At 37.3% G+C, this 129,295-nt stretch overlaps 2 protein-coding genes across 2 annotated transcripts; both read left to right on the top strand.

Annotated features, from left to right (window-relative positions):
* Nucleotides 1–19,837: 19,837 nt before the first annotated feature.
* On the top strand, nucleotides 19,838–114,852 carry LOC121737360 (G-protein coupled receptor dmsr-1-like). Its single transcript, XM_042129027.1, has 7 exons — nucleotides 19,838–19,960; nucleotides 64,422–64,732; nucleotides 85,662–85,820; nucleotides 100,779–100,915; nucleotides 101,790–101,892; nucleotides 103,065–103,645; nucleotides 114,687–114,852. The coding sequence occupies exons 2-7, from the start codon at nucleotides 64,442–64,444 to the stop codon at nucleotides 114,706–114,708; spliced, it is 1,293 nt and encodes a 430-aa protein (XP_041984961.1). The 5' UTR covers nucleotides 19,838–19,960; nucleotides 64,422–64,441; the 3' UTR covers nucleotides 114,709–114,852.
* Nucleotides 51,624–53,210, top strand: LOC121737361. The gene has a single exon (XM_042129028.1). It carries the CDS (start codon nucleotides 51,664–51,666, stop codon nucleotides 52,603–52,605), a length of 942 nt encoding a protein of 313 aa, XP_041984962.1. The 5' UTR covers nucleotides 51,624–51,663; the 3' UTR covers nucleotides 52,606–53,210.
* Nucleotides 114,853–129,295: the final 14,443 nt, after the last annotated feature.

A 129,295-nucleotide genomic window follows, 5' to 3' on the forward strand; every position in this document is an offset into this window, starting at 1 on the left:
TGCACGTTTCCTATACTTAAATATTTAACAAGGAAAATCTGTGTCAAATATTCTCCTATTCAGCTTTCCTTGTTACGTTTATCTTCTATTATGGAGATTGTTACTCAACCTCTACGGCCGTTCCCATTGTAATGAAATGGCCTGCAGTTTGAGGGAAAAATTGTTTAATCAAACTTACCATACAATGTGTATGGTATGGGGACTATTTCCTATTATGTAGCGTACAATGTAAGTAACAATACTTGGAGTCATATACTTTTTATGGTGGATACTGTTATCCATTTAAGTGATAATACTGGTGTGTATGTGTCCCTTATATGTGGTTGACTGTGAAAGTAGCAGCATTGACAGAGTAACTTTTTTATTAACTTTTGTATTGGCAAAACCCTAACGCTTGCGCTGAGGCACTTGCCTATACAAATCTAATCTATTTAGGACGTGGGGGAGCCATGCTTCGGCACGAATGGGCTGGCTCGACCGGAGAAATACCGCGTTCTCATAGAAAACCAGCGTGAAACAGCGCTTGCGCTGTGTTTCCCCGAGTGAGTGAGTTTACCGGATTCCCAATCCCCTAACCTATTCCCTTCCCTACCCTCCCCTTTACCCTATTCCCTCTTAAAAGGTCGGCAACGCACCTGCAGCTGCTGGTCCATGGGCGACGGAAGTTGCTTTCCATCAGGTGACCCGATTGCTCGTTTGCCCCTTTATTTCATAAAAAAAATCACAAACAAAAATTGCTCTTTTAGTGCTGCTACTTTCACAGTGAACTCTAAGTATTAAGGGACATATACACACCCTAAAGTATTAATAGCACTTACTCAACTTAGTTTTGTTACACCTTGTACACTTATAGATCGTCGTGGCAAGCGACCGCTGCCGACAAAAAGTCAATTAAGATGCCACATTATGAAAGAATCTTATGGAAAAAGTGAGAAAAGGAATTGACTCTAGCAATACCAGGGTGATTTTAATAAAATATTTTGATCCTTTTTTTTCCAAGCGGCTCATTATGTGTGTGAAACATGCAAATATAAAAATTTATCCATTGATCAAGGATATTTTTTGAAAATCTGTCATCCAAGCCATCAGATTTTTTTCTTTCATAATGTGGCATCTTATACGTTTATACGAGCGTGACAGAAATAGGACGACTCTATGTAATAATTACTTAATCAAAGGTTAGAAATATCAAAATTAACTGATAATTAACATTAAAGAATATGGTCATCAGAAATGAGGGTAGTTCAATAAAAAATATATAGATGATAGAATATGTTTATTGTCGGTCCAAGGCCCTACCACTGGTTCAGTGACCTTCCCACCGAGAAGAACCAGCAAGAAACTCGGTGGGTCTAAATATTCTTTCCAACAGTATAAATTACAATACAAAACACAGTACACACAACAATCAAGTCACTAACAATAATAGCAAAGGCATAACCAATAATAATCAAATAACATTCAAGTAATATTATCCACCTAATAAACACAAAGCAACACAAATACAATAAAATATGGCGGATAATAATTACAATAGAAAAGTACTTAACTCACTGTTCAGTCGTCTCCAGGTGACCAGGGATAGTGACCCAATTACGACTTTCTATGGCTTATATATCCCGGGTTTGGCTTTGACCAGGGGATATTTCCATCTATTGGCTAAACCCATTGACCAATCAAAAACAAGTCCATATTATGTCTTGTATGATATTTTAATTATTAAATATTATTTTAATTTGACCGGAAATATTCCCTTTATCCAATCAGCCAACCATAACATTTCTATTGGTTATTAGATAATAGTCCACAAAACGTTTTATTTCTCATTTAAGTATTTATGTTCGAAATATCCTAGATATTTCGAACAATACATTTATAACATATTATCTTTAATTGAAACAACAATATAACAACTAACTGAAATAAACATTAAGTGTCGATAATTAGATAAATAAGTATCTAAATGAACCAAAACTTCCTTATCATGTTTCACAGATAATAATCATTTTTATCTACTTCGAGGTGCATATTTCACAGACAACAAATACTTTCATATTCTTCGAGGTACAGCTAAATAACCTAGTTATTTGCCACATTTTTGATAACCTTACTTTTCAAATTATTTCTTTGTAAATTTCTTTATTCCTTTGTTTAATTATTACTATTATAATCTCAATTCTATATTTTTATTTCATTTTCTAACAAGCGCTTGTATAGAAAGATGGACGGGTTGGCCGCTCTTAAGACCGGCGCCACATTATATATTGCTTTTACATGATACAGTGTTATACTCTTGATAAACCTAATTAAAACGATAAAACTAACAGTTTTTATACTGTTGTATTAAAATGTTACGTGTAAGTCCACTTAAGCATAGGGCATTGACCTTAAAACTATCACTATAAAACAAAGTCACTTTTTTTCCTTCATGTCCCTTTGTTCCCTTTAATCTTGAAAACTACGCAACGGATTTTAACATTAATTAAATAGTGGAGAAATACTGTTATTTTTGGGGTTTCTAATGTGATGTCGTAAATAATGACATTTTTTCCGCTTACATTGCAAACTCAGGCTGAGACGTACGAGATTTATCAAAATAATGTACTAAGTATTGTACACTATGAAAAGGTCTGCAGAAAACTCCGCGATGATATATATGTCTATCTCTTATAGATATCCCACAATAACATTTTTTGTCATTTACTTTTAACTTCAAATAATGGCTAATTTTCGAAGCGATTATAACCAATACGGCAATAATCCTTATTCAATTAAATACCTTAAATACATTACTGATTTAATATAGATATATTATATGGCCATTTACAGCATAATATGATTTAAATGAATATTTTCGGAGATATTACAGATTTAAAAATTGTGGGACGTAGCTTTTGCGGCGGTACCGACCAATGCGGGCCACGGGTAGTTAAATGAATATAATTAAAAACTACTGAACTGATTTTAATCATTGCTTCAGTAAGTGACATAAGCTATAATATATTTTATACCCGTGCGAAGCCGGGGCGGGTCACTACTCACTAGTAATATATATTTTGATAAATGTAATAAAGCTCTACCTTTGTAGTACAAACTACAAACATATTTGATGCATACGATTTCTAGAAATGTAATATTTTATTAAAATAGAGAACATTTCATGTGAGTTTTTTTTTTGCATTATTTTAATATCGCGTTTGTTACTGAAATTATTTGTTTCACAAAACAGAGCATTGCAAACCGCGTTGAAAAATTGTCGTTTCCAGTTTTAGTTAGGACAATACTCGTATCTGCAGACTAGTCTGCCTGTCTGATAAGTAATTGTGTTGATCCATGTGTTGATGCGCATAATTATTACTCCTACGTAGCTGATCTTCAATGAAACTGGCCACCGTCACCAAAACTGGTGTGGAAACCATTAAGAAATTCAAGATCAATAACAATAATTACTATAGTGTCTAAACACACCATGCCGAAGTTCCGCGGCGGAAATTCAGCATGATTCTGCCTGTAATGTATTTCAAATTACCGATGACACACCATGCCGAAATTACGTCGCGTTCTATGGTATGCGTAGCGCATTGTTGGCGTAATCGTGCCGAACTTCTGCCGCGGAACTTCGGCATGGTGTGTGTAGACACTTATTGATAGATGGTGAACCTGTTTTTCTTTTTTCAATCAAAACGTAAGATCGTCATAATATTACGTTTATATGAAAAATAATCCATTAGTTTCATTAGGGAAAACCATTCATTAATATGATATTTCTGAGTACTAAACCATGTTTAAATGAAGACGTAATATTTCATAGGTCTATTTATTTGTTGGGCTCTACAAGTTTTATTCCATATTTTCAGATCTAGCCGAAAGCTCACCGAAGCTCAGCACAACTTATTCTGAGAACTTTTACTTAGATGTTTAATCCTATCATGTATCATAAAGTACATCGAAACCTGAAATTCCCTGGCGCCTAGAGCGAAAAGCGAAAAGCTCTCAGCTTTCGTCAAAGCTATATAATATTCTCATTCTGAAGCTGTTTATAGTCCACGTAGATTTATTTTGTGGACAGTAACGTAATGTTTAACATATTTTGTTATTTAATAATAATAATATACTTTATTACATTCCACAAAATAATACAAGAAAACACTAAAATCTGAAAAAGATAATACAATTCTTTGACGACCTCTGTGGCTCAGTAGTGAGCGCGTAGGTAGCTCAAGCCGGGGGTCGCGGGTTCGAGTCCCGCCGACGGAACAAAAAGTTTTCAAAGTTCCTGGGTCATGGATGTGTATTAAATATGTGTATCATATAATAAAAATCTTAAATATATGTATAGTATAAAAGTATTAAATATATTTCCGTTGTCTGGTACCTGTAACACAAGTCCTTCAGGTACTTACCACAGGGCCAGACTGACGTGGTGTGAAGCGTCCATAGATAAAAAAAAAAATTCTGGCGGCCTTATCGCTAAGTAATTTAGTTACATTAATTTAGTATTTTTGCTGGTTTCTTTGGTACCTGACAACGGTATTTTATGCTTATTCTGTACATATGATTTGTATTATATTACTAGCGGTCCCGACGGATGTCATCCCGTCTATTAAGTTTAAATTCACGGAAGTGGTATGGTTGCCTCATCAGAATTAAATCTTAAATTTTCTAAATTTTCAGGAATTTTTAATATTTTCGTCCCATAAAAACCTTCCTTCGATATTAGCAAATACAGTAAAAAAGAATTAACGTAATCGGTTCAGCCCTTCTCGAGATTAGCGTTTACATTTAATACGCATCCACATGATCATTGAAAAGTTTTTCTGCCATGATTCATGCACTGATTCAAACCTACAACCTTCGGCTTGAGCGTCTAACGTGCGCCATAGAGGCCCCTTAAAAATTCTAAGTGTGTTTTATTCCCAAAGACTGTTGAGGGCACACAAAAATATTGATTTTTGTTACATCGAGTTACTCGAGCGTTTGACAAAACTGAAGCACCCTTCAGACCTCAAAGCTTTGTCCATCATTATCATCCATTCAGCTATGGCATAATCACCATGAAAATTATGTCGCGTGTAAAATTCGAATTCACCATAAAAAGAGTATTGCGATATAATGGTTTCTCATGAAAAAAGAGTGCCGGCAGAAAACAACAGCTGTTTCGTTCATCAGGCATACATTTTCGACGCGCAGAAAGAAGAGAATATCAATAGAATGTACTGCACTGTTTTCACCCTAGACGGTAGCACCAGCATAGACAGTAAACAAAAAGTTTTGCTCGACGTTTGACAACGTTTCTGTCAATATTCTGATATGCGGATATTTATTGTATTTTTTTATGAAATAAGGGGGCAAACGAGCAAACGGGTCACCTGATAGGAAGCAACTTCCGTCGCCCATGGACACCCGCAGCATCAGAAGAGCTGCAGGTGCGTTGCCGGCCTTTTAAGAGGGAATAGGATTACAGGGCAGGGGAGGTAAGGAAGGGAATAGGGAAGGGAAGGGTAGGATATTGGGCCTCCGGTAAACTCACTCACTCGGCGAAACACAGCGCAAGCGCTGTTTCACGCCGGTTTTCTGTGAGCCTGTGGTATTTCTCTGGTCGAGTCGGCCCATTCGTGCCGAAGCATGGCTCTACAACGTAAAAACATGTGCTAGTAACATTCTCTGCTCCGACCTATGCGTACCTAATATCCCTCTCCTATGCTATGTAAGCGGTTTAAATTTTTAATCAGGTCACGTGCCCTAAGTCCTAACACGAGTTTAATATTTTTACCCATCCTAATAAAGGCTTAACACCACTAAAGAAGTTTTCACAACAAAAATTAAGAGTTCTAATTTAAATTAGAACTCTTAATTTTTGTTGTGAAAATATTAATCTTTATTAATAAAGATAACATTAATTGATAAGTGAGTCTTAATTTTCGAGGCAATTAAATTACTTTTATTAATACTCTTTTTGAAGTTAAATTGTTAAAAACAGACAAAAAAAAATTTTCTTCTAAGGTTCAATTGAGCTTTTGTTCAAAAAAAAGAAAAAAGTTAAAGAGCTCAGGAAAAAGTTAAGGAGGCACGTGCCTTGTACTTTATTTTTGAGGAAAACATTTACCTACAGAGTGGGAACGTGTTGATATATTGTGAGACTCTCGAAAATACGTGGGAGAGCCATGCTTCGGCACGAGTGGGCCGGCTCGACCGGAGAAATACCACGTTCTCACAGAAAACCGGCGAGAAACAGCGCTTGCGCTGTGTTTCGCCGAGTGAATGAGTTTACCGGAGGCCCAATCCCCTACCCTATTCCCTTCCCTACCCTCCCCTATTCCTTTCCCTACCCTCCCCTATTCCCTTCCCATCCCTAGCCTCCCCTATTACACTATTTCCCTCTTTAAAGGCCGGCAACGCACCTGCAGCTCTTTTGATATCCTCCCCTATTCCCTTCCCTTCCCTCTCCTATTACCCTATTACCTCTTAAAAGGCCGGCAACGCACTTGCAGCTCTTCTGATGCCGCGAGTGTCCATGGGCGACGGATGTTGCTTTCCATCAGGTGTCCCGTTTGCTCGTTTGCCCCCTTATTTCATAAAAAAAAATGAGGTGAGAAACTTGTATTACCTGTGGTTAACACATAAACAATTAACATAAACAGTTAATTCCAATTTATTGTATATTTTTACTAACACTAGAATAAGGACCTATTGTTGAAACTAACACTATGGATAAAAATCTGAAATAAATGAATTGAATTGAATAAACAGCCGCACTCAGAGACATAGATTCCCTTAAATTTAATTTAATGACGAGTTTGGCATAGAATGAATTAATAATAATATTATGATCTTTATGTCAAAAGACACTTTTGATATCAAACTAATAATATAATTATAGACCATCTTAAACCCTGAAAGAGTATTAATCAAGATTGGTGTTGAGTGTATACATAATATACAGGGTGCAATTAAATGCTTCCTGCCAAATTTAATAATTGGTCCTTGTTAAAAATAAAAATATACGTATATTTTCTTTTATAATCACTCAGCACTAAAATGTTGAGAAATAGCTTCCGAATGTTATCCTAAAAACACTACGCGACGCGGACGGACACGACGCGTCGCCCACACGTGACGTGCCCCCGCGCGCGCGCCTCTTCCCGCGTCACCCCCGCTCATACCCATCGCCGCGAGTGAATCTAAAATCTAAATTCTATAACTAAATACTAAACTCTGACTATTATTCTATCAAATAATGACGCAAACATACATAACCTATCAAACTCAGTCCGTCGACCCGTCAAAGGCGTTTTTTACCAACTTTATGACTGATGAATATTCATAGGGTTAAGCTGATTATCATAATGTGATGCGCAAGGACGGGTTAAGTCGAAATTTGTTTTTCTTCGACACCTACGAGAAAAATGAAGGTCATTATCAACCGAAGATTTCCAATGAAAATATTTACGGATTTATTTTTAGAAAGTCTCGGAATTTTTTCTTCATCGTCTCAAAACCATAGATATCTGAAATTTAATTGAATTTATTATGAATAGCTTTTTTAATTGTTTTTTTTTAAAGCTTAATGATAGTGATTTCAGATGGTTAAATTGTAGAGATTAATAAACCTCTATTCAATATATTTATACCAATTATTGTCTGTCTGTCTCTGTATCTATTTGTCTATCTGTTATCTCTTTACGCACAAACGGCTAAAACGATTTACAACCGAATATCTTTTTGCTATTATATAATACCAAATGTACTTACTACTTACCTATATCACAAATTGATAAAAATTATCTTTGAATTTAGGACTTACGAGACTGTTTTTACTCCGCATCAAAATTGAAAATCAGAAAAGGTCGAATTTTCTCGCTGGAAATGCAGAGTAACCCTTTTAGATAAACTGAGAAAAGTATTTTCTGTTTTTCCTTTCAAAAAACGAGCGTTTTTCCAGGAATGTATCTTTTTTTTAATCAGTGGTTAATTTAAACAATAACTCAATGAAATTCGCAGTAAAATTTACTGTTGAAATTAAAAGAAACACGTCTTTTGTTATATTATAATGTACTCTCTAATGAATCCCTCGATCGCGGATTCTTGGAAATCTATTGTTATTCAATATTGTTAACGCGATCAAATTCAACCGCTTGGGAGTTGATACTAACTTAATTTTGTTTTTCTAAAGAAGACAAGTCAACTGTTTATTTAGGTTGGTAGCTACGAATAACAACAACTATGGAGGTTTTCCGATATCTATGGACGCTTCACACCACGTCAGTCTGGTCCCGTGCTAAGTACCTAAAGGACTTGTGTTACAGGTACCAGACAACGGAAATATATTTAATACTTTTATACTATACATATATTTAAGATTTTTATTATATCATACACATATTTAATACACATCCAGACCCGGGAACATTGAAAATTTTTTGTTCCGTCGGCGGGATTCGAACCCGCGACCCCCGGCTTGAGCTACCGACGCGCTCACCACTGAGCCACAGAGGTCGATAAGTTAACAGAATGCAGTGTGAGCATTTTTCACATAGCTTCTAGACTAGAAAGGTCAATAACCGCTGATGCCACCTTAAATTATTTTGAATGTAATAATTGTTTTATTCGTTTGATGGTAGCTATTAAAAAAATCTTTTAAAGTAATAGATTAAATTGTGAAGCTTAAATCAGCAATTCACTAAAGGGTCCAAAATTGTAAAATGATTAACACGGGACTTTCGAAAGTCGTAAAATACAATTGTCTCTTGAATATATTTTGATTGTTTGAAACAATCAATTACGAAATTGTTCGAACTCTAAGTTAAATGAGTATAGTGGAGGCGAATTTCTTGAAGTGTTTTATTATTGAATTTTGTTCCGTAATTAATAAAGGAGAAAATAATATAGTAAGGCTACACACACTACTACATACGTTTTCCGCATACGATTTTCGTATTCGGAACGCATGGAATCAATAAAAAATACATTAATAATTAACATGCGCACACTTGTATTTTTTTTCCGAACAGAAAGAATTCAGCATATTTTATTAGTTATTACTAGACATCGGATTATATGCATTTGCATACTTGCATATGCAAATGCATATAATGGCACTTTTTAGGCGATAGTGCATATATATTGGCAAGTTTTCGTTGATAGTGCATATTTCGGTAGTTTTATGCCCTCGTAGTCTCCGAACTAGCTGTCATGATACACACTGAGGCCACAAAGCAGAGGAACGATAGATAAAAACACTTAAAATATGTGGCTCCATGATCCCCAATTAAAGAATGCAATACACCCGATAGGTACAATATTATCTTTCTAGAAACAAAATTTTTCTTTGTAGTTGGCAACATTAGTAAAAAATTTGAATAAAATCAATCGGAAAAAGTTGGAAGAAAATTAATATTGAATTGGTGCTGTAAGTATAAAAAATTAAAAATCCTGGATTTTATGAAATTATTATAAAAAATTGACGCTTTTCTTAACGATGTCTAGTTATTACAGTACCTTTTAAGTGTAAGCCGGCGCGTTTGCGCGGGAAAAAAACGAATTTTTGAGCTAGCTCACGCAATTCTGAATCCGGAAAACGATTTCGGACATCGAATACGGAAAACGAGTACATGCGGCCAGCCTAAATTTTATTATTTTTTAGTGCCCAAGAGTGTGCGCAGTACACAAGAGCACTCTATTTCTTTACTCTCATAATCCAGTGGGACGGAGGACCGACACGACTGACGAGAGATCAGGCGCAGGACGACTTCCGACGCATGGATCATCTTATTTGTCAGACAATCAGGTGCTCAGCCTGCATTGTCCTAACCAAACTTGGAAATAACATGTTTACAACGCGGGAATCGAACCCACGACCTCCGAGTCAAGAGCCGCGCTCTATACCACTAGACCACGGAGGCGTCGCGTAATATACAGTATACAGTATGTACGATATAGTACATACTGTATACTGTACGACGTGGCTTACACCTCTATTATGGTTCAGATAGAAGGCTGCAGAAAAAAATCCCGGAAAAACTAGCTTTTCTCGGAAATCGTATAATCCTCCAGGAAATTGGAAAGGACACTTCCTTTGAGCCCCTGATACGGAACTACGTCAAGTGGTGTGCGGAAACTAATTGCTTAGTTCCCAGATAATCGGTGTGTAATCCTCGGATCACAGTCAAGGAATTTATGTTAAACGGTCACGGAATAATTTATGTTAAGGAGCTACAAACAGCTTAATATTGACAGGAAAAGCGCCACTAAGGGCATGTCCACATGTCCACGTTACGGCGTTGTCAACGTGGAACGGTGCAGCAACGTGGCATGCACGTCACGATGTAGCAACATGTGCTACATCCTTCACTATATACATATTCTGCTTCTGCTATTGTTAAGAAGATGGAGAGAGAGATTTAAGAAAACAAAGACGTAAAATGTTGCTACACAGGCCCTAAGGGCGCTTTTCCTGCCATGTGTGTCATGCCCGCGCGGACGAGCCTATAGCAATAAAGAAAACGCTGGTTCGCATAAAAGTTGCCCGCATTCTATCATTTCATACATTTTCCTGTCATGCGGGCAACACGCGCCTTCAGGAGCATGTCGTCACCCGCATGCGGACCAGATCCGCGCGCGGGTGACAGGAAAGGCGCTCTTAGCATCGTTTCCAGCTATGTTCATTACTTTAAGTTGCACGCGGCGATTATACGGTAAGTAACCGTATAATATTTTCCCACACTAAAAAGTATCCTTTATAGTAGGTTTTAAATAGCTATGTCCACACTGTGCACTTTCATCTTCAATTTTCGTCATCAACTGTCATATTGGCGCATTCAATAATTGAATGCGTCAGGAACGCAACGCCAATATTGTCATTTTTGAAGTTTTGGATACGGTCAAAGGGCATGCGTCGCGGTCACGTTCGCCGTTGACTGCGCTATAACGCATGCCCTTGACGAACAGAAAAAGGCACAGTGTTGACAATGCTATTGGTTTACTCATGTTCTAGCCCAGGGGTTCCCAATCTTACAAGTCTCAATATTTTGTCACGGTGCCCTACTTTACCAAGCTATTACAAAACTATATTTTTGTAATGGCTAGGTAAAGCGATTGCGATATAAATTATCAAAATATTTTTATATCGCAAAGAAGTCCTTGTTTATCAAAAAAAAAATCACTGTCCCATTGAGTACAAAGTACAAAGGGTCCTTTTGTCAGGATATCAAATTTAATGTAAGTGGCCCTTAAGTTTGTTCCTAATGTTCGGGACGGTTCAATGTTTCCAGTAAACTGGCAATTGGATACTCGGTGTTAGTCCGTACGCACCTTTAATTTTGAACTTGAATCAAAATTAAAGGTTACAAGGACAACTTATAACTTATAACGTGTACTAGATCATGCAGCCCGTAACTGTTGCGCGATAAACGTTTGTCGCAGGGGAACCATATATTTTTCCGGGATAAAAAGTATAGTATGTACTCAAAGTATTATAACTAAGTAGTATCTCCATACCAAATTTTAACAAAACGATAAATAACTACCGATTTTGACAAACAAGTTAAATGTACACTTTGTTCACACGGAACCGTTTTTTCATCATGGATGTGCCCACCGTGGAACCATTTTTAGGGTTTCGTACCCAAAGGGTAAAAACGGGACCCTATTACTGAGACTTCGTTGTCTGTCCGTCTGTCTGTCTCCAGGCTGTATCTCAAGAACCACTATAGCTAGACTTCTGAAATTTTCACAGATTATATATTTCTGTTGCCGCTTTACATAATACAACAAATACTGAAAACAAAATAAAATTAATATTTAAGGCGAGCTCCCATACAACAAACGTGATTTTTTCGGCCTCTTCTTTCTTTCTTTTGTTTTTGTTTTCTTTCTTTTCTTTTGTTATAATATGTTTACTTTAATATTTAATAATAATAAACAATATTTTTGCTCTTTATCGATACGGAACCCTTCGTGCGCGAGTCCGACTCGCACTTGGCCGATTTTTTCACTTACATTTACCCTTCCATAGTTATCGTATTTCTATGTTCGTCATGCTTGAACTGTGCACTCGTCCTTGATTAAACATCCTATGTCCTTTCCTGGGTCCCAAAATATCTCCATGCCGAATATGTTACTGATATATCATAGCGAAGTTGCTGAAAATGGTGATTTTGATGACGTACCTCTTTTCCTTCCATACACGTGTTTCAGTGTAAATTGTTATTCTAAAAGTGTAAACTTTATTAACCTATTTAGAAATAAATGTTTTGTTTTGATTTTATCGAATTATAGTGCATTCACATTCAATTTACGCAGGGCTCTACATGAGTAATCCTTATATAGACGGCATAGAGATCATATTGCAGGTAATATAGGCTATAGCTTCGAACCATAAAGTTAATATACCTAGCGGAATAGAGAAACAAAGGCCTGAGCAAGAGAGATGTCACTATCAGTAACACTGCGTGGTAAAAAGAGACGCGTGATACATGACAGCAGTACTCTTTTTTAGACGTCCACTCGGCACGCGCCGCACGTTGACAATTTAATCTCATAGAAATCATGTTCAATCATGCTTGTGTAAGTGTATACGTACACATATTTTTACACACAAATGAAACCAATTTCGGTTTCGTTTGACAGCTCGAGATTGTTGCTCTATTCCGCTAGGTATATTAACTTTATGCTTCGAACAGACTGTAATTCTGTTGCAGTTTGACACTCACTTCATAAATACTGTAATTAGCACCTGTGCTGGAGTATTTTTCTTGAATATAACAATAAAATTATCAACCGAATACTAATAAAATCTACTCTGAATATGAAAGATGTTTTTCTAGAGTTTGTTCATATCCGATACGTTAGAAATCAAAATTTACTTAAAAAAGAAAGTCGGCTTAGGCCCGATTCGACCAAACTTGAAGTTACACGAGTCGAGTATAACTATCATGAGAATAATTTTACTCCTTTAACTTACTCTAGGATATTATCGTTTGCATTTTACCAAGTTACTCAAAGGGTATGAAATAAAATGTCAATTATAGTTCACAATGACACCGACCGTGACAGTTGACACCCTGTTGTGCAACTATTCTCAGTTTATATTTACTCCACCAAAATAGCCCGTGTAAATATTTACTCCCGTGTAACTGCCTCAATCTTGGATTAGAAGTTGGAAAAACGCAAAACCAGCTTACTCTTAGATTAGGAGACAGTTACACTCGAGTAAAATTTTACTCCAGTTTGGTCGAATCCGCCCTAAACAGGTTTTTTTATAAAATAAGGAGGCAAACGAGCAAACGGGTCACCTGATGGTAAGCAACTACCATCGCCCATGGACACTTGCAACAAGAGCTGCAGGTGTGTTGCCGGCCTTACGCTCTCTTCTTGAAGGTTTGCAGGTCATATAGGTCCGGAAATACTGCTGATGACAGTTCGTTCCAGAGTTTTACAGTACGCGGCAGAAAGTTACGCGAAAAACGCACTGTGGAAGACTGCGTGACTGGTGGAAGGTGCCCACAAAACATTGTTTTACTATAGAATTTGTAATTTAAACAGTCTACGAATAATTAAAACTAAGGAAACGTAACTCCCATACTTCAATCGTTTTGAATTTGGTTCTCAAGGTTCTTGTCGCACACTAAAATAATAAGGCAATAGCTACGAAACACTACATTCAAATTGACAAAATAAAGCCGTTGACAATAATTGTCACTTCTATAATTACACAAAATTCTTGCATGTATTCGGGTCTCTTTTTGCATAAAGTATGCATGTATTCGGGTCACATTTTGTAGAATCGGAACAATTTTTTTGACACAGTTACTCTTCCATAGTTTTTATTATTCGTAGTAAACAGTGTAAGACCATTTAAATTGAAAGAAATTAGACGGCTGCTTTTACGAAAAAAGAAAATCCGTATCTTTGCCACGGCAATTGGTAGCAAATTAGTAGCTGCATAATATTATAATATTATCTATTATCTACACCGAATATAATGAAAATCAGCTCAGTATTTTCTGCATCTTGTCCACGGACGTAAAAAAAAATCTTGTCAACGTAAATTGGACCGTTCATGTCAATGAGTTTCTAAAATACTAGAGTAGCAATGTCTTACAAAAGATTCTCAGAAATGCGTAACCACTTTTTTGTTCAAAAGACAATGTCAAGTCATATATTCGTTATGTCATTATGTATGTGAGATATGCCTGCAGGCATCTTCGAAGTGGCAACGCGTTGCTACCGTAAACTTCCAATCTAGTTACGTTAGTAACATAGAATATCATTGGTTCATGTTGTGATCCTAATTCTAAATAACAATGTATAAATATTCCTATTTCAAACAAATCTTTTCTTACTAAACGTATTTTTCTCCCAGTCATTTCAGGGTACCGATGTGCATTATTCGTGGTATAAAACGAATGAAAGTTTTCCCTGAAAAGCTGAAAGGTAACTTTAGTGGCGAATAGAAAGGCAACAGCTGGTAAGTAGATAAGAGCAAAAATACACAAAACTCAGCACACACATACTAATTCACTCCCACATTATTTGCAGTTGAAACGAGACTAGAAGTTAAACTATCAGCGAACATCGTGAAAAAGTTGATTCAGATTTTTTGTTAAAAATGTCTGCGCTTTCAGAATAGTTTATTTTAGACTTTAGTTCGTTTACGTTATCACAGTATAGCAATATATGTCATATTGCTATACTGTGACGTTATGTTGAGAGATAAAAATGTTAAGGTTCCTTTCCACGTTGGGTCATGTTGGATTACAATTTACATTGGCCGTGTTCGTCGGCGTATTTTTGGACAAACCTTTTATTGCGCATGTCCAAAAGATGTCATGGCAACGCCATAACAAGTTGCTGGTCAAGTCGAAAACAACGTCATAATTGTTTATACATGATTAAAATAATAAAAGCTAAACATAAATACATAAGCCAAAATTGTCTAACAGCCGCACAAATAATTTATTTTAACACTATGATAGTGTTTGATTATTTTATTTTGGAAAATATGGATATGGATCACTTTTTTTTATGAAATAAGAGGGCAAACGAGCAAACGGGTCACCTGATGGAAAGTAACTTCCGTCACCCATGGACACTCGTAGCATCAGAAGAGATGCAGGTGCGTTGCCGGCTTTTTAAGAGGGAATAGGGTAACAGGGGAGGGTAGGGATGGGAAGGGAAGGGATTAGGGGAAGGTAGGGAAGGGAATAGGGTAGGGGATTAGGCCTCCGGTAAACTCACTCACTCGGTGAAACACAGCGCAAGCGCTGTTTCACGCCGGTTTTCTGTGAGAGCGTGGTATTTCTCCGGTCAAGCCGGCCCATTCGTGCCGAAGCATGGCTCTCCCACTGGTTTGTTCATTGCAACGCCACCAACAAATTGCAATTGGGTTAAATGTCAAGTCGTAAACAGTTGTCGTTGCCATGGCATGACATGATTTGGACATGCGCAATAACTAGGTTTTGCAGCGAATGCGCTAAAAATTACGCCGACGAACACGGCCATTGATTGTATAGTCACCATAGTAACAAACAAATAAATAAATACCATAGAGCCGAAGCTATCTAGAGCAAGCAAAAACGACGTCGCGTCGATTATTTGAAATTATAAAGCTTTTCAACGTTTTATTGCAAGAATTTGAATTAAGCTGCATCGCGCTGCGCCTTTATCGCAATTCGCATCATAATATTGTGCAGTAAACTATCTAGCAACATATTATTGTCGCACCTCAGTGCAAACGGATCCTAAATGGTCGCTGTTAAGCATTAAGGCGCTGTGGTTGTCGCAACTACGTAAAATGGGTCTTTAAAACACGTTTTTAGTAAAGGAAATGTCATTATTTAAGTATAAAATAAGTACCGTTTTAAAATTGAGAAAATTTCCTATACGCAAAGGCATGGGCGTACCCAGGTTCTGGGCCAGGGGGGGGCAAATTACCCAGGTTCTGGTGCCAGGGGGGGGGCAAATCACCCAGGTTCTGGGCCAGGGGGGGGGGCAAATCAGATTTTTCATAAGCTAGGTGTTTATAAAGAATAAAAAATTAATAATTTTTAGTTGTAAAAATATTGTATTGCAAACAAATGGCAAAAATTCGTTCTTAATTTTTAATTTTTATAGATAAAAGTACTAGATAATATACTTAGTAGGAACGTCAACATGATCCAGGGGGGGGCAGCTGCCCCCCCCCCCTGCCCCCCCCCCCCTCGGTACGCCCATGCGCAAAGGTATATATCAGTACACAATTTGAAAAATTCTGCTCGATAGAAAAAAATCTCAAAGATGACTGTTATTACGCTGTTTTTCATAATTAAATCATTTTATGGCTAAATTACACACTTTCTAGAAAAAACAAAAAATGTAGTATATGTGACGTAAGTCGTAACCTAACGTAAACGATTTGATATATTTGATTTGTGTAATATTAATTGTGTGTACCAGCGTTGCCAGACGTCCCGATTTTGGCGGGACGTCCCGATTTTTTCATCAAAATTAAATGTCCTGCGCGGGACAGGCTCAGTCCCGCTTTTCGGGGAAAGCCCCGAACGTACGTGCAGCGTGCTGACTGCTGAGATAGAAAGGTGCGTAATGAAGATAAGAGTGTGGGGAGGTTAGGGGTGGATTTTCTTTGGCTAATTTAGCTATTGTCACGTAAACGTTATTTTATCGCAAATAAAAATATAAAAATTCAAAAAACTTTTGATTTTATACCTTTTTAGGGTCCCGTAATCCGTACCCAAAGGGTAAAAACGGGACCCTAATACTGAGACTTCGATGTCTGTCCGTCTTTCTCCAGGCTGTAACTCAAGAACGGTAATAGCTAGAGAGTTGAAATTTTTACAAATTATGTATTTCTGTTGCCGCTATAACAGCAAATACTAAAAACAAACTAAATAAAATATTTAAGAGCGGCTCCCATACAACAGACGTGATTTTTCAATCATTTTTTGCTCGGTATCAATGATGACAAAAGGTAGGCACTTGAAATGTTCACAAAATACTCACCTGTATTTATACTTTAATAATTTATAATAAAATTTGAATAAAATAAAAATTTAAGGGGGGCTCCAATACAAAAAACACAATTTTTAGCCCATTTTTGCTCTGTATCGGTACGGAACCCTTCGTGCGCGAGTCCAACTCGCACTTGGCCGATTTTATTTTACTTTGTCCCGCTTTTGACTGAAGAATCCCGCTTTTTCACTTAAAAAGTTCCAAAGTCCCGACTTAGCACAAAAAAAATCTGGCAACGCTGGTGTGTATTCACATTTTTTTTGTTAAGTTAAATGAATGCTGTCTTTTTCCAAATGATCTAAAGAACATGATTACATTCATAACTCAATACGTATTTTTTGTGGGATGGTACACAAATGCTTAACAGCGTGAAAATAATATGTTCTATAAAAACGTGAATACAAAAGCAATTTTTCAAATCTGACAGGTAATTACAGAGATTAGAAGCTCAGCGAGACAAGCTAACAAAACTTCACACATCCGTGTTCGCTTGTGGCTTCGTCATATTAAACGTAATAAATAATATGTTATTTATTACGTTTAATATGACGAAGCTATATTATATATATTATACTCTAATCCATGCTTACTAATATTATAAACTTTTACGTGGTAGAGTCATGCTTCGGCACGAATTGGCCGGCTCGACTGGAGAAATACCACGGGCTCACAGAAAACCGGCGTGAAACAGCGCTTGCGATGTGTTTCGACGAGTGAGTGAGTTTACCGGAGGCCCAATTCCCTACCCTTCCCTTCCCTACCCTTTCCTATTCCCTTCCTTACCTATGGGGAAACTTGGTATGGATCCCCATACCAAGTTTCCCCATAGGTACCGTTACTCTTCATTTTTCCTGGATAAAAAGTAGCGTATGTCCTTTCCCGGGATTCAAAGTATCCACTTTGAATCCCGGGAAAGGACATACGCTACTTTTTATCCAGGAAAAATGTACGGTTCTCGCGCGATAATCGAGTTTTGGCTCAACGGAGTTGCGGGCATCCTCTAGTAATCCAAATGTGTGTGTTGTAGTGTGTGTAATGTTTTATTTGTTAAAAAATGTATGATAAAAGCATAATTTCGAAATAATATTAGCTCGATGCACTCCTTCACCATATAAACTATAACTGTGCAAAATTTCATTCACCTACGTTTCCCCATTATTCGTCAAAAGGGATACAAAGTTTTTGGCTCTCGTATTAATATAATAATAAGGAGGCAAACGAACAAACGCGCCACCTGATGGGAGGAACACGCTCTTTTCTTGAAGATTTGCAGGTCGTACTTATTGGTCCGGAAATAAGTACAGCTGACGACAGTTCGTTCCAGAGCTTTCCTGTGCGTCTAATCTCTATACGGGTAACAAAACTAAGTGATAATACTTAGATATGTATGGGAACCTTATATAGAGTCCGCTGTGAAAGTAACAGCTCTGAAAGAGTAACTTTTTTTTACCTTTGTATGGAAAAAATCATGACGCGCGGGCGCTTGCCCATACAAAAAAGAAAAAAAAACGGTCTTTCAGCACTGTTACTTTCACAGTGAACTCTCTAAAAGGAACATGTACAGACACTAAAGTATTATCACTTACTTTTGTTACACCTCGTAATCCTCGTATATTCCAATTAGATACCTTTTTCAAGTGGAGTCAGCCAGGTTTCACGTAATTCAGACTAATAGCTACAAACTTTTTTAATCATCTACAAAATCTGTGTCAACGCAATGAATTTGATTTTGGACAGCAACATTGGCACAAGCTACTTCCAACATTTGCCAAAAAAACTACCTCCTTACTTCAATTGCGTACTCTATATTAATCTAAACATTTTTACGTTTTTCCTGTTTGGAAAAACAACATTTTGGCATGGCTTTTATATAATTTTTAGTAATTCAATAGCTGAATTGGAAATTTGAATAGTTATTAATTGGAATAGTTTAACACATTATTTATTATGAACATACGGTTTGCGTAAACTGTAGAGAAATGTAAAGTAGCTTGTAACCATAAAGTTAATATACCTAGTGAAATGGAGAAAGGCCTGAGCAAGCGAGATGCCACTATCAGTAACACTGCGTGGTAAAAAGAGACGTGTGATACATAACAGCAGCATTCTTTATTTCACGTCCAGTCGGCACCAGTGACAATTTAATCTCATAGAATTCATATTCAATCGTGCTTGTGTAAGTGTATACGTACACATATTTTTCACACAGATGAAAACCAATTTCGATTTCGTTTGACAGCTCGAGATTGTTGCTCTATTCCGCTAGGATATTAACTTTATGCTTGTAACACAACAACATAATATTAAACGCCAACTTTTCTACTTAGTATTCTATATCTTAGTAGTCTATACTAATAATGATTATAATTAATGCGAAAGTATGTTTGTCTACCTGTCTGTTACCTATCTTCACGCCCAAACCGCTTTAATTTTACGATTTAATTTTGCTGAAAGGTATGGAGATACGATACTTTTAGTCCCGGTAAAACACATAGAATACTTATTATCCCGGAAAATACGGTTCCCGCACGATAAACAAATTTTGGCGCAACGGAGTCGCGGGTGTCAAATGTCAATATTTTTTTCAATAAGTTTATTTGATTGTTATTTAATACGATATCTGTAAACATACTCACCACAATTTCCATTGATTATCTGAAAACACATTTTCAAATTTACCGGAAACTTTGAAGTACTATTAGAGCTCTACTTTCATCGCTTACCACGAACAGCGTTGGAAATTCATTATTAGTTTAATGATTGATTATTATCAATGGGTGTATCTGCCGTGGCATCAGCCTTCAACTCAGTAGCGACTGGAACTTCACGCGAGACGCACCTCTGCGCTACAGACGGACAAACTTTACTATGAATAACTTTTGAAGAAATAATTTTGTAAATAAACTTGTGTCAAGTGTAAAATATGAACTGAGTTCAGTGTTGTAGAATTAAGGTAAAGTTTCTAATTTTCTTAATTATATTTTTTGGTTTCAAATGTTTAAGAAACTTTTTGAATGATTACCTGGAGCTAAAAGTTATTTTAATTTATAAAATAATTAATATTTTTGGCTCTTTTAGCTGAATTGATTTTCGTTAATTTAAGTTTTGATAACTAATTATTATACAATATTAATTATTAACTTATTAAACATAAACATTTTTTTATGATTTGGAACCATATTTTTTTACCATAACTGGTCGCTGTTAAGCATTTGTGTATAAACCACTTTTTTTGTTGAATTATGAATGAGGTATTGTTATAATCTAAAGAAAATAACTGCGTTCATAACTCAATTCGTAATTTTTATGTGCGATGGCACTCAAACGCTTTCTTACAGCGTCCATTATTTACTATATTACAAAGATTTCTATGCAATAATGTGACAGGTTACAAAATACTTGTTATCTCGGAAACATTTCCAGTTTTCTTTAAATGTGCCAAGTCGCGGAAAATAGAGAATAAAAGCTCTGAATAAACGCTGAATCGCGTTGTATAAACAGACTTACACTAAATTCTTATGACCCCATAGCTTTGGTGATATTACTGTGGCTAGGTTGTTGGGTTAGTAGTGCTCTATTATTACATAATTTTTACCCATATCTGTTTGGTTTTTACACTGTATTTTTACTGTTTAGTAATTTTAGTAAACGATGAAAGCCAAGTGCAAATCAAAAGACTCAAGATAGAAGGGTTTTGCACCATCATAGTGCAAAAGTAAGCCAAAAATTGTGTTTTATGTATAGGAGCCCCCTTAATATTTTTTTGTTCATTAATTTTATTTGTTGTTAGATCAGAAACTGCATGATCAGTGAAAACTTCAGCTGCCTAGCTATCGCGGCTGTTGAGATACAGCCTGGAGACAGACAGACGGAGAGTCGGTCTTAGTGTCTAAACACACTAGGCCGAAGTTACGCGGCGTAAATTCCGCATGATTCCGCCTGCAATCTATTTTAAATTACCGATGACACACTATTCCGTCGCGTTCCGTATTTTGAATGCGTTTGACATTGCGGACGTAATCATGCGGAATATGCGCCGCGTAACTTCGGTCTAGTGTGTTTAGACACTTAGGGCCTGTTTCACCACTTCCTGATAAGGCTATCCACCAATTAACTTGACAGAACAAGTATGGAGAATCTGTCAAAAAAGTTGTGAATAGCCTATTAGGCACTTTATCAGAAAGTGGTGAAACAGGCCCTTAGTCTTAGTAATAGGATCCCGTTTGTACCCTTTGGGGACAAAACCCTAAAAATTGAAAACGTAAACTTATTTCAACCTCAGAAACAGACGTTATAAGTCGGCGATGATGATGAGAGTTATATAAAGATGTTATCGTCAAGGCGTGTCCTATGGGAATACAATTCAGAGATAAATCGGACGGTGCTTCGGATAATATTATTATCAACAGTATAATTTGATTTCTGATCTTTCGCCGACTAAATAGGTAAATAAAAAAACTTCCCACTATTAAAGGCACCATCTTATATATAAAATTCTCGTGTCACAATGTTAGGCCGCGTACTCCTCCGAAACGGATTTACTGATTTTAATCAAATTTTATATGCATATTCAGTGGGGCTGAGAATCAGCTACTGGGTACTTATTATATTAATAAGTGCATTTGTTGAATAAATAATAGTAAATTATTACAACTCGAGACTGACGGCGACCATTGTTTGTACGACGGGATAGCGATGGACGTTGCCATGGTGACATACTTCTTTAGTCACTTCAATAAAATAATACGGGCGAAATACTTTATACGGCAAAGAAGCGTTTACCGGGACAGCTAGTAATAAATAAAAAAACTTCCCACTATTAAAGGCACCATAATAATATAATAATTGCTTTATAAGCTAACTATAGATGACACCCGCAACTTTGTTGCACTAATACTCGTTTATCGCGTGGAAACCGTACATTTTTCCAGGAAAAAAATATCCTATGTCCTTTCGAGGGACACAAAGTATCTTCATACCAAATTTCAGCAAAATCGGTTCAGCGGTTTAGGCGAGAAGAGGTAACAGACAGACACACTTTCTCATTTATAATGTTAAGGGCCTGTTTCACCACTTCCTGATAAGGCTATCCACCAATTAACTTGACAGATAGAGTATGGAGAATCTGTCAAAAAAGTTGTGAATAGCCTATTAGGCACTTTATCAGAAAGTGGTGAGACAGGCCCTAAGTATAGATAGATAACCCAGAAGTTCAGTTAATTTTGTCAGCACTGTTGGAATGGGTGAAGCATCCCTAAATTAATATTAATGAAGCTAATAGTTTAAGTGCTTTCTCTAACTCTGAATCTGAACGATTTAGGATTTCGTTGGGATGCAAATCACACTAATCACACTAATATTATAAAGGCGAAAGTTTGTGATTAAATCACGTTTTATACGAGGGAGAGCCATGCTTCAGCACGAATGGGCCGGCTTGACCGGAGAAATACCACGTTCTCACAGAAAACCGGCGTGAAACAGCGCTGTGTTTCGCCGAGTGAGTGAGTTTACCGGAGGCCCAATCCCCTACCCTATTCCCTTCCCTGCCCTCCCCTATTCACTTCCCTTCCCTACCTTCCCCTATTCCCTTCCCTTCCCTACCCTCCCCTCTTACCCTATTCCCTCTTAAAAGGCCGACAACGCACTTGCAGCTCTTCTAATGCTGCGAGTGTCCATGGGCGACGGATGTTGCTTTCCATCAGGTGACCCGTTTGCTCGTTTGCCCCCTTATTTCATAAAAAAAATCGGTTCAATAGTTTGTATGTTTATTACTTGTTCACGCTTAAACGGCTGGAGCGATTTTAATAAAATTTTGTATAGAGTTAGTTTATACCCTGGATTAACACATAGGCTACTTATTACAGCCGGAAAATATCAGAATTTATTTTTCCTAATAAACCGCAGGTAACTGTTAGTTACAATTATGATAAATTGTATAATTATACGTTACTTAATGCGACTTAACGACATTAATTATTATTAATTAGGTACATTAATGTAATTGAATGAAAATTTTAATATAAACAAATTCATGTAGAAAAGTAATATAGAAAATTTATAATCACTGTAATAACTAGGTAAATATTTATATTATTGTATTAAATTTTTCATGCTTCTAAAGCAGAATGTTTGATACTGTATAACATAACTAAGATCTTTGTAAACAACATTCTTTGCAAATAAATGATGATTATGATAATGGTTAATTAGTCGTTAAGTTACAAACTCTGAACACCGCACGCATATACAGCGTGGTCAGGAAAGTGACGTCCAATAAATTTGATAGCTTATGTCCGAATCACCCCCAGTATGTTCCACGATTTTGTGTCGTTTTCGAGTTACGAATTTTTTAATGATTTTCAGAAAAAATACGATGAGTTTATGTAATTTTTTTTTGTATTTTCAAGGTCATTAATTATTGTACTTTTATGCATAAAACAAAATCGGCCAAGTGCGAATCGGACTCGCGCATTAGGGTTCCGTATCGTTATAGAGCAAAAATAGGCCAAAAATTGTTTTTTTTGTATGGAAGCCCCCTAAATTTTATTTTATTTAAATATTATTATTAATTGTTAAAGTACACATAAATTATATTATGTAAGGTCTTTGTGAAAATTTTAAGTGCCTACCTGTTGTCATTATTGATATTGAGCAAAAAAATCACGTTTGTTGTATGGCAGCCCCCCTTAAATATTAACATTATTTTGTTTTTAGTATTTGTTGTAATAGCGGCAACAGATATACACAATCTGTAAAAATTTTAGAAGTCTAGCTGTAGTGGTTCTTGAGATACAGCCTGATGACATACAGACAGACAGACATACGGACAGACGGACAAACGGACAGACAACGAAGTCTTAGCAATAGGGTCCCGTTTTTACCCTTTGGGTACGGAACCCTAAAAATCAGCTTCCTAACATAAAGGCAAGTAACAAAAAAATTGTCGAATGTGATAAATTTTCATTCCAGCTAGGAAACTTACTAGATGACGCCTGCAACTCCGTTGCGCCAAAACTCGTTTATCGTGCGAGAACTGTGCCTTTTTCCGGGATAAAAGTATCTCCATACGAAATTGCAGCAAGGTCGGTTTTTTTTTTAAATAAGTAGGCAAACGAGCAAACGGGTCATCTGATGGAAAGCAACTTCCGTCGCTCATGGACACTCGCAGCATCAGAAGAGCTGCAGGTGCGTTGCCGGCATTTTAAGATGGAATAGGGTAATAGGGGAGGATAGGGATGGGAATAGGGGAGGGGATTGGGCCTCCGGTAAACTCACTCATTCGACGAAACACAGCGCAAGCGCTGTTTCACGCCGGTTTTACTGTGAGCCCGTGGTATTTCTCCGGTCGAGCCGGCCCATTCGTGCCGAAGCATGGCTCTCCCACGTCACATTCAGCGGCTTAAGCGTGTAGACGTAACAGACAGACACACTTTCGCATTTTTAAAATATGAATCCATATATCCCTTGGTCACGACATCACGCGTAAACGGCTGGACCGATTTTGCTGAGGTACAGAGATACTTTGAGTCCCGTAAAAGAACATAGGATATATTTTGTCCCGGAAAAATGTACGGTTACTGCACAATATACTTTTATGATTTGCGCGTAAACTATTCAATAGATTTTGATGAATTTGGTATGGAGATACTTTGAGTCTCGAGAAAGGACAAGGAATACTTTTTGTCCCGGAAAATGTACGTTTCCCACACAATAAACTTTTATGATTTTAGCCTAAATTATTCAATCTATTTTGATGAATTTGGTATGGAGATACTTTGAGTCTCGAGAAAGGACAAGGAATACTTTTTGTCCCGGAAAATGTACGTTTCCCGCACAATAAACTTTTATGTTTTGCGCGTAAACCATTCAATCGATGTACGGGAACAACTATAATACTAAAGTCCACGCGGATGAAGACGGGCAACAGCTAGTTTATAATATAAATTCAAATGTGGATGAAAGGCATGTACACTTTACGGTGGTAGGTATTAATTAACACCTCCATCGTGGGAATCGCAGATTAGGGATTGATGGGTTCATTTTAAACAAATTTTCTTTCAATCTCTATATCAATGGATGCATGGTTTTCAATGACCATTTAATAGAATCTTCTGGATATTTTTTACTCACGATACTTAAGAGGATACACCAAGGGCGAGAGAAATTGAAAATAGGTATTTGAAAATGTATTGCTGTCTCACCAATCTCAAGTCTCCCACCGTAGAGCGCGATAGAGACAACACGACAAAAGTTCTAATAAAAGAACAGAAAATCTTCGATTCGTTATCCGCTGATTCCTTCTCCAAAACTTAACCGATTTTAGTACTTTTTTCATTAAAAATTAAAGCAAGGCTTAAGCTGTATTCCTATGTTTTATATTTTTTTTGTATATTCTAGCCAGTTTTGTTTTCTGGGTGTTTGAACACAGAGGAAAATCTGGCCATGTTTTTGGGATTTTGGACGTTCTTATCTTTTTTAATAATAAAATTATGAAAAAAAAGAAAACATAGGGATATGCTAATAGTGGCCATAGATATTCTGGAAAAAAATCATAACTCTACCGGCATTATCCAGGGAGGAAACACAGGACAACGTTTGTATGGGAAAACGGCGGTGTGGACTCCTCTTAAGAGCGGGCTGCCAAATTTTGCCGTGTTTTCTAATAAGTATTACGATCCCGGAAGACGATTGACTTCAATGAAATTAAGATTTATTTAATCAAATTGTATATTTATCTGATATTTGTTAAACGGAAAACACGATTCACTTATTTTGATAGTTATATTTTTCGAAATTATGAATCTTTCTGGGCTTTTCAACAAATATCTGTTACACTTATTGAGTTACTATCATTCAATAACTGTGCAAGTTACTTACTACAATCACACACTTTATAAAAGAATGGCAGAAGGAAATATTAGTATTGTATTTAATTTTTAAGTAATCATCAAAAACAGTTTTGGGACTTACGACCTTTACTTTCGTGTTATAATGCGGGAACCGTTGTTACGCGATATTGTGCACAGCTATTAGCTGCAGCGTAAAGCACATTGCTCGAGAGCACAATTACACACATTAACAGCAGGCTCTTAATTGACAATCCTTCAATACTTACGTAGGTTGTCCGGTATTATTCATGAAATCCTTAGATGAAAACAAAAAGGTTACAAAAGCAAGACATAATATTATAATCTAGACTTACAAGATAATAATATAAAGAAGGTAACAAAACAAAATATTATAAGTAATATTTTAGGGTGTGAATATATATGTATATATGTACTTACATCTATAGAGGTTATTCAAAAGTATACCTAGTAGCGCTGAAAGACTTTGGTTTTTAAAATGAGAAACTCATCATATTGTCTTGAATTTGCCCAAAAGCACTATTATGATAATTTATAAATCGCTAATTTTGAACGCGACACCAAGACTATTTAAACCTCAATTTGCGGGTCGTATAAAAAAAGATTGAGTACCACTGTAATCTAGAATATAATACTTCATTTAGTGAGATATTCTCTACTTTGAATGATAAAGCAATGCATAACAAACAATTCGTTTGTTTGTGAGACGAGACGGAGTGGTTTGTGGATGAAAACTTCAGTTTGAATAAATATTGCATTTCAACGAATGAATTTTTAATGGATAATTCTTCAACGAAGACAAACGAATTGCGATTCTTGAAAGGACGCACTTAGATTTAATTCTCAGAAGTGTAGGATAATCTTATATATAAAATTCTCGTGTCACAATGTTAGGCCGCGTACTCTTCCGAAACGGCTTTAGTGATTTTAACCAAATTTTATTTGCATATTCAGTGGGTCTGAAAGTCGGCTACTGGGTACTTTTTATATTTATAAGTGCATTTGTTGAATAAATAATAGTAAATTATTACAACTCGAGACTGACGGCGACCATTGTTTGTGCGACGGGATAGCGATGGACGTTGCCATGGTGACATACTTATTTAGTCACTTCAATAAAATAATACGGGCGAAATACTTTATATGGCAAAGAAACGTTTGCCGGGACAGCTAGTTATAGTTATAAAATCTCAAATTTCCACTAATGCAATCATAAAGATTTGTCCTAAACCACTATTCGTTCATAACATAATTTAACAGTAACATTGTCCTACAAATAGAACAATCCATATTTTGGGACCATCAATTATCAAATCGAAATATTTAATCGTTTCTATTTCTGTTAGCTACCACTTTTGAGAATTTTCGCAGAGGAAATTGTTGTTCTTCTTATTAAAAATGAAGCTACACACGAAAAATTAGCTTGATAGTAATCAGATCAAAAATGCTCTAGGGAGTAGGGAACCTGTACTATATCCTATGTCTTCCTTCGAGACTCAAAATAATAAGTCGATAGCATTTATCAAAATTGTTTGAGTGGTTTGAACGCGAGAATTACAAACAGACACACTTCATTACTATACATAGTTATATTGCAGAAAAGGATTAAAATAGACATAACTTGTAAAATAGGACTACCTAGAAAATTTCGTTCAAATATTTTCTGGATGGATGTGCCATTAAAATGACTACGGAACCCTATAAAATGTGGTGTGTCACGCACTTGGCCGGTTTTTATAAAATCTCAAAATTTGGTTAAGACAGTGCTGAGATCAATCGTGAATCGTGATGCTACAATTTAGATAAGGTGAACGTTCAGTGGAATATCACACCTATAATAATTTGCTACATCCTGCTAGCAGTTATATGACAATAATAATTCCCGCACGGGTTTCGGTGACGGAGGCCGGTTTTCATTAATCCAGGCCAACACACAGGAGTAATTATATAATGCCTAACTGTGTGCGCAGTGCACAAGAGCACTCTGTCTTCACTCTCGAAATTCATAGGGACGGACGACACGTCTGGCGACTGGCGAGAGATCAGTTATAGGCCTACTATGAAACCGTTTTGAGACTCAAACAATCGGACGAGAATGTCGCGTCCTGCTCTAACAACGTCATTTCACGTTTATAAGAGTAGGACGCGGCATTCTCGTCCGATTGTTTGAGTCTCAAAATTGTTTCGTGGTACAGCCCCAGGTGCGGGACCGACATTTTACATGCCCATCCGACGCATCATTTTACTTGTCAGACAATCAGGTGATCAGCCTAAACAAACTTAGAAATAACATCATGTTCCCAACGTGAAAATCGAACCCACGACCTCCGATCGAGAGCCACGCTATAAGTTCACTGAACCACGGAGGTGTTAAATAGCAGATATAGTCCAAATCACGAGTGTAGTCACAAAGTTTCATACTCATTTTACTTTGCGCGCGGCGGCATACACAAATCACAATGAGGGTGTTTGAAATTCTATTTGCCATTAGGTGCCGCTATGTAGCCTTACGGCCGTTCCCAATATTTGACATGACATTAGGGACATATATTTTATGTCAATTGTGAGCTATTCCTATCTCTAGTAGGGCAAAACCAGAGATAGATCAAATATTGGGAACGGCCGTTAGGGTACATCGTGTCAAACTGCTGTCATAAGTCAAGATATAGCTGTCATGTGTCACTAATAATATCATAAAGTTAATATACCTAGCGGAATAGAGCAACAATCTCGAGCTGTCAAACGAAACCGAAATTGGTTTTCATCTGTGTGTAAAAATATGTGTAGGTACGTATACACTTACACAAGCATGATTGAACATGATTTCTATGAGATTATTTTTTCTATGAGATTGAGAGTGTTTCTATAGGAGGTGGTACCATCTCAAATTACAGTTTTCGATTCTTTCGATTGCTATACAAGCTTTTATATAGCTAACTACTCACTACTCAGTACTTTATCTATGCAGTGATGTATCCTTGAACCTATTAATGATAAATTATAGTTTATGGGTAAATTCAGGTAAAGTTGTGTAATGGGGGGCTTAAATATAAGCTTTAAAATTTGGCATACTTAAATAAAGTTTACTTAATTTAAAATAATGAAATATTATGTGCACATTGCACAGCTGTCTTTGGGTATTTTGATTTATTTTAAAAAGCATTTGTCAACATTTTTGTTGACACCGCGCGCTATAAACTGAAGTCCACGCGGACGAAGTCGCGGGCAACAGCTAGTACGTATATAAACTACACAATAGAACAAAAGTTCTGATAAATAATAGTCCAATTTAGCTACTCCACAGAATACACATTTGTACACGCTACTCTAATTTAACGAAATTATAAATAGTTTCTTTTAAACACATTAACTTATGAGTAAGAAATTATATTGTGAAAGAAACACAAGCAATATATTTGTTCGTAATTTATTTATTTGACAACTACTTTGCTACATATCCACCAATAGGAGGGTGAATTTGTGTACTAATTCGGACATCTACCGGTCCCTAGCATTTGTATGACTCGAGTGATCTTTACACGAAATATTTCGAGTGTGAAGTTTTGAGAATACACAAACTATTAGCAACAAATTATATCGTGCAGGAAACCGGTCTCGAACGCTTTAACTCCCAAGCGGCCACATGTAGTGTACGAATAGGCATGATGACTATTTTTTTTCTTATCGGTAATTGAAAGACACTTAAAAATAGAAACATCGTTGAAGGAATGACTCTGATAGCTTAAAAATTCACCAAGATATGACAATTCAAATATCTCATTAAAAAGACCTGCCGCTCCGAAACGCTCCATACAAAGTGCTACGAAAGTATGACGTCAGTCTTTCGTAGTTTGTACGCATCGGGAGACAACTTTGTTCGACAGGTATATTAAATATTGCGTTTATGAAAGTGGTTTCATAACAAAAGTTGCTTTTAATTGCATAAGTTATCGAATTGTATACAAATATTAAGAAATTTAATTAAAAAAAAATTCGACTTGAATATCCAACTTTGAGGGCGCATAACAAAAAAAATACAAATGCTATCAAGCTGAAATTTTGGGAACACTTATTTTTTACCGTGATTTTTTTTATTTTATTAACAAAATTCGCTAATGTTTGACCTTGTCATCATCCCTATTTGGACATCTATAACCGGTCTTACTCGTTCGACTCGAGCGATCGAAGTGAGACAGGCATGTTACTTGACATATTATCGAAGCAGCTTACTTCTCAGAATTAATGTCAAATGTGTGCCTTACGCTCTGGAGATAAGGCTGAATTTGTTATGTTCAATTTTGGTGACATTGGTGACCTTGATGTGGTGATGATGATGATAAATGTAATTTACATAGTAGCATATGCTTTCAGTTCTTAAGACAGCGCCTAAGCCCCCAATCTTGTATCTATAAGGAATCCGGAGTTCTCTTAGTATCTTCGGAACCATAGTATACCTCGGTGCAAAATCTTGTGTTTTGGTAGCTTATGCTTAGGATGCTTCTCATAAAACCAAAATCACCATATGTTTCCATATAAATTTCGAGGAGTTCCCTCGATTACTCCTGGTTACCATCATCAGGTCACCACTTTTGTGTAAATGGGACCAAATTTGAGTGAAACCTAATACAACAAAATAAAAATTTCGAAAATCGGTTCACAATCGGCGGAGTAATCGTTGAACATACAAAAATAAAAAAACAAATAAAAAAAATATCCACAGCCGAACATATAACCTCCTCGTTTTTTGGAAGTCGGTTAAAAATAGGACCATTCAGTCGTTCGATGTTAGGGCCGACCCAAAACAGTATTATCACAGTCAAAGGGCTCGAGAACAATAAATACCGTGTACACGGGAATCTTGTGGAAATACTCGGATATTTCATACGCCTTCATGTAAAATAGGCGCTTATAATAATAATAATATCTATGGACGCTTCACACCACGGCAATCTGGCCCCGTGGTTAGTACTCAAAGGACTTGTTTCACGGGTACCAGACAACAGAAATATATTTAAGGCGACGCCTTGTTAATTTGGCTGTAGCGATATTGATTTTTCTCAGAAATGACTAAAGCTAAGAAATTATAGTTCATTGTCAGTATTCATCATGTCATAGCATAACATGATTGGTCAACTTTTATAATACAGAATAATCAATCAAAAATACCTATGTAAAAAAAAGGAATTCCTATTTTGCCAACAGAGGAGAGTGATTTAAGTTTCCAAAATGTGCACATAGATTGGTTCAAGCATACGCTTTACTTTGCCCATAGCTTATAAATGAAATGTATTTATGGTTTTTAAAATACGCGACAAAAACCATTTTTACGCTTACGCCCTACGAATAATAAGTTTTTATTATTTTTTAATCAAAACGTACTTCAAGTTTCAACTATATCCGACCTCTTAAGGAGTGAGCACAATGAGACGGGCCGTGCCGGGGCTCATCGCAAAAATCCGCCTCAATAATAAGTTTTTATTATTCGTAGCTTACGCCCTTTCCAGTTTCTGCTGTTCCATTACTCGTTTTCTATGAGAGGCGGGGTCGGTCTCTCATAGAAAACGAGCAATCTAAAACGTATCCAACACGGTTTTTTACTTTAACGCGGCGTCACTTTAACTAGATGACTTATATTCGATGTTCGCGCTGGAACCGTACATTTTTCCGGGATAAAAAGTATTCCAGGCATTTAGTGGTTTAGGTGTGAAGACTGACAGACACATTGTCGCATTTATAATATTAGTTTGGATATTGGTACGAATCCTCCCGTGTAAAATAGCCGCTTTTATATACTCACTGATCCGGTAAACGTTGTTATGCCATTTTCATAAAGAAAACAAACCCATATTTTCATTAGAGTTTATCTTCTTTATGAGAAATTGTAAGCAACTTCCATTGATTTGATCCATTCAATATTTTGCAGTATGATTTCTGGTTCTGGTTCAGTTTGATTGAATCGAGGGTGGTTTTTGTTTTTTTTTTTTAATCAAAACGTACTTCAAGTTTCAACTATATCCGACCTCTTAAGGAGTGAGCACAATGAGACGGGCCGTGCCGGGGCTCATCGCAAAAATCCGCCTCCATACAATTTGTATGGAAGTGGAAATCCGCTGCGCCCCGACACAGTGTGCGATACGCGCATCTGCTTCCATAAAAATTGTATGGAGGCGGATTTTTGCGATGAGCCCCGGCACGCTGAGCCCGGCACGGCCCGTCTCAGGGTGCTCACTCCTTTACTGGTACCGTCTAGCGTGTATGTCGGCCATAACACGTGAACTCATACAATCATACATCAACGTGCCGCGTGGAATCAATTTTGATATCTCAAGAGTATTATCACCGTCGGATGCTGCTCTATTATTTAATAAAGTGCGATATCTTTGAACTCTTATTATATTATAATATGGACGAGGCGTGTGAAGGCACAGAGTGTTTATACCTAAACATTTCAACTTTTGAGGGGTTTGGTATGATGTATTTAATGTTATCTATAATGTGAAATGCCATATCTACGATAACGACATCCCTACTTCCTAAAATATAAGGTTCCCGCTCTATAATCGAATTCTGGCACATGAACGGTCGAGCTGCCGGCTTAATCTAAGTTAAGTATGTAACACAGCCGAATACTTCATTATTACAAACATTAAAATTATGGAGATTAAAATATTACATTATTTTTGACAAATTATTTTTTTTTTTCATTATTTTGCGTAGCGTGAAAGAGGCATTTGAAATAATCATTAATCATTATAATATCGCTCAAAGTCCTAACTTCTACGTGGCGTAAATATTTCTGATGATTTTTACAACCATTTTATAAAACATTTTATCACATACATTAGATACATACTTAGAGAGGTACTTATAGTCTGTGGTTACTCAACCGTAATGGTTATGAGTGCAAAAACAAAAGCAATTCTCTTTTTCACAAAACAAAAAATATACTTTCTTTTGTTTCATATCAAGGGATCATTTTTCATGACATTTCTTTGATATATAATTGAGGGCGACTTTGGGAGGTCAACACGAGCCTGGCTGTTAAATTCCTCATCTGAGGGCCATCTGAGGGCCTTCTAAGGGCTTTCTGAGGGCTGTCACTCGTTACCACTTCACATTGTCAACTCAGCGTCTTCAACTTGGGTTGTTTTGAGGGGTTTGTTAACTACATAGGACCTTATTTGTACAATGCCTTAAGAACACAACTCTTAGGCATTCTCTTGTCAATTTTGCTGAAGTTCGAGATAAAAAGTTACATGTTAGAGTACCTTACTTATGTATTACATATTTTGTGATATTTTGAATCTGGACAGTGAAATTGACGGAAGCATCTTGGCTAAGGCACTCAAAAATTGTATTTTAATTTTTTTCACGATTCACGAAACATTAAATTGAAAAATTTACGTTCTAATAATATTTTTATTGCTCCACACCAAAATTCATTTTCTAATCTCTACTTTTTCTATATTACTAGATGTTTCTCGCGGCTTTGCCCGCGTAATTTAGGAATTTCACGGTAACCGTACATTTCTCCGCAAAAAATTGCCTATTTCCCGTCACGTTGTCTATTCTTCACGTGTGCCAAATAACATAAAAATTGCTCCAGTATTTCTTAAGATATTAAGCAATTTCAAATAATTTCCCCCGTTTTTTCCACATTTTCCTCTATTTTTTCGCTTTTATTAGTCCTAGCGTGATAAAATATAGCCTAGCTTTTCTCGATATATGGGCTATCTAACACTGAAATAATTTTTCAAATCGAACCAGTAGTTCCTGAGATTAGCGCGTTCAAACAAACAAACAAACTCTTCCGCTTTAGAATATTAATAAGTATAGATTTGAAGTATAGAAAATGTAGAGATTCAAAAATTACGCATACATAGACAGAAATGTTTCAATTGAATCCACATTTATTATGAGAACTACACTTTAAACAGAGTATGTCTCCAGCAAAGGACTCTATATGCCTTCTCATAAGGTCGATAATTGGAACGCATAATTATGTCGCCAGAGCTGTTTTTAGTCTAGCTGGTGCTAATAAGTTGATAACATTATACTTTTTAGCATCATAAACTTATGCTGTCAGGACGTAGTTATGTTTACATGAAAAACGTTTTTGTGACGTCATAATATTTTACTATCGTTAAAGAACCGTTAAGCCAAATCTTGAGGAATGTAAAGTAACCAACAAAAAGGTTTTAACGTATGCCAAGATGCCGAAATTGTATCAACCGGTGACCGTACATTTTAGGGTACTTATTCTGTCATGCGTATTGTCACCCGCATCACGCATGCAAATTTTTCCTGTCATGCGGGCAACACCGCGCAGTTGTCACCCGCATGCGGAGCAAATCCGCGCGCTGGTAACAAGACAAGAAAAATATTGTTAAAAAACCGGCCAAGTGCGTGTCGTGGACGTGACTCGTGCCACGCGCAATATAGCACAGGAATGCACACTATAACGTGTTTCACACTACAACATCATCTCAGTTACGTTCGGAGGACTTAGAACGAAAAGTTCCTTTATACTTCTACGAAAACATTTTTTTAGTTGATCGACTATTACTCAATAATATACATACGTGGGAGAGCCATGCTTCGGCACGAATGGGCCGGCTCGACCGGATAAATACCACGTTCTCACAGAAAACCGGCGTGAAACAGCGCTTGCGCTGTGTTTCGCCGAGTGAGTGAGTTTACCGGAGGCCCAATCCCCTAACCCCTACCCTATTTCCTTCCCTACCCTCAACTATTCCCTTCCCTTCCCTTCCCTACCCTCCCCTATTACCCTATTCCCTCTTAAAAGGCCGGCAACGCACTTGCAGCTCTTCTGATGCTGCGAGTGTCCATGGGCGACGGAAGTTGCTTTCCAGCAGGTGACCCGTTTGCTCGTTTGCCCTCTTATTTCATAAAAAAAAAAATAAGTTATGAAGTCTTCTTAGCCGTGATAGTTTTTCTTTTAAATTCAGCATAGTTATATCTACTCCCGTGAATTTTTTCACATTTCCAGAAGCAACCGTTTAGCTGGTAGAATAGGGGACACGGGACGAACGATTTTTTCCGCTTTAAAACTTCATGTTTCACAAATATATCCCTAAATCGGAAAATGATCTTTGAATACTCATAATATTTTTAAAAAACTTATCCAACGACACCCCACACGGTGAGATGGACACGAAAAAAATATTAACCCCGCATTGATGTGCAAGGGAGTTACCGTAATTTTTTTTTCAAAGATTTTATATACCATTTTGTCGGCATCATTAAGGCGAGGATAAACCCCAATTTGTTATTCCGTGACTTCCGGTTTACCTAGTTCCAATATAATAACGAAGTGTTAAAAAATATGAGATATAAAGCACAATATTTAAAATACCTTAAACCATAAACATTTTAATAAAACGTGATACTTTGGCTGTAATTAATTTACAAACTCACTTCTGAAAAAACTCTATTTCGTCGAAATATAAGTATTAACTAGGATAATTATACATTTTATTTGAATAAATTGTTAGTAAATCTATATTAAAACTTCTTTAACCGAACAATTTTGTTTCTTAATATTTATTTCCAAAGATATTTAAAAAAAAACATGAAAAATAGCGAAGATCCGCTAGAGTTGTTACAGTTTTATGCTAAGCTAAAATGAATCTTATTGCGATGCGTATACGCTTGGTCTTTGGTTGTGTGCAAGGTTATCGTTTTTGATTGAGATTAATCCCTGCCTTAAGATGTGCATTCACGCTGAATTACAGCTTTATAGGTCTTATGTTCTCTGAACAAAAACGCAGACAGACAGACGGACGGACAGACCGAAACTATAAGGGTTCCTTGTTGACTACGTCACCCTAAAAAACTCTTCTATCACGTACTCAAAGTAACTTCATAAAAAAATTCTGTCCAGTAGTATAGGCGTGAAGACGCTTAAGGAGTGAGCACACTGAGACGGGCCTTGCCGGGGCTGGATGCCGGGGATGCCGGGGATGGAAGCGGAAATCCGCTGCGCCCTGACACAGTGTGCGATACGCGCATCCGCTTCCATACAAATTGTATGGAGGCGGATTTTTGCGATGAGCCCCGGCATGCTGAGCTCCGGCACAGCCCGTCTCAGTATGCTCACTCCTTAAGCCAACAGACAGACAGGCCTTTGCATTCGTATAAGTATGAATATTCGTCATGACATTATAATATTACTAGCGACCCGCTCCGGCGTCGAACGGGTATAAAATATAATATAGCCACTGAAAAAATGATTAGAATCGATAGCCTGTGATCCTTCACGTGGTCCACTTATGATCTGTGCCAAATAACATAAATAATTGCTCCAGTAGTTCGCGAGATAAGCCCTTTCAAATAATTTCCCCCGTTTTATTCCACATTCTCCTATTAGTCTTAGCGTGATAAAATATAGCATAAGTACAAAGGGACATGAGGAAAAAAAAGCGACTTTGCTTTATAATATTTATAGATATAGATATCATCAGTTCAAAATAATACAGACATTTATTTACTCCGTAAAGCAATGACGCTGGTAGAATTACGATACACTTTACATACTGCTTCTTCGAATATAAACTGTTTACGCTACACTCTACAGAATACAGATATAGCTGAAATCGCTCATATTTATTTAAAGTGTTATTTCACTGGCGTTTCCGTTATTTGAGTTTCATAAGGCCCGTATGCGATTTAATTAAACAGCTAGTAAGTAACCTAGTTTAGGTTAGTTAGTCCTAACTCCTAAGTAAAATATTATGTTACTTCATTAAGAAGGAAAAAAAACAACATTTTTTCTAACCTGCAAGTGGGTTTAAAAGACTTTAAATCATAGCACAGCATGTTGAACGTAAAAGCATGCTTTTAGATTTGGGGCTATTTTGACGTAGAAGGTCTTGCCTTCTACGTCAAAATAGCCCCAACAGTTACTGTTTGATTTATTTAACGATTTTCTGCACCAAATATACTGTGCGCTATGATAAATATGATACAATTGTTCGGCGTGCATCTGTTGTCTGATTGCCATAACACAAGTTTTTACTTAGCATGGGATTAGACGACGTGATGTACGCTACCTAGCTTTTATATTATTGTATATTATTGTATGCATAATAAAGAATTTGAATTTTAATCATAAGTTTTAAAACCGCAAAATGCTATAATATGCAATATGCATTCCTAGCTAGCATACATGCATATTTACGAGCACTCGTTTGCTAACATAAAACATTTTAGCTAACTATATTTGCTTCCATATTTTCATATAAAATTCCCGTTGCCTTTGAGTGGAGTTATGAAACTCGTGTACGCATTTTTGTATTAGTACTAGAGTCTAGATTCTAGAACTATGTGTGACTGAAATTGAAATGGAGTTGTCAGAGGAATTTCATAATTACAAGTCACAATTAATGGGTAGGACAGTGAAGGAGTTAATTGTTAGGGCCCATTTGCGAGACTAAAGTTAAACCTAAGTTAAATGCTTTGTAAATTCTCTCGTTACTCGTCTCTAAGTGTCTTAACACACTAGGCCGAAGTTACGCGGCGTAAATTACGCATGATTACGTCAACGCATACAAAATACGGACGGAACGCGACTGAATAGTGTGGCATCGGTAGGGTAATTTAAAATACATCGCGGGCGTAATCATGCGGAATTTACGCCGCGTAACTTCGGCCTAGTGTGTTTAGACACTAAGAAAGAAAGGGTTTTACGATGTTTTGACACAAAGTGATTTAGATAGGCACAACTGCTGGGTGATTGGGTTAAATCAGCTATACCCAACCCGCGGCCCGCAGGCCGCATGCGGCCCGCCGCGCCGCGCCGCCGGGACTTTATCTGTGGTCCGCGTGCTGGTAAACCATTTTGAAATTTACGCCCACCGGCAAGATAAAATGTAAAGTCGTCGTGAAGGTCGTATTTTTTTTCCACTTTTAAATCGTTAATTTTGGAAAACGACCAACCAAAACCAAGACATGTTTGTGGCCCGTATGAAAAAAAGGTTGGGGACCACTGGGTTAAATGAATGAATCACAGTTTGCTTAATATACTATCACTTATCAGTTTCTGAAGTTTTAATGTAAAGGCTTCTTCAGTATTTTTTGTTTATATTCTAGTCGAATCACACGGTAGAATTAGCGGATTTTTGGCTTGTGTATTATAATTTAGGTACTTTTAATTAGTATTTCTGCACAATGGAATACTACGCAAAGAGTAGAGGGCGCTACTAGCATACACAGTAAATAATCCAACCAAAATTCGACATGTTGCACGCGTCACACCAGAATATTGACAGAAACTTTTTTTATGAAATAAGGTGGCAAACGAGCAAACGGGTCACCTGATGGAAAGCAACTTCCGTAGCCCATGGACATTCGCAGCATCAGGAGAGCTGCAGGTGCGTTGCCGGCCTTTTGAGAGGTAATAGGGTAATAGGGGAGGGTAGGGAAGGGAATAGGGGAATGTAGGGATGGAAACATGGGAGGGTAGGGAAAGGATTGGGCCTCCGGTAAACTCACTCACTCGGTGAAACACAGCGCAAGCGCTGTTTCACGCCGGTTTTCTGTGAGCCCGTGGTATTTCTCCGGTCGAGCCGGCCCATTCGTGCCCTCTGGCTCTCCTACGTCAATGAACAATCTTCATCTCCCACGTCAAAATGTTTACTGTATACGTACCTACTGGTGCTGCCTTTGGAGTAAAAACATTGCAGTAATATAATATATCACAACGACTATGACAGATTGAAATGTCAATCGATGGATGGACATAGCAGAGTAGACAGAATGATAGAGTATGCCGACTTAGAACTGATGTTGAAATTTTTAATTTTGACGTATTGTGACGAAAATCGTCGCTAAAGTTGTTAAATTGTTACCTACGAATTTAAAACTATGACATATTCGATGGACGTGTTCCTCTTTGGTCGTATTGTTGTTTGTGTTTTGGCACATGCGATTAAAATTGACAGAATCCAATTTTGAAATCTTTATTGTAAATATTTAAAAATAAATTATATCAGCCAGCGCGAGGCACAATCCGTTCATAATCCTAGTGAAACCCGACGAATTTGACAGATATTGAAACCTGTTCGTTTCTTTGCAGTCGAACTACTGGTAGTTATGTGTGTATTGTGGACATAGGTACGTAATTTTCTATTTATACTAAACATGGCCTCAATCTGGAATCTTTTTCATCAATTTTCCCATGAAAATGAAAGTGAAATATAAAATGATTTTATCCGCCGCTCGTAGACGGTGACGTCACTCGTTAATCAAACATAATAAATGAATCGATGCGATACTTTAGGTTGGTATACTTTGCGACAGGGAATGTCGACTTTTTACCGGATATTTCAGCTAAATTTGGCCACACATAAAAATGTAATATTAATATTACTAGAGATCGCCCAAAATACTTAATCCATTTTCAATTTGTCAACTTGTTGTCAACAGACTTCAACCATAAATAAAAGAGTATAATTCGTATGTATAGGCTTGTCACTCAAAAATCTGTCATTTCTCATGTGTGTGTGTTGTAGTGTGTGTAATGTTTTATTTGTTAAAAAAATGTATGAGGAAAGCATAATTTCAAAATAATATTAGTTCGATGCACTCCTTCACCATATAAACTGTAACTGTGCAAAATTTCATGCACCTACGTTTCCCCATTTTTCGTAAAAAGGGTTACACAGTTTTTCGTTCGCGTATTAATATTATGATGATGATGATGACATGATAACGATATTTACAAACACTACGTGTGGGAGATTAAGGATGTGTTTAAGCTGTATACAATAATAATATTATGTAGCGGCCTATAACAATGTTATCATAGGTTGCACACAACTATAATATCGCTTGGTGAAACTAGAGGGAGTATAATCGGTAGGCATTCCGCAAGACGAAGATTCAAATAAAATGTCACTATACAGCATGACTGGTGAGACACGTTCAATACTCGAGGACGTTATATTTGGCTATTGTATTAGTCGAAAAAAAATAATATCAATTGATCACTGAGTAAATGTATCTTAAAGTTAAATAATTATTTACCCAACGCATGGACACCGCGCGCGGGAGGCCGCCGCGCCGGCCGCATAGTAATTTACTAAGTGTCCATGATTCATTTATTTAGAGGGAAATTTGGTCAAAAATTAAGTACCTAATTTTATTACATAATTATAATGAGAATCGAGTAATCGAGTACCGAGTACTCTTTAAGTATTGATCATGTCTCACCAGTTATACTGTATATTATGACCTAGGTTATAGGTAGGTCACGGTCAACTGCTGCAAAGATCGGAATGCTACCTTAACAATACGAACGAAGAATGACTATTGGTAGATATTGCCATTGACGTGTCACTGTCTGCTCGTAATCTACCAATAACAAACAGTCTAATCACTGAACTGCCAATAGCGTGACTTTACGCGCGTACCCTCCTCGTTAAACTTCGTCTCACCAATAAGACCTGAAAATCGAACATTACGCCTTCCCCCCTCATTTTCGACGAGCGCTCTTAACTTTAAGCGCGGCTTATACAATACCTCTAGTCTCTACATATACATACTACATTTATACTTATAACAAGAGTCTATACGGCCCGTGAACTTCGTATCACATAACTCATAAATTTTCACGAAAATTTCAAGTCTAAAATTACCAAAATCGGTTCAGCCGTTCTCGATTTTTGGCGAGACTAACAAAATTTTAAATTCGTTTTTATTTATATAGATTAAACAGAAAATATTTCTTATTCCACAAACATAAGAAAATAAAATCTTAATAAGCAGGTTATGAATATTTTTATAACTAAACACCTACCTAAACACAGATTTAGATCAAGGCAAACCACAAAACATTATGTAAAGGACAATGACTACCTCAAATTCATAACAATATTTTTAATGTTAAAATAGAGTGTAAATATACTGTTTATACATGGTTTATACAGAATGTAACAAAACACAGTGGTAATACTTTAGGGCATGTATGTATCCATTATACAGAGTTCACTGTGAAAGTAGCAGCTCTGAAAGAGCAAAAAATATTGTGATTTGTATGGTCAATTTTATTATTCGTAGGGGCAAGCGCCCCAGCGGGACTTTTGTATGGGCAAAAGTTTAAAAAAGCTACTCTTTCAGCGTTGCTACTTTCACACTCAACTTTATACAAGGGACTCGACATACACACCCTAAAGTATTACATTATTAGATCACAGACTGACAGGGGGCCACGGAAGATCAGGCGCCACGGCTTGCCGCGGTCGATGCCTGAGTGAATTACCCCTTTAAACATGCGGTGTGTGCATTGCACAGCCATAACCGAGTTTAATTTTGAGTAGGTAGTTAAATGTTGTATGCGTCATGTCAATTTACTTGAATTCCTTGTTTTATTGTTATTTAACTCTGGCTGTGTTCTGTCCCTTTCACATGTTTAATAAAGTTATTTTTATTTATTTATTTATTTTATTTATTATGACTTTGTTTTGTTACACTCTGTAGAATCGTTTAGGATTCACTTTGTAAAGTCTATACTTGGCAGAGTCCGCCTCCGTGGTCCAGTGGCATCGCTCTTGACTCGGAGGTCGTGCGTTCGATTCCCGCGTTGGAAACATAATATTATTTTCAAGTTTGGTTAGGACAATGCAGGCTGATCACCTGATTGTCTGACAAGTAAGATTATCCATACGTCGGATGGGCATGTAAAAAGTCGGTCCTGCGCCTGATCTCTCGCCAGTCGTGTCGGTCTTCCGTCCCACTGGGTTATGAGAATAAAGGAATAGAGAGTGCTCTTGTGTATTGCGCACACACCTGGGCACTATAAAAATTACTCCTGCGTAACTGGCCTGGTTTCAATGAAACCGGCCACCGTCACCGAAACCAGTGTGGGGAGTATTATTATATTACTTGGCAGAGTAAAATATCTTATGTCCTCCTAAACGAGTAGGTAGTAAGAGTCGAAACACATAGTTCGATAACGAAGCTGTAGACTGTAGAGCCAAGATTTTTTCTTTATCGCTTCGTTATGGAATCGTCAACCGAAATGTATGGAATTTACATAAGCGGTCATTAATATGACGTTGACGTTAGACTCGTCTTATGTCATTCCATAACCCCACCCCCCCCCCCCCCCCCCCCCCCATCGGCCTGCAATGAGACCGACTGTAACGATCGACCTCTTCGTCTATAAGGGCCTTTATTACTTCCTAGTAACCACTACTATGTATGTTCGTTCCATATTTTACGATTGTGATTATTAATTGCACAATATAATATTAAAGAAAGATAATATGCAGTGAGATATTTATAAATGGCTGACACAATCGGCCATGACACAGGATAATAACAATAAAATGCTAATGCGAGCTCGTAGCATCATATCTAACATGTATCTAACGGACAAGCGGCCAACAAGAGCATTATACAAAATGTAACAAAACATAGAGATAATACTTTAGGGTATGTATGTGTCCCTTGTTCACTGCGAAAGTAGCAGCGCTGAAAGAGCTAATTTTTTGTGATTTGTAGAGACCAGCCGTTCCTTCCACTTGACACCACCGCGGATGGTGTCATATGGAATCTGTAGTCCATAATATGACGTCACCCTTTTTTTTTTTGAGGAGGGGAAATGCATTATGCCACCCCCGCCCCCTCGGGAGAAGGGGCAGGGGTATGTCGAATTCGCTCCGCAGAGGTTTACCGACTAAAACCCACTCATGCCTGCGTCAACGTTACACGCGGAGGAGCGGGCTCGCTAACGCACCGCGTCCTCCGCAGCGCTTGCCGCTTCCGGCACCACATCACTGCAGCAGCCTATGCCGCCGCCTGCCTTTCAGTGCCCAGTTTTAACTGATAACAGAGCTAACAGACACTTTAGTATTATATTACACTTTAGTATTATATTACACTTTAGCATGGGCGTAGCGAGGTACGGGCAGGGGGGGGGGGGGGGGCAGATAATAATATATTATTATGCTTTATCAATTTTATCAATTTTATCAATGACTAGATGACGCCCGCATCTTCGTTGCGCCAAAATTAGTTTATCGCGCGAGAATTTCTTTGAGTCTTTTTCCGGAAATCAAATTATGTCTAGGTATTCCTAATTTCAGCAAAATTGGTTCAGTGGTTTAGGCGTGAAGATGTAACAGACAGACAGATAGACAGTTTATAATATTAGTATGGAATATGGATATTATAAATGCTCTTAGGGCCACCTTGACATTGCAACGTAGTCTTACAATTAGGTAGTTGTCTAAAGAAAATTATGTTCACCCCTCAAATTAATAACACATTTTTCTTGAAGTGCAAACTCTCAAAAATTCCGAGAAGAATTCTGAATTTTTGAGAGGGGTTTTTACCGCCTAAAGGGCACGTGGCCTGAAGAAAAATTCGTAAGCAAAATGACCGCCGGATATGAAATATCCCCTCTGTCTACCGTGCGGTGAAAATTTATGCTTGCTTCTGGTTTTTCGTTTTTACTTCACTTCTGCCGACGTTGCTTTTCAATTAACCTCTTCGAAAATCAAATGACAAAATCCTGTTGTCCTGTTTTCGAATGTTTTGGAGCTAAGTCCAATTTGAAACGCTCTCGATTCGGCCATTTTAATTTCCTGCAAAGCAAACGTTCGTCTCGCAATAAAGCTTTATTAATTCTCTCACCTCACTCGTTTCAGTTCAAATCAACCCAACAAAGGATACTTTTTACTTTTATCGTTTAAATTTTTAATACAGACTGAATATTTCAACTTAGCAAATCCGGAATTTTGGCGTAAATTATTGTCAAAAATACTCTCAAATCTTTGGAACGTTCGTGTTCGCGTTACATTGCAATGTAATCTACATTACAACGTAACGCGGTTGCGCTTCGCTATACTTATACATATAAATCATTACATACGTGCAATGTGCATACTTATTTATTGCTCTTCACCTCACAGTATAGCGGTCAAACCGCTCGTTCGCGCGGACGCGTGTAAATCCACCTTACTGGCCATCCGCCAGATCAGCAATACAACTTGACAGCAGCTGAATAATCAGAACGGTAAGAGCAATAAAATAATAACATCACTCACATAAGGCGTATGCCGTACAGTCTTAATATTACCTCGTGCTCGGCTCTTAGACTAGGGTACACAGTCTGTCTGGCATCAGTTCAGTCCATCAGTCTGAGAATAAAGCCAGAATAATGGCTGAAAAGTGAAAAGTACTATCAGAGAAGTTGATTCTTAGGCAGATCGAGGACCTAAGTAATTTGGTCGCGTTACGTCAAACCCAGCCGACCGATCACAGCTTACATTGAATTGACATAAGCCGACCAAATGACGTGGGTCTGTCAACTGCCTAGGAATCAATTTCCTCGATGGTTCATTACTAAAAAATTATCAGTACATCAATCAACCATGGCGATCATTCTCCCGTCATTATGACAAAACTGATCAACTGAACTGATGCCAGACTGACCGTGTAACCGTAGTCCACAGGATGATTTTTTTAAGAAATGCTTGTTGAAATCGGAAACTATTCATATCCATACCATACCATACATAATATACCATAAGTGCAAAAGTTTTTGTCAGTCTGTTGCCACTTCAGTCCTCTCGCCCAAACCACTGAAGCGATTTTGCTAAATGGTAAACTTACTTTAAGTCCTGTGTAAATATCCTATGTACCTACTTTACATATATTTTTTATAGTTAACTAGCTGTTGCCTGCGACTTCGTCCGCGTTAGTATAGTAGATCACGTCAAGTATTATTTATTGTACAAAAATATTCAATGTACAGCATTGACTTTCCTACGATTTTATTATATATAGATGTTCCGCGCGGCTTCGCTTGCGTAATTTAGGAAATTCACGCGGCCGTACATTTTTCCGCAAAAAAAATAGCCTATGTCTTTTAGCGTGGTCTAGTCTTCATGTTTGCCAAATAACATAAAAATTTCTCCAGTAGTTCTTAAGAATCTTTCTTCTGAGATTAGCGCGTTCAAATAAGCCCTTTCAAATAATTTCCCCCCGTTTTTTCCACATTTTCCTCTATTTCTTCGTTTCTATTAGTCTTAGCGTGATAAATATAGCCTATAGCCTTCCCCGATAAATGGGCTATCTAACACTGAAAGAATTTTTCAAATCGGACCAGTAGTTCCTGAGATTAGCGCGTTCAAACAAACTAACAAACTCTGCAGAATTATAATATTAAGTATAGAAACAACATTGGTGCTGTTAACAATCACTACCGCAATTTTAATACTTTAATTCTACATTAATGCAGCTTTATTCCTTATATAATATTTTTAAATCACGTCCGTTCCCTATCAAGCTACAAAAATGATAGATGGGAGATCGCAGACGGCACACTTTTTGTGTGATCGAGTCTGCGGCGCACATATTACAGTCGGCATGGCCGCGCCATTTTTGGATCTAATTGTCTAATTATTTAAATTGTCAAATTAGATAATTTATAATAAATTATCTAATTTGGATCGAAAGAGGAAAGGAGTTGCTTTAATGTTAGATTAAAATGGTACAATTGGGGTACAGTACCTACAGGTGAAGTAAATAAGAACAACATAACCCAGGAATAAATTGGACGACTTGTATAATATAACGAGTCATCAAAATACGAATTTCATACAAAGATTTTATATTGCAATAACAAATACATTTCTTTGAATATTATTTTGTAGTCAAATTGACAAGTTGAAGTGTTCGTAGTTTTTCCACGTGGATAGTTCTGGAAATTTATTTCTAAAGAATTTATACAATAATTTTTACAATTTGTTATTAATTATAACATCACTAGTATTGACGACCTCTGTGGCTCAGTTGGCGTGTTGGTAGCTCAAGCCGGGGGTCGCGGGTTCGAATCCCACCAATGGAACAAAAAGTTTTCAAAAGTAGTCTGCAGTATGAATTCAATTCCTTTCAAAATTCTTCGTTATCTCTAATCTCCGTTACTTTCAGATTTCACCTACCATGTCTATTTAAAAAAAAAAACACTAGAATCTTATAGGCTAGAAGCAGCACCAGCACAGACAGTAAACAAAAAGTCTTGTTCAACGTTTGACAACGATTCTGTCAATATTCTGATATGATGATGCACTGGCAGAGGGTGCAGGTTCGATCCCGGGTGTACCAATCGCAGAGCTAATACAAAGCTTTGTATTAGCTCCGTGGTACCAATGAGACATTTTCTGATGAAGGTGAAGGAAAACATCATGAGGAAACCCGCACATGGTTGGTCCCAGACGTAACCGTAGTAGCGGCCTCTGCTCGGACCTCGCGTCATATTCCGTATTCTGAAGAGTGAAAACTCGTGACTCGTGACTTAATAGCATTAGGAGTAACTCACAAACGAACTCAGGGTTCAACTACTTACAACTTTACTGATGAGTTCGCAGCGAAAACTTTCGGTCGCCTTTTACCGTAGATATATCCTAGAGCAGGGGTCACCAAATGCGGACCGCGGTCCGCATCCGGACCGCCGACCCTTTGTGTGCGGACCAAGCATGTCCGATGATGATCTTCGTTCATCTTAGAACTTCAACATCTCCAGGATTTAATGTCAATATCTATAGCTTGCACCAATATTTCACTCCAAACTTCAGAGAGATAATAATTAGCTACAAAAAATGGTTGCGTTTCTCATTGATATCTAAAAAATACCTTTGTAATTTCCGTAGTTACCTTTGTTTTTTTTTTTTTTTTAATATAAAATGTGTGGACCGCGAAGGTCATTTCATGTCCTAAAACGGACCCCGAGTGAAACTAATTGGTGACCCCTGTCCTAGAGAGAAAATGTACCTATAGACCTACATAAAAAAGTGTGTCTGTCTGTCTGTCTGTCTATCTTTCTGTCTGTCTGTTACCTCTTCACGCTCAAACGGCTGAACTGATTTTGCTGAAATTTGGTATAGAGATACTTTGAGTCCCGGGAAAGGACATAGGATACTTTTATCCCGAAAAAAAATACGGTTCCCACGCGATAAACGAATTTTCGCGCAACGGAGTTGCGGGTGACATCTAGTAATAACTAATACATAAACTAGTAGAATCCAGGTACAGCTTAAGATAACATGAAATCTACTACATTTTCATTTGCTCTACATCAGCATGAACTTAAGATTACGTTGCAGTAAGAGGATGTGAGAAAACTTGCCGAGTAGCAAAGTCTTACTCAAATAGCTCAGTGAATTCTAAGAAGCTTAGTTGCAATTTTGGAAATAGAATTAATTATAAATGCGAATGTATGTTAGGCGCAACCGATTTTGATGAGTGGAAGTGGGTAAAGATATTTTCATTCATAATCTCATTCCTCATGGTCTTTCACGTGGTCAGTCAAGATCAAGATCAAGATCATTTATTCACAGATATGTAGTCAAAAGGGTAACATGGTTATAATAGTTCTAAGTTCTAACATATCCTACCATAACAATGGTGTGTGTCAGTACCAGTGAATTTCAAATTCGAAGCGACTTTCGAGTTCTGGAAATCGCGCCCAAGGTCTGTAATAATTTCGTCCGCCATCGAGTGTCAACTAAACTTACATAAAGGGTCTCAGACTCGACTGACTTCGTCCTCGAGAATCAATTATTATAACTTTATTTTCTAATACTCATATCCCACAAAACCTTAAAGTTTAGCTTTTCATTAAACGACAAAACGTATAATAATGTATTAATTATTACACGCTTGTTAAAACTTTTATATTTATTCAATTTTGATTGAAGAATTTTGAGCATAAATAAGCAACTTTTTTGGCAATACCGATATCCTGTGGTGCTCCCTCACCGGGAGCATTCGCTTGTAATATAACGTTACAGAGTCGAGCATTATAGTATCAATGAGGGAGGAGAACAGAGCATTATTATGCGCACCTTATAATGTGTAATATCTTGATACAGCTTCTAACATCAATGCTACGTGGCAGTGAATTCAACTTGCTATGGAATGCTCAAAGCCAAATCTATAATGTTACATTACACGTGAATGCTCGCGGTGAGGGACCACCATAACGCATTCCGGATAGAAACAGTATTAGGCGCTCACCCTACGGAGATGCCGTAATTTACGGTTTTTAGAGCCTTATAATAATAATAATACTCCCTACACCGGTTTCGGTGACGGTGGCCGGTTTCATTGAAACCAGACCAGGTACGCAGGAGTAATTTTTATAGTGCCCAAGTGTGTGCGCAGTACACAAGAGCACTCTCTATTCCTTTTACTCTCATAACCCAGTGGGACGGAAGACCGACACAACCGGCGAGAGATCAGGCGCAGAACCGACTTTTTTACATGCCCATCCGACGCATGGATCATCTTACTTGTCAGACAATCAGGTGATCAGCCTGCATTGTCCTAACCAAACTTGGAAATAACATGTTTCCAACGCGGGATTCGAACCCACGACCTCCGGAGTCGAGAGCGACGCTCTAACCACTAGACCACGGAGGCGTTATAGCCTTATAAATTATAAATTATAATTTGAAAGCCACAAAATTATAATAAAAATACAGCAATAATCTTCAGTACATGAACATTCCTTCACCCGTTATTAATTTTTTATTTTTCTTAGGCCCACTTACGCCAGACTGGGTTAACACGCTTAACTCTGAGTTAAATTATACTTCGAATTTAAATTCACATCATGTCTTGCACCACCAAGAGTTAGGAGTTAACCTCGTGTTAATTTTTTAAATTTTTAACCCACCGATGTCGGAGGGTTAAATCAACTAACTCTGGGTTAGTAATATCAAAACTGAGCTTTTTCGGTTATGACTTATGTAGTTTGTTGTGTTCAGTAATAGGTACCGGTTTTATTTTGTGTCTATCATTATGATAAATGATCAGTGGTTGTTATCTGATGATGATGAAGAAATTATCGAATACATTAGTTCGGACTCGTATTACAGAAGGATTTTAGAACGGACCCGATCTGTTTAGGGTCCCGTATTTACTCACAAAGAGACAAAGATTTCACCTAGAAAAAGAAACTGTTCTCTTTTTTTATAATTTTCCGCCTAATTTATTTGCACAAAATATCACAACACGCACAATGCGACATAGAACCATGTGTCATTGCAAATCTGACATAAGGAGATAGTCTTATTTAAAGTACTGTAGAGCGAGAGAGAGCAGTACACTTAAATTATTCAGCATTTGCTCTATCATATTTGCCTGGGTGTAAAAAGAATGAATGAACATGACATAAGCCCGGGTTAGTTGACTCTGGGATAAATTCTTCTGGTGCAATATGTAGTATGAGTTAAAAATTAAAAACGTTAACACTGAGTTATTAAGCCCCGGGTTATTTATTTAACTCGAAGTTTTGGCGCAAGTGGACCTTAGTAGTTATACTCATGATATTAGCTTCCAAAGTAATACCAATTTATTAAAATTCAAGCCTACTTTCAGTAGCTCCCTAGTATTTACAAATTACTTTTATTTGAAACACACGCCAATAGATCGACAATAATCCCATTAACTACATATTCCTCGTTTGAATTTTTTTAGGTCAATTTTGAACTAAGATAAGTAAAAAAATTGAATTTTGGTGCGATCTCGGCAACACGGCAAATGTATGGTCAAGGTCATTTGCTCGGGGGAAAGCCTTTACATTGGTTTAAATTGCAGAATTAGGGTACTTTTACAGTGTTTTAAATGAGATATTTTGCTCGGCCTACACTAACCAATATTTTACGCTAGACCACCTGCAGCATCACTAGTACCAGCACAGACAGGAAACAAAAAGTTTTGTTTCCTGTCTGTGCTGGTTATGGTATTATGGTTCACGTCACACGTGATCACGTGTGACGTGAACCATAATGCCGCGTTTTTGTGACCTATTTTGAATTAAGTATTTAAAATAATTTTTAACTCATTCTAGGGCATAATAACGAATAAAATATTAATTTACAGGTATTATTGTAAACAACTGAAGCGCTTAAAACTATTTTTAAAAAGTTTTCAACTCCCCTATTCCCAAAACAGTGTATGATTGTTACTTAAATTTAAATACAATACTAATATTTCCTTTAGCCATTATTTTATAAAGTGTGTGATTGTAGAAGCTAGAGAAAATAATTTTACTACTCAATGTATGCTTCCTCCTGCTATTTCGCTATCATTTCTGCCAGCACTCCCGTAGTGTAACCTGTTTTATTTATTTGCAAGATAATTTTCTTATAATCCAAAGAGTATTTATACAACAAACGAATTATATTATTATCTTGCGGTCGCAATGCTTGGTATTCAAATTACCCTTCAATGAAGCCAAGTGAATACAGCAGACTTGATATGTAGGTTAATGCTTAGAGAACAATTTAATATGAACTCAAATCTGATCGAGATATTATAATATAAGTTAGATGTTTAACGTAATATTATGTTATTGTTGAATTAATCCCGTTATTAGCTTGTTGTGCAAATATTCCATATTTACCTACCAAACACAAAGAGGAAAGTTGCAATATTTTGGGTCGTTCGCTGTTTCATACCACACGTTTTATACCGCGGTATGAAATAGCGAAGCACTGTTTTTGAATGCCCGATTCATACCGCGGAGATGAGTGTTGTGAAACGATTTATTCTTTTTCGGTATGAGTTGATTCAAACCACGAATTTAAGCAAATTGTATCAATAATTTTTTAGTCTAATCATTTATTTGTACTTAGATGTATAGGAAAGTGGTTACAAGAAGAGATAAAAATACTATATAAAATATGGAAGTGATATTTATTTCAAAATCATAAATAATATAAAATCGACCAAGCGCGACTCGCACGCAGGCTTCCGTACCATTTTATAGCAAAGAAAGCCGCTTTTACTTTTAATAGCGAGTTTCTTACGCCGGTTCTTCTCGCCGGGATAGTTCCCGAACCGGTGGTAGGCACTGAAGCTAATATTAACATTCTGAAAGTATTTTTTTAAAATCTACTCAGAAATAAAACATTTTTTATTTATTTATTTAATAAAAAAAATAAAGCCCTTAATTTTTTCAAGCACTGACTTGGTCGTTATTTTTATCGTCGTCGTTGGTGGTTATTTTAGTCGCTAATAACTCTTGGATAATGTTATAGTAGAAGATCCTAACTTAAACCGACTTTCTTCGAGCTGATAATAGAATGAAAAGTGCATTATTACAAATTTATTATATTAGAAAATTTATCAAGAATGAGTTGCCTACAAAGCTCCTGACCTCCTCCTGACAGACTTTTATTATATATTTTTTTAAACGATTTTCAATGAAATGCTGCAACATCGAAATAATCAGAAAATATTTTAACCCAACTTAAAGAACCAAACGTATAGAATGTGCAGCCATTGGGTTATTATATTATAAGCCTATTCTTTGCCTGGAAGGACCGTCCATTAATCACTTGATCTTTTTTTAACATTTTTTGAATTGGAAACCCAACGGCTGCCCAAGTCTTTGATAATAATATTATGTTAGTTTGCAGTCACGTGTTGATAAAACAGTCGTTTATTTTTTGTGATTTCAGTTGTATTTGAGCTTTCTCGAATAACATACGAGTACATACAGATACGGTCACTAGATACGGACGCGCACGGACGTGTTTTCGGTTGGCGTTACGTAAAATAAAGTCATTGAATATTTACAATGGGCCATAAGTGTAGTGGTTGTTGTAAAACAATTTATAATTTAATGTTTATGGAGTGCTCGCAAGCATTGTGTAAAAAAATGTATCACCTTGAATGTGTTTCATTGTCGGACGATCAATTCAACGACTTAAGTGAAGAAGAAATCAAGAATTGGGTATGTCCCGAATGCAAAATGAATACACCAAAAGGAGATAATTCCAACACACCCATTCGTGGAGGCTATGGAGCAGATAAATCATTTCCATCTTCTAGCTTCGTAAATAACCAGCGAGGTTCGCGTAAGCCACTCAAAGATAATTTGGTGTCCTGTACAAATTTGGACAAAATAATATTGGAGGAGCTTCGCGAATTTAGAACAGAAATGAGATTGCGTCTTGATGAGCAAATAAAACTAAATGAAACACTACAATTAAGGCTCTCATGCGCCGAAAAGGAGCTGATGGAGGTAAAAGCAGCAATGAATGCGTCATCAAAAGAAACATGCAGCATTACAGAAAAAGCTGTTTTAACGAAGGAACAGGGTTCTGGTGTGGATCATGATAAAGTCCATAAAAATCTACAAAAAGATAGGAATATACCTTCATCATCTTCATTGAGGGTACTTTTAAAAAATAATCAGGTGATCGATAATAATTATTCAACCAGTGTGGCCATGAAATCCGCGACGGAACGCAAACGTGTGGAATCCGTGAACGAATCGATCTCGGCCGAGTACACCTTTCAAGTAGATGATGAGAAGAAAGAAGAAGGAACTTGGATAACCGTCCAAAAAAAGCGGAACAGATATCCCAATAAGGAGGTTAGAAAGGGAGGAAGTACTAGTATTGTAGGAATCCAAGGAACAGAACGGAAGAAATATCTTCATGTGTGGCGTTTGAAAAAGGATACCTCAATTGAAAGTATCGAGAACCATGTAAAAAATATTTGTGGAAATAATACTGAAATTAAGGTTGAAAAGATTAAACACAAGACGGATAAAGATTATTCATCATTCATTATAACTGTTCCTGAAAGTCACTATAATGCCTTGATTTCACCTGAAAATTGGGCAGTAAATATAGAATATTGTGAATGGGTATGGTTTCGAAAAAACTATAGTCGAACCAAAAAATAAGGAACCCATTATAGAAGTGTTCTATCAGAACGTCAGGGGGCTCAGAACCAAGACCCAAGAATTTTATACAAACTTGTTATGTTCCTGCTCAGATTTGTTCGCTATTACAGAAACTGGATGTAATTCTGCTATCCTCGACTCCGAATTAATCCCACCAGGCTATTCCATAATTAGGTGCGATCGTACAGACGGCCGTAAGCACGGCGGAGCGTGTTTAGTGGCCACACCGCGTCTTACGTTACGGCAAGTATGTGTACCGAGTGACGTCAACATAGACTGTCGAGCGTTCGAGCTGGCCGGTGCTGTGGTGTCTCGATGCGAACGTTTTTTGTTTTTTGTATGCGTAGTTTATATTCCTCCAGGTAGCAGTGACAATGAATATTTATTGTTATTTAATACTATTGAAGATTTTTGTAGTAAATTTAAAAAGGTACTGGTTTTAGGCGATTTTAATTTGTATTCGTGTAGTGGTACTGTACAGGATTATTTTGAATATTTTTTATCATACTGTGGATTCACTCAGAGTAATGGAATAGATAACGCCAACGGACGACAGCTTGATCTCATTTTAAGCAACTTGGACGAGCTGGAGGTGTGTGTACGCGCCTCTCCCGCACCGCTTGTGCCGGTGGACCCCCACCACCCCCCGCTGGAGATAACGCTGCGCGCGCGCACGGTGCGGTCCACGCCGCCCGCGTCGCCCGTTCATAAACAATTACCAACTGATTCGTGTTTAGCCAGGGAATATCCGAGTTGGAATTTTAACAAAGCCAACTTTCAGCTTCTTTACCAAGCCATCGCGGATATAGACTGGTCCCCGATGTACCAGTTGGAATTGGAATCTAGTCTCGATTTTTTTTACAATAATATTAATATATTGTTTGACACTTACGTTCCTAGGAAAAAAAAATGCATTTCTAATGAAAATAAATTCGTTTATCCCGATTGGTTCACGCCCGAAATTAGAAAAAAAATTAAATTAAAGGCAGGTTTGCATAAAAAATATAAAAGGTCGTTGTTAAAGGAGCACTATGACGACTTTTCGAGTTGCCGTGCCGAAGTAAAAATATTAATAAAGACTGCATATGAAGCTCATCAGAATCGCATACAAAGTCAAATCCTAGAAAATCCCAAGGCTTTTTGGAACTTTTTAAATTCTAAGCGTAATGTACGCACTAAAAAGGTTATCAAAAAGGACGGGAAAGTATTAGAACGCGACCGATGTGCCCAGGCGTTCGCCGAGTATTTTCACTCAGTATATAGGACCGAGCCGCCCCAGTTGAGCGTGGAAGCGGCAGTGGCGGCCGCCGGCGGAAGTAACGCGGCTGCGCGCGTGCACGTCGGCCCGCTGCAGCCGCGTGACGTGCTGCGCGCGCTGCGGCGGCTCAAGCCCACGCATGCTGCTGGTCCAGACGGTATACCGCCTTATATATTTAAAGACTGCTGCTTCGTTTTAACGGAACCACTTTGCCACATATATAATTTAATCTTAGAGTCATCAAAGTTTCCTGCTAGATGGAAAACCACGAGAGTGGTTCCGGTACCGAAGGGAAACTTAGGATCCCAGATAGATGGGTATAGACCGATAGCGGTATTATCTACCGCATCTAAGGCGTTCGAGTCGGTGTTGTACAACCTCATCTTCGCGCAGGTTAGCGCGCAACTAGCTGATGAACAGCACGGATTTCGTCCGTCGAGGGGTGTTACGAGCAACCTACTAGGTTATATGTTAGACATCGTACCGGCGGTAGACAGTGGCATGCAAGTTGACGCTGTATACTTCGATTTTAAAAAAGCCTTTGACCTAGTTGACCAGGACGTGTTGCTCACTAAATTAGCGGCGATAGGTTTCACCCCGAAGCTCCTCAAGCTTTTTGTTAGCTATTTGCGAGATCGAAAGCAGTACGTCGAATATTGTGGCCATATATCCTTGCCATACGACACGAATTCGGGCGTTAGTCAGGGAAGTAATCTAGGACCCCTTCAGTTTTTGATTACGATTAACGATTTGCCTAAAGTAATCAAATACTGCAAGGGTAAACTATTCGCAGACGATTTTAAAATATATTTACTTATTAAATCTATTGAGGACTGCCTAAAATTACAGGAAGACATAGATAGAATTGTTGCGTGGAGTGTAGAAAATAATTTACAATTTAATGGTTCTAAATGTCTCGCTATTTCTTTTACGAAAGCGCACAATTATCTCCGACATAACTATACCGTAGACTCCCTGCCGCTGACCAGAGTGACGTCTGTTAAGGACCTCGGGATTCACATCAGCAATGATGTTACGTTTAAAGAGCACATCACAGTCTGCTGCAAAAAAGCTTTTCGGAACTTGGGCTTTGTGCTACGGATGAGTCGGGGCTTCTCTAACGTGAAGGCTATCACCTGTCTTTACAACAGTCTCGTTAGGAGCCATATGGAATACGGCGCGATGATCTGGTCCCCTTACGAACAGAAATATTCCCTGATGTTAGAGCGAATTCAAAACAAATTCCTCCGTTACATATATCTGCGGCTGTACGGCGTTTATCCGTTCTACCCTCTAAGCTATCCGTCGCTATTCGTGCTGGGTATGGTGGGATACGACAGGCTCGCGGTACGGAGGGAGCTGTCGGTGGCGCGGTACGTGTTCGGCGTGCTGCGGGGCCGGACGAGTGACGCCGCCGTGCTGGGAGAAGTGTCGCTCAGCGTGCCCGACCAGTACGTGTGGCGCCGCCGCCGCCCGCCACTACTGCACGTGCCATGCTGCAGGACTAACTTGCTCAAATACTCCCCGTTTGTTCGTGCACTACGTACTCTCAACGAAGTGGCACAGCGGGTGGATCTGTTCCATTGCACTCTCAGTGAATTTACACTTAATTGCCTGTTTGTCATTTGTTATGGGAAGATAAGTGATTATATACAAAAGTAATAACAGTTTGGTTTGTATTAATTTATTAAGATTTATTTACCAAGGATAGATTTTATTTACAATTTTTTTACTTAAATTAATTATTGATGGATTAGATATTATATATACTGGTTATGGTTTTATAATTTATTGTTATTAATTTTATCGTTTTAATTGTGGATACTGATGAACTCATTATTTTAATTTTTTAACTAAATTTGTAATATAATTTTATGTACACTACTATCGCATTAGGTAAACCCTGTAATGATAGTTTAAGTGTGTGATGATGAAATAAATAAACATGGAAACATATTTTAAAGAGCTAAAAATTTGTTTTTTTTTTTTCATTTTATTTCTCACTTATTTTGAGGTTAACTATACTTAAAGGAATGTGTAATAAATAATAATAATACAATCATCTACACTGCGGTCCGAATTTACTAATTAAAAAATTCGCTGTTTTGAACCGCCGCGCCGGATGAATCGGGCAATCCAAAAACAGTCCTTCGCTGTTTCATACCGCGGTATGAAACATGTGTGGTATGAAACAGCGAACGACCCAATATTTTTCACTATTTTCGATCACGTATCACCTTCCTACTAATATAAGCCTTCCGTGGACATCCGCGAATATTTCAACACTACAAAAAAAAAATATCCACAGCCGAACATATAACCTCCTCGTTTTTTGGAAGTCGGTTAAAAATTGGCCAAATCTGCTTAAGTGTTTTTGAGTTTCAGTGATAGTAACAAAATTTTAAATTCATTTTCATTTTATTAGATGCTGTGGGTGAAACTTCTCAAAATAAACCCCAATGAAAATGATTATATTATAAGGAAAGTTGTTGAAAAGAAACTATCTTTATAGCATTCTTATTGAATAGGCTCTTTTAGGGACCATCTATCAAAATAGATTCCAATCTGATATCGCGTTGAGCCTTGGGAAGTATTGAATGTAACACAACGACTTTAGACGCGACGAGGCAATGAGCCACTTTAAGTCGTCGACTTTAGAAACGTCTTAATTAAATTTTCCTTTCAATAATTATTTTAAAAATGTAACTCTTTCAGGGCTGCTACTTTATAGTAAACTCTATACAGGGAACACATACACACCCTTAAGAGCGCTCCTGACTCAAAAAATCAAACATCGCCCTTCTCTCTTCACATTCACGCCCGTCTTTCATATGCCAGGTGAAAAAGGACGGCGCGGAATCATCGCCAATTAGTTTTACTTGAATAAAAGACGAAGATAATGATTATGATAAAAGTGTTTTGAGCAAATTTAGGTTCACAATGCCTTTTTAGATATTAAAAAATATTAAAGAAAAGACAGCAAACTTCGAAGATCCAAGCAAAAATGTGTCTAAAACAAGGTTTTTTGTAAAAAAGAAACTATCGAGCATTTTTTCAGTAATCGTGTTTTCGTCTTGAGATAAATGCACAAGACGAAAACATAAACTGAAGTTACTTGTGTCAAAAAATCAGTTTTCTAGACCTTACAGATTTTGAGATCTAGGTTTAAGTATGTAGTCAAGTTAGGGTCAGGTGCACTCCTAAGTATAATCACTTTGTCTTGTTACACCCTATACAAGTTTGCACGTGTAACTTTCACGCTAATGTAGACTCGACAATAACAATTAATCTATTCCCCTTATTGCTGTATAACTTTAATGAATTTAGCGAGACTTTGTGGCTATAGTCACGTGTAGTATAAAATATAATATACAGTAGATCATATTCACCCTGACGCCTGTATAATTAGCACGCGCACATAAGCGTGATTTCAGATAATTCGAAGGGTTCGCGCTTGAATGAAATGAAAAAAAAGTACGTGTAATATCTGTAGCTGTCTCCCTTACCTCAAGCCTATACCGCAGAACGCGATAAAGACAACTGCAGAAAATCCAGTCCCCTGATTCCTTCTCCAAAACTTAACCGATTTAAGTACTTTTTTCATTAAAGATTAAAAAAAGGCTTGAGCTGTGTTCCTATGTGTTGCTTTTTTTTGTATAATCTAGCCAAATCTGTTTTCTGGACGTTTGGACACAGCGGAAAATCTCGCCATTTTTTTTGGGTTTTTGAACGTTCATATCTTATTTAATAATTAAATTATGAAGAAAAAGAAAACATAGGGACATTGTATTAGTGGCCGTAGATATTCAGGAAAAAAATTATAACTCTACTAGCATTATCCAGGGAGGAAACAGGGGACAACGTTTGTATGGAAAAAAGGGCGCTGTGGACTCCTCTTAAGACACGACAGCCTTAAAGTAGATCATTGTTATACAAATCACAAAAGACAATATGAAGAAGCACACGCAAAAAATGCTTTGTTTTCCAATAGTCTCTCTTAATTTTCTTTGTCTTGCGTTGATTGTCTTGCGTGCACACCACACCCGCGTAGAATATATAATCTCAACTAGTATTGTTTAGCTAAACAAGTTTGATTTTCAGGTATTTTTTAGGAAACCTTGTACTAGTATCCCCACCTGTCGCGAGCGGTATACTTAATAGTATCTCTGAGTTACGTTTATTGTCAATTTTCAAGGACACGAGTTACTCTACTGTACATTTTACATTGTGTTGTGGTCTCGTATGCGGTCGGGGTACAAAGCCATTATTAAAGCTAACGTCAGACGGTTCGGCAATAAACATTAGGCTTAGGTGACAGTGGGTGGACTTCTCCATCGACGTCTATAGGTGGACATACCACAAATCACAATAGACAGAACGAACCAGAAAGCTGACTTAGAATTAGTGTTCTCAATACGTCCGACGACGTAGTATGTCATATCCGACTCGCGCCCAGTTATTGCATTGCTCATAGACCATAGTATATTGCTTACAGCGGTATACCGTATTATGCGCCGATTTGTCAGCTTGTGTATTGTATTTACATACATATTCACTTTTTCGTTCACATCTAACCGACAATACGTTATTAATGCGTAGGCGCGGACATTCGGCAGCCGATTAAAATAGCACGTCACTACGCTCCGCGGACGCTGATTGGCTAAGTACGAGTAAGTACGTCAGCTATAGTCAGCATTCTGTGAACGAAAAATACCGTTTATTTTCATTTATACACTGGTGCTCACAGTGAGCGGTTTGGTTTGAACACGGCCTGAAGTCTAAGTGTAGCCTGTTGTAATAAGTAACTTATCTACAACGTGTAACAAAACTAAGTGATAACTTAGTTTTCAAGTGGAGGGATGTCTTCTTACTGATGTAGTTCACGACGTCTTCGGCCTCCATGGACCAGTACAGGCGGGATATTTACAGGGGCGTATATATGTGTCCCTTGTTTAGAGTTCACTGTGAAGGTGGCAGCGCTCAATGAGCTTTATTAAGTAATTATTATTTAGAATTACTCTCCTGATGCTAGGGCGCTTGCCCAAATCACTAAAAATTTTGCTCCTTCAGCGCTGCTACTTTCACAGTGAACTGTATACGAGGGACACATACACATCCTAAAATTTTCACTTAGTTTTGTTACAGCCTGTATATCTGTGAAATGCGAAGTTTTTTCCGATTGTGATTGTCCGATATGTCAATGCACAGAATTTAAAACTTTAAACACTTGCTCCTATTTTGATGTAGGATCAAAAAAGTATTTTTTACATATTTCCATTGAACATTTTCCCTAAAGAGATTAAGTAGAGAATAAGATATGACTGACGCGAGAAAAACCTAGTTTAAGTAGGTATGCAATATGCATTAGTACCCCTTAAAAATTAATAACATCAAAAGAATACCGAATATTTCAAATATCAGACAACATGTGAACAATTACAGATAATAGACAATATATTGTGCTACTCAACTATACAGCTAACCATCTACTGTATAACTTGTTTGTTTGTTTGTTTGAACGCGCTAATCTCAGAAACTACTGGTACGATTTGAAAAATTATTTCGGTGTTAGATAGCCCATTTATCGAGGAAGGCTATATTTTATCACGCAAATACTAGTAGGAGCGAAGAAATAGAGGAAAGTGTGGAAAAAATGGGAGAAATTATTTGAAATGGCTTATTTGAACGCGCTAATCTCAGGAACTACTAGTCCGATTTAAAACATTCTTTCAGTGTTAGATAGTCTACTTATCGAGAAAGGCTAGAGGCTATATTTTATCACGCTAAGACTAATAGGAACGAAGAAATAGAGGAAAATGTGGAAAAAACGGGGGAAATTATTTGAAAGGGCTTATTTGAACGTACTGGAGCAATTTTTATGTTATTTGGCACATATGAAGAATAGACCACGTGAAAGGACATAGGTTTCTTTTTTTGCGGAAAAATGTACGGTTTCCGTGACATTCCTACACTACGCGGGCGAAGCCGCGCGGAACATCTAGTGATATATATTGTGATAAAATTCCTGTATTTCTGCTTTGTTTTAAAGTAGAAAACTGTTATTTTTGCCAACAGCGCTTGTTATTTATTTTATCACTAGCTGTTGCCCGCGACTTCGTCCGCGTGGACTTTACTTTGTAGTTGTTCCCGTACATCGATTGACTCGTTTACGTGTAAATCAGAAAAGTATATTATTGTGTACCGCACATTTTTCCGGGACAAATAACATTCCTGTAAAATTTCATCAAAATAGATTAAATAGTTTAGGCGAGAATCATAAAAGTTTATTGCGGGAACCGTACATTTTCCGGGACAAAATTAGTATTCCTTGTCCTTTCCCGAGACTCAAAGTATCTCCATACCAAATTCCCTCAAAATAGATTGAATAGTTTACGCGCAAATCATAAAAGTATATTGTGCAGTAACCCTACATTTTTCCGGGACAAAATGTATCCTATGTTCTTTTTCGGGACTCAAAGTATCTTTATACCAAATTTCAGCAAACTGGGTTTACGCGTTCCGCGCAGCTTCGCCCCTGTAAATTAGATGTTTCACAGACAAATTAGTCCACAAAAAATAGCCTTTGATCCTTCACGTGGTCTACTTCTAACTTCTTATCTGTGCCAAATAACAAAAAAATTGCTCCAGTATTTCGTGAAATAAGCCCTTTCAAATAATTTTCCCCGTTTTTTTTCCACATTTTCCTCTATTTCTTCGCTCCTGTTAGTCTTAGCGTGATAAAATATAGCCTATAGCCTTTCTCGATAAACGAGCTATCTAACACTGAAAGAATTTTTCAAATCTAACCAGTAGTTCCTGAGATTAGCGCGTTCAAATAAGCTATTTGAAATAATTACTCCCGTTTTTTCCACACTTTCCTGTATTTCTTCGCTCCTATTAGTATTAGCGTGAAAAAATATAGCCTATAGCCTTCCTCGATAAATGGGCTATCTAACACTGAAAGAATTTTTCAAATCGGACAAGCAGTTCCTGAGATTAGCGCGTTCAAACAAACAAACACTCTTCCCAATTATAATATTAGTATAGATATTGTTACATCCAGTTCATTTGTACAACTAGTACTATATTGTAAGCATTATAGCCTTCGGGCTATAATGCTTACATAGTACTAGTACAGATACAGTACATAGTACAGATTCGTCTGGCGAGCGGAGTTACTATATTCCAAACCGCAAGGTCAGTCACAAAATTTAATTTTCAACACTTAATATAAAGTTTTGCATCTTGTTTTGTGGTTTAAATTGTAGTTAAAATAAGATGAGAGTTTCGTGAGCGATGCAATTTCATACAATTTGTAGCCAGTGTAATTTTAGCTAGGAGTGCTATCACAATACAGTCCGAAACAATAGCGATTAAATCTAAAGAGCCAGTACTCGAATTCTGCTATTTAAGTGCAACATTAATACTGCTTCATTTTTAGGGTTCCGTAGTCAACAAGGAACCCTTATAGTTTCGGTCTGTCCGTCCGTCTGTCAGTCTGTCAGACTGTCAGACTGTCCGTCTGTCCGTCCGTCCGTCCGTCTGTCTGCCCGCGGTTTTGCTCAGAGACTATAGCACCTATGCACATAATATTAATGATGCCGACAAAATGGTATTGTATGATTAAAAAAATTGAGCGTGGCCCGACACGCACTTGGCCGGTTTATTTTTAGTAAAGTATGTTTCCTATGCATCAATTAATAGTACATACCTATATTATAAATGCGAACGTGTGTCTGTCGGTCTGTCTGTCTGCTTGTTACCTCTTCACGTTCAAAGTGCTAAACCGATTTTGCTGAAATTTCGTAAGGACATACTTTGATTCCCGGAAAACGACATAGGATACTTTTTATACCTACTTACCTGAAAAATTTGCGCGCAATTTTTTTTTAATGAAATAAGAAGGCAAACGAGCAAACGGGTCACCTGATGGAAAGCAACTTCCGTCACCCATGGACACTCGCAGTATCAGAAGAGCTGCAGGTGCGTTGCCGGCCTTTTAAGAGGGAATAGGGTAATGGGGGAGGGTAGGGAAGGGAATAGGGGAGGGTAGGGAAGGAAATATGGGAGGGTAGGGAAGGGAAAAGGGTAGGGGATTGAGCCTCCGGTAAACTCACTCACTCGGCGAAATACAGCGCAAGCGCTGTTTCACGCCGGTTTTCTGTGAGCCCGTGGTATTTCTCCGATCGAGCCAGCCCATGCGTGCCGAAGCATGGCTCTTCCACGTTAATTTTGGCACAACGGAGTTGCGGGCGGCATCTCGTATAATATTATAATATACTATAGAAACTAATTTCAACATCTAATGCCCATTTGAAGTTAGATTAGAAAACGCTACGAAACCTCCTGTGGTAAGACTGGTAAGTGGTGAGCAACTGAGCACGTACGTTATGTAATGTCCCTGGCGAGAGGCCAACTTCACAAGATAGGGTTATCACCTCTTCCCACGTTGTAAGGAATGGGAAACATTTCTTCCTATCTGACGCTTGTCCGGTTTATAGAATAGTTTTTTAATCCCGAAAAATTAATGGTTTCCACGCGATAAACGAATTTGTACCCAACGAATATCGTTACAAAATTCGCCCCATATTTGGTAGCTTCTCAACTTCACACCAAATTGCATCTGAATCGCTTCAGCTGTTAACTTGAAGATATTACAAACAGACAAATAGAGAGACATATAAACATACTTTACTCATTATAAATTATAATATTACTATAAATACAAGCAAAAGGAGTCACAAGATAAAAATCAAAGTATCAAAATATCGTATGATTAGCTGAAAAGAAGTTAAATTACTACAAAGCTACGAATAATAAAAACTAAGGAATCGTAACTCCCATACTATTACCGTTTTAAATTTGGTTCCTTTTGATCTGTCATGTAACGTCAGCCTAGTACCGCTCAAGGTCACCTAAATATTGCAAATGTATTGAAATGTGTACCTAAGGTACACTTTTTTGACAAGTATTGTAGAGCATGTTTTTTGACGGAGTTACTTTTCCTTAGTTTTTATTATTCGTAGCTACAAAGCATAAAATGGAGCTACCATTTTTATACGCGATACATATTTCCACAATTTTTGTCTCCAACAAAAGTGATGTGCGAAATACACGTCAAAAAGAAACAGGCAACAGCCCTAAAAAGATTTCATCTATGATTTCTCCAATAATGAAACTTCAAAGCAAAAATGTTTCACAAAATAATATATTTCTTTGAATGTTACTTATTATTTTCTATTGTACTCCAAAAATAATTTTAAGTACTCTTAAGAGGCTTTGCCTGTGAGAAATTAACACGATACGATACGACTTCATTACATTAATAAAATACTTTTTGGAAAATTCGGCAGCTTTTATGTTGACAAAATATATAATTAATATTTTAAATATTTTTCGGGTAAAGGAGGTCGTTCCGATTATGTCTATTGTGGTTCCGAACTTGTTTGTTTTACGCCATTGAATCTGGGGGCACGGCAGTGCCCCCGCCAAGATGAGTCAAGTTTATATTTTACAAAGAAATTTATTTCAAAACATCTAATGAAATGACTAGTTAAATACTCTGTATTTAACTAGTTATTTCATTAGAAGTTTAAACTTAGATATGAACATGTATTTTTTTATTCAAGATTACATTATGTACAATTGCACATAATATATAAACCATCACTTGGTTTAAATGTGTTATTTCCAATAATATAGCGCTTCTTCGCAGTCAAAATAACTGAAATTTGTCAAAGGATCCTACTCGTAAACTAGAGCTATTAACCTTCTTAAAAGGCCGGCAACCTGCAGCTCTTCTTTTACTCGTATTGCGAGTGTCCATGGGCGACGGTAGTTGCTTCCATCAGGTGACCCATTTGCTCGTTTTCCTTAACAAAATAAAAACAACTCGAGCAACAACCAGAAACAAGGTCTCGGTCGGAATGTAGACCACGCAAGCCCTTGGTTTCATGGCCTAAAAAGGTCAGCAAAACCGCCTGTAACCGGTGCTGAAACACTGAAAACGTACGATGGAACTAAAAGGAATGGACATGGTTTGTCAGTCCATTTATGGTCGCTGTGCATTTGTGTATTAACACACAAAAAATGTTGAATTATGAATGCAGTCTTGTTCTAAATGGTCAATCAACAAAATCGGTTCAGTGGTTTGGGCGTAAAGAGGTAACAGACAGACTGACAGACAAACTTTTGCATTTATAACATTATTAAGGATGTCAAGACACCCGTATTAATCTCAGGGAACGTAAACTATGTTATATTAATTATAAAATAGGTCACGCTATAAAGTTTTAACTTATGAATTATGATCAATTTCGACTTGGCATTTAAAATTTTTGTTTGTCGACAAACTTTACTGTTATTAACTGCTGGTTTTTTATAACTCCGCATTAAACTTGGCTCTTGGCTCCCGTTTGTCCCATCGGACGATTTCATACTCCGCTGCTTTCAAACTGGAGATGTAGCAAAAAACTTTTTCTGATGCATTATATTTCTGGTTTCAAACTGAAAATGTAGCAAAAAACTTTAATTCTAATGCATTATGTTTCTTTTGCAGGATCATCCGGAAAAGCCAAGATGTCGAACAAGTCGCAAACTTTGATGGACATTTTCCAGGAGATCCTAGCGGCATCTGGTAACTCCAGCGACAGCAGAACCATCAATGAGACGAAGATCCTGTCGGTGATGAAGGAGCAGGCTTCGAAGGAGAAGAATGAGGATTTTGGATCAGTCCTGGTGAAGGTATTCAGTGATGTCCAGAACAAGCTGAACCTTGGGCTGAAGCCGGAGACGTGTGGATACTGCGAGGGTGACTTCCGAGATGTGGTGGAGGCGTACAACAGGATACACGGATATATTAGTCTTATAGTGAGTATTGCTTAATTATCTTAGTCTTAGGATTAATTTCGCCAACGACTAGTTAATGCTCGAATTAGTACAACACTTCTCTCGTTGTTTATATAAATGAAAGACTTCTCTTTCATTTATATAAACAACATGTGAAGACATTTTAACAGCTTGTTAAAATGTCTTCATATGATATTTTAACAAGCTGTTAACACTAACAGACGTCTTAAAACTTGGCAAGCAAGTATTATTCAACTTTGTTTGGCATGTTGTAGAGACTCTTAAGGGTGTTTCGGATTTATTGTTTTGGTATTATTTTCCTAAAATTGAGTTAACTGGGTTCTTAATGTGTAATATTAGGAGGATATTAACAATTTGATGTTCGTTTTCATGTACAAGTGTAGGAAAGTGATGTAATATCCAGAAACGTGCTATTTTGTGTTCCCTCCAAAACTCCATCGAAAGTTTCAGTAAAGCGTCTACCACTTTACCGAATCGACCGACTTGACTCCTTGACTGTATTGACTTTTACTTAGACTTTAGATTGGACCTGACGATATATTATGAAAACGATGCTAAAAATTGTACTATACTAGAACATTGTTCCCGCCATTTACTCGACACTGGCCATGGTTTTATAGCCGAAGTGCCATAATAAAAAAAAAACTTGCGGACGCGATCGCGTGCGATGATAGGCTTGACAGAAAAAAACCCTGAACTGGAATCATTTTACAATCCATATACTTCAATACTTGATATTATAAATGTAAAGTGTGTCCGTCCGTCTGTCTGTTACATCTTCACAATCAAACCGCTGAACCGATTATGCAGAATTTTGTTGTTTGTAGGGAGATACTTTGAGTCCCGGAAAAAGATATAGGCTTCTTTTTCCGTAAAAATGTACGGTATCCACGCCATAAACAATGGCGCAACGGAGTTGCGGGCGTTATTTAGTGTACTAAATCTCTATGATATGATAAAACATGGGTATATTACCCATGTCAAGCACATTTCATAACATTATGTCACCATGTCACTACAGATCAAATGCTCGTTTGTACGCTATAAACCAATGAGTTTCTAAAATACTAGAGTAGCAATGTCTTACAAAAGATTCTCAGAAATGCGTAACCACTTTTTTGTTCAAAAGACAATGTCAAGTCATATATTCGTTATGTCATTATGTATGTGAGATATGCCTGCAGGCATCTTCGAAGTGGCAACGCGTTGCTACCGTAAACTTCCAATCCAGTTACGTTAGTAACATAGAATATCATTGCTATAAACATAATATTATGTTGTTGGAATTAATAGCTTCACAAATTGCCTTTATCTAGATTATATCTGTGCTCACATTTCCAATTTTAGTATTTATTAGTTATAAATTACAATATTAACTAGTAACGGTGTTTTATATTATGCGATACGACATCCGATTTTAGACTAGAAAATCGGATCGTCCTGATCATCATGAGAAACAGAGGTATTATTTATTCTCTCATTATAAAAGTGATTCCATTTATTCTGTATCCATACTAATAATAATTGCTAATATTACTACTAAATACTATATACTATACTTACTATCTTATATATAAAACTAAGACTAAAATCGCCCAACCCGTTCAGCCGTTTTCGAGTTTTAGCGTTACTAACATAATTGAAAATCCATTTTTATATATTTGACTTTTAAGTATTATCACAAATCTTTTGTATGGGAGTATAGAAAAGTATTGTTTTTAGACTTTTTCAGGAAATTTTCAATTTTTTTTTAGAATTTTTCTCTCCGTAAGACCATCCTCGTACTTCAAGGAATATTTTTAAAAAAAATTAGCGAAATCGGTCCAACCGTTCTCGAGTTTTGCGCTTAGCAACACATTCAGCGACTCATTTTTATATTATAGAAGATTCTCGTGTCACAATGTTCGTTCCCGTACTCCTCCGAAACGGCTTGACCGATTCTCATTAAATTTTGTGAGCATATTGAGTAGGTCTGAGAATCGGCCAACATCTATTTTTCATACCCCTAAGTAATAATGGTTGTTCACCTTTAAATATTTTTTTTTAATTTTTGAACGAAATTTTTTGTTTTTATATTTTTATAATGTGGCATTAAAAAGTACATACAACCCTAAATTTTTACTTTTTTATCATCAACCTCTATTTTTTTAAAGCCATTTTAGTAATTTAATCATTGTTCATCCCCGGTTTATATGGCAAAACAACGTTTGCTGGGTCAGCTAGTAATATTATAAAAGTGAAAGTGTGTCTGTCTGTCTGTTACCTCTTTACGCCCAAACCGCTAAACCAATTTTGCTGAAATGGGTATGAGGGTTTTGGCCGACCTACTGTCCGCTATTGTGTTTTTTCGCGTTCACGAACACTTTTTTGTGTGACACTTTACGCGGTTTTGTCCAAGATTATTTTTGTTTATATTGATGTTAACTATCCATTTTTGAAAAAAATATTTATGAACGCGGAAAAACACAACGGCGGACGGTAAATCGGCCTCCATATAAAAATCTTCATACCCCTTTGGCATGGAGATACTTTGAGTCCCGGGATAGGACATAGGATACTTTTTGTCCCGGAAAAATGTTCGGTTCCTGCGTTATAAACTAGTTTTAGAGAACTTCAAAGATTTTCACATCCTTTGCTGGTTAGGCAATAAACTTAGCTATACAAATCTAAATCCAACTAAATCCGCGCCGTTTGAGCGTGAATAACAAACTTTCCATTTGTCACATAAGATTATCCGAGACGCTTTCTTACTAGCTCGTAGTCGTGCCAAAGCACTGGAGTGTGCTTAGCAAACATGCTCGAGCTACTGCAGTAAAAATAGCAATGTTCAATCGGCTAAGAAAAGCCACATTGCTCATATGTGTTGCAAGTTGCAATGAAAATATTATATTATTATCTCATATATTTTTTATTATTTACTAGACTAGCGACCCGCCCCGGCGTCGCACGGGTATAAAATATATAGCCACTGAAAAAATGATTATAAATCGATATTCTTCACGTGGTCTACTTCTTATCTATGCCAAATAACATAAAAATTGCTCCAGTAGTTCGCGAGATAAGCCCTTTTAAAGAATTTCCCCCGTTTTTTCCATATTCTCCTATTATTCTAATAATAAAAATATAGCGTGCAGATAAAAATATAGCGTATAGCTTTCCTCAATAAATGGGCAATCTAACACTGAAATAATTTTTCAAATCGGACCAGTAGTTCCAGAGATTAGCGCGTTCAAGTTAGCCCTTTCAAATAATTTTCCCCGTTTTTTCCACATTTTCCTCTATTTCTTCGCTCCTATTAGTCTTAACGTAATATAATATAGCCTATAGCCTTCCTCGATAAATGGGCTATCTAACACTGAAAGAATTATCAAAATCCGTTGCGTAGATTTAAAGATTAAATAGACAAAGGGGCATAATTTATATGGAGGCCGATTTACCGTCCGCCGTTGTGTTTTTTAGTCATTTTTATTATGTAGAGCTACATTCGATATATTGTATCGACTATCGAAAATCGCTTAGAGAAGCTACCAGCTGTAGTGTTATTCTATTCGGTAACAACTTTAAATTCCTTTCGAAGCAGAACAAATTGGTAAACACGATATGAAAGTTTAACATACATATCTTATATCTTTAAACGAGCAATTCTTGTATATATATATATATATATATATATATATATATATATATATATATATATATATATATATATATATATATATATATATATATATATATATATATATATATATATATATATATATATATATATATATATATATATATATATATATATATATATATATTCATGGGGGTTTCGGGGGCGATAAATCGATCTAGCTAGGAATCATTTTTAGAAAATGTCATTTTATTCGTGTTTTATCGAATACCGAGCAAAGCTCGGTCAAACAGCTAGTGAAAGTTAAAGTAAGGTTTACCATTTATGACGTATAAAAAAAAACTACTGGCTAGATCTCGTTCGAAGACTTATTGTGCCCCTACTTTAGAAATTAGAGGGGGGGACACACATTTTACCACTTTGGAAGAGTCTCTCTCGCAAACTATTCAGGTTAGATTTTTTAAGACCTATCCATAGATACTCCACACGCATAGCTTAGATGAAAACATTTTTTTTGTTTCAGTTGTACCTATGGGGACCCCTAAATTTTTAAATATTTTTTCCATTTTTGTATCAAAATCTTAATGCGGTTTACAGACTACATCTACTTACCAAGTTTCAATAGTATAGGTCTTATGGTTTCGGAGAAAAGTGGCTGTGACATACGGACGGACAGACGGACAGACATGACGAATCTATTAAGGTTCCGTTTTTTGCCTTTTGGCTACGGAACCCTAAAAACGTAATTCTGTCAGCGCTGTTACTTTCACAACACCATCAGAGAAGTTGATTCCTAGGCAGGGGGACCTACGTAGTTTGGTCGCATTACGTCAAACCCAGCCGACAGATCACAAATAACATTGAATTGACATGATCCGACCAAATGACGTTGGTCTGTCAACTGCCTAGGAATCAATTTCCTCGATGGTATTATTCCGGGATTTAAATATTCTATGTCCTTTCCCAGGACTCAACGTTTCAGAACAATTGGTTCAGTGATTTCGGCGTGAAGAGGTAACAGACAGATAGACAAATAGAGATAATATAGACAGACAGACAGACACACTTTCCCGTTAATAATATTATGATTCCCGTTAATAATATTATGATGTGGCGGTACCCACAATTCGCCTAACATTCCTGCATCGCGCTATCGAAGTTTCGGAGAACGGCAAGATATATACAACGTCTGAAATGACGTCAGTGGGCTTCGGCCTGACCGAGCATGCTATCTCTCTCGGTCGGAAGATCTTCCTTTTCGGCCGCCACGAACAACGTTAAAGTATGGATTGTAGTTTAGTTACAGTTTCTAGTATATAATAGAATAATTAACTCATACCCATATTGTTTGTATTTATATAGCTGCCGAATTTTCATTGTTCTTTGATACTGTTTTGTTTATCTTGCTACGCCAAACGTTTGTAAAGCTTTCTACCAGCGCACTGTTAAAATCAAATTGTGTAATAAAATAATGTAGTCTTGAAAAATAATAACACCACGAATCGCGGCGATCGTTTGGTGGGAAGATCAATAGAATTTATATTCCAATGAAAATATTGATACTGATGGAAATTCGTTTGAAGTTAAACAACAGAGGAAAATTAAGCTCTCGACCTAGGAATAATTTGCATAGAACTGAAAATTTGTAGAGACGTTAAACACACCATCTATAATCTATATATATAAAACTCAAAGGTGACTGACTGACATGGTGATCTATCAACGCACAGCCCAAACCACTGGACCGATCGGGCATAAAATTTGACATGCAGGTAGATGATATGACGCTAAGAAAGGATTTTGATCAATTCCACCTCCAAGGGGTTAAAATAGGGGATGAAAGGTTTGTATATAATAATACTTCTTAACGCGAGCGAAGCCGCGGGCAAAAGCTCGTTATAAATATAAAACCTCAAAAGTCCCCGGCGATCCTCCTGATGCTAAAGATTTTACTAAAGGTCAAATGTACGAAAATGAGCTTTTTCTATTATTTTTTTTTTTTAACGTAAAATTTTATCATGATATTTTTATGATAAAAGGTAGGAAAAAATAATTGTAGATAATAGAATTCCCTATAAAAAATATTGAAAGACTTTTTTACGTACGACCTTTATATTATATATATAATTCCTTATATATTTTAAACAGTGGGTTTAAAGTTTGGAAAAATCATATCTATACTTATATTAGAAAGCTGAAGAATCCGTTAAACTACTGGTTCCAATTAAAAATTATTTTTGTGTTGCATATTCTTATTTATCAAGGAAGTGTTTAGGCTGTATAACATCATGCTACGACCAATACGAGCTAAGAAACAGAGGAAAATGTGGAAAAAATGGAGAAAATTATCTGAAAGGGCATAATATGTCACGAACTACTGGAGCAATTTTTATATTATTTGTCACAGATATAGTGTAGACCAAGTGGTGGGACATAGGTTAAGATTTTTTTACGTCGCATTGGACCGGACCAAAAACATTAACTATTTAACAGCGACTAGACTAGCGTAGATGCCCCCCGAACCACCCTTTCGGGGGCTGCGTCATTTTATAATCCCGTAATTTCTCCTCGAATATTTGTTGAAATTTTGATTCAGTCGTATCCACAATTTTTGTCTCTTTAATAACACTTGTAACTTTTATTAACTACTTTATTTCCGAAAAACAACCACAAACACTAACAAACACCTGCTAGTTGACGCCATATTGTAAATAAAACGCACCTAGCGCCGCAGCGGTGCGCGCTGAACTACTTCAATTAGACGGCGGCTTTTGAATCAGCTGTAGTGTTGAACGTTTTGAGCGACTAAAATATTCAATATAAAAGCTAGACGTGTGATTGAATGGCGTTGTTCAGTCAAAGGGCTAGCTGTTTGATTGCACGGCTATTTCAGCCAGTCGGCTGCGACATGTATGTAGGTACTTTTGTATTACGTATGTCTTTTCCCGTCTTTCAAAATGGAGATTTTTTTTATGAAAGAAGGGGGCAAACGAGCAAACGGGTCACCTGATGGAAAGCAACTTCCGTCGCCCATGGACACTCGCAGCATCAGAAGAGCTGCAGGTGCGTTGCCGGACTTTTAAGAGGGAATAGGGTAATAGGGGAGGGTAGGGAAGGGAAGGGAATAAGGGAGGATAGGAAAGGGAATTGGGCCTCCGGTAAACTCACTCACTCGGCGAAACACAGCGCAAGCGTTGTTTCCCGCTGGTTTTCTGTGAGAACGTGGTATTTCTCCGGTCGAGCCAGCCCATGCCGAATCATGGCTCTCTCACGTATAAATGATATATGAATTAAAAAAAAAGGCAATATGAAAAACTTCAACTTAATTACAATTCCCCCGTTTAAGTGTCTGTTTCACCACTTCCTGATAAGTGCCGGATATCCACCACTTAACTTGACAGATAAAGTATGAAGAATCTGTCAAAAAGTAGTGGATAGCCTATCTGGCACTTTATCAAGAAGTGGTGAAACAGGCCCCAAGGATAACAGATAGATAAATCTCTAATTATTATTATTATTATTAATATTATTATTAGATAAATCTCGCATTTGTAATATAAGTTGGGACAAAATAAATTTTTTGCTCAACTAACTTAACTTTAACTTGACAGATAAAGTATGAAGAATCTGTCAAAAAGTAGTGGATAGCCTATCTGGCACTTTATCAAGAAGTGGTGAAACAGGCCCCGAGGATTGTAACAGATAACAGATAGATAAATCTCTAATTATTATTATTATTATTAATATTATTATTAGATAAATCTCGCATTTGTAATATTAGTTGGGACAAAATAAATTTTTTGCTCTACTTGGCGGGGGCACTGCCGTGCCCCCAGATATTATTGTTCCAATTTTTTAAGAAACACGCTACTCTGTAACAACTTAAGGCACTGTGGTTGTTGCAACTACGTAAAATGGGTTTTTTTTAAAACACGTTTTTTGTAAAGGAAATGTCATTATTTAAGTATAAAATAAGTACCGTTTTGAAATTGAGAAAATTTCCTATACGCAAAGGTATATCAGTACACAATTTGAAAAACTGCTCGATAGAAAAAAATCTCAAAGATGACTGTTATAACTCTGTTTTTCATAATTAAATCATTTTATGGCTAAATTACACACTTTCTAGAAAAAACAAAAAATGCAGTATATTATGTGTCGTAACCTAACGTAAACGATTTGATATATTTGATTTGTGTAATACTAAAAACAAAAGGTTTTTACTCCTATTTATTATTATCAAGGCACGCGGCGAGCGCGTAACAGCCACTATACAAGGCGCGCTAATATGAATGTTATTTTAATGTCCTTAACGTCGATATTCGTACTGACAGACATCGACCTGCTTATTTTAGGGACTACTGGGCCTTAAGAGCCTACTGTCAAAAGGCTAGCCCCGCCTAAACACAACGCTATCATACTCCAATCGTTATACAATAATTCCATGAATCGTACTCCGGGGCAATGTGCTTTACGCTGCAGATAATAGCGAACAATATCGCGTAACAACGGTTCCCGCATTATAGCACGAAAGTAAAGGTCGTAAGTCCTAAAAATGTTTTTGATGATTACTTAAAAATGAAATACAATACTAAAATTTCCTTCAGCTATTATTTTATAAAGTGTGTGATTGTAGTGCAAGTTATTTAATGACAGTAACTCAATAAGTGTAACAGATATTTGTTGAAAAGCCCAGAAAGATTCATAATTTTGAAAAATATAACTATCGAGTCAAAATAAGTGAATCGTGTTTTCCGTTAGCCAAGTATCAGATAAATCTACAAAGATTAAGGATGTATATAACATTTATAAATTCAAAGATTCTAACCTAAATTCGAAATATATAGTAGAAGTAAACCTCCTGCATCGATTGATACCAAAAAATCAATACCTTACCGGCAAGTTATGTGAAATAATTCATTTTAAAATTTCCATTAATCATACGTAATTTTCGCCGGAAGTGTTAGATTTTTTTAGTATTCATCAGAATTGGGAACTTTGTATCAAAGACTAAAAACCTGCTTATCAATTTCTTTGTACGATTTGCGATTTTTAAGCCCAAAAAAAAGTGGGTTCACCGGTAATTCTAAGGAAATATTTAAAATTGAAATTGATGAAAACTTTCCTTCGAAGGGTGTGACAAAGCTTTAAACGAACGTGAACGGGGCGCTGCTGGTAAGGAATAGCTGTCAAAAATGTCGTTTTTGTATGATGGCAGCGTTAGTTCCTTTTTTCGCCACGTGCATTTAAAGTTGTGTCTTGCCGAGCTCTAGGCCGCCATTTGCGGTAGTCAAATTACATAATTTTTTTTTCAATAATAATTAAATATCGAATAGTTCTTTAAAAATCTATTATAAAAAATCATTATAATTAGTAATAAGTGTCTGGGTGCCCAATTTTTTACAGGTTTAGTACTTTCGTAATTTAATTGGATGTAATACGAGATTTGACCTTATATACATCCTTAAATAAATCTCAATTTCATTTGACAATCGTCTTCCGGGATCGTTACTTAAGAAAACGTTTAGTGCACGTTCTATCTGCTGTCTTAATCCTATCTCTCTCCGTAGGGCTGCTGGAAGAGATTTCTATTAGAAATAAGCAGATCCTTTGTGTCGTTTTACTGTGTATATTGTCTTATTGTAATTGTTTCTTGTGCACAATAAATTGTTAAATAAATAAAATAAATAAAAACACAGCAAAATTTGACAGCCCGCTCTTAACGATTAAATTATTTCATAAAATTTTATTTCAGAATATAATTATTCAGTTTCATACAATCGTTTTTAATATAAATGGCGCGTCAGATTACTCTTTTATTTAAAAATTGAAGATTGAAAGCGATTTGTGCGGCAAATTGTGACCGACAAGCCTCGTGGCGGGATTTTTCAATAAAATCGTAATGGCCGCCGAGTGATTTACGCCCGAGATGGCCGAATTAATTCTCATTTCACACAATACTGTCGAAAATATTAATGTATACCCCTTTTTTCTTCCGAAGGCATGAGGATCTATTGTAACTAAATAAAACTTTGCGCCAAAATTAGTTCATTGCGTGAGAACATAATACTACTGTTTTCCCGGATAAAACGTATCCGATGCCCTTTTCCGGGACACCAAGTATCTTCATACCAAACAGCATAATAATTGGTTCAGTGGTTTGGGCGTTAAAAGACAGACATACCTACTTTCGCATTTACAATATTAGTATGTATGGATAAAACTTTTTTCTACGTGGGAGAGCCATGCTTTGGCACGAATGGGCCGGCTCGACCGAGAAATGCACGAAAAAATAAAATTTTGAAATTGAAATATTATCGAAGAGATTATTTCTCGCGTTGAATAGGCTTCGCAACAAATGGACCGATTTTAATGAAAATTTTCACAAGTGCTAAGTAGATAGCCATATAGAGCAATCAGCCTGCTCAGTGCTTGAAACTTTACGTTACGAGGAAGGCTATAGGCTATATTTTATCACGCTAAGACTAATAGGAGCGAAGAAATAGAAGAAAGTGTGGAAAAAACGGGGGGAAATTATTAGAAAGGGCTTATTTGAAAGCGTTATTCTCAGGAACTACTGATCCAATTTGAAAAATTCCCCCACCTGTGTTAGATAGCCCATTTATCGAGAAAGGCTAGGTATAGGTTATATTTTACTACGCTAAAACTAATAGAAGCGAAGAAATAGAGGAAAGTGTGGAAAAAACGGCGAACGCGTACGCGGGCGAAGCTGCGCGGAACGTTAAATTTCGCGTGGTCACGACATCACGCGTAAACAGCTAGACCCATTTTGCTGAAATTTGGTATAAATATACTTTGAGTCCTGAAAAAGAACATAGAATAAATTTTATCCCGGAAAAATGTACGGCTACTGCACAATATACTTTTATCATATTTTGCACGTAAACTATTCAATCTATTTTGATGGAATTTGGAGATACTTTGAGTCTCGGGAAAGGACAAGAAACACTAATTTTATCCCGGAAAATGTACGGTTCTCCCCACAATAAACTTTTATGATTATCGCCTAAGCCAGGGCTTCCCAAACTTATTTGAACTGTGACGCCCTTGGGACTTTGCCATTTCTTTACGACGCCCCTCAACCCAGCCCTCAAAAATACTTTCTAATTTTAGAACTAGCCTACCCAACATAGGTTATCATAAAACACTATTTGGACATTTATATTGTTACTAGGAAATTATGACCAAATCAAAACACAAGCATAAGCCAGCAAGGCTGGCTAAAGTGAAGGATGTGCTTGCTTTTCTGAGCATAGATTCTGAAACCGGGGATATAGATTGCCCGGGATGTATGAAACGTTCCCTAACGCACAGTTAGGGAAGCCCTGGCCTAAACTATTTAATCTATTTTGATGAAAATTGGCATGGAGATTGGAGATACTAACTTGAATCTGGGACAAGGAATGTTTTTGTCCCGGAAAAATGTGCGGTTCCCACACAATATACTTTGCTGATTTGCGCGTAAACAATTCAATCGATGTACGGGAACAACTTCTAAAGTCCACGCGGACGAAGTCGCGGGCCACAGCTAGTATTATTATACAATGTACATGAATAATAATCTTATATCTTTAAACGAGCAATTCTTGTATATATATATATATATATATATATATATATATATATATATATATATAGGCTCCAACGATTTTCATGAAATTTAGTATATAGGGGGTTTCGGGGGCGATAAATCGATCTAGCTAGGAATCATTTTCAGAAAATGTCTTCTTATTCGTGTTTTATCGATAATCGATAAACTGAAAAATATATGACTCTTCCTGACATCTATTGGCGAATAATAATACTATTTTGTTAGCAACTAATTGTTTTAACGACCAGCAGATGGCGCTATTAAGTAACACGAAGTCAATGAGTGTTTGCTATACCGAGCAAAGCTCGGTCATCCAGGTACTATCCTTATAATATGAACTAAAAGTATTAAATAATATAATAATAATTGTAATAATATAAAAACAATAATATTCTATTATACTAATTATTAATTAAATTAAGTATATAATTCTAACTACAAAATTAACAATAACAATATATACAGGTGTCAGGTAAATAATTGAAAAAATAAATAAATAAATAAAAAACTTAATCAAAAAGACCGCCCCGCAGCGCACCATGCTCAAATGTCCCCATCACGCTGGCCGCATTACCGCGCTGAATGGCCAGGGAGACATGTTGGGCTAGGTACGCGCCGGAGCGTGGATCGTTGCCTGCTTCCCGCAACCGTCGTCCGAGCTGGCGAACAAAAGCTTTTGCCTCGTTGCACCACGGACCTCCCGTTTCGACGGCAAAAGGCACAAAGAGGTATTGACTTTCCAAGTCCGCGTATTTGTTGTGCTTTTGCCGAGCAGCGTGCTCAGCGGCAGATCCCGCATTTCGGGCAGGGCCAAAAATGTGAGAAGCGGCCAGGATATTTTTTGAAAATCTGCCGTCAAAATTAGCCATCAGATTCTGGTAGACCTATTATATAATACGCAATGCGCAAATACAATCCATTGTAATGTTAATGTACAGGATACCTTCAGGATTTTATTTTGCGCTCTTGAAGTCCTGGGAAGTGTCTCATTAGATGCTTCCTATAATATTAGTGCATTTTTATCGAAGTGAGACTTCTTTATCGACGTAGCTACTACCTATGCGAGAAATTGTATAGAAAATCGTCACGATTTTCGTTTAAATATACGCTTGTAGTTTTGTTCGAAAACACTTCAGCTGTTTCGCTGTGATGTATGCTTCGAATTAATTTATCAAAATGTACAGGTCCCACATTTTTTGGAAATAATAACTATGCCGTGTTCTTTGCCGGTATTTTATTTTATGTAATAAGGGGGCAAACGAGCAAGCGGATCACCTGATGGAAAGCAACTTCCGTCGCCTATGGACACTCGCAGCATCAGAAGAGCTTCAGGTGCGTTGCCAGCCTTTTAAGAGGGAATAGGGTAATAGGGGCGGGTAGGGAAGGGAATAGGGGAGGGTAGGGAGGGAAATAGGGGAGGGTACGGAAGAAAAAAGGGTAAGGGATTGGGCCTCCGGTAAACTCACTCACTCGGCGAAACACAGCGCAAGCGCTGTTTCACGCCGGTTTTCTGTGAGCCCGTGGTATTTCTCCGGTCGAGCCGGCCTATTCGTCCCGAAGCATGGCTCTCCCACGTTACTTTATAAAGTATCAGACTTCATACCCATCAAAATCGTTTCAGCAGCTAAGCGAGAGGAGGAGACAAACACACTTTCGTATTTACAATAGATATTAGTACGTACTAGCTGTTGCCCGCAACTTCGTCTGCGTCAATATACCTAAGTAAGTATGTATATATACTAACCTAACTTTGGGGATAACATTCCAAAAACTTAAATATTTAATATAATATTATATATCCATTCATTTTTAAACAGCTGCTCAAAAATAAACTTTCATGTTTCTAACTTAACAAAATATGACGAACGGGTGAAATTGTGGTTTAAAGTTTGAATGAAAATTCAAACTTTAAACCACAATTTCACCCTCTTGGGGGTACAATTTCAAAAAACGCTTAAATGTGTATCCATTCATTTTTAATCAGTAGCCCAAAAATTAAGTTTCATGTTTCTAACCTAAGAAATGACGGACTTTCATTCAAACTTTCAACCCCTATTTCACCCCCTTCGGGGTAAAATTTCCAACATTCCTTCCTTAGTGAGTGTCTACTTAATAAAACAACCCTACTCACCAAATTTTGTGACTGTCACTTTAACAGCTTTTGCTTAGCGATGATGAATCAGACAGTCAGGACTCAGGCCATGTTATTTTATAATTAGTATAGATTAGCATTGTAAGCTCCACTTTATCCATTGCAATTACGACTATATCCTATATTTCCGTTGTCGTGTGGGTCTCCTTTTATTTCTCTGGGCCATTAATTTTATCACGATAGAGTAGTACAGATAGGAGGGAAAGAGAGGACAGGGAGGGAAGGTCACGTCGACTCCAGACCCAGGTTTAGCGTGACAGATGAGATTATGGGTGCCAGGGTTGCTCATTTGAATTTGTTTATGGAATACTTTATAGCTATATTAACTTTTTTATGGAATATAAAATTTTGTTGTCAACTTTTACACTTTGCTCGTTCTATGTTCTAAACTGCAGTAAAGTACTGCTTAAATAACCAAAAATATGATTTCAGATAACATCTTAGGGTTAATACCTCACAGTTTATACCGAAACGAACGAATCGCGACGCAATGCATTGTACTATTTTATATTCAACTAGATGACGCCCGCAACTCCGTTGCGCCAAAACTCGTAATTGGCGCGGGAACCGTACATTTTCCGGGATAAAATCCTATGTCCTTTCCCAGGACTCAAAATATCTCCATACCTTTCAGCAAAATCGGTTCAGCGGTTTGGGCGTGAAGAGGTAACATACAGACAGACAGACGGATAGACAGACTGACAGACAGACACACTTTAAATAAGCATATTATACAAGCTTAATCTGACACGCTCGAGCTTGTCCCGAAATCCCCTCTTCCCCTCCCCAACTATACAAGGAATCTTTCAACGGAAGTTTTACCTTTGTTCTATTTATTTCCTTTGTATATTTAAAATTACTAGAGAAAAAGTTAGCTAAGTAAGACATTGTGCGGCTTCTGGTGTTCTGAGTTCAAAAGCTTTGTCTACAAATCCATCTTTATGAATCTAGTTACCTTAGTTTTCAACTATTAGCATATAGAGTTCGGATTTGATGCTTTTAATAGTGGGCTTCTTCAACTAAGGTCTAAGCTACATATCCCTTAGCTTCTTCAACTAAGCTATTATCCTATTACTGCTTTTATAATTATTTACCTCTTCCATTTTTAGAAGAATTATACTGTACTCGGCGAAACATGGCGGTAGCGATTATTGACTCCCTGTCAAAAACTTGTCTTTTTCTATATAAACCGCGATTGACAACGGAGTGTCAGATGTTGTCAATCGTGGCTTATAAATTATAATATAGAAAATGACAAGATTTTTGACAGGGAGTCAATGACCACGACCGCCAGGTTTCGCCGAGTACAGTATAGCTTACTTTAAGAGGAGTCCACATCGCCGTTGTTCCATACAAACGTTGTCCCCTGTTTCCTCCCTGGATAATGCCGGTAGAGTTATGATTTTTTTCTTGAATATCTATGGCCACTACTAGCATGTCCCTATGTTTTCTTTTTTTTCATAATTATATTATTAAAAAAGATAAGAACGTCCAAAAACCCAAAAATATGGCCAGATTTTCCTCCGTGTTCAAACACCCAGAAAACAAAACTGGCTAAAATATACAAAAAATAATAAAACATAGGAACACAGCTTAAGCCTTGCTTTAATTCTAAATGAAAAAAGTACTTAAATCTGTTAAGTTTTGGAGAAGGAATCAGCGGACAACCAATCGAAGATTTTCTGTTCTTTTATTAGAACTTTTGTCGTGTTGTCTCTATCGCGCTCTGCGGTGGGAGACTTGAGAATCTTGAGATTGGTGAGACAAAAATACATTTTCAAATACCTATTTTCAATTTCTCTCGCCCCAGCTAGCACGGGGAATGAAATTTGTTTCCATTATTCGTAGACAAAATATAACTATAGTTTTTTTGATAAGAGATCCTACGTTTAAGTAAATAAGGTCGTAGATTCATTGTCAATGTTATTTTATTTTGAAGTGCATTTTGTGAACTGTTTTTATTACCCATTGTTTAGCGTGGGAAAATTTGATAATTCCACCCTCAAAGAATCTACATCGCCAAAGTGCTAAAATGTTTATAAATCCGAGCTTGCAAAACAATAGGTCGTAAAAGTTGCTCGAAAAATTTACATAAAAAATTATTATTGTTGCCGATGAATCTACGACCTTATTTACTTTAAATCAGGAACTATTTTCCAAGAAACTATAGTTATTTCTTGTTTTTATCTATTTCTTCTAGATCGACAATTCCCGTGCTAGGACAGCTGGTGTATCCTCTTAAGTGCCTGTTAGACGTACGAACTTAAAGAACGCGGGTTTTAAGTTCGCGAACTTACTCGGCTCGCGTCGGTGACACACGAGAATCGCTCACACTGGATTACCATGCCCCCAGGTCCAGGTCTTCCCGTTTGCTACCTCTTCACGCCTAAACGGCTGAACCAATTTAGATGAAATTAGGTGAGGAGATACTTTAAGAGACGGGAAAGGACATAAAATAGTTTTTATTACTATTAGTCATCTAGTAGTCTATAATTATTTATTTTTTGAAATAATTATTTCTTTATTCAAGATGTTACAATAAATTTAAGATTTTTTACGTGGTAGAGCCATGCGTGGTAGAGCACGAATGGACCGGCTCGACCGGAGAAATACCACGGGCTCACAGAAAACCGGCGTGACACAGCGCTTGCGCTGTGTTTCGCCGAGTGAGTGAGTTTACCGGAAGCCCAATTCCCTACCCTTCCCTTCCCTACCCTGCCCTTTTCCTTTCCTTACCTTCCCTACCCTGTAATCCTATTCCCTCTTAAAAGGCCGGCAACGCACCTGCAGCTCTTCTGATGTTGCGTGTGTCCATGGGCGACGGAAGTTGCTTTCCATCAGGTGACCCATTTGCTCGTTTGCACCCTTATTTCATTTAAAAAAAAAACAATAAAAATATGGCGTATAGTTACATCCTAATTCCTAATAAATTCCAAGTATATTATAGTATTTTAATATTAATAACTCGTTACTATCTACTATTATCATAGCTTATCGGCTTATCTACTGCGTTATAATGGATAGTTTACGTTGTGCGTAAATCAGACCTGTCCATAAAAATGGACACTGGAAGTCTGTTAAGTTGGTCTAGTATAAATGACATAAAAAATCCGAACTGTATTTCATATAGGTACTATCAAGGAATAATGGGTAGACCTTTGGTTCGCATTCGTAGAGGGTGCAGGTTCGATCCTGGGTGGAGGCGAGTACCAGTGAGACATTTTCTGATCTCAAGTACATAATACGGACGCTCGTACGGTGAAGGAAAACATCGTGAGGAAACCCGCACATAGTTGGTCCCAGACGTATTGACTAATTCTTTCCACTGGAATACTATAATATACTTGGAATTTATTAGGAATTAGGATGTAACTATACGCCATATTTTTATTGTTTTTTTTTTTAATGAAATAAGGGTGCAAACGAGCAAATGGGTCACCTGATGGAAAGCAACTTCCGTCGCCCATGGACACACGCAACATCAGAAGAGCTGCAGGTGCGTTGCCGGCCTTTTAAGAGGGAATAGGATTACAGGGTAGGGAAGGTAAGGAAGGGAAAAGGGCAGGGTAGGGAAGGGAAGGGTAGGGAATTGGGCTTCCGGTAAACTCACTCACTCGGCGAAACACAGCGCAAGCGCTGTGTCACGCCGGTTTTCGGTAAGCCCGTGGTATTTCTCCGGTCGAGCCGGTCCATTCGTGCTCTACCACGCATGGCTCTACCACGTAAAAAATCTTAAATTTATTGTAACATCTTGAATAAAGAAATAATTATTTCAAAAAATAAATAATTATAGACTACTAGATGACTAATAGTAATAAAAACTATTTTATGTCCTTTCCCGTCTCTTAAAGTATCTCCTCACCTAATTTCATCTAAATTGGTTCAGCCGTTTAGGCGTGAAGAGGTAGCAAACGGGAAGACCTGGACCTGGGGGCATGGTAATCCAGTGTGAGCGATTCTCGTGTGTCACCGACGCGAGCCGAGTAAGTTCGCGAACTTAAAACCCGCGTTCTTTAAGTTCGTACGTCTAACAGGCACTTAAGAGGATACACCAGCTGTCTAGCACGGGAATTGTCGATCTAGAAGAAATAGATAAAAACAAGAAATAACTATAGTTTTTACACTTTTGTATGGGCAAGCGCCCCAGCGTCAGATTCCCCATACAAAAGTGAAAATAAAATTTAGTCTTTCAGCGCTGCTACTTTCACAGGGAATTATCTACAAAGAACACATACACATTACACACCCTAAAGTATTATCACTAAGTTTTGTTACACTTTGTATATTTATAGAGACCAGTCAAAGTCGTCGTAGTATTTATGAAAAACAATACTACAATCTACATAGATACAATGTTTTTCATAAAGTTTAGTAACATACCAGACATTTAATTCTCTTAATTCATATAATATTTTACCTTCTACAAGTATATTATTTATTTATTTTTTTTATTTTTTTTCTCACCACAATGGATCAATTACAATAATGAACTTAGACTATATAACAATCTTTTACAGGTTATTGTGGGAGACTGGTGCCTAAACTGGGCGTGAGCCTGTATTTCGGGACACCAGGCCTCAATCCCAAATATACATTTTACACAGTCCTAGTTACAGTCTGTACTTTAATCTTATTAACTGTTTTTAGTACCTAATAATTAAACCTTTATAATTGTGGGTGTTATAATATATAATATTACATTTTCTTGGAAATATATTTCGTAATATTGTTGCTATTTTAATATTGTTATCCTCCTACACTGTATCAGATGAGAATCTAAGACGGCTTTCTAAGAAAATAAGAAAAGATAGCTCTTACAAAGTAAATGCTACACAAGTTATGTTAATCCAAAAGGCTTGGGCACAGTCCAAAAACATAAAGCATTAGGCTGCGTTTCCACTGGAGATGAGCTAAGATGCGTTGTGAGGAATGTGTTTTACAAGAACCAATAGAATCGTTGCACTGAATGTTGGCAGGCAAATGAAGCGTTTCTATTGGTTCTTAAAAACACATTCCTCGCAACGCAGCTTAGCTCAGCTCCGGTGGAAACGCAGCCTAAAACGCCGTTCTTTAATGTGGTTGTTTTACTAAAAGTACATAGTATGCAGCCATTCCAAATGGATAGAATTGAGGGATTCAGGTGATGAGAGTCGAAAGGAAAAGTCGTTAAATCCATACTAATATTATTTAAATGAGAAAGTGTGTCTGTCTGTCTATCTGTAACCTCTTCACGCCCAAGCTACGAAACCGATTTGCCGAAATTTGGTCCCGGGAAAGGACATACAATACCTTTTATCCCAGAAAAATGTACGGTTCTCGTATGAAAATTTACTTTAAATATATTTGTAATTTCCTTTGTTATTAAAGAAATAAGAGAGAAATATTTCAGAACGAGCTTTTGCCCACGGCTTCGCTCGCATTAAAAAGTATTGTTATATACAAACTTTCATCCCCTATTTTAACCCCTTGGAGGTAGAATTGATCAAAATCCTTACTTAGCGGATGCCTACGTCATATCATCTACCTGCAAGCTAAATTTCAGCCCGATCGGTCCAGTGGTTTGGGCTGTGCGTTCATAGATCTCCATGTCAGTCAATCACCTATGAGTTTTATATATATAGATAGATAGATAACGACTTTTACGAAAGTACAAAGTAAGAATAGGTATCATTTAGTCAGGCCATTTAGACTAAATGGGCTAGGTAACTGGAACAGACGGAGGTACTTAGTAATTTTATTATAATTTTAATAGCTTCAGCCTTAATGAAAGAAAATGTCCGGCTTTTTATTAAAGTAGGTTATAACTTAGTAGAGTCTTTAATAATAATTCTTTGTTCGATAAATACAAATGTTTTTCTTGGTATGAAGCTATGAACGATATTAAAAATACCGTAAGGTAACTATTTTATAATTCATGCCGGGAGGAAGATATTATATTGTGATTTGTGTCCCGTGTGCGGCACGAGCAAAAATATTACATATTTACATTAATATTATTATAACGCTTATGGGGTCCAGTGGCTTTATCACTCTCTTGTAGGGACTCGTTGGTTCGATTCCCATGATGTTTCCAAGTTAGGTTAGGACAATGCAGGCTGATCACCTGATTGTCTGATAAGTTTAATGATTCCTTGGGTCAAATGGGCATACATAAAATGTCGATCCTGCGCTTGATCTCCCACCTGTGTCGGAATAATCCGCATCGATTGATCCGCAGTATCAAATAGCAGTCGTTTTAAATTAACTATGCTATGGTACTTCTTTTCATGTATCCATCAGCAAAAATACATGGCCGATCTGCGTTTTTTGGTTAGGTAATGTCAAGTACAAAATAAAAATTAGAATCGTAATTTATAGACTGGGCTTGCCACAACCCCTGGTAGAGTTGCGGTTGGTTCTATCGTACCAGCAACTCTGCCTTAAACGATGAGTGGAGCATCATGGGGTTTTAGTGGGTAGACTACAGGAGTCCCACATACCCCGGCGATATCACAATTTGCCGGGTATGCGTAAAGCATTTCCCCATGTTAAAAAAAGGGCTTGCCACAACCCGACTTAAATGAATATGACGTAGGCCCACCATCTAAAGATCAATTTCTCAGATAGTACAGACCCCAAGTTTTTGCTCCGACCACGACAGCATAAAAAGCACTGTATGAGTAACGAAGTGTTCAACAGTGGACTGCAATAGGCCGATGATCATGATGATGATGACTGATGAGTAACGAAGGTATAGTTTACTGCGAACTGGTATCGCCAATCCGAAAATTATATTGATTATGTTAATTCTTTGCCATAATATTGACGACCTCTGTGGCTCAGTTGGTGGGCTATTGGTAGCTCAAGCCGGGGTCGCGTGTTCCAATCCTGCCGACGGAACAAAAAGTTTTGAAAGTTCCTGGGTCATGGATGTGTATTAAATATGTGTATCATATAATAAAAATCTTAAATATATGTATAGTATAAAAGTATTAAATATATTTCCGTTATCTGGTACCCGTAACACAAGTCCTTCAGGTACTTTGACGACCTCTGTGGCTCAGTGGTGAGCGCGTTGGTAGCTCAAGCCGGGGGTCGCGGGTTCGAATCCCACCGACGGAACAAAAAGTTTTCAATGTTCCCGGGTCTGGATGTGTATTAAATATGTGTATGATATAATAAAAATCTTAAATATATGTATAGTATAAAAGTATTAAATATATTTCCGCTGTCTGGTACCTGTAACACAAGTCCTTTAGGTACTTAGCACGGGGCCAGACTGACGTGGTGTGAAGCGTCCATAGATAGATATAGATATATATATATATATATATATATATATATATATATATATATATATATATATAGATATAGATACTTACCACGGGGCCAGACTGACGTTGTGTGAAGCGTCCATAGATATTATTATTAATTAAAAAATATTCTACCAGCTATTTCTGCACATTCCCTACAGCAATATATCTGATATTCCAGGTATACATGTACTATAGCCATATCTCTGGTGATCTAGGTTTGTACTATAGCCATATATATATATCTGGTGTTCCAGGTATGTACAATAGGCGTGCTGGCCAACACCATGAATGTAGCGGTGCTGACGCGGCGTGACATGGCTGCGGCACCTATCAACAGGCTGCTGAAGTGGCTGGCGGTGGCGGATGTCTTCGTGATGCTGGAGTACGTCCCTTTCTCCATATACAAGTATCTGGTGAGTTGGATTACCCTTTTTTTTGTTAAGAGATGCCATTCATAATTCCGTGGGATTTAAGGCCCACAAGAGATATGTAGGACTTGCCGCGCCCAAATTAAAAGTAGAAGACGCAGCCCACTAAGGCTGCGTTTCCACCAGAAATGTGTTGCGAGGAATGTGTTTTTAAGCTCCAATAGCATCGCCGCGCTGAGCGATGTCATGGCAACCTCACGTCAATGAAGCGATTCTATTGGTTCTCAAAAACACATTCCTCGCAACACATCTCTGGTGGAAAAGCAGCCTAAAACTTGGCTGTACCCTAGCGATATCCTCATAACTCATAAGTTATGGGATTGTAACAAAGTGCTAAAGATTCGCGCTTCTAATGTCATCATTGGCCCCCATACCTTCTGATCACAACAACCACAGCAACAACTACCACAGGACCTACTGCAGGCGTACAAGCGTAGCGTACTCGATCCTGCTCTAGTAGACAAGTCGCAAATGATTATCGTAATTTACGCTAACAAAATGTATGCTATTTAACATAAGTCATCGCTTCGCTAGCGAATACTAATGTCAAATCCCATACATTTTGTGGCGTTGGTGTTTACGATAATCGCTTGCCGCTTGTCTAGGCCCTCTGGTCAAGTATCGCACAAGTCATTTTATTTACTCAACAATCACTCACTGTCAGTAGCCAGATTGTTATAATGAATATAGAAAATAATATAACCTCCTGAAATATAAATGGTTTAGGTAAGGGTCATATGAGTACTCCTATCCGTAAGACACCTAAACTTATTGCTTTTTTTCCGGAGAATTTTATGTAAGCCAACAGAAAGGACACTTTCTCAAAGTGCTAAAGCGCTTGAATTATTGCAGAAAAGGGACGGCCGCGGCGCCCCAAAGCTCTAAACCTAAATATAAAAATCTATAATATTTTCGCGTCATGGTTACTTTCTTAACTGACAAATATAATTTTATTGCTATTGCAGACTATTCGCAATACGACTGACTTTGATTGGTGTATTTTTCTTGGCTTAAGTGTGATTGGTTAATGTTTAATTTCGCATTTATTTTCGCTCTAAAAATTTTACCTAAATTTAGGTAAAATCTTTTCCAACGTCATCCAAAAATCGTGTTTGAATATATTTTGAGAAAATAGAGTCAGGGTTGTGGAATATATTGCTACGACTTTAGAATGGTCTTCGTTTCAAGGCATTGGGCACTAAAAATGAAATACAGCAATACGTGTTTTGTGTTATTGCTTGAATTTGGCCACACTTGTGCCAAATTGCCATTCGACCAAGTCACGGTAAAAAGGAATTTTAAGACTTAAGAATGTTCCGCTCTTTTTAGGTCTCTTTGCTAGGTACACGTCCTAGTAAAAAGACCTAAACATAATTTTTGCTCCTGACGTATTTTGCTTGCGATCATTACTACGTCTTTTGTATAGTCTATTATTTTGTTTCTTCAATCCAGTAATTACTTAAGCAAAAACCAGATGAACCATACCGTGAATAATGCATTGCGCCCTAAAGCTAAACACCTAATTTTTTTATGGCTTATAATTAACTGATCACCAGAAGTAGTAACATTTCACAGACAAAAATGTCGCATGTGTCGCAATGGACAGAAATATCGCATTGATTTGCTCGCTTTGGTGATCATTTACTATATTTGGTGATCATATACTATATTTGGTGATCATTTACTATATTTGGTGATCATTTACTTTATTTGGTGATCATCATATACTATACTTGGTGATCATTTACTATATTTGGCGTTCGATTACAATTTGAAGTGTATCCGTGACTAAAATAGCTAGTATTGCAATTTTAGACTTTCTTTTTTTGGTGGCAAGTATATTTTTTGGGAAACAAGTTTAGGGTATCAGAGCATTATTTGGTGGTCATTATATTTGTTCCCTTTTTTTATTACATTTCGAGTTTTTTTCTTCGAACCCCAAGAAAAACTCAATTTCCGTGGTAATAAAGACCTATAATGCGTAATGATTGGCACAATAGATATTTTGAGGATTAATATTTTATTTAAGTATGTCGGTAGTTGAATGAATTAACATGATATTTGTTTTCGAACCTAAAATAAATAATTTTTTTTTTATTTAATAAGGGGGCAAACGAGCAAACGGGTCACCTGATGGTAAGCAACTACCGTCGCCCATGGACACTCGCAACATCAGAAGACCTGCAGGTGCGTTGCCGGCCTTTTAAGAGGGAATACGCTCTTTTCTTGAAGGTTTGCAGGTCGTATCGGTGCGGAAATACTGCTGGTGACAGTTCATTCCCGACTTTTACAGTGCGCGGCAGAAAGTTACGCGAAAAACGCACTGTGAAAGACTGCCACTCATCAAGGTGATGAGGATGGTATGTTTTTCGCGTGGGACGATAGCGAAAAGTTGCAGGTGGTATGATTCCGAACAATTCCTCAGAGCAATCCCCGTGATACAACCGATAGAGGATGCAGAGTGAAGCTACATCTCGGCGTAATTCCAGGGGGTCCAAGCTATTTGAAACACTATGGCAGTCAACAATTCGAGCAGCCCTTCGTTGGATACGATCCAGAGGGAGCAGTTGGTATTTTGGCGCCCCTGCCCAGAGATGAGAACAATATTCCATATGAGGCCGAACCTGCGCCTTGTAGAGTTGTAGGCGTTGGTCCGGACTGAAGTACTGTCTCGCTCTGTTAAGAACCCTCAAGATGATATGTATTGTTTGTCGCTAAGCAATCCCTGGCCGTCCAAGTATCGAAGAAGCTGGCTATTGATAATGGATTCCATTATCTTCGAGAAGAGAGATGTTATAGCGATTGGTCTGTGGTTGGAAGAATTTGAGCAATCACCTTTTTTGGGGTTCGGGTGCACCAAGGCTATCTTCCAGGAAGCCGGGACGATGCCAGTGGAATAGGAGAGCCGAAAAAGACGCGTCAAGACCGGAGCCAACTCTGGAGCACACTTTTTCAACACAATAGGCGGGATTCCGTCAGGCCCACTCGACTTTTTTATATCAAGGGAACAGAGGGCTTTTCGCACTGAGCGCTGATGAAACCGTATATCCGAAATGATGCTCGTGCGTCGCGGTATGGTCGGCGGTTTCTTTCCCCCGTCATCCAGGGTCGAGTTTGACGCAAAAAGCTTGCCCAGAAGATCGGCTTTGTCTTTTGCGTCCTGGGCCAACGATCCATTTCCTACGTGTAGGGATGGTAGGGTTGGCTTGCAGAAATTTCCTTCAATAGCTTTGGCCAGAGAATAGAATGCATGGGTTCCCGAGGGGAGGCGCACAAGTCTCTTGCCAATTCTATTGACGTGCTGTTGCTTTGCCCGAGTAATCTCTTTCTTGAGGGACCTAGAGGCAAGGTTGTACTCCTTTTTATATGTGCTGGTATTTAAATCCCGAGCAGACACTGCGTTGGCCCAGGATTGGTAAGCCTCCTGCTTCCGGCGAGAAGCTTTTTTGGGGGATGAACCAAACCAGGGACGAAATCTGCCGCCAGTTGGCACTACAGAGGTCGGAATGAAAAGTTCCATCCCCTGCATCACCACATCGGCAACATAGTTGGCAGTGTTGTCGGGATCATCCGGCGAGAACCACACGTGCCCCCAAGGATAGGATGCAAAAAACGACCGCTTCCCATCCCAGTCTGCTGACTTGTAGTGCCACACACGACGGTATTTAACAGCGCGCTGTCTTAACACCGTCGTAAGTGGCACAGAACTCCTAACAAGGCAATAATCCAATGAACCAAGTGGTGCGGTTACGGATATTTGGTAGCCGTCAGGATTTGAAGTCAGTAGGAGGTCCAACAAGGAAGGATTCTGACCATCCACATCTGGGATTCGCGTAGGCGTAGTAACCAGTTGTGTCAAGTTGTTCGCAAGGGCAAAGTTGCAGACAGATCTCCCCGCATGATCAGTTTTACTGGAATTGAGCCAGTCGGCGTGGTGGGCATTAAAGTCGCCAAGTATTATGATCTCTGCGGATGGGATCTGCTGCTGCACAAACTCTGAAGCAGCTTGCAGGTGCTCCAAGAGTCGGTCCGTCTCGGGGTCACCACTATGGGACCTATATAGGCACGCATAGACGCGAGGGTGGTCGTCGCAATCTATGCGGAGCCATAAGTTTGATAGGTCCATGACCTCAAGATTGCTGAGGCGGCGAGAGCTGATATCATCTCTGATATACACACACACTCCAGCTGTGGGTAGAAAGGAGTGCTCGAGGTAATACCCTGGGTGGGAAAGGTATGATGTGTCACTCGGAGATGATATCTGCGTCTCGGTTAAAAAGAGCAAAGCCGGCTTTGCCGTCTCAAGGTGGTAATGGACGGCATTAAGGTTGGAGTGTAATCCCCTGATATTACAAAAGTCCATGTTTAATATCGAGGGGGGTGCCTTTGTGTGTTTGCTCTTGCCCCGAGCAGATTGGAGCGCAGTTTTGCCCTCCCCAGAATACGAGGGGCAGTCTGGACGTCTACGTTCAGTCCAGGGGTTCCTGAGCATGGGCGTCCAGAGAGGGATTCTCCAACGCAGTTGGTACCCTCCTGGGGTAACAAATTGTTTTTCAACTGCGGCATTTCTAAGGGGGTAGGGGATTGGGCCTCCGGTAAACTCACTCACTCGGCGAAACACAGCGCAAGCGCTGTTTCACGCCGGTTTTCTGTGAGGCCGTGGTATTTCTCCGGTCGAGCCGGCCCATTCGTGCCGGAGCATGGCTCTCCCACGGACAAAATACTTACTGTTGCGAACAAAATATTTACTGTTGCGAGTGTTTTCTTCCGCAACACAATATTATGGTTTCTTATGTCAGTGCGTGGTAATTTAAAAAGTGATCTATGGTCACGAAGACATTCTTTACCGTTGTGTGCCTCCCCAATATTAAAAAAATATATGTGGCCTCATGATGAGAATTTTAAAGAGGCGCGACATTTCCAGGGTGCAATTAAACTGAGATATGAGTGTAATATGTTATTAATGGTCGTATTTCTGCGTCCATAATTTTTTTTTTACGCGAACGAGACATTATTGTAAAGTTATTATAATGTCTATAAATTATAGCATATTTTACTTTTTTACATGGATAAAGGCTTTGCGCATCCCCGGCGAATTGGGGATATCGGGCGGGTAATGTGGGTTTCCCCTGATAGCGGTCTACCCACTAAAACTCCAAGATGCTCTAGTAACAGAGTTGCGGGTACAATTAGAATATACCGCAAACTCGTGTTTTACCCATAAAGTTAATATACCTAGCGGAATAGAGAAACAAAGGCCTGAGCAAGAGAGATGTCACTATCAGTAACACTGCGTGGTAAAAAGAGACACGGTGTCACGTGTGATACATGACAGCAGCACTCTTTTTTTGACGTCCAGTCGGCACGTGCAATATGACAATTTAATCTCATAGAAATCATGTTCAATCATGCTTGTGTAAGTGCATACGTACACATATTTTTACACACAGATGAAACCAATTTCGGTTTCGTTTGACAGCTCGAGATTGTTGCTCTATTCCGCTAGGTATATTAACTTTATGGTTTTACCTGACTTTGACAGCGAATTTTTCGTCGTGGCGAAATTTAGCAATAATTAATAGTAGTGTTTTATTTTCGTGGTGGCATCTATACGTTAATATTAGGAATGTGAAAGTGTGTCTTAGGGTTGATTCAGACCGCAACGCGACGAGGCGAGGCGAGGGGAGGCGCGGCGCGACATTTTGTATGGATTTGACAGATTTCAATTGCGCGAGACGTCTTGCGAATCTGTCAAATCTATATTCATTTAGAACTACATATACGCGTCGCGTAGAGGTCTGAATCAAATCTTAATCTTATCTTTTACCGGGCGGAACCTGAAATTTGGTATGGATAATTGATTCTACTTATTTGAAATGACATTGGAATTTTTGATTTCGAAACAAACCGGCGCATGGTTACATGAAATTGCTAGATCTCGTTGTGTAGCGGCCAAGCCTTTTCTTCTTGAGAAATTCATCGAAAAACTGCTTAATATAAGGACAATGATAGTTCGTGATCACCCTGTATCGGGGATCGCGTTGGATCGGGATTAATTACGTTTTGGGCTGTGAACAACGACTGTGATTGGTAACTGTCCCGGATGTGATTGGCGTCATATGTAATAGGCCTATACCGTTTGTTCACGGCCGCCGTCACCGGCTCGCACTGACAAAAATTCAAATACAGTAGGGCGATAGTCCGAACACCCAAAATATATAACCTGTTCGGATGTACGCAGCGTTCGGATTATAGTATGTAGACATTTTTAAAGGCATTTTTTTGATGTTGAAGCCATGATAAAAAGCACAAATATATGTACCTAAAACAAAACGGCGGAATAGCGCGCGGGGCGGTCAAAAACATTACGCGTAGTATTGTAGACGTCTAAAGGAGTGAGCACACTGAGACGAGCCGTGCCGGGGCTCATCGCAAAAATCCGCCTCCATACAATTTGTATGGAAGCGGAAATCCGCTGCGCCCCGACAGAGTGTGCGATACGCGCATCCGCTTCCATACAAATTGTATGGAGGCGGATTTTTGCGATGAGCCCCGGCACGCTGAGCCCCGGCACGGTCCGTCTAAGTGTGCTCACTTCTTAACTCGGCACTAGAATACGGCGGCGCGGCTGCGGGAGTTACTTGTGCGGGGATGGGAGACTTCAGATTATAGAGGTATTCGAATTAGCAGGGGTTCGGACTATTGAGGCCCTACTGTATAGCCATATATGTATAGTCGACGTGGGAGAGCTGTGCTTCGACACGAATGGGCCGTCTCGACCGGAGAAATACCACGTCCTCACAGAAAACAGGCGTGAAACAGCGCTTGCGCTGTGTTTCGCCGAGTAAGTGAGTTTACCGGAGGCCCAATCCCCTTCCCTTTTCACTTCCCTACCCTCCCCTATTTCCTTCCCTACCCTCCCCTATAATTCCCTTCCCTACCCTCCCCTGTTACCCCTTAAAAGGCCGGCAACGCACCTGCAGCTCTTCTGATGCTGCGAGTGTCCATGGGCGACGGAAGTTGCTTTCCATTAGGTGACCCGTTTGCTCGTTTGCCCCCTTATTTCATAAAAAAAAAACAGTGGTTGTAGCTTTACAGACTCAAGTAACTTTTCTAAATCAGACAAAGACAAAACATTGTACAATACGCACACAATGTGAAACTTTTTACTAGTAAAAAGTTAATAAAGTAAGAGCCCACTAGGGCCAGACCTTCCTTTCTTTTGTAAAGCTGAAAGTTTACCTGTTTGTGACCTTCACAGAGGTAAGAACGACCAGCCACTATGGAGTTTCGGTCGCGGTTACTTTAGGAGGTATCCAGTTCTGAAGGGCTATCTGACCTTCGAGAAGGAGTAAAGCTCAATTTCATAGCTTATATTCTTCGCGGTAAGTGGAGGAATCTCGTCTTCCAGTGCCGGACATTTTTGACAGTTGCTTCCCACTGCTAGGGTGTCTAGCTAGTCAAATACTTTAAAGCTAAGTACTCGCATACGGTTTTGCTCGATAGTTTTACTTCAAATCTAGCAATAACCACCGCGTGGACCGCAAAACTGACAGCTCGAAGGCTCGCTTTGAGCCTACTCCGATAGATTTAAATATGTCAAATATGTCATTTCCTTTGATTCGAAGTAAAACCTGGTAACTGTATGTGAGTACTTAGCATAAGAAGGTTTAAGTCAACAGCTGTCAAAAATGTCCGGTACTGGAAGACGAGATTCCTCCATTTCATCTGTGTTATGTACAGCGTTCTCGTAATAGATTTATGTTATTCATAAACTTACCAGTGACTTCTGTGGCCAGAGATATAGCCATCCAAATTAGGTGGAAGTTCTATGTTCGACTGTACTATAATATTCATTATTTTTTATTTATTCGCTTAACAACACACCTTATGACATGAACTAAATATGACCGAATAATTTTCTACGTGAGTTATCTCTAACGTGACCTATTAATATTAATGCTTCACCCAAAAACTATTAATATTACCATGTCTATTATGTTTCTAGCTCTTCGCTCGTGTATTCATAATATACAAGAAGTTAGTGTAAACACCGTTATCCTTGAAACCATCAAATGAGCCCTTCCAAAATGAACAACTTTTTCTATGAGAACAATGCTGGGAACTCAAAAAATCCGTCTTCATTCCCACACAAATTGCCGATTCGGGCATCCGTATGGGTATGAAGATGGCAGTTTTTTTTTAATTCCCAGCATTGTTCTCATAGAAAAAGTTGTTCATTTTGACAGGCTCATTTGATGGTTTCAAAGATAACGGTGTTTACACTAACACACTGTATATGTGTTTTTCTACTTTCTGCGTTCATCATATTTTGTATCCGAAATAATCTGTCCTTTCCCGTTACCCAAAGTTAATATGAACCAAATTTCATCCAAATCTGTTCAGGGGCTTAAACGTGGAGAGCCAGCATATAGACTGGGTCACTTTTGCATATTATGAGCTGCCCCGGCAAAGGTTATTTTGCTACTTATGTTGTACATGCATGTGAGCCGAGACCGACCAATCGAAGATTGTCATTTCAGATGTTTTTCACACTATTTTACTATTATAATATTATTAGGTTTGGACTATGGAGGTACTAATATGGATTGTTGCCTTTTCTATCACATTCCTAGCTCTTCACTAGTATTGATATACAGCGTGTTCTATTAATATCTTTATCTTAACCATAAATCTACCTAACTTCTGGACGCGTTGATTTAGAGCACCGTAAATTTTTATTTACACGGCAAGGTTTAGACCAGTGATTCTTAACCGGTGGTCCGCGGACCACTAGTGGTCCCTGGAGGCATTCCAAGTTTTCCGCGAAGCCATCCTAATAATATGTGAGAATTCAGAAGTTAGTCAAGAGTATGGACTATGCAGTCACAAAAATCACATTTAATTAAAATCTGTAACTTTTAGATTTTTGCCAAATAAATAAAAATGTGCTAATTATAGAGTTGTCCTTGTTTTCTTTATCAAAAAACCCTTCGCTTGGGTAAACCAACCGGGTGGTTCCCAGGCTAGACGTACATTTGATTAAAATGGTCCCTTGTGACTAAAAGGTTAACCAGTGGTTCTAACTGGCTTAGACGCTCATGCACGCCAGTTAATGTTTACTACGTGATTCAATCAGAGTTCAATATTTAGATAATTTTGAATTAATTTTTAAAAACATGTCACATAATTTTATCATCATAATTTTATTAGTTTGAGATATTGTTATTTATTACGTAGCTGTAAGTTTTTCTTGAAATGAAAAATAAAATGCATAGCTGTGACAGCGCAGCGCGTTCTTCAACCTCATCTCTTGTCCTTTAAAACAAAGCAATATGCCACGACACAACGCATCAATGTAGCATAATAATTTCAACGCAGCATCGCAGCGCAATAGCAGTAGTATAGTAGTACTGTGGCTGACCTTAAGGTACCGTTCCGACGAAGGCGGCAAGCGACCGCGACTGACAAAAATACAAATAAAATGCCACTTTATGACAAAGGCCACAGGTTTCATTTTGCTCTACGCCACTACAAAGCAGCGGGAACAATTCCCTAGACCATTGATTCCCAAAGTGGTCCAGGTGAACCCCTAGGGGTCCACGAGAGTCTGACAGGGGTCTACGCTGGCGTGGAAAAAAATGGGGGTCCACAAGTTGTTAACGAGGGTCTATAAAAATGTATTAGGTGACCCGACTTGACTTAGATCCTATGAATATAGGCAGCCAATGTCATAAGAAGGTCAGAAATTGTTTGCCGCGCTGCCCGCCCGCCTAGTTAAAGTCGTGTCTGAACTCTATCTATTAGCCTTGATTGGGCCACGAAACAAAGGAGTTTGGGAACCTTTGCCCTAGACCAATGTCCGTAGAAAATCAAACTTTTAGTCTAGGACCTTTAAGCTGAAAGCAGTAATGAACACTGAACTATAAAAAATTACGCGTCTTTCTGATAACCACTTTCGACGCCGCGACCGCGTAACCGCATTTGACTCGGTTTCTCGATGCTTTTGTTTCAAGATTTATACATGACCCCAAAACACTCTTTAGCGTTAGGGTGAAAACGGGTATACCTGTTAAATTGTTTGCTACTTTCTTTCGTAAATAAGTTATCATGTTGTAGCGTAGATACATAGGTACTACACCTGTCTCTACGCTACAAAAAAATAATGCAAACATTTTTCTTTATTTTTTTCTCCCTCTGTGTAATTCAAATGCGCTATAACAACACCAATAAAAATGTGTTCCACGCTACGTTTCACGTCAATAAAATGGAAAAACCAAAACAATGTTATTTGATATCTTTGGTAGATCGTGTTATTTGCACGGTGTTGAATGTATTCAGAAAGCTTCCCAGAAACGCATGAACGTTATTGTTACCAGATATAAAATAAAAACTTTTTCGTACACCAACTCGAAAATTCTCCGAAAACGTTTTTGTTCCCAGAAGTAAAAAAAAACTTTCACAAAAATTCTCCGAAAATTTCGTTAATGAAAGACAGAATTACTTTTTTCTAATTTGACACCTGTTGCGTCGATAAAAGTTTGTAAAGTTCAGATGATAAGTTAAGAGCACAAATTATTTCAAAGTTTACTTCTGATAATACTTTATCCAACAGCCAGTGACAGCCAGACTTCTGTCATTTTATGAAAGCTGGCCATTTACCCAAAATGTTTCGTTATCGTTATAGAATCGCGCACCAAAATGTAAGGAATTGACATAAGCGTTCGTTAAGGCAAGGCCTTGATAATTTGGCTGTAGCGATATCGATTTTTCTCAGCAATGACTAAAGCTAAGAAATTGAAGTTCATTGTCAGTATTCATCATGTCTTTGTCTTTGAATTACCCATAGCATAACACGATTGGTCAACTTTTATAACACAGAATAATCAATCAAAAAGACCTCTGTAAAAAAAGGGATTCCTATTTTGAGACATCAACAGAGGAGAGTGATTTAAGCTTCCAAAATGTGTAGGTACCATCAATTGACAGACCAACGTTATTTGGTCGAATATGTCAATTCAATGTTATTTGTGATCTGTCAGCTGGGTTTGACGTAACGCAACCAAACTACTTAGGTCCCCGATTTGCATAGGAATCAACTTCTCTGATAGTACATAGAACTTTAACGCAGTGTCACCTTAAACTGAAGCACCCCTAAAACTGCCTGCGATTTGCCATATTAGCACTGAAAACAAGCAATCTAAAACATATCCAACACGGTTTTTTACTTTAACGCGGCGGCACCTTAATATGACGTTGACGTCGATTTGTCTTATGTCAATTCCATACATTTCGATCACCGATTCTATAAAGAAGCAATAAAGAAAAGATCTTGGCTCACCCCCCTGAAAGATTTACCTGTCAAAAGTGTCCGGCAGCGGAAGACGAGATTACTACAGACCCCAAAGAAAATAATTAGGTTAGATTAAAACTGCGGACCTAAAATGGTAACATTTTGCAATTCCTCTCAAATCAATTCAGAAAATGAATTGTCAAAACTGTAAAAGTCGAATGTCAAATTAGTACGAATTACTAGACATGAATTGCAAACATAGTGACCATTTTCATGTTATGATTCATAATATGATGCTCCAAAGCGACAATTTTAGCCCCGCTGATACCCCCTAAAGCAGGGGTTCCTAAACTGTGCGCCCTGGCGTGCCGTGGGAAAGCAAGAGGGCGCCGTGAGTCGATCCTCCATCATTATCCAAATCACAAAATATAATATTATAAAATAAATTGTAATGTTAATTATCTAAATCAGGTAGATGATTATTACTATTTACCTGCTTAACCTAACTATAATCGTTAAAGGTGTTCATTTATATATTGTATCTTTTTCTAATAGCTAGGTAGAGTGGGGCCGTGACATAATATTGCGAGGTGTAACTGCGCCGCAGGCTGAATAAGATTGGGAACCCCTGTCCTAAAATAATCACGACCATAACTCAATAGTTGCTAGTCGTTCTTACCTCTTGAGAGCTCATATAATATCAAATCAAATCGAATAAGTTTTATTCAGAGTAAATTTTTTACATTTTTTTTTCTGAACGTTGGAACTAGGTGCCTACCACCGGTATAGGAAAGATTTCAGCTTTCATAAAGTACCTAACGAAAGTCCGGCTGTCGCCTGTCGCTGGCTCTTACTCTATTACAGTAAATTAATGATTTCGCAAGAAAATTGGACAGTCATTTTAAAAATAACGGACGAAATTAACAAGGCCGATAAATCTGAAATGAACACCGCACGCCATTCACTAATTAAGTCATTTCCTGTTAAATTCAATTATTACGTCGATTGGATTAAAATGTTAAGTACAAACTGTTTTTTCCACTGCCAATCATTTAATTCTTCCCATATTTCCAATGTCAAAGTTTATATTATGTAAGTACATATTGTTATATGTGTATCTATCTGCTCTACCATAAGTTTAAAGCTATAGTATATATTGATACTCGATACCGACTACGTAAATATTTAGTATGGCAATTTTAGTTCCGCAAGTAACCGCTAGAGGCGCTGTAAAATTTGCCAAACTACTAAACTACCAAAAATTTACGGTAGTCGGTATCGAGTATCGAAAAATACTATTATAGCTTTAAACTCATGGTAGAGCTACAGGGGTCATAAATTTTCCCATACAAAGGTGAAAAAAAAGTTACTTTTTCAGTTCTAGCTCCTTTAACAGCGAACTTCCTTTAACAGCGAACTCTTTAAAGGAGACCCATAGACCCATATATGTAAAGTTTTGTCACTTAGTTTTGTTACACCCTGTATATAAGGTTTTCCGTGAAAGTTGCAGCGCTGAAAGCAAATGGGTAAGCGCCCCAGTACAGCGTTGCCCACACAAAATTTCACACAAAGCTTTACTATTTTAGCATTGCTTATTTTACTGTGAACTCTATACAGGGGACTCATACACACCCTAAAGTATTATCATTTTGTTTCGTTAAAAATCGCATAAACCATATAATACATTTTGTTTAGTATCAATTAATAATATTATTGTGATTTTTTTTTATTATTTAAATCAAATTGAATACAATTAAAATTATATGTAACAGAGTGACAACAGCCCTAGTAGACAAGTGGCAAGCGATTATCGTAAACGCCAACAAAATGTATGCGATTTGACAAAGTCATCGCTTCGCTAGCGAATACTAATGTCAAATCCCATACATTAATTAATTTTTTTGGCGCTTACGATAATCGTTTGACACTTGTCTCTAGGTCCAGGACTTTGTATTCATTTTTGAAAGTCTCGAAACGGAATAAATTAAATAAATATATTAAAAAAAACTTTACACCCTGATTTATACCTCATATAAAACACTTGCTGCCAAGATGGTCGTAGGAGGTTTATATGTCTCTCTGAAACTTTATTAAATTAGTAATTAAAAGCTGCTATAAATCAATTTCAGATAACAAAATAACGGTATACTAATTTAAATTTAGAACGAGATATTATTTTATGAATACTTAATTTAGTTTATTAAAACACAAATTGAATAATAAACTTCTTAGAACTTTAAGGGCCTGGATATTTGGAGTTCATAACAATAGTCCAAAAGGTTATTCGAAATTACTAAGTTTCTTACATACGAGATTTAACTTTCATAATATTTAACTGTACCTGCTGGGCTAGCACGGCCACCAGTATAAATGCAAAGTATAGACAAAGTGTGGACATAAACTTAAGGTGCCGTTCCGATCTTTTTTCGTTCCGAAAAATTCAATTAAAATGCCACTTTATGACAGACTATAGTCCTAAAAATTGAAATAATATCCTACTATGTGACATATGTATACTACAGTCTGTCATAAGCCCGGCCGCACATTGTCCGAAATTTCTGATACGAAACAGTTGAACGTCCGCGCTGTCTCTTACATTTTGTACTGAGCCGAGTGAGCTCGAACTCGCCGGAAGGATATTTCGGATAGTGTGCGGGGTTGCGGTCCGGCGAAATTCAACTATTTCTGATCAGAATTCGGACAATGTGCGACCGGGCTAAAGTGGCATTTTAATTAAATTTTTGTCGGTAGCGATTAGCCGCGGTAAAGATCGGAACGGCACCTTAAGTTTATATCCACAGTTAGGGAGATCGCAGACGACACACTTTTTGTGTGATCGAGTCTGCGGCGCCCATACAGTCGGCATGGCGCGGGCCAGACGACACACTTTTTGTGTGATCGATTCTGCGGCGCGGCGCCCATACAGTCGGCATGGCGCGGGCGCGGCCATGCTGACTGTATGAGCGCCGCAGACTCGATCACACAAAAAGTGTGTCGTCTGCGATCTCCCTTGGTCTATACTTTCGCATTTCTACCAGTGGCCATGCTAGGGCTACTGGCATTTATTGTTTGAGTAAGAGACTTGTAGACTATAATATAAGACCGGTCTTATATTATAGTCTATATAAGACCGGTCTTATATTATAGTCTACAAGTCTCTTACTCAAACAATAAATGCCAGTAGCCCTAGCATGGCCACTGGTAGAAATGCGAAAGTATAGACCAAGGGAGATCGCAGACGACACACTTTTTGTGTGATCAAGTGGTCGTGTATTAAAAATACCATGTCGAAATGATTTTGCTTTTAACTATGTTTTTTTCTGATAAGTAACTGAAAATAAATTAATTAAAAAAATGTTATCTAAATAACAGTGTTAGTTTTAAGTTTATAAAAAATCTCAAGATCGCTTTATCCGTAAAATGTTTTTTTTTTCTGAATTGATTTGAATCCAATACTTTCAGAACGTCGTTGCTACTGGTACTTATTTTCAACCATCGAATCTGGCTTTCTAGATAGGGGCTCCAGATTTAAGGGTATTAATACCGTATTTGTTTAGTTTTAATGAAAATATGCCAACATGATAAAAAAAACTTTCTTTATCCAGGCCCTAGCTATGATCGAATTAAAAAAAAACTCTTTTTACACCCAGATTCTGCCAGAGAAGCTGGACTTCCCGTACTCGTGGGCGATGTATCTGCTGTTCCACATGCACTTTGCTCAGATCCTGCACACCGCCTCCATCTGCCTCACCCTGTCTCTCGCCATCTGGAGATATATCGCCATCAAGTGAGTATTGAGGTTACAGAATAGGGATCTACTGCAGTCTACAGTAGAGATAATTTTAACATGTTTTTTGTTAAACTTTATCAATTTATAACCAAAGTATGCATTTATTTAAAAATTTCCTACATATTATCGTACATGCTTGTCAGAATGAATATTAGGTATATAACTTTTTAAACAACTACAAATGGTTCTTAAAACTCTAAAAATAATTCTTACAACATATCTCAGGCTAAAATCGATTAAAGCCAATATACTCCCTCTCTAAATATTTTATACTCCCGGAAAACAAAACCCTCTTTCTGGCGCAGTCGGCTTAATATAACAGTTAATAATATATTCGCCATTTTGAACCGGCCATCTTAATCTTAACAATTCAAACACTTCCAAGTAACATAGTATCTTTAAATTATTATTCATAACCGTTGCATTACATAAGATATACTTGTAGTGACGATTATGTCCTTGTTGAAGTAAATTTTCAGTGAACTAGCAAGCTCAGATTTCCAGTTCAGTTTGTAATTGGAAGCTGCACTAATGCATTATTATAGGGACGGCTTTACTGCAGCGAAACTTCAAATGGTCCGGGTGGACCAAAGATTAAAATAATATCCTCATAAATTAATATAAGTAGATTCTTACGAATATTATAAGAAAATCTCGTAGAAACCGCACACTTTTATTACACGCAATTAAATACCGGCAAAGTTTTCGTCGAGTCAAAAAAATCTATTCCTATTATTCATCTGTTCTTTCGTAATTTGTTGGTAGTTTCAAAATCTATCAATCTACTTGATTCAAACAAACTATTATAACTATACTCTGCATAGACTATTGCATATTATTAGTATAAAAATTTTAACGAGCACTTTTTTAGGTACTCAGACAGAAGCCATATTCTGTGCACGGAGCGGCGATGCAGCATTGCCATACTGACGAGCTTTCTACTGCCTCCTATACTCTGTATACCTACGTTTATGGTTAGTACTCGTTCAGTATGTTGTAGGAAGCCCAGGCAACTACCAAAGAATAAACAAAAATATACAGGGTGCAATTAAACCTTCCTGCCAAATTTTGATATTATATTGATCCTTGTTAAAAATAAAAATATACGTATTTTTTCTTTTACAATAACTCAGTACTAAAATTTTAAGAAATAGCTTCCGAAAGTTATCCTAAAAAACACTACAATTAATGGACACGATGCGTCGGCTGCGCGTGACGTGATCCGCGCGCGCGCCTCCCCCCGCGTCACCCCCGCTCATTCCCCCGCGCCGCGAGTGACCGTTCTGCAACGATTTTAAGGGGGCGACTAACCCTAAAGTGTCGATTTTATAATTCATTTTTATACTTGAAAATAAGCCCCGAATTGTTTCATTTTCTAAAATTAGATACTATTTCCGAGAATTCGATCTGAGCAAAAACACGATATCTTAAAAATTTCTTGATAGAAAAAAATCACAAAGATGCATCTAATTTTCACGAATTTTTCGTTTATCTTAAATATATATTTTTCGTTGCTATGCTATAACCGTGCATTGAACTAAGTTAATATTTTAACAGGTTGTATAAAATTCTATCATTGAGAGATCGACCTAGCGGATTTTTAAAATGTTGTATATTTATCAAGTTATTGAGAAAAAACTAATTTGGCGATGAATCCGCGACGTTCTTTTTCACCTGGCATATGAAAGACGGGCGTGAGTGTGAAGAGAGAAGGACGATGTTTGATTTTTTGGGTTAGTCGCCCTCTTAAATGGGATAAAATATTATGTCATTGAAAAAAAAATAACACCCAATTTTTGTTGTTTAAATGGACTCTCCTAATGATACCTAAGCCCTGCAAAAATTTGGCAGGAAGGTTTAATTGCACCCTGTATAATCTTCAAACTAGACCGCACCTAATGAACATAATATAATAATTGTCGTTTCAAATAGCCTTATAGAGTAGAGTGATGAATTTATTACTACAACATGGCAGATTTACGCTACTGTATAATCTGTATTGTGTGACTACTAACTACACTACTGCCAACAAAATTTCTACAATTGAACCCCATTCTACAAATAGAATGAAACAATCGAATCGAACGTCCTTGAACCGCATATTAATAACTTGCAAAATATGAATACAATAGTGAATACTTCGCAGGTATTTGACATCCACACCAAAAACGTGACAGACGCGTATGGCAACCCAGACATCGCCTACCACGTAGACTCCGACAGCCAGGGAACGCTCTACCAAGTCAATTTCTGGGTCCACGCCGTCCTCATCAAACTGCTACCTTGCTCAATACTCACCGTAATAAGTATGTGGCTCATCCGAGCTCTATACAGCGCGAATCAGCACCAGAGGAATTTACGGAACTACAGCACATGCCCTGCAGCAGAGAAGATGGTGAAGAGACAGCATAAGGCAGACAAAAGAACGGACAGGACAACGAAGATGCTGCTAGCTGTGCTCCTCTTGTTTCTAGTGACGGAGCTGCCTCAGGGCATCCTTGGTTTGATGAGCGGCCTCCTTGGGCTCTGCTTCTTCAAGAGATGCTATGGTCTGTTCGGGGAGCTGATGGACTTCCTGGCGCTTCTGAATGGAGCTATCAACTTCGTGCTGTACTGCTCCATGTCGCGGCAGTTCCGGCAGACCTTCAGACAGCTGGTGCTGCAGCAGAACCTCGCCCGGTTCATGCCAACTACAGCATCGCACTCCGATTCACACAACCAGAATACGTAAGTATACTTTACTATAGCGTTTTAGTGTCATGCGTAGGCAAACGCACGCAAATTCTAATTTTTACCGCTGTACTGTGATAACGCCTAAAGCTTAGGCCAAACCTACACGACCAGGCGACTACGAAGCGGAGCGTCAAGTTGTCAAATGTGTGTTTTGTACACCAAAACACGTTTGACAACTTGAGGCTCCGCTTCGCAGTCGCCTGGTCGCGTAGGTTTGGCCTAAGCTTCATTTATTACAAAAGACCAATTGATCATGCCAAACTGCGTACGTAACCTTAAGTCTCGATTTATATGTGTCCGCGAGAACGAGCGGTTTGGCCGCGACATCGCGAAATCACAAGCAATTGAATTTAAGTAGGGGCCAAAACGCGCCGCTATTTAAGGCCATCCCCTGAGCAAACGACCTTGACCATACATTTGTGGCGTTGCCGAGATCGCACTAAAAATCCTATTTTTTTTTACTTATTCCTAGTTCGAAATTGACCTAAAAAATACAAACGGGGAATATGTAGTTAGGGAGAATTGACCATCTATAATTGGCGTGTGTTTCAAATAAAAGTAATTTGTAAATACCAGGAAGATACTGAAAGTATGCTTGAATTTTAATAAATTGGTATTACTTTGAAAGCTGATATCACGATGAGTATAATAAACAAATAAATTATAAGCAAAAAACTTTTTGAAAAAAAGCTTTTATTTAAATACTTTAAAAAGAAGAAAATAAATTTCGCTTAAAAAATTCTAACTATTAAATTATAACCTCAATATATTATACAATTTGCATGATAATAAAAGCTTGTCGCGTGATTTGTAAATAATAAACTAGTAAGTGCCAATTTAACTGAGTAAACTGATATTATATTTTTTATTTTATTGAAGTAATTAAAATGTTGACAGATTGTTAAGTCTCGCGATAAGCTTTTATAATAATGCAAGTTGTATAATATATTGAGGTTATAACTTAATAGTTAGAATTTTTAAAGGGCATAAACATATACATATCTTTGTCACAAATTGTAAAACCGCTGTCGCGACCTTTTTATACCCCGATCCTAACACCACATTATGTGCTTCATTAAATAATTACTATTTGATCTCAGTATTCATCAGTCCCAAGTAAATAAAGTATATTTTCGTTTCATTATCACATAAGTTCCCTCATTTGGTATTCATTACTTTTTTGTTTATTTTCACCGCTCCCTGTGAACTTTACTACGAAATTCAAGGTTTATTCCAGCTCAGCGGGAAAAGTGGATTTTCTGGAAAAATAAAGATTTCGGGAAAAACGAAACTATTATAAATAGAACTATTATTATAGTACCATTAACGCTGCGATTTTGGCTGAGTTGGCTAACATGTGCTCGCATAAAGTCAAGCACCGTACAATTTCGTTCATTGACTCATTGCGTTTGAATAAAAAAAAATATAGCTGGAGAACTTTAATTTAAATTTACGTAGTTTACAACAATAAAACCAAACTCGGGTATGTCCTTTCAAATTTCACATATTATACAGACACAGTACGTATTTTTTTCATATTAGCATAGAGTATGAAAATATGCATTAAGTATAATATTATAATACTAGCTAAAAGCCGAGCTTCGTGAGGCGTCATTTTTCTGCGTGGTAATATTTTTTTTCATATTTTAATAGAAACCAAACCTCGACTGGCCGATGATAACACATCTACCTACATATAAATAAAAATTACTATGTTAAAGCACAAATCAATAGGCGTGTGTTTTCCGTAAAGTGTACCACAAAAGTGCTGATGTGTAATATACCAGGGCTCGCTTCGCTCGCCCTGATTATTATTAGACTCCATTATTATTAAAATAATTTACAAATAGTCCACCTCCGCAGCTATTATAAAATTATCTGAATGTTTCAGAGGAACAATTTCTACCAACTACGATTAAATTTTGGTCAATTAACCCGAACTATAAAATTGTTTAACACGTTTTAACTAACTTTTAATTGACATGAATTCCACACAACACGAAATAGTTATAAATATTAGACATTTTATCAAATGTGGCTTCTTCACGTTGGCATATGATGGACAAATATAGGCGATTATAAACGTGGGAATATTTGTCTCAAATTGCTCATGCACGATGTTGATTGTGTTATACGCTATAGTTTCGGTATCATGGCTATATTCATGGTTATCCATCAAATCCTAACGCGAAGAAAAACCACTGCATTAAGTATTTACTATGAACTACATAGTGTAGTTTAGACAAACTTTATAAATATTAAATATACAAAGTACACTTTTGGTCTGTAGCTTGCTTTGTGCTTTTTCTTATCCCAATTATATTGTCGTCCTACTTTGATTGAAAAACACTCAGCGCGTCATAAAATTTTGCTCGTCTACCTCGACCCTACGCTTCATGCTATTGGTCATTGTTTTGGTAAAAAATAATATAATAAAATATATGTCCTTCCTTAAGTTTTATACATAATACGAGCTTTTACCCGCGGCTTCGCTCGCGTTAAGAAGTATTATTATATACAAACTTTTAACCCCTTGGAAGTGGAATTGATCAAAATCCTTTCTTAGCGGATGCCTACGTCATAATATCTACCTGCATGCCAAATTTCAGCCCGATCGGTCCAGTGGTTTGGGCTGTGCGTTGATAGATCACCATGTCAGTCAGTCACCTTTGAGTTTTATATATATAGATTTTGTCCATCTTGGTTTATAAAATTTCCGCAACCAAATTATATCGGCCGCTTGTGTGCATAGCTTAATCTTTTTTTCATCAAATTTTTCTTCTTTATCTTTTTAATATATATTTTATGAACGTGGCTAACAGCAAGGCATGATGTTATTTTCCTCCCTGCAGGTGCACGGAAAAGATTAAAAGATAACTGCAGCAGAGCTCCAGCGATAAATAGTGAGTACGGTGTTCATTAGTGACATTACGCTTTATAGTCGAGGATATAGTTTGTATCAGTCATCTGGTTTAATTTGCTACTTGATTAAGTGACTAGCGTGTTCATTGAACGACGACATTTAATTGAATTGGCCGAACGTTGATGGAACATTCGTCACTCAACGTCCAACTAGTTAGAGGATTGTAACATAGCCTTTTTAAAAGAGCGGCCTTCTGAATATTAAATCAGTTGAGTGATTAAAATTTTCTTAATTTAATCAAATACGAAAGCAACATATTCATAATCGATATCAGTCAATGTAGATCTATCGCAGATTTGTTCAATCTGCTATTTAATTGAATGACTGGCTTGTTTAATTAAGAAGAACTCTTTTACTACGGTAACATTTAACGTGTTGACTGAACATGGTATAATATACATAATAGAATTAATGTACCGCCTACTTTGTAATGTTTAGTTAGGGTGGCCAAATGTTAATATTAAACGAGCTAGTCATCCAATTAAAAAACCAGATTAAACCAGAGAACTGCGATATGTACGCAGTCGGTATCAGTCGATGGAAATCTACAATAACTTTATTTTATTTTTATTTTATTTTTATTTGCACGGAAAACATACAGGGAAAAACATAAATTAAAATTAAAGCTGATTAATTTCTATGCACTATTAACACAATAATGCTTATTAATATGTGTTTTCATTGTCATGGGGGCGTGGATGGAAAACCGCTTATCGCTTATACAAAGTGTTGTGATTCGACTACCTTTAAGATAATTTAAAAGAGACTTAACAAGATGGTTTAGTTTTTTTTAATTTTGGGCACGTGCTAATATTATATCCTTTAAGATCGACAACATCCCATTTTTATTTATCATCTCAAAAACTTCAATTGCAAACCAAACCAATAACCATAACCTAGGTCCACATTATGCAATTTCATCTTCAATTTTCGTCATCATCTTTTTATTCAACTTTCGTTTGGCATATTCAATAATTGAATGCGTCAAAATTCACCCGCGTTGGAAAGAAAAGTGTCATAGCGGGCATGCCTCACGTGCGATGTTGACTGCGCTATAACGCATGCCCTTGATGAACAAAAAAAGGCACAGTGTGGACAAAGTTAGTCGTCAACAAGCTGTAGAGTAGTGTGTTGGTGGTCTAAATACTTAAGTATTAACCGCCGCACGTGAATAATATTATTTACTTAACTGTTAGAAATATACGAAAATGTTGACTTAAGCCTCATTCATTTTCTGTCAAACTCTTCATTAAATTGAAGTTTAATCATCATTAAATATTATCTCTGAGTGAGGCAGTAAGATTCATAAAATTAAGCTTAGTTGTAGAGAAGACAATGTTTTTTTTTTTTTTTTTTTTTATTCTTCCCCCTTACATAATAAGGGACAATTATTCGCGTTATTTTCCCTTATTACACTCTTTCATGATTATTTTTAGATATACTCATATTTTACAACTTCTTTTTACCTTTCACACTTTTACATTTAAACATATTACATACAGTTACATATGAACATATAGTTACATTTCTTATTACTTTTCCAACTAAGCGTCACTTTATTTTACACTATTACATTTTGTTACATTCCAGTCCGTTATGCACTTTGGTTATACATCACATTCTTAGTTCTGTGTAGAGAAGACAATGTTACCTGACACTAGGTGAAGTCAATACCAGTGTACAATAATAGCTTTGTCCACACTATGCCTTTTTCTGTTCGTCAAGGGCATACATTATAGCGCAGTCAACAGCGAACGTGAGGCATGCCCGCAACGCATGCCCTCTGACCGTATCCAAAACTTCAAAATGACAATATTGGCGTTGCGTTTCTTGACGCATTCAATAAAGGAACGCAATGCCAATATTGTCATTTTTGAAGTTTTGGATATGGTATGTATTATGGACAACCAAGCTTAATTTTATGAATCTTACTGCCTCACTCAGAGATAATATTTAATGATGATTAAACTTCAATTTAATGAAGAGTTTGACAGAAAATGAATGAGGCTTAAGTCAACATTTTCATATATTTCTAACAGTTAACGTTAACTGCGCTATAACGCATGCCCTTGACGAACAGAAAAAGGCACAGTGTTGACAAAGCTATTGTATATCAAGGAGATATTCTTGTTGATTGACTGACGTTCGTACAACCGTACAAACGTCTATTTCTAGAAATGCGGAAGTTAGACATCTGTTTGTAATAGTATACTTAATTACGTAGACGCATATTCAGAAGGTATTTTGACAAAATATATTCGGATAAAAGCAATGCTTATAAAGCCTTTGCCCACATTTATGTATTAAAATTTATATGAGCATTGAGCAATATCAATCAATCTAAAAGGTATTAATTTTCTATTCATTTTTAGCAAATTGATGTTTGCGGTAATTTCAATTTAAACAAAACCAATTTTAATTGGTTTCGCCTTTTATTTCATATCACATATCAAATGTTTAATCAAACATCAGATTAAATTAACAAAATATTAAACTAGAAAGCGGTTAAATAAACATAATGTCTATTTAAATTAGCTCAAATTATTTAATACTAGCTATTTGACCGAGCTTTGCTCAGTATTCGATAAAACACGAATAAAATGACATTTTCTAAAAATGATTCCTAGCTAGATCGATTTATCGCCCCCGAAACCTCAATATACTAAATTTCATGAAAATCGTTGGAGCCGATTCCTAGATTCCAATTATATATCATATACAAGAATTGCTCATTTAAAGATATAAGATTCATTTATAAATTATATTGTGTTTAAATCCCAAGTGACTGGTAACCGCACAAGAGTCAAGACTATTTTCAGTTGGACAGTTTTTCTCCACACTAAGTTTTTCTTGACATAATAATTCTGTAGCTGCGGCTGACAGAATCGAGGGTTTTAAAAGTTTGCAGGCATTCGGTAAATAAACAGCACATTTTGTTCGTGTATAAATATTTAAAGAGAGTTGTGCCATTGCCCATTGTATTCGATTTCTTGTCTCTTTCACTTTTTTTGGATTCTACTGGATGTCACGAAACACTTTGTTTCGTAACATCCACTAGGGCATAAAACTTTAGGAAGAGGTTCCCAAACTTATTTTGTCTACTACCCACTTTGCGAAAAAAATATGTTTTAGCGCCCCCATTGTTTCAATTTAAAATGCATCCAGATGAAATAAATCACCCCCCAAGCATCTACACAACGCTCCCATTTTTCTCTGGGTCCCACACCCTTTAGACCTCCAGCGCCCACAAGAGGGCGTTACCGCCCACTTTGGGAAAGACTGCTTTAGAGTATATAATAATATTATGAGACTCCAGCCTGCCTAGCATACGCCAACGAGAGTGAGATATTCACTCTCGAGATAATTAAAAACTATTCGTCTCATAATGTCAAAATCTCGACATTATCTCTACTTAACTCTATAAAAATGTGTTATTTCGATGATAGATCTACGCGAGATAAAATGTTTGTCATGCTAGGGTCAATAGAGATGAAGAGACAAACCATCAAACATCGAGAAAACAGGTAGAGTGAGATATCTCGTTGGCGTATGCTAGGCAGGCTGTATAGAGTTTACTGTGTAAGTGCAGCGCTGAAAGAATAACTTTTTCAACTTTTGTATGGGCAAATTGATGACATACAATTTAAAAAAAATGCCTCTTTCAGCACAGCTATTTTTACAGTGAACTCAATACAGGGGACTGATACACATCCTAAAGTATTATCAATTTTTTTTATACATCTGTATATTATCACATTAATCCTAGTTTATTTCATCAAGATATTTAAATATGGATTCCTTAGATCTTTGATTTGTAATACCTTTGCTTTTGCATTGCTTGCACGGTTTGGAATGATATTACTTTTTATATAGTTTCGTTTGGTAGTTAGTAGTTTTGGTAGCTTTTTTTAACGTATGCTTCTGAAGTAGAAAATGCATTAAAACTAAGTTAATATTTTAACACATTGTATAAAATTCTATTATTGAGACACTGACCTGGCGGATTTTCAAAATGTTGTATATTTATCGAGTTATTAAGAAAAAACTAATTTGGCGATGATTCCGCGTCGTCCTTTTTCACCTGGCATATGAAAGACGGGCGTGAGTGTGAAGAGAAAAGGACGATGTTTGATTTTTTGGGTCAGTTGCCCTTTTAAGCACTTCAACGCAACGGAGTGTGGCTCCAACTGACAGAACCGTAATTTCAACCATTCTAACAGTTCAATCTAACGTCAGGAATTTTCAATATTCGAAGCAAGACGCACGCTTGAGTGAAGTATGTTTTAATATAGTGCGATACACGTTAATATACGTACGTTTAACGCCTCCGTGGTCTAGTGGTATAGAGCGCGGCTCTTGGCTCGGAGGTCGTGGGTTCGATTCCCGCGTTGGTAACATGTTATTTCCAAGTTTGGTTAGGACAATGCAGGCTGATTTTTTTTTTTTTTAATATACGTACAGCTCAGACTCAATTCACAATCTATTAATAGTGTCTTTTAGAATTATTCAAGCACATGATGTGGACATACGTTGCCTTATCAAACTATTTTATGTTAGAGAAAATTTATTTTTATTTTCAATTGCAGACAATGTTGGTATGGATATATTTTTTTTATGAAATAAGGGGGCAAACGAGCAAACGGGTCACCTGATGGAAAGCAACTTCCGTCGCCCATGGACACTCGCAGCATCAGAAGAGCTGCAGGTGCGTTGCCGGCCTTTTAAGAGGGAATATGGTAATAGGGAAGGGTAGGGAAGGGAATAGGGGAGGGTAGGGAAGGAAATAGGGGAGGGTAGGGAAGGGAAAAAGGTAGGGATTGGGCCTCCGGTAAACTGATTCACTCGGCGAAACACAGCGCAAGCGCTGTTTCACGCCGGTTTTCTGTGAGCCCGTGGTATTTCTCCGGTCGTGCCGAAGCATGGCTCTCCCACGTCAAAAATAAGGCTTATCACTTATATGAAAATTTTTAAATATTTCTAAAATAATAATAATAAACCGAAACTCCATAGTTGTTGGTTGTTCTTTCCTTTAATGATACATTTTTCTGGCTGCCGCTGGTTCTTATTGTAGTAGGGAATACTCATTTTTATTGTTCCGTACCCAAAGGGTAAAAACGGGACCCTATTACTGAGACTTCGATGTCTCCGTCTGTCCGTCTGTTTGTCTCCAGGCTGTATCTCAACTTCTTAAGAACCGCTATAGCTAGACTTCTGAAATTTTCAAAGATTCTGTTACCGCTATAACAACAAATACTAAAAACGAAATAAAATAAATAAAGATCCATCTGTCCGTCTGTTTGTCTCCAGGCTGTATGTGTATACGTGTGTGTGTGTCTTAACTTCTCAAGAACCGCTATAGCTAGACTTCTGAAATTTTCAAACATTCTGTTGCCGCTATAACAACTAATACTAAAAACGAAATAAAATAAATATCCCATACAACAAACGTGATTTTTTCGGCCTTTTTTGCTCTATATCAACAATGGAAATAGGTAGGCACAATGAGTTTCTAAAATACTAGAGTAGCAATGTCTTACAAAAGATTCTCATAAATGCGTAACCACTTTTTTGTTCAAAAGACAATGTCAAGTCATATATTCGTTATGTCATTATGTATGTGAGATATGCCTGCAGGCATCTTCGAAGTGGCAACGCGTTGCTACCGTAAACTTCCAATCTAGTTACGTTAGTAACATAGAATATCATTGGGTAGGCACTTCAATTTTTCGCAAAGTCCTTCATTATATGTGTACTTTAATATTTAAATATAATATTCAAATAAAATAAAAATTAAAGGGGGGCCATACAAAAAACACATTTTTTGCCTATTTTGCTCTATGTACGGAACCCTTCGTGCGCGAGTCCGACTCGCATTTGGCCGATTATTTAAACATATGACGCTGTTTGACACGATAATTTACACGAAAACCCTACTGTTACATAGCTCCACCTGATAGAATGTGGTAGGTATGGAAAAGTCTGATTATTAACAGATTTTAAAAGTGTTTTGGAATCTGCACTGGCAAATGAAATATCGAAACCCTCATTAATTGTATAACTGAAGCATTTTAAATTACAAAACCGACGATCGCTTAAACCCAGACGGGTACTAACAAATAATAATTGGTAAATTAATTTGCATTCATTAAATATATTACAACATACAATGTTATTATGTTCGTTAACGCGACGTACAGTGTGCTTATAAATATTTTATGTTAAATAAAATTAATAGGTTCAATTTAGTAATTTAATAACAACTAGCTATTATAATCGTAATATTGTTGCCCGCAACTTCGTTTTCGATAATTTAATATCAAATCAATAAAAAAACTATCTTTTGCCCTTACCTTATGGTCAATTTATACTAGTTCAGAGTCGAAGCGCATCGAGGCGAATTATTCAAACTGAACATAACAAATTCAACCTTAAACTTTATTACTTCTGAGAATTTAAAAAGGCGCGCGCATCCGCGCGAATTCGCGTGGATGCGCCCGACCAACGCTGATTGGCCTCGCAGAAATAATGTACTTATGTGTTACGCTCTGGACTCTGGAGTTCTGGATTGGAATTTTATCACTGGGCTAGAATAATGAAACACGCTATTAAAGACTATAAGTACATAAATTATTTCGGACGATTTACAAGAAATACAATTTCTAGATATTCTGCTCTTGCGAGTGTCGCGAGGCGACAGTGGTTACTTTCCATCAGGTGATCCGTTTGCACGTTTGCCCCTAATTTTATACAAAATTCAAATGTTCTCGAAAATCTGACTAAAAGTCAGTCAGACAGCAGTAAAAACTAGAATCTAATAACATGACCCCTTTACCCTTTGAGTACGTGACTTAAAGGTGAAGAAGGGTAAAAAGCTATAGTGATATAAAATATGACTTACTTATTTTATTGAACCTTTTTCCGTGGCAGCTGTTTAAAATGGCGGTACTGTCTATAACAATGCTCAGGGCTATTTTTGTCTGAGAAAGTGTTTTATGGAGTATTGAATTCTTTTATGTACTTTTTAGTATGAACATCTTTGTAATTTGTTTATTAGCCGTTACTTGTTATCTTTGTATGTTAACTAGGTCTATATTTAGGCGAATTCTTTAAATAAGCGTAGGTATTCTAAATATTCAATTAAAAAAGTTTATTTTTATTTTTTCTGTAGATCTACCTACACTGTTAGAACATCAAACAATACTATAGCTGTAATATATCAGTAGCCCTAGCACGGCCACCAGTAGAAATGCGAAAGTATGGACAAACTGTGGAGATAAACTTAAGGTGGCGTTCCGATCTTTTTTCGTTTTCAAAAAATAAAAAAAATCTATTAAAATGCCACTTAATGACAGACTATAGTCCTAAAAATTCAAATAATATATGACTGTGTGACATATACTATAGTCTGTCATAAAGTGGCATTTTAATTGAATTTTTGTCGGTCGCGATTAGCCGCGGTAAAGATCGGAACGGCACCTTTAGTTTATGTCCACAGTTTGTCTATACTTTCGCATTTCTATTGGTGGCCCTGCTATGGCTACAGCTGGTCTTCTCTTAGATATATATATATATATATATATATATATATATATATATATATATATATATATATATATATATATATATATATATATATATATATATATATATATATATATATATATATATATATATATATATATATATAAGCTCGTTTAAAGATATAAGATAAGATAATGCAAACTATAGGTACTTGTTTTTGTCTGTACCTCACTTCTTAGCACTAACACTAATAAAGCGATTTTGACGTTATTTTATTTACTTGTTTATTTTGTGTTTTTTTTTTATTTATATTGTAATATAAATCTATGTAAAATAAGAAAAAAATCTCCGTAGCTTTTAAAAACCCGTATAAGAACATTGTAGCGCTAATTTGAAAAAAAATACACAACATTTTTAATTTATATTATGCAATAGGCTTGGGTTCTATCTAAGTAGTATACTGTAATTTAGCTAGTTGTAAGCCAACCAAATTCGAGAAATAAAGCGAATAAATTAAATTGTATAATAAATAATTAAAAATACCAGCTAATAAAGTAAGGTGGATATACAATTTTAATATTTTTGTTACAGGGGGAAGACTTCTGTGCCGTGAGGTCGGCTCACTCAGCGGGTGCCCGCAGTGTGCGAACATTTCCTATGAAATACAGCATATTACATACTATATAGTAATAAACTACATACTATACACTAGATAAAATACTATACGTAGGCCGCGCGCCATTAGATCGCTTGGCAAAAGCGCAGTGTTCGATATAAGGTCTCTTTGGCGGAGTGAGGTGTGAGCGGGCGCGCACGGAGCCACGCTATTGGTGGATTAAAAGACGGCACATTATTGGTTGTTATTTTTATGAACGTCGGGTTTTGCTGAGAGATCTTAGACTTGTGCACGGCCTGCAGCACTCGACACAACACTGCACATATTAGTATTAGATATCAACAAATAATAATTAAATAGGAATGCACTGTCATAATTTACAAGCAATTAATGTTAAAATGAACTTTATCTCTGTACCACCAACCGTGATGCTAATGGATTGAGATGAAAATCATTAATGTGTGTGCTATTTCTATTTCATTACTAAATGTTCTATAGCGTAGATTATTATTATTGTGGCTGTATACAAGTGCTTAAGTGTTTGTTTGAGAAGGTTATGAATGTTAAACGAATTTATACTACAATAGTGGTAGGTACTAGTTATCAAAATTGATTTAAGACGAACCTGCGATATTTGGTCGGATTATATCTAGGCAATATTCGTCGAACAGCAAGAATGAAGACGATTCTCCCAGTTTTGGAGTCCGAAAATTAATATTCCTGCCAATTTTGAAGGTAGGAAATTTCGACTGTAAGACGTTTATGAATCAATTTATTTGATAGCTTATATTATACTATAATATGTATAATGTATATAATTACTATACTTACACAGTTCATATTATGAGAGTTGAAAGATGTGCAGTGATCCCTAAAATTGCTTAGGGTTGAACCATTGAACATTATTGGAGAAAATGGTTGTTTCTTTTGATATACGAAACGCTGTATATAACTTCTCAAATTGTTTAAGAAAAGTAGAAACAATAATTTTAGGATGACAGGAACTTTTTTGTTACCAGAAGCCCAATAAGGGTATATGTATATTAAATTCATTCATCTTAGTAATTATGCTTGCTTTCGTTACCATCAGGCAAACTGTCTCTAATTAATTTCAAAACTCGTTTTCTAATTAATTTCAAAAACAAAAAGGCCTTTTGTGCTTCTTTTTTTCGAAAAAAATATTTAAAAGACTTAAAGCATATTTAAATGTGTATAATATGAGTTTAAGACAACTTTAAACTAAGTACTACAGTATACGTAAGCTACAATATCAATTTGTATGTAAAGAAATTTTTCTTTTTTTTTGTGTCTTTTCTATGTGTCTAACCGCCGTACTCAGAGACATTTAATTATGATTAACTTTGAATTTAATGTAGAGTTTGACAGCTAATGTGTGGGGCTTATGTCAATATTTTGAATTAATTACAATTAATAGTATTGGATCCGACCGTAAAATCCTGCAGGAATGGATTAATGTTGGGTTGCCTTGTCAAAAGTAGCAGCAAGTACCTCTAATTATGTTGAATGTTCATGAGATAAATGCATGCATTTGCATGTATTTTTTTTTTCAGTAAATTTTACATCATTTGAAAGAAAATGACGTGAGAAAATAAGGTATAAATGGTTGCCAGCTCTAAGTCGGCCGCAACCTAGGGTTGCCAGCCCGTAAACAGACATAGTTCTTCATCAAAATTGAAGCATCGATTTTTTTAATAATGTTGATACCAAATTAAAGTTTTATGCATTTTGTGCATGAATATCCATGGTTGCCAGTTGCACGATAGCCGCAAACTGGGGTTGCCATCACTTTTGTATATGACAAATGTTCAGGAATACAATTATTATGCCTGGCATTATTTTAGGACGTCGAGAACTCGCAAGATTGCTATTTTTATTTAACAGGCGTTTTTATTTTTATGTGTATTGTCCTGTCATTCCTCAATGTCATTCCTTCTTAATTCTCTTACTTTTCTATTGAATACACGCAAGTTTGTATTACGGGCTTTCATTTTGCTCAATTAGAGGTACTTGCGGCTACTTTTAACAAGGCAACCCAACATTAATCCATTCTATACGTTCTAAAGATTATTCTTATTATTCTGATTAACGTTCCAAAGTCATCTATAGTAAGAAATAAAATAAAACCATTTGACGCTATATTATGCAAATACTGTTTTGCTGTTTCATTTCAAACCTCGCGTCGGACTGAATCGAACGAGGAACGAAGCTAATGTAGCATTAAATTAGTAGAATAGAGGTACTGGTTTATCTTGTGTTACGTCATACGTGAGGTCTTGTTTCCAAATTGAATGAGACTACGGCGTAGAAGTTACCTCGTAGAGGTGCTACGCTGACGTAGCACTGCTACGATTTCCGTAGCATACTAAATACGGTGGCTTTCAGCTTTCCGAACCGCGGCATGCGACCGCGACCGACAAAAAATCAAGTGAAATGCCACATTATAAACTAGGCCAGCGGTTCTCAAACTTTTTTGGTAGCAGTAAGATTCAATATTTTTTTTAATTTATGCCCATAGTTACCTAAATGTTTATACATAGTTTGTGATCTCTTAAGAGTGCCATGCATGTTTAAACATTTTAATAAACGTTCTACTATTTTCTGTATTACAAATAAATATTTAATAAATACTAATATTACATTGTTTTAGTTTTAAAAACTGTAATTGTTTCTGAAACTTTGATTCTTTAATATATGTATATTATTAAAAATAAAAAAGTTATTATTTGCTGTAAAAAAATTCTTATGTATACGTACATTTACTGTAAAATATACTTTTTATTATCTCAACAAAAAGTTAATCAATAAAATACAATTAATTTAATCTCAGTATTTAGAATATTTATATTATATTTGAATGTCGATTTATAATAGCTATTATATTATATAATATAATAGCTATTATAAACAAAATACATATTGTTTCATACATAAACAACTTGTGTTTATAAATAAATATCAATGTAAATTCTATTTTATCGATCAAATCATTCGCTGGGATTTTCGATAAGTTTGATGAAATTTAATTTTATTACTAGCAAACAAATAAGTTATTGTACATAGCACTTGATAAGTATGTTAATAGAAATTAATTTTAAGGCTGATTTGACGTTAACTTTAGGGTGGGTTGCACTTGAGGCGTTGTTATAGTTAAGGTTATCGTCAAATATGGCGTCCATTATTGACTTTATCTGGGGATTTGACAGTTCATTTGACATTTTGTTACGGTTAAAGTTAAAGTTATAGTTAAAGTAAGTCGGTGTAACCCACCCTTAGTTTAACGGTTGCTGTATTACAACGTAATCGCTGTTTAAGAGTTTTTTACCCTAGTATGCAGTCAGTAAGACTAAAGTTATTTTTAAGATTAAAGATTTTAATAAAAAAATGTATATAATAAAGAAAAGTCAAACATAGCAAAGATATATTACGCGTTCCATTTGACGTTCAAAACGATCAAAACGCTCAAAATGCCTCGTATTTTGAGCGTTTTGATCGTTTTTAACATCAAATGGAACGCGGGGATAGTCAAAACACTAGTTGTGACGAAGGAACTCACAATGAAGATTAGTGCTTCGTCTCATGGTTTTGGCTATAGTCAAATAAATATGTAACTAAATTCTAGTATTTAAAATTTTATTGAGTATATCGTCAAAATATAGTCAATGAAATTTATTGTTGAGCTTTTAAAACATCTTCACAATTTGTTTGTATAATAATGCCGTAGCCCGTATTGTTATGAGGAAACTCGACCAATTCAAGAAGTCAATGTAAATACTGAATATTTTATTTCCCAATATATTTTTATTATATTGATGCTGAAAATAGCCCTGGAGTATATCTTTCTGTAGTATAATAAAGCTTAATTAAATGTGAAACCTAAAAGTCATTAAAGAACATTTTTCAGATAATTTGTTTTTATTGCCTCTTTTTATTCATAATCTAATATTTCTTTCATTAAATTTGTTTCCTTCTTTCCTTTATTAAAACCTTGATTTGCCCTTCTTTTATATTTGCTCATATTAATATTTAAAGGGATTCATATTTGTTCTTTTACAGGCTTTTTAAATATCTAACACACAAAATATTGTCTAGTGAAGCATGGAAAAGGGCATGGTCCATTAGCAGAAAAATGTACGGATCCGGTATTAACATTGCACGTGGCGCGTCGATGCAGTTAGATGCATGTGTTTTTTTTATGAAATAAGGGGGCAAACGAGCAAACGGGTCACCTGATGAAAAGCAACATCCGTCGACCGGACACTCGCAGCATCAGGAGAGCTGCAGGTGCGTTGCCGGCCTTTTAATAGAGAATAGGGTAATAGGGGAGGGTAGGGATGGGAATAGGGGAGGGTAGGGAAGGGAATAGGGTAGGGGATTGGGCCGCCGGTAAACTCACTCACTCGGCGAAACACAGCGCAAGCGCCACGCCGGTTTTCTGTGAGAACGTGGTATTTCTACGGTCGAGCCGGCCCATTCGTGCCGAAGCATGGCTCTCCCACGTATGTATTAAAATGAGATTTTTTTTTATCCAAAATTGAATTGACAAACTGGAAAACCAGTTCCAATTTTAAAAGTATGATTTTATAAAATACAAGATGACTTTCCGATATTATCGCAAGCGACCGCGACCGACGAACGATACGATATGCCGTAAGTTACCGTTTTTAGAGCCTTTTAAACTCATAATTTGAAAGCTACAAATTTATAGTAAAAATACAACATTAATCTTCAGCATAATAATATGAACGTTCCTTTCATAGTTATTAATTTCCAATTTTTGTTTTTATACTCTCATGAGTATAAACAACAAAATTGGAAATTAAAAGCTGATATAATTATCAGCTTCCAAAGTAATACCAATTTATTTAAATTCAAGCATAAATTCAGTATCTCCCTAGTATTTTACAAATTACGGTCCATCTATTGGCGTGTGTTTGAAACACACGCCAATAGATGGACAATTTCATTAACTACATACTGGACGTTTAAATTTTTTTTAGGTCAATTTTGAACTAAGATAAGAAAAAAATAGGATTTTGGCGCGATCTCGGCAACACGGCAAATGTATGGTCAAGGTCGTTTTCTCAGGGGATGGCCTTAATGACCAACTACAGGCTTCATTTTACTCTGCACCACTCTACGAATAATAAAAACTAAGGAAACATAACTCCCATACTTCAACCGTTTTAAATTTTGCTCCTTTTCGAACACTAAAATATGACAATTCAGATTTTCGCCAAGGTCGTATCCCAGGTAACGTATCATATTATTGCGCGCCGGACGACAGCCTGCGCGGTTATTGTCATTGTCATAGTTAAGAAACAAATAATTGTCAAAAGCGGATAGTATTATGCAGTATACACCAAGCACATCTACTATCACGAAGAGACGAGCACATAATTATTATTTTAAATCAAACATTTTCCTGTGATCCTTAAGACATCGATAATAATTATAATATACATGTATGTAATAATCATGAACAAAACTCGGGCGAATTTAAAACTGTCCGAGCACCTAGAGAAGACGTTTTCAGATTACAAAAATCTATGTGCTAAATTTTAATTATTACAGAATTGAAATTAAAAACTTACGTAAATTTTGTACAGTTTATAACTCACAATTAATAAAATATTTTAATAACAGTTAGCAGTTTTTTATTTTTGTTCATTTACAATATTAAAGGAAATTCTTATTTGTTTTTGTCGATCGAACGTAATTTTTCGATTTAAGATTTTGATACGTGGGAGAGCCATGCTTCGGTACGAATGGGCCGGCTTGACCGGAGAAATACCACGTTCTCACAGAAAACCGGCGTGAAACAGCGCTTGCGCTGTGTTTCGCCGAGTGAGTGAGTTTACAGGAGGACCAATCCCCTACCCTAATCCTTTCCCTACCCTCCCCTATTCCCTTCCCTTCCCATTCCTACCCTCCCCTATTACCCTATTCCCTCTTAAAAGGCCGGCAACGCATCTGCAGCTCTTCTGATGCTGCGAGTGTCCATGGGCGACGGAAGTTGGTTTCCATCAGGTGACCCGTTTGCTCCTTTGCCCCTTATTTCATAAAAAAAATATATATTACATTTTTTTTTTGTTTTGTTGTAAAAAAATCCGTAGCAAGAAATATAGGAATACCCATATCATCTTATAACGCATTTAATATAATGTCAGCCAGACCCTAAAATTTCGTTTATGATTAAATTGTTACATCTTGCATAACACTGTCCATGGCGACTGTAAAAATTTTGTAATTATATTATTTTTGGATTATTGCACTTTTATAATAACATGTAAATTTAATAAGACAAACACAAAGAGATCAGCTTAATTTTATGCAAATACCCTAGCTCCAACTTAAATAAACCATCTTTTTTGGGTCGACAAAAATACAAGAAATTTAAGCATAATTTTAAACAATTCACTTACAGAAAGGTTATTCCTGTATTAAAAGTCGTATCTGTATGACTTCTACACCATTTCACAGGGCATTTAGGCATTTTAACAACAAAAATATTGTAAAAAGCTACGTAAAAAGTAAGTAAACAAACCTATTTGAAACGGGCTTTGGCCCACCACACATTCCCACCACTGTATCTCCTGTGTCGCCAGGATCGGCAGCGGCATCCAACCACGAAAACCCTTTGATATGATCTCAGGGAGCCCGAGGGACATGCTAAAGCTGTCTTGGGACCCGCAACGAAATTAATCAGAAGAAAATAGGAGGAGTAGGAAGAATTCCAGATTCCCTCCCCAATATAAAGCGGGAGACAGCACAAAGTTGCAGTGACCGAAAGTCAAAGAACTGAAGGGGAGAAGCACCACGGGAATTAACGTTAATAATAATAGTGACTACTATGCTAGAGCTAAATTAATTTATTGTGTTAGACTGTTGCCAATAGTAATTGTGACAAAAACGCTTGAAGGCACGGAAGTTCCTAGCGCTGTCCACGAGATCACCGTAGTATGCGACACCAGATGTGCAGAGTAGGTTGTTTAGCATTGTAGTTCTTTCGTCCTGCCAGAGACTGCACTCCCAGAGAACATGATGAGCTGTTTGTTCAAACATGTTGCCTTCGGTCGAGCACTCGCACATGGGTGATGCTACCAGATTAAATCCGTAGAGTTTGGCCTTAAAATTTCCATGACCGGTCAGGAATTGAGAAACGCAGTGATCAATATCCATCCAATGTTTGGATAGTCGTTCATGAATATTAGGGAAAAAATTATAAAGATGTCGCCCTTTTGTGGAACAGTCCCAACGCGTCTGCCATTCGGAGATTAGGCTTTGCAAAGAGTTTTCTAAAGGTTCAAACAATCTTGCTATTTTATTTCTATCGCGAGCGCTTAAAAAGAACGGGTTGTCAATGTTTTTGTTATGATAGTACATTGTCGCACGACGCTGAATCTCAAGGTCAACGGGTAAAACTCCGGCTAACACGGGCAAGGCTTCGGTGCTTGTGGTTCTGTAAGCTTTGCACAAGAATATAAGAGCAAGACGTTGGCTTTGTAGCAACTTGCGACGAGCCGCGCCGATAGTTGCTCTGTCGGCCCACACGGGGGCCCCGTAGCAAATGCTACCAAGGTAAGTAGCAGTGTAAATTAATTTTAGGGTTTTGAATGAAAGGCCCCATGTCGAAGTAGATATTTTGGTAAAGGAGTAAAAGTTGCGTTTCGCTTTCCCACCGGTTTGAATTATATGTTCTAAAAATGTAAATTTATTTTCTAAGTAAAAACCAAGATAACAGAGCGACTGTTTGCGTTTAACGTTAATATTGTCAAGTTTAATGCTAGGGGAAGATATAAGGGAACCTTTTAAAAGAATTTGGTAAGTTTTTTGCGCGGCGAATTTCAAACGATTACGCTTACCCCAGTCAGATATTAAATTAAGACTACTGTTGGCTTTAGACTCAATTTCGGAACGCGAGTTTGCTTGAACGATAAGAAACCCGTCATCGGCGTAACCAACTAGTATACAAAGCGGTGGAAGTGGAAGACTTAACAAATCGTCGAATCCGATGTTCCATAATTTAGGCGAAATTACCGATCCTTGAGGGCAGCCGCACGTTAAATCTTTAACATGTGTACAATGTCCTAGACGAAGCTTAGTTTGACCGTTAGAAAAGTAAGAATGTATTATAGAATAAATATTGCAGTAACACCCTCGATTTTTTAGTTTTAATAGCACCATCGGCCACCAGGCATGGTCGAAGGCCCCGGAAATATCTAATGAAATAGCGACCACGTATTTAGTTTCCGACAAATTAACTATTTTTCTTACTTCTAACGCCGCGTCCACAGTCGATTTCCCGGCGGTGAAACCGAACTGGTGGCTATGGAATTTAGGGCCACCGGGTAGCAGGCGAGGTACGATGAGACGTTCTAGTAATTTACCTAAACAAGGCAGTAACGTTATCGGACGGTAAGATTTTGGGTCGAAAAACAAACCTATGTAAACAAATTGTAAAATGAGTTTGAAAAAATTGTCATGTCAACCTGGTTGAATGTCACTCGAGTATATATACACGAAAAATGTGTACCGAACACATGCATAAATATATGCATGTATTCGGGTCACATTTTGTAGCCTTTTGGTGCACTTTTTTTGACGGAGTTACTCTTCCTTAGTTTTTATTATTCGTAGGTACCACTACAAAGCAGCTGCGGCATATGTCGGTAAATAATAATCAGTCAGGTACGAGTCGGACTTGCGCACAAAGGGTTCCGTACCGCTATAGAGAAAAAATAGGTGGGACGACGATCTCAGCTTAGTTGCAGGCCCATGTTGGATGCGAGTAGCAGGAGATCGGTCATCTTGGCGTTCATTGAGAGAGGCCTATGTCCAGCAGTGGACGACTATAGGCTGATATGATGATGATGATGATAGAGAAAAAATAGGCCAAAATATTATGTGTTTTTTTTTATGGGAGCCCTCCTTAAAAATACGTTTCTTTTGTTTTTAGTATTTGTTGTTAATTTGTTTTAGCGGCAACAGAAATACATAATCTATGAAAATTTCAGAAAATTTCAGCTATAGCGGTTCTTGAGATACAGCCTGGAGAGAGACGGACAGACAACGAAGTCTCAGTAATATCTCCTTTGGGTACGGAACCCTAAAAATGAAACCTAGGCTGTATGCCTATGTCATAAATTAGTGGTATTTAATTTGAATTTTTGTCGGTTGCGGTCGTTTGCAGAAGAGATCGGAAAGTCAAAACGAAGCGAAGCGAATTCCTAAAAACTGAAGACAGAAAATTTAACCGTAACTCCAGAGCGTAACGCATACATGACTTCTGCGAGGCCAATCAGCGTTGGTCGGGCGCATTCACGCGAATAGGCGCGGATGCGCGCGCCTTTTTCAATTCTCAGAAGTAATAAAGTGCGTTACCGCTTTGGAGCTAAGGTTGAATTTGTTATGTTCAGTTTTATGAATTCGCTTCGATGCGCTTCGACTCAGCGCTCTAATAAATTGACCCTTAGGGTGAAATGACCGATGTAGCCTATAAGATAAGCTTTTACTTGAGCAAGATATTATATAGAAATGTGTTAAAAACTATGATAGACGAACTAAAAAATATAATCCACTGTTTAAATCTTAGCTCTCTCTAACCGTTTTTTATCCAAGTTGATAAAGAGCGGTTTTATTTAAATCCTTCTGTGTCTCTGTGAATGCTATTTAGACTTGCTTAGGTAAATTGGGCTTCGGTCTAACTCCTAGACCAGGGATGGCGAACATTTTCGCATCAACGTGCCCTTTTCTGAAGAAATCTCTTTGAAGAAGTCATTTCAAACGTGCCATTCAATTTTTTTTTGTGATTCGGTGTGTATAAATTTTGCCTAATTTGGTACCCACTATGCAGAGGTGGATTGTTGGTAAAATAATAGTACTGGTACCCTTGAGCATTTTTTGACTTGATTACTATCAAGCAAATTTTTCGTGAGTAGCTTCATTTTGATAACACGAACAACAATTTCCACTGCGACTTTGTACTATTATTTCGATAGTTAGATAGACCAGGAGCGTGCTCCAAATTTTATGACTCGTGCCACTGATGGCACGCGGGCCATTGGTTCGCCATCCCTGTCCTAGACAATGCAGAATGCACATGTTACTTAAACGCTACCTACATTGAAAATCCTCTATAACATAAGTTAGATTCTCGATCCATACTAATTTTATAAGAAGACATGAGTGGAAGAAGCAGGTAAGTAACAGAACTTTTTTTTTGCATAGCAGGGAAAATTATTTGAAATAAAAAAACGTGATTTTATGTATAGCCAGATATCTTAGCCAGTTGATAAAGTATATGTAAATTATGAGGTTTATACAAAATATTATAAGGGAAAGTTATAATACTTATCTGGTTCTTCCACTGACGTCTTTAATTGTGAAAGTATGTCTATCTGTTTATGCTTAAATCCCTGAACTAGAACATAATATAAAGACGAAAACCTGTCTGTGTATGTAGTTACGTAATTTGAACTGTAGGAAATGCGTACAATATTACTATGATTACTGTCAAATATAGGTTTATCTAATGACCTTAATTTATAAAATGCGATAGTATTAGGCTATGTTTTTGTCTCTGTCATCTTCGTGCAAAGTTTTACCAACATTGGTCCAGCAGTTAAAGAGCTGATTCAAGAGTAACACTGCTGGACCAATGTTGAGACATAAACATCGCCTAATTAATACTGTCGTATTTTATGAATTATGGTCATGCCTCGAATATTTGACGGCAATAGCTTTGTCCACACTGTGCCTTTTTCTGTTCGTCAAGGGCATGCGTCATTGCGCAGTCAACAGCGAACGTGAGGCATGCCCGTGACGCATGCCCTCTGACCGTATCTAAAACTTCAAAAATGACAATATTGGCGTTGCGTTCCTTGACGCATTCAATTATTGAATGCGCCAATATGAAAGTTGATGACGAAAATTGAAGATGAAAGTGCACAGTGTGGACATAACTAATCATAGTTACTGAATATAAAAGCACAAAGCATTTTTATGATTCTCTCAAGATATTATATCCGCAAACAAATTAATTTTCCCTTAAGATACAATATTTCTCATTTGTGTTACCCAACAGGCCCCATTTATTCCCAAATTAAGAATTATGCTTACAAGTTATTCAGAGAAGAAGCCTCCGAATCCATAAGAAACTGACCCTTATGCAGTCGACACAAGGTCCTTATAGGAGCAAAATAATCCTGAACGTAGTAACACTTGCGAAACGCGCTTACGAAAATGACTTATCATTCCAACTTTCGCTCATTTAACACCATAATGCCTACATAATATAAAATTAAACAGTAGACTATCTCAACGTGCTGAACATTGAAGACACGTCACGTGTACGGCTGCATACTGTATTGTTTTCCGCGGAAGAAGCTATGGAGACAAATGCAGCAAAATAATTTAACCGTGTCCGGAAAATCAAACTCATTCAATTCGTTCATCACCGAGACAAGTTTTCCACGCGTTTTTTCGTTTATTCTCTTTTATGTGAATGCCGATTCGGAAAATCTAGTATGTACTATCAGAGATGTTGATTCATAGGCAGATGTCGGACCAACGTAAATTGGTTGCGTTGTGTCAAACCCATCCGACAGCTGATAACAGCTAATTTTGTATTGACGTAATCCGACCAAGTGACGTAGGTCCGTTAACTGCCTAGGAATCAATTTCTTCGATGGTACATAGGAAGGTAATCTACTGTATATTATTTATATTGTGATGCCGACGTCCGGGAAATATAAAATGATATTTCCACCAATAAAAATACACTCAACATAAAATGAGATAATTATAATTGTGAACTTAGTTAAGAGCGCTTTAACTTTTAAGTATATCTGGTTTGAACAGGTAATTTATTTTATAAATGATTCTCATTACTTGGAGTTTTTAATACTACCTAAGAATTGGACCCTGTAAATAAAGCATATTGTAATATTTTTTTTTGAGTTAAACATAATATCTAGTAAAAAATGTCTTATTGGGAGATTAAATTTCGCAGAGAAGATAGACTAAGGAAACTTTGTAAGCAGAAGAAGAAAACGTAAATAACCAAGGGTGGGTCGCACCAACTTACTTTAACTATAACTATAACTTTAAGTACAATACAAAATGTCAAATCTTTGGTTAAAGTAAAAAATGGACGCCATATTTAACCAAAACCATAGAGCTCGACAAGGCTTTAAATGCACGTGGCGAAAAAGAAACTCACGCTGTCGTCATACAAAAACGCCATTTTTGGCAGTTCTCCTTTACCAGCAGCGCCCCCGCCCACGTTCATTCAAAGCCTTGTCGGACCAGCAACGTCTTCTGTCAAATTCTGTGGTCAAAGTTAAGATTTAAGTTAAATTAGCCTTAACTATAACTTTAACCACGCCTCTGGTGCAACCCATCCTAAGATACAATTATCACGGGCGTATATATAGCTTTGATAAGGGGGGGTCCCTAACGTAAAAAGGCGGCCAAGTGCGAGTTGGACTCGCCTATGAAGGGTTCAAGGGGGCAGCAGCAAAAAGGTAAAGTGTTTAAGAAATAAAAAATACATGTACCTCGCCGATTAAAATCGGTACGGTAAGTACATAATATATTGTCGATTGGACAAGTAACATGGATAGTAATGGGGGGGTCCGGACCGCCAGGACACTCCCCTTATATACGCCCATGACAATTATTATTTATTATCAACTAGATCGCAACTCCGTTGTGATAAAGTCGTTTATCATGCAAGAGCCGCACCAGCACAGACAGTAAACAAAAAACTTTGTTCGATGTTTGAAAACGGTTCTGTCAATATTCTGATATGACGTGTGTAACATTTTGGTCAGATTGATTGCTGTTTGTGCTACTAGCGCCCTCTGTTCCGACCTTTGCGTATTATTAATATACTAGATGTCGTACCAACTCTGTTTTTTTTATGAGATAAGGGGGCAAACGAGCAAACGGGTCACCTGATGGAAAGCAACTTCCGTCGCCCATGGACACTCGCAGCATCAGAAGAGCTGCAAGTGCGTTGCCGGCCTTTGTTGTTGCAGTAAAATTCATTTATCACGCTGGAACCTTACATTTTTCCGGAGTAAAAAGATCCAATGTCCCTTACCGGGATTCAAAGAATTATAATATCTCCGTACCAAACAGAAAAATCGGTTCAGCGGTTTGGACATGAAAAGGTAACTCAGGCAGTTAGACAGATATAAGACAGACAGACTTTCGCATTCATAATATTAGTACGGATTTTCAGTCTGTAAACTTCCTGCCAACAGTATACATGTAACCGACTCATAACATGAAACACGAATACGTAACAATAGGAATAATTATGATTTTGAAATTGGATACTGTGGCCGGCCGTCCATTAGCCCCTCCTTTGTTTGGCCTTCTCATCCATACCCGTCATTACTTGTCATTCTCATTTGTCATCAACATCATTATCACGAACATGATCATAACGGGTATACTTCATCAAAATTGTATAGTGTTTAAAAAGACCTGACTCTCTTGAAGACTTTATTCACTAGCACTAAGTCCAACACAAAGCACTAGCCAAGTCATAGGTTTCACTGGTTCACTTACTATTGATCACTTGTTTTCGACGGACGGACGGACGGACTGGCGGGCGGGCTCTGGCGGGCAGGCAGGCAGGTAGGGTATGGAACCCTAAAAAAGATCATCACGGGTACGTTCCGGAATATGGCCAGTGCTCGTGACGTCTTCAATGACATACTGTTTTCCTTTTCCAAATATACGCCAGTGCATTGACGTATATTTTTTATAAAATAAGGAGGCAAACGAGCAATCGGGTCACCTGATGGAAAGCAACTTCCGTCGCCCATGGACACTAGCAGCATTAGAAGAGGTGCAGGTGCGTAATAGGGGAGGATAGGGAAGGAAATAGGGGAGGGTAGGGAAGGGAAAAGGCCTACCCTTTTTTCCATTCCCTATCCTCTCCTATTGGATGGTTGATTGGATTGGATTGGGCTTGACTTTATATTATGGCAAAGCAACGTTTGCCGGAGCAGCTAGAATTATATAAAAAGTTGCGTACTTATATTCTTCCTGTGAAGTCTCAAAACGAAATAAATATCCACCCCGTATATTATTACTTAATAATAGCTACATTTGCAATGTCACGTAGCTATTCAGATTCGCACGAATGACCTTTAATTAAAAGGAAACAAAGGTCATATTTGTGCGCATTGTTTGCTTCCGAAAATAGCAGGCCTTATAAATTCATTATCGTCCTTGGGTGTTAGTAACAAAACTGCGTTATAAATTCATTATCGTCCTTGGGTGTTAGTAACAAAACTGCGAGAATAATTTATTTTATTCGAAATTCTAAACGTTAAGACGCTTAGGCCCACTTGTGCAAAACTAATTTAAATAATTTAAGCATATGTACTGTTTACTCTCACAACTCCGTTGCGCCGAAATTTGTTTATCGTGCGGCAATCTTAAATTTTTCCGGAATAAAAAAGTATCCTATGTGCTTATCTCAATGTTTTTCCATTTCAAGTTTCATCTTAATCGATTTAGCCGTTAGGATAATACAAACAAACGC

The sequence above is a fragment of the Aricia agestis genome, chromosome 20 (assembly GCF_905147365.1).
Source record: "Aricia agestis chromosome 20, ilAriAges1.1, whole genome shotgun sequence".
Taxonomy (NCBI): Eukaryota; Metazoa; Arthropoda; class Insecta; order Lepidoptera; family Lycaenidae; genus Aricia; species Aricia agestis.

Excerpts from the sequence above, each read along its gene's own strand:
- LOC121737361 (XM_042129028.1), top strand. The coding sequence starts at position 51,664 with ATGAATACACCAAAAGGAGATAATTCCAACACACCCATTCGTGGAGGC.
- LOC121737360 (XM_042129027.1), top strand. The coding sequence starts at position 64,442 with ATGTCGAACAAGTCGCAAACTTTGATGGACATTTTCCAGGAGATCCTA. Across the intron at positions 85,821-100,778 it reads TCTCCATATACAAGTATCTG|ATTCTGCCAGAGAAGCTGGA; the intron begins GTGAGTTGGATT and ends TTTTACACCCAG. Across the intron at positions 100,916-101,789 it reads TGGAGATATATCGCCATCAA|GTACTCAGACAGAAGCCATA; the intron begins GTGAGTATTGAG and ends GCACTTTTTTAG.